Genomic DNA, 121,896 nt, shown 5'->3' on the forward strand with positions numbered 1-121,896 from the left:
TATTGTCGTATTTATAAAGCTGCCATCACATACCCACTTGCCTGAAACTAAATCTCCACTGGAATAAGAATATGTATTGTAGATCAATGGCCCCCAATCTTTTGGGGCACTAGGGACTGGTTCCATGGAGAGAGATTTTTATTTTTATTTTTTTGCACACTGGAAGGGAGATGGTTTTGTGTGCTGCCTGCATTCTGTAGAAGAGGCTATGCTTGTTTTTGTGGCCGGTTTCTGGAATGCCACAGACTGGTGCCAGTCCACAGACTGAGGGTTGCGGATGCCTGCTTTAAATAATTCCCTTGCTTGGATAATATTTTATTTATTTATTTACTTATTTATTTGATTTCTATGCTGCCCTTCTCCTGGGACTCGGGGCAGCTCACAACATGTAGAAATCTAAATAACATTACATATTAAAATCCCCATAATTAAAAGTTAACAACCTAGTCATACATCAACCATCACACCTTCATTCATTGGGTGGGGTAAGGTGTTAAGATTTCAATGGCCTCATAATTCGTATAATTATGTAGATATTAATTATAAGAATAATCTATTTGTGCTGTATAGATGCTATCTGAATATGGCTAAGTCTAAGCAGCTCACAACAATCAAACAGTCAACAATCAACAATCAACCAACAGTCAACAATCAACCAATAAAAGTGAAAGAAATAATAAATAACAAAGGAAAACATCACATTGTACAACATTAAATCCACAGTGTTATCATTCTAAGGCTTTTTTATTTTATTTTAATTTAATTTTATTTATTTATTTATTTTGTTTTCATGTATTTGGCTGTACCGGTATATGTCCTTCCACCTATACTCATTGTTCTTATTTTGTTTCTCACATATACATACATTGCACATGATTCAACTATTTTATTTAGGTAATATTTTCTTTTAAATGGTTAACAAAATGTTGTTACCCAAGGATTCCCTTAGGTCAAGTTAAGGCTATGCACCTGATCCCAGTTAGGAAAACAATGTCAGAGCTAAGGTTTAGATGCAAACAATGTCTGACTTATAAAGGACAAAATACAAATGTGTGGATGATTTCAGGAAGAAATAGTGAATTAAACACAGCTCCACTAAAAGAGAAGTCACTAACCAGAATAGGATGAAGAACATAATTTCTCTGTCTGACCAAGGAAAGGACTAAAGCTCACCCACAAGTGCTCCAGATAACTGCTTCTTTTGAGTTCACAAGACAGTGGTACCAAAGAAGTGATTTTGATAATTTTTTTTATTGGGATTACAAAAGAGGCTTGTTAAATCATTAAAGAATTTTCTGGAAAGGTACAAAAAAAATGAAAAGCAATCAAGTTCTAAGACATTAGTTGAAGGAACTAAATATTAAGATTGTAAAGAAAAGGAAGGAATATAAAGTTGGTTTATTTAATCAAGGTTAAACAGATGCATTGCTTTCTCAGGTAAACCTTAATGAAACATTGATGATCGGGACAAAATTTATGTGGTTTTAAGGATTTGCTTATGGATAAGGTATGAGATATGGGAAGAAGAGATCATTTATTATATTTTAGAAGAATGTGATAAGTTACTAAAATTGTTTCTACTTGTGATGAATGGGAAAATCATTTCCTTATATATATTTCCTAATATTGTTAAGTTATGAATTTATAACGATATTGTCCAAAATAGGAGCTATAATTTATGCATGTTTAGTTTGCTGTTGTTTACATTCTCCTTGAGCTACTGTTCTACCAAGAGAACTAATTTTGCTGCAAGTCAACTTAATGTTTGCAGCCAGAAATACTTTATCACTCCTCAAAATTACAGCAGTTCAATACAACAGTGATGAAAAGAAAAACAGCCTTTAATAAATCATTATAATCTCTTGCCAAGTTAAACAAATCCTGGCATGTGTAGCAAAGCCCTCAACCTTGAAGGGACCTCTCACATGGATGATCAGTGACCTTGTTACTTCACTCTACAAATCTTTTGAACAGTCAGGTAATCCACAGCACACTGCAATAGTCACATTTTGTGTTATTTCCTATGAACATGGCCTTGTATCAAAATATTCTGCTAACCACTTTGGAAAATGATGTTCGCCTAGGCCAAGACTTGAACAGAGCATGACATGTTATACAGTTATTATTGTTATACTGAACATTTATCACAGTGAGGGGTGTGTGTGTCTTTTTCTAGCATCAACAATAATGTTGGTTACCATACAAAGATACAAACATGCATTTCTTTCTCATTTCTCTTGCTGAAATAGCAGTATGTCATTTTATCTTTAGCTATGGAATTCTTACTCTTTCCATATCAATATGTGGAATTCTTATTCCTTCCATATGAAGCAAATTACCTCAGAGCTGAATATCCATAGCTTCTCTGGAAATGAGGAAACAGGGCTCTATCTTGCATTTCCTACTAGCTATAGTAAATTACTTGGACCCCTTTTCCTTGATAGCATCTATATGCCAGAGACAAGGAACGCAATTCGAGTCCCTACTAATCTTTTTTAAAAAGAGGGGAAGGGAAGGTAAAGGCCCAGAAGTAACAAGAAAGGAAAGAGCAAATCTTAGGATGAAGTTAAATAAACTGAAGAAAAGTATATAATAATCTAATTCTACTTAGGGTGAAAAAGCTTTTCTCCACCCAATCTTCAGGGGAAAGCAGATGAAGAACATAGGGTGATGGTGAGTGAAGCCAGAACTTGAACTGAGCAAGACCCAAAGAAATCTTAAAAAAAAAATAGCCATACAAAAGCAAGTCATTATACAAAGATAATTTGTGCCACTAAATTCACCGAAAAATCCCTAGTACAGTAATCCCTAAAATAGGCACATGACAAATGCTTCTTTCTCTCCCTTCTTATCTAAATACAAAGAATGGGCATTTGTTACTTTCCTTCCAAAGTCAAGGGCTGAATTCTCAGCCTAGTTCTTCAGACAGCATGGTTCTATTTTTAAAACTCACAGTCACTTAGGTGGCTCCTGAACTGCATTGCATTCAATATTAAGACTTAGCTTCACCTGCCAGTATTATGGCTATCATTTGACTGAAAAGGCTAGACCGTACAAGTAAACAACAACAAACTCTTGGAGAACTGGTGACTAATTTACATCTGGAACCGCCTTCTACCGCACGAATCCCAGTGGCTGATAAGGTCCCACAGAGTTGGCCTTCTCCGGGTCCCGTCGACCAAACAATGTCGTTTGGCGGGCCCCAGGGGAAGAGCCTTCTCTATGGCGGCCCCGGCCCTCTGGAATCAACTCCCCCGAGATTAGAACGGCCCCCACCCTCCTTGTCTTTCGCAAATTACTCAAGACCCACCTAACTCCCCAAGCATGGGGGAGTTAAGATATTCTGTCCCCCTAGGCCATTACAAGTTATGCATGGTATGTTTGTGTGTATGTTTGGTTTTACTATAGGGGTTTTTAGTTGTTTTATTAATTGGATTGTTACATGCTGTTTTTTTATCATTGTTGTTAGCCGCCCGAGTCTGCGGAGAGGGGCGGCATACAAATCCAATAAAATAATAATAATAATAATAATAATAATAATAATGATGATGATGATGACGACGACGACTGGTTGATTGTTTTATTATATTTGTTAAATGCTTCAATCAAATATCTCTAGACTATTTCCACGTCTATTTTAACTGCTGCTTGAGCTGAAAAGGGAAGCAGAACACCATGTTGTGTTAAGCCAGGGCTACTTTGAGGAAGTCTAAAATACTTCCTATATATTTAGCCATGTAGATTTTCTACCACTTGTTTCTTTCTTCTAAAATATTATCTCTGGCGTGGTTGGCAGTGTGAACTGGGGAGGGGGGTGGGAGGCACTGAATTAGAAATGTAACTTGATTTCATGCTCATCAGAACACTATGAATATTCAGAGCTGGATAAGAAACTCAGCAATGAAAGTGATGCTTTTTTGACTTTTGACCCCTCTTCCTACAGGCTCATGTATGTTTAATTTTAGAGCGAAGTTGGATAATATGCACATATTCGGATGGGAACTGGAATAAATCATCTGGAGGGGAACTTTTTTCCTAAATTTGTTTTCAAACGCTTCATACTGACATATCACTGCAAGCAATTTTGAAAAAGAATTCAAAGAAAAACTGTGGCAAAGCAGAAATCTCAACTTTATTGTTTCATCTCACAGGTTTGTAATTTATAAAGTTTTTTTTAATTTTTGGAGATACCTTCCGAAGAAGTGTTTCATTTTGCTTTTTGAGAAAGGTGCAAAGATGGAGCTGAATGGATCCATTCAGATATCATTGAAAAAGCTGTGAGCAATCCCTTCCTTTCTAAGCTGGTGATGTCACTGAAAAGACCTCTTCACTATGTACAATTGTGCCAGGAAGTAGCTGTCCACCACTCCCAAGTATTAAACTCTACATATGAACTCCATAAGCCTGTGTTATTGCTAAGGATTTCAAAATATAATTCCAGTGTGTCCCACATTAGGAAGTTTTACAGGAAATTGTTTTGAAAAATGGTATGCTTTGTTGACAATTTCATTGTCCAGAAGATGAAGGAGGGAACAAGAGGGTCAGCTAAATTGAGTTTAATATTACCAAAAGGGAAGGCATCTGATAAAATAGACTATAGGCTCCATCTGAATAAACTAGATTGATATGGAACGGCTGGCACTACTAACAGATGGATTTGTGGTTGGCTAAACAATCATAGGCAACACAATGTACTTAATAGATCTATGATCATATAGTGGAAAATATACAGTGGAGTACTTTAGGATTCTGTTCTAGGCCCAGGATCCTAAAGCATCTTCAAAAACAACTTAGCTAAAGGAATGGAAGGGATGCTCATAATAATGCAGAAGATACAAAGCTAAGGCATGTAAATTTCCAACAGTCCAGAAAGCTCAAAATTCAGCATGATATCGAGACTTGGTTGCCCTATCCAACAAAGTTAAATGGCAAGAAATCTTATGATTCTGCAATTTGGCAGGGAAAAACAAGATGCCAAGATACAAGGCATATGGTATGTGACTCAACAGTAATACATGCCAAACAAATCAGGGTGCCTTTGTAAACCGTACTTCTAAGTCAGTGCTTCCCAACGTGTACCCCCAGGAGTACGGGAAGAGTTTGGTGGGGGTACGCGTTCAGAAAAAGTTCTGAAATACATCTTGCCTTTTCCAACTTCATATTTATGTGAAGTTGCTTTTTCAGCATTTGTAGACATTAAGTCGAAAAAAAGGAACAGACTATTGGACATGGAACTGCATCTCAGATTAAAATTAACAACCAGGGAACCAAATTATGACGATCTGTCATCTCAGCACAAACAATTTCATCCTTCTCATTGATCCAAATAAATGTTATTTATAATATAACTTTTATTTATATTTTATTATGAATCATTTTATTTTTTGTTTATTATTATTTTGTGTATGTACCAAAAAAAGAAAAATATATATTTTGTTATTAAAATATATCCATTTTTTCTGATGAGGGGTACTAAGCGTTACGAAAATTATAGAAGGGTTACACATGTCAAAAGTTTGGGAAACACTGTTCTAAGTGGAAGCCAGCAGTTTGCTACAGCTGCAAAGAATTAATGTAATTTTGGACTGCTGCAAGGAATAGTATAAAAAGAATGACAGAAATGACAGCACTACTCTACACTGCATTGGTCAAACCACATCTGGAATATTGTACCCTTTTATGTTGCCACCATACAAGAAAGGTACTGAGGAACTGGAAAGAATGCAGAGAAAATGGACAAAGCGATGGCTTGGAAACCAAATCCTATGAAGAGTGGTTAAGAGAAGCAGTGCTTCTCAAATAGTGGGATGCGGCCTCCTGGGTGACATGGACAGATGTGTGGTCCCTCTCAATCGATTCCCCTGGACAGGGAGTGTTTTCCCAGGTGCATGCTCCTCCGAGCCCACTGCTCCGAGCCCGGAAGGCAGCCTGGCCAGGAGGCTGCATGAGTTATTCTCCTCGGCAATAACCATGGTAGCCATGAACAGCGTGATGAACCTGCAGCTGGACAAGGAGCATCCTCTGCAGGATGCTAAAATCTAAAATTCCATTGGGGTCCAGATCGGAGAGTTGGGGGGGGGCACGAAATGTTTACTTCTTCCTAGGGGGGGGGGTCATAAAATAAAATATTTGAGCAGCACTGGGTTAAAGGAACTTGATATGTTTAGACTAAGAGAAAGCTAAATGGAGCCATGATAGCAATCTTCCAATATATGAAGGGATGTCACAGAGCAGAGGGCATGGTTTTATTCCACGTAAGACTCGTGGGCAAGGGGACATTCAAACTTGAAATAGGAAGAATTTTCTATTACTGTATACCTATTAGATAGTGGAGCAGCTTGTCTCCTGAAGTTGTGTCTCTTCCATCACCAGACGCTTTTAAGAGAAGATTGGATAACTACTTGTCTAGGATATGTGAATTCTTACACTGGGCAGGATTTTGGAAGACCTCCAGAATCCCTTCCAACCCTCTGATTTTATGAAACTTGGTGTTTCTATGAAATATTCCAATAAACGTAGCTCCAAAGCTGAAACCAATCCTGCCTCTTCTGGACATCTTTATTTGTAAATGTTAATAATTTTTTTAAAGAAAAAACCCCCAATGGAATAAAATGTTTTACAATAGGAAAGCTCAATTTTTACCATCCATTTCCTCATTTGGTAGAAAATCCAAATTGATTCCCCCCCCCCCCCCGTACAACTGTTATTTTAAAACCTTTTTTTTTTTCATAGACAAAAACAAAATGTTAATTCATTTCCATGATTCTGAGGATGCTAATGTAAATTACTGGGTTTTATACTTTTTTTCTGTAATTAGCTTTTCTTTAGTCATTAAAAGTAAATGTATCTTCTATTTTTCTTATGCAGTTTAATAATTTCTTTCTTCCCATTAAGTCAGTTCCCAACAAATTTGTCTAGCTGGCAGCATTTTAATAATGGACTTTCTAATTCATGTTTTCAGTTCCTGGGCACTCAAAGGCAATATGTGTGCACATTTAGAAGTTTATTTTTAAACTTCATTTTTAAACTTACTTCTTAATATTTAAAACTGACCTACTTACAGAAATGTATCAATTATTTCCAAGTTAGTTTGAAATAAGATAAACAAGGTTAAAACAAATATACACTTTTTATATATTTATAGGATCCGGATCTAAACATCTAATTAATGAAACAAATTCAGACTTGAATTCCAAACCAAAGCACTTTTTTAAAGATGGAGAAGTGATATTCTCCTTCTGCTACCTTTAGCTTGGCAGAGAAAAAGGGAGCAAACCAAATTTAAAAGTGATTACTTTTGATTGCTTACTCAAACGTTTGGCATGAAAATAATCCCCTCAGGTGAAGGAATAATGAAATGAGCATGCAATTAAATTATCATTTACTGTCCTCTCTTTGGAATGAATTAAAAAAGAATAGCAGCTCATTAAGGCTCCCACTAAATACTCAGTCAGGTTTAATGAAAAAGCCCATTTGTGTAACCATTTATTTATTTGTTTGTTTATTTATTTGTTTAATTCTATTTCTATGCCACCCAACTCCCTAGGGACTCAGGGTGGCTCACCATCTTGCCAATTAAGAAAAGGATAATAATAATTTATTAGATTTGTATGTCGCCCCTCTCCAAAGACTCGGGGCTCGGGATGCCAAGGATAAGTAAATAGACTCTCGTCCAACTTATATCAACCAAGAATTGCTGCAATTTTAGTTTTGTGGGGCACTTTGATGGAACTTTTCCTACATGTACTCTGAACTTTACTTGTACAAATTAAATCAAATTAGGAAACCTGCTCCATTTCCACATATATATTTTACTGATACAGTTGTGTATCAGTTGTGAGCCGCCCCGAGTCTGCGGAGAGGGGCGGCATACAAATCTAATAAATTATTATTATTATTATTATTATTATTATTATTATTATTATTATTATCATCATCATCTTTGGTATAATGTATAACTTTAGGAAAAGGAAGCAACAAGGTCATTAGAGCTCCATGCCTTGAGTGGAAATGTTATTTAGGATTTTTCGGAATTCAAGAAACTTCACCCATATTTTATTGGAGTCAGGTATGAGAGCTAGAAGCATGCTTTCCGTACGTGTAGAAGTTAAAAACAAGACGGCTGGGCCTATGGCGTCATGAGACAACCGGCTCGGGGGCGTCACAGGCCTGGGTCACTGTTGTTTCTAGTGACCCATGCAACTAAGTTACTGCCAGTTCTTTAGAGCCGGTCCTAGGGGGAACCCAACTCTGATCTGAACTCAGGATTTTTTGACTCGCAATCAGTAGCACAGTCATCTTTTTCTCTTACAGTACGTAGCTTCCATTAGCGGCTGGCTAAGCTAGGAAAGGTTTTAAGAAACAAGATTCCTTCTTTTGCAACAGCAGTGGTTTCTGCCTCAACTTGCAGAGAAATTATCAGCTTGATATATCTTGTCTTACTTGTTGAAACCCCCAAGAAAACCTGCTAGTCTTAGAAACATCCTCTTCTAATCATTGTATTTGAACTGTTTAAATTTTATGAGAATTCTTTGTGGTAGACGTATCCAAACCTTTGCAGACAGTTCTGAATTTCTGTTCCATTTGAATTTTTGGGGAAAGGTGCATGGAGGAAGTTTCTTTCCCTTTATAAAAAATAGAAGACAGGTAGTTCTCGACTTAAAGACCACAATTGAGCCCTAAATTTCTGTTAAATGAAATGTTTGTTAAGTGAGCTTTGCCCTGTTTCATGACTTTTCTTGCCACGATTATTAAACGAATCACTGCAGTTGTTGAAGTTAGTAACACAGTTATTAAGTGAATTTGGCTACCCCATTTGTCTTTTCTTGCCGGAAACTTACAAAATGTAATCACATGATACCAGGATGCTGTGACCATCATAGATATGAGTCAGTTGCCAGGTGTCTGAATTTTGACCACACGGCCATGGGAATACTACAACAATCATATGTGTGAAGTACATCCATAAGTGTTCTCAGTCATCCAGGTCATGGTTGTCCCAAAGGTGCAGGAATGGAATCCTTCTATTCCCCATCATTCAGTCAGATCTGAAGAAGCTTCTTGGATGAGAAGTGAAACATTTTCAAAGAAAAATCAGAAAGTCCAGTTGCTTCTTGAAAAAGCACCTTTGGAACAGCCATAAATCACTTTTTCAGGGCCGTTTAGTGACTCTGAACTAAATGAACAGTTGTAAGTTGAGGACTACTAGCAAATATGTTTACAAATATTTGCAAATAAACAAAATAAGGCACAATGACTCCAGCATTACTGGAGTTTATTGAACTAATACCACTATCAAGTTAGGTGTGAAAGAAATATTGCTGTCTCATTTTTGACTCTTGCCTACAAGGCATATTATGTCCACCAGCTCCATTTAGCAGTTTGAACAGAAATTGTTTTGGCTTCATAGATAATGTGAGGCCTATTTTCCAAATATTAAAAAAAGGCCTTAGTTTCAAAACTAACATTTTTAGTTAATAGATTTGTCATGAACGCTCAGTGCAACCTGTGTAAATCAATCCAATATTTGAAAGCAATGTAAAATCTACCCTTTTCTTCATTGCAAAAGAGTTATTTTCCCGGGGGTGGGGTGGGGGGGGTATATGGTAAATGACCATGACAAATCTAATAACAATGACACCTTCACAGCTGTCCTGAAATCATCTACATGAGTTAGTTAAGTGAGATAAGGTAACAATAGGTTTGTACTCATTTGTAATCAAAACTAAGGGAGTAAATACTGAATGACCTCTAAATCCAAATAAATAAACTTTAAGAGAAAAATACACCACAATGTCATGTTTAAATTATTTTAAAACTGAACGCTCTTTGTAAAACTATACCAATACCCTTTTCTACACTAAAAACACCTACACATTCTTAGTGGTTTTTCAAATACTTCCTTCCATAAATGGTTTCCATTCCAACCCAATGCTATGGGAAATAATTGGGACAGACACAATTTTGTCTACCAGTGTTTTAACATAGCAAACTGTTTTAACAACATTGTCATTTATCAGAACTCAACCTTTATAACACAAACATCATCAAACCGGTTCAACCTAGACCCACCATGATGCTCCAGAAGTCTGCAGGGTTTTAACTTTAAACACCACTTTGGTTAACAGCTATTCAGTCTTTTTTTTCCTCAAAAGAAAAGATATATTCATTCAGTTTATACCATTGTCACTCAAAAGGCATATCCATGATATCTGGTGCCAATCTGTGTCAAGGACATCAAGACTGCAGCAATTAAGGCAAGGATAACTCAAAACGGCACTGAGGTTTTTATAATTGGGATTGTACCCAGAATAGTGATATCTGTGGTGAACCAGAAAAACGGGAAAAAAGCCTTCTCTTTCCTTAGAGCTGTGTTTTCCGCAGGCACTTGCAAGTTGCATAGTTTTGAAGCAGAATGACACCTTCCCCATCTTCCTTGTCCAGAATTGTAGCTTGGAGGTTTTATCTCTCAGTGCTACAAAGCCTCCACATCTGAGTAACTGCAAAGCATCTGAATAAATGAAAGGCCACCTGACCTTAGGCCAAAGCAGAGATTGCTTCTGCCCATAATCCATTTGATTTCACATTAGCAGTGACTCCTGAAGTTCTCAACCTGGACTGATTTCTCTGGAGGTCTAGTTGGAAGTTCTCTCCATGGGCAGGTATTTTGTTTCGTGTTTTAAAACATCTTGAGATCTTCTCTGCCTCTCCATTAACTCCCCGTTCCTTCCCCCAGTTCCACCAGTGAACCTGAGATAGCAACATCAGGAAAAAAGAAGAATTCCCTGTAGGAGTGGGGGAAATAAAATACATAGTCACTAAATAACTCTTTAGGAAACAGATCCCTGTGACTGGAGAATAAAGGAAGGCACTTGATGAGACATTCAGCCGCTTTCCATCCAATCTACTCAATGAGTCAATAACCTCAACCTTGTGATCCAGCTAACCAGCAAAGAGGGTTCTGTGGAGGAAGATTTCGTGGACGTGGTCACAGGCGGCCTTTTAGGAGCATCCTCCTGGAAAGGGATGGTTGCGCTGTTGTGCAGATCCACGTTAACAAAACACCTGCTTCCCCTGATATAATCAGCGCCTTTTACAAACTGTTTTTCCGCTACTGGTCTAGGAAACGGATGTTGCAAAGGGGAGTTTTCTTCAATAATGGGTGGGATTCTTTCATTGCTGAAGTATCGGCAAAGGGCATTTTCAGCTGGAAAAGCAAGCAGAAAAGTCTTATAAGAATTTGCATTCAAAAAGTTCGCAAAGACTAAGCAGCTTTTAACATTATGCTACTCTCCAGCAGACATGTAAAAATGATTTTCTGTCTGTTGTGCAGGAGGAATATACTCTGCATTTTTTAAATGCTGACATTCTTTTTCTTAATCCACTAAAACCTTAATAATCAGGAACAGCACTGGGCCAAATTTAAGTTAACGAGTAAAGTTTCTACTTTAGGAATTAATAAACTATACATAAATGCATCCATTCTTAAAATTCCACTGTTGTTTCCTTTAGGAAAGAAAATAAAGCTAATAAGGGATAAACTGAAACACACAAATTGCAAGGGGAATGTTTAACCCCTCAGTCTTTCTTTTGGAACTCTCATTTACCACTATTTATATCTCCATGTCTTTTCCTTCTAAACAGGCTTCTGAAATACAGCAAACTGAGATTGCTTCAAAATCTGACACAGATAGAGTGATGTAATGATGCACACTTGCATCCTAATGTTTGCTGCAAGCATGCAAGTCACACTTTATGAATTAAGGTGCATGTTTTGGACCTGACACATACAAATATATATACACATCCCTTGCAAAGACCAACGTTCTGACAAGCTCTAGGACAGTGTTTTTCAACCAGTGTGCCACGAGACATGGTCAGGTGTGCCGCGAAGAAGGAAGCTCAGGTTTCGGTCTCGCAACTTTTTGCTGAGAGAGAGAGAGAAAGAGAGAAAGTAAGCAAGAGAGAGAGAAAGAGAGAGAGTGAGAGAGAAAGTAAGAGAGAGAGAAAAGAGAGAAAGACAGAGAAAGAAAGAGTGAGAGAGAAAGAAAGAGAGAGAGAAAGAGAAAGAAAGAGAGAGAGAGAAAGAAAGAGAGAGAGAAAGAAAGAAAGAGAGAAAGAAAGAAAGAGAGAAAGAGAAAGAAAGAAAAAGAGAAAGAAAGAAAGAAAGAAAGAAAGAAAAGGAGAGGAAGGGAGAGAGAGAGAAATGAGCAAAAAGGGGAGGAAAAAAAGAGAAATGAGAAAATGATTGAGACAGAGAATGAGAGGAAAGAGAGAGAAACAAAAGAGAGAGAGAAGTGACTCTTGATTTAAAGCATATGATAAAAAGCACCCAAAGAATAAGAGAGAAAAAAACCCCACCCCTCACCTGTTTTTGGAAAGGGTTCCAGAATGTGTACACACACCCACACACACAAGGGGGGGAGGAAACAGGGATGGAAAAAGAGAAGAGAGTGTCTTAGGGTGTCATTTTGTGTCATTTTAGTTGGTGGTGTGCCCCAGGATTTTGTAAATGTAAAAAATGTGCTGTGGCTCAAAAAAGGTTGAAAATCACTGCTCTAGGAGACCGGCATTTTCCTATTTCAACCCAGTACTTAGGTTTTGCTAGCTGCAAACATTTTAAACATTTTTTTACCAACAATGGAATGTCCCAACTCAGTATTCATCTCAAATGAAACATTAAAACCAGCATTTGTGCAGAAATCCACAAGTTCAGCTAGGCTAAGGGCCACAATATGGGTGACGTTAAACTATATTGTGATTTCATCTAAGCTTCATTAAAATTAAACATAGGTCTTGATGCGATTACTCTCCAATCAAGCATTTCATAATTTCCTCAAGCTATCACATTAAAAATTAAAATTTGGTAAGCATTTCCAGAGGTGTCTGATGCATACACCCAGCGCTTTCAAGAGCCACAGGCAGCCAGGGTTGTGCGGTTTACTCTCAGTCAGTGTTCCCTCTAATTTTTTTGGGGGGTGGGCGGAAAAATATAGTGTCTGAGCGGCAGTCCCTTCGGGACTGGGCGGCACAGAAATAATAAATAAACAAACAAACAAACAAATAAGCAAACAAACAAACAAACAAACAAACAAAAAACCCACCCTGCTTTGCCTCAGATAATTTCAAAATAAAATACTGTACTGTGTGTCTATAACAGTGAACTCATAATAGGGCAACTCTATCGATATCAAAATGCCACTTAAATAGTTGAGCTAGTTTCAAACTAGATTTTGATTTTCTTTCTCTCTTCCTTACTCCCATTCTTTTTCTTTTTCTTTTCCTTCCTCTCTTTTTTCTATCTCTTTCTCTCTCTTCCTCTCTTTCTCCTTCCCTCTCACTCTTTCCCTCTCGGCTTCTGGGCAGGTTTGGAAAACTCTGAGTTGATGATGATTTTTAAGTGAGTGATTGCTCACTGCTCAGCTTAGAGGGAACTATGCTCTCAGTATTATAATAACAGGTTATTATATTAATATCTGGAGTATAAAGTATCATCGAAAGCACCTCTCCTATTAGATTAACATAATGTAAACTGAGAGTCAAATATTGCTTTGACATTTGACATAACCATGTGTAGTTTGCTGACCCCGGGGAAACTATCTGATTAAATAAATATGATGCCTGTGTTCTCTGCTTGACAAATGCAGAGAGGGAAATCTAACATTAAACTGCAAAGTGGACCATAAGCAGACATCCTCACTGGGAAAAGCAATTGAACTTCAACAAGTTCCTTACCTTTTCTCCCCATCGCTCTCGGCTTAGAGAAAGGTTCTGCAGCTCCTGACCAGTTTCCATCAGCAGGCATAGACAGTGGGCGAGGCTTTCCTAAAAACCACAGATAGTGTTTATTTAATTTAATTTAATTTAATTTAATTTAATTTTTTTATTATTTTTTTATTTTTTTATTTTTTTATTTTTTATCTATTTATCTATTTATCTGTTTATCTATTTATTATTTATTAGTTTGTTTGTTTGTTTGTTTGTTTATTTATTAGATTTGTATGCCGCCCCTCTCCGTAGACTCGGGGCGGCTAATAACAGTAAAAAGACAGTATGAACAAATCTAATATTAAAAGTAATGTAAAAAACCCCAATTTAAGAAACCAATCATACATACAGACATACCATGCATAAATTTTATAAGCCTAGGGGGAAGGAATATCTCAATTCCCCCATGCCTGACGACAGAGGTGGGTTTTAAGGAGCTTACGAAAGGTAAGGAGGGTGGGGGCAACTCTGATATCTGGGGGGAGTCGACATTGTTTAGTCGACGGGACCTGGAGAAGCCCAACTCTGTGGGACCTAATCGGTCGCTGGGATTCGTGCGGCAGAAGACGGTCCTGGAGATATTCTGCTCCGATGCCATGAAGGGCTTTATAGGTCATAACCAACACTTTGAATTGTGACCGGAAACCGATCGGCAACCAATGCAGACTGCGGAGTGTTGGTGTGACATGGGCATATTTAGGAAGGCCCATGATAGCTCTCGCACCTGCATTCTGCAAGATCTGAAGTTTCCAAACACTTTGTTACTGCAAAGATATTATTTTAAGTTATGTGTAGGCTCTTGGTGCTTTTTCAGCCTGGTTGTTTTCTTGCAGACATTTAATTATCAGGCTAGGTAACATCATCAGGACAAGAGGGAAATATTTTTCCCTTGATGATACAAGAACCCAACACTTCAACTCTGAGCTACGTACTCTCCTCCATGTGATCTGTGCGATGACAATTACAGCGAGAAGACAACTTTAAACAAGTTTGTCTAACTCCAGCAGCTCCCATCAAGAGACCACTGGATTCTCACAAGCAAGAGCTCTTTACTTCTTAATATCTAAAGTTAGACTACTTCAGTATATGGAGGTATATTTTAAATTAACAAAATTCATTGATATTGATTTACTAGTCATTAGTAAACTGCAGATGACCTGATAAATATTTTTTTCATTTATTACATTAATGTGTACGCTATCCTAGTTAGCCTACAGCAAATAACATAATAAAAATATATTAAAAACAATTATGTCTACTCAGTCCCTCAGGCGCCACAGCTTGAAATCATTCCCAGATCTGAAAAATCCCATGCAACGCAAAGTGAAATGAATGATTTTATACATACAGAAAAATCTAGTTAATATATGAGAGCGGTCTGCAGGAGAGTCCTTCCGTCTGTTCTTGGCCAACAGGGAGCAAATAACCTTAAACAGAGCCATTGGATGAATTTCTATGCATGCAATAAGTGTGGAGAAGTGTGACTTTCTCCACTCTTATCACCACAGCCCAGACTTAAACAGGGGCATGCATTTGTATTCAATAATTTTCATATTTCAACTTCTGCCACCATTACGGCACATCTTCCTGCAGTTGTTGTTTCTCATGATTCCTTGGTAAGCCACTCATTCTACTCTATCTCCATATGTCTGGACTTGTATGGTACAACTGTCTTCTGAGATCAGTAAAATGAGGACCTAGATTGTTGGGGACAATATGCTGGCTCACAGAAGGTTGTAAAGCACTGTGAAGCAGTATATAAGTCTAAGTGCTATTGCTATTAAATGATCCATGCATCTGAGATGGACCAATTTAACTGATCCTCTACTTTTGTCTCTTTGGTAGAGGGTAAGAATCATGTTGAACTAAATTTCAGCAACATGATTTTGCAGGTCTACTCAGAAACAGACTGATAGGATCAATGGGAATTGTTCGTATGTCATTGAGCATAAGGCTGCAAATGAAAAGTTATAAACTGCAGGTACATAGCGGAGCTTGTATTTTAAAAACCTTGTATTTTTCATAATACAGTGATACCTTGTCTTACAAACTTAATTGGTTCCAGGACGAGGTTCTTAAGGTGAAAAGTTTGTAAGACGAAATAATGTTTCCCATAGGAATCAATGGAAAAGTGATTAATGCGTGCAAGCCCAAAACTCACCCCTTTTGCCAGCCGAAGCGCCCGTTTTTGCGCTGCTGGGATTCCCCCGAGGCTCCCCTCCATGGGAAACCCCACCTCCAGACTTCTGTGTTTTTGCGATGCTGCAGGGGAATCCCAGCATCGCAAAAACAAGTGCTTCATTGGCAACAGAAGTCCGGAGGCGGGGCATCCCAGCGAGGGGAGCCTCAGGCGAATCCCAGCAGCGTAAAAACGAGCGCTTCGCTGGCAACAGAAGTCTGGAGGCGGGGTTTCCCAGCGAGAGGAGCCTCAGGGGAATCCCAGCAGCGCAAAAACGGGTGCTTCGCTGGCAACAGAAGTCCGGAGGTGGGGTTTCCCAGTGAGGGGAGCTTCAGGGGAATCCCAGCAGTGCAAAAACGGGTGCTTCGCTGGCAACAGAAGTCCGGAGGCGTGGCATCCCAGCAGCGGCAGTGGGTTTGTAAGGTGAAAATAGTTTGTAAGAAGAGGCAAAAAAAATCTTAAACCCAGGGTTTGTATCTCAAAAAGTTTGTATGACGAAGCGTTCGTAAGACGAGGTATCACTGTACAGTATTTCCATCAGTTACATATTCTCTACATTTTAGACTTCTAAAAAGGAAGAGTTTTTCAAATACTCTTTTAAAAAGGTGGGGGTTAACTCTCGGAAGAAGAAAAACCAAATCTGAGTTCAGAGTGTGTTCTTACCGTAAGATGGAGTTTTCTCCCTCATTTTTGCTAGTGGAATATTTGTCTCTCTTTGATAGGCAGGCAATGGATCAGAATCTATCAGCGTAAACCTTCGTCTTCTACACTCCTGATCAAGGAAAGAATTGGGAGATTCTGCACCTTTAGAACCAGGGAGAGGCTGTCTAGGTTTATTGCCTCCTCCATAAATGAAGTTCCCCTTCTCGTCCCTGAAAAGATATTAGATACAATTAGCAACATAAACAAAGGGCCTGCAACCCTGAACCCTGAACAATTCTAATGCTATTCAGTTGCCACCTGAAAAGAATAAACAAAGAAGAAAAATAAAAAGAACTCGGAGTTCCTTTTGTATGCTGCAATTTTGCAAGCTGTAGGAAAAAGTAGAAAATGTGGGACAGCCCCAGAATTATATTTTCTTCTTTTCTGTTTACTTTATAAAGTCCCTAGATTTTATGGTGCAAGCCACAGCATGTTTAAAGATAACTCAAGATATTATCACGTAGTACTCAGACAGGCGGCTGAATAAATCTCTGTGATCAGAAGAATGGCCTAAGTATTCTGCAATTCAATTGTTCTTCCCTAATATTGGCAGCAACTCAATAAATCATGCAAGAGGTCTGACTCATAATTTTTCAATAAATTACACAATGAGAACCTATGTATCATTTCCTAATTTATACCGAGCAGACGAACTCAATTTAAGCTTCCTTTAGTGTTCTATTAATGTTATATAAGATTTCTTTTAAACAAGGGAATTACTGGTTAGTACTCCTGTCAAGTATTTCAAGGATTTTTAAAAAAAAAAATAAGACCCTTATTCTTTTTATAGGAAGAAATGCTGTGCATTTTTCCAACAGTATCTTTAAGATGGCTTACTTTTTCCTTTTACAATATGTAAAAAACCCAAAAAAACCAATATTCAAAACCAATTAAAATGACATCCCAAGCTAGCAAATTCAAGTAATAAATAAAAAGTTGAAAAGGAAAGACAAAATGATTTATTATCAAAAGCTGGAACGGATGAAGCCGTTTCAACAAATCATTTAGAGATGTCATAGAACTACTCCATAAGATTGATTCTGACATCTTACATTTATTTTTAATTATTGCTGAATATCCAGGTGAGAATATCCATATGCAGAGTAAAACAATATTTAAAGAGTAATTTGCTTCTGGGGACATGGATGATTGAACTAGACGTTCCCCCCTCCCACTCATAGGACGGGAAATGTATTTGACAAATCTCTGAAGAGCAGAATTTGGAATGGAGTGTTCAGCATGTAGACTTTTTCTCCAAAGCAAAAGATTTCAATTGAAGCTTCACTATATTGCAAGTGTTGTGCATGAATAGTGCGCTTAATGTAAATCTCCACACTAACACCAGAAGACAATAATCACTTTGCACTTTTAGTGACTTTTGCATGGCTATTTTGGCTCCCAATTCAGTCTTAGCATACAGCATTCTGTATCTCAGAGGCATCTGGAAGACGGGTGATCAGTAAGTCAGGATGGCAGGCATCCCCGTGTGATCAAAGTTCCACTCCCAGGATAGAAGTGGGACCTTCTAACAGTCTTCCCAGTAAAATGGACAGGAAAAACAGAATCCAGCAAGTCTAAAAGTAGAAACTGCCTACTGCCACTTTTACCTGTTTGATCCACTAGATCAGTGATGGCAAACCTGTGGCACAGGTGGCACGCAGAGCCATATCTACCAGCACGTGAGCTGTTGCCCTAGTTTGGCTCCAACATGCATGTGCATGCCGGCCAGCTGTTTTTCGGCTTACACAGAGGCTCCGGAAGGGCATTTTCAGATTCTGGAGGGTCTCTGGGGGGATGGGGAAGGACATTTTTGCTCTCCCCAGGCTCCAGGAAAGCCTCTGTAGTCTGGGTAGGGTGAAAAATAGGCCTATCAGCCCCCCCTCAGAAGTTGGGAAGCAAGCCATTTCTGGCTTCCAGAGGGCTTCCCCAGGCATTGAATTATGGGTGTGGGCATATGGTGCGTACTCACATGGTTTCGGCACCCGAGGAAAAAAAGGTTTGCCATCACTGCGCTAGATTGTGTTCTTCCTAAGTTTCTCTCTGACCATTAAGCCACTGGGGTATCTTCCCTCTCTTGTCTGATCATTTCCTAGGCAAGACTTCTTCCCCCTTGTTCCTCAAGGTCATCTACGCATTCCACTACACCATCTCTTCTGCAACCATGCTCACATCTTGGATTTCTGACATGTCCTAAGAATGCCCTTCCTGCTTTTTCTCCATTCTGAAAAGCAAAACCAATGCTAGCTCTAAACGTAAACGATTTAAAACATTTACCAGTGAAGAGATGCAGAGGCATTTGCATCTCTTTTTATTGGCACATGCTTTTTTAAAATTTGAGTATAAATAAACGTGGCCCCCACTTAAATCTACTGCAATCGGGACACTACAAATGTTCACGTTCTTTGAGCCTTGATGAAGCAACTGAAGTCATTTCAGCTGCTGAAAGTTATTTCAGCAACATCATCTGGATTCAAAAGCTTTAGCACAGCCATTTAGAAAAGAGAAATAAAAATGTCTAGTGCCAAGACAGGAACTTTTTAGGAAGCAGAGATACATAATGGACAAAAATTAAAGAGTTTTGGCAAGCACTGCTCCTAACCAGGAGTGAAATTCAGCAGATTCCACAGAACCAGTGGCACCAATTATGTGCAGTTTGGAGAACCGGCAATCCCACCACTGACTGGCCCTGCCCCGCTCCTCCCACTCACTCCTTCTCTCCTCCTTCTCAGGCTCATACATACAGAGCAAGCACGAAAAGGAGGAGAGAAGCAGCCAAACTGAATGCTAGAAGTTTTGGGCAAACTTTTCTGTCAGTTCTGTGGACGTGGCTTGGTGGAGTGATGAAGCCCCACCTTACGTGAGTGACATCAAGATGGACCCCAACCAAGCCACGCCCACAGAACCAGTGGGGGGGGAATTTAAATGACACTCCTGCCCCTAACCAAGTGATACATCTTCTACTTAAGATTTTCTAGGAATTTCTCTTTGTAGCAAAAAACTGTGCTATAATTCTATTGACAAAGACTTTTTCAGATAATAGAAAATAACAGTGTGCCATACATTTAAAAGCTCAAAATTGTATGAAATACACAGTAAATCCGGACTGCAACAAAGTCATTCATCTGGAGAATGAATGCAAAATAGCCGGATAATAATGAGCGGCTCTTTTAAGTAATATGTAGCTGCTGGCATACCGAGGTGCATAGGGAACAGCTGGCGGTGGAGGTATGTAAAGATCCAGAATGGCTGGTTTCTCTTTCTTTAGTGATGTCTCCTTGGTGTTTTCTGATGACTGAGCTGGGTGTAGGCTGGTCTACAGGGAGAAGATACAACAGCTCTTAAGTAATTTTAAAACTACAAAATGCGGTCAGGCCAGTTCCTCTACCATATGCTTACATTATTCTCCATTCCCTATTTTTATCTGATTCACTGGAAACTGGAAACAATGATTTCTTTAAATACTTTATTTTAGGATAATAATTCTTGGAATTTTATTGTATGCTAACTACCTAGTAATTCTTGGAATTTTATTGTATGCTAACTACCTAGTATTGTTGACAATAAGAACATGCACAATACAGTAATACCTTGGCTTACGAACTTAATTGGTTCCAAGACGAGGTTCATGAGGTGAAAAATTCGTAAGATGAAACAATGTTTCCCATAGGAATCAATGGAAAAGCCAATAATGTGTGCAAGCCCATTAGGAAAAACCAAAACATTAAGGCTTTTTTTTTTTTAAAAAAAAGTGGCGGGCAGATGAAGCTGAGGCGAACGGAGTGGAGGGAGGGACAGCGAAAGGTGGCAAGGGGTGGCAGTCCCCAGGAAGCAAGGCGAAAAGAGCCTTTCTTAAGCTCCATGAGTCTTTCCCTCCCGTTTTTGCCCACCCCATCCTGCTCATTTTCCCCACACCTTTCTCCTCTCTTGAGCACAATGAGTTCCTCCCGTTTTTGCCCACCCCGTCCTACTCATTTTCCCCACACCTTTCTCCTCTCTTGAGCTCCATGAGTCTTTTCCCCATGCAGTTTGGAAGAGGGGAGTTTGTTGCTGGGATTCAAAGCAGCGCTGGCAAAAATGAAGGGAATTGAGGAGCCTCAGGGAAATCCTGGCGGTTGCTCGGGTTCGTAAGGTGAAAATAGTTCGGAATAAGAGGCAAAATAATCTTAAACACTGGGTTCGTATCATGAACAGTTTGTATGAAGAGGGGTTCGTAAGATGAGGTATCACTGTATTTAAAAAATAAATACCCCCTTCCACACATTGGTGACTTTTATTTTTTATATTCTATCATATTGGAATTAGGTTTGGCCAAAATCTTTAAGCCAAACGGAAATACAGAAGCAGTTTTGGGAATTACTGTTGTATACAGAATTGCTTTAAAACATTAGGCACAAATTAAGAATTAAGCATTGGGCAGAAGTTTAGGTTCCACCCTGCTAGAGACAGATGCTGTCTGTGGATGGTTTAAGATAGTTCATCAACATGGAAGCCATTTCCCAATGTGACTTTTCCCCAAACTTTAAGCATTCAGGTGATTAATTTCACAGGGTGATTCAGTTAGATTCTAAGTATTTCCCCTTCATATGATTCAGATCATAAATAACTTGCAGAAGAGTATAGATTTTGTTCCACTTATATATATAAGAGCTGGGGTGGCGCAGCAGGTAGAGTGCAGTACTGCAGGCCACTGAAACTGACTGTAGATCTGTAGGTCAGCGGTTCAAATCTCATCAAAGGCTCGAGGTTGACTCAGCCTTCCATCCTTCCAAGGTGGGTAAAATGAGGACCAGGATTGTGGGGGGCAATATGCTGGCTCTGTTAAAAAGTACTATTGCTAATATGTTGTAAGCCACCCTGAGTCTAAGGAGAAGGGTGGCATAAAAATTGAATAAATAAAATAAATAAAAGGGATAAGATGTTCCAAAGAGTAGCCGCAACATGGATTAATACTGTTGAAGAAAACAAGATACTGGTGTTGTTTTTAAGATGCACCATTTTCTTTCTTAGAGATATTAAATTCCCCATTGCCTTGCCATTATCTGTTTATACCCCAAAGAAATTCTCTTAAAAAAAAAAGTTTAATCCCTGTATCGTCCACACCCTTTTTCACTCCCAGGTTTCACAATGCTTCTAATTTTGCTATTATCAGCAATTGGCACTTCAAAGGGAAACAGCATAATTCAGATAGACTATAGAGATTAATCTTCAACAAATGCAATATTTGGTCACAGTTTTTCTACTCTGCAACTATCCACAGTTATTTCCTGAATTCAACTTTTCCAAAGGAGTATAAACAATTCAGCTCAAATAGCCTTTTAGATATCCACCCCAGTTAAGAATGTCCTGGGAGTCAAGGAAAAACAATATTATTCCCTATTCTTTTATTTCTTTTGTGCAGTAAAAAGAGATTACTATAAAAGGAGATTTCCCAAATTCATTTAATTTTTTTTAAAAAAAATGGCTGAGAAACTATTTTGATAAAATCAAATTATTAGTTTTTGGTATTATTTATTTATAAACATACACACACATAAACATACACACACATAAACATACACACACTAATTACAGTGGAACCTCGACATACGAGCAGCTCTACTTACGAGCTACTTGAGATAAGAGCTGGGAGGGGAGCGACATTTTTGTTTGCCTCTCGAGCTCACATTCGGGATACGAGCGCCAAGGAGCTGTCTCCTGAAGCCGAACGCTAACTTCCGCGTTCGGCTTCAGGAGACAGCTCCTTGGCGCTCGTATCCCGCGTGTTTTAAAAGGTTGCAGCCGGCCTGGGGGGCTTGGGGTGGGGTGCTGGCAAGCCCCCCAGGCCGGCTGCAACATTTTAAAACACGTGCGCCGCTTCGCAGCTGTCTCCTGAAGCCGAACGCTAACTTCCGCGTTCGGCTTCAGGAGACAGCTGCGAAGCGACGCGGGTGTTTTAAAACGTGGCAGCCGGCCTGGGGGGCTCGGGGGCTTCCCGCGTTTTTCCTCTTCCCGCCGCCGCATTCGAGCCCGAGAGGGGGAAAGAGAAGAATGGAGAGAGAGCCGCGGCACACCGACACACGCGCGGCTCTCTCTCCATTCTTCTCTTTCCCCCTCTCGGGCTCTGAATGCGGCGGCGGGAAGAGGAAACGAGGCAGTCCCGGATCGCTTGCTTCCCCGTCCAGAAAGCCGGCTGCCTGGGAAGCAAGCGATCCGGGACTGCCTCGTTTCCTCTTCCCGCCTGCCGCATTCGGAGCCCGAGAGGGGGAAAGAGAAGAATGGAGAGAGAGCCGCGCGCCAGAGCCGGACGCCGCTGCCGCCTCAACAGCAGCCACGGGAGGGGAATCGCAATCACACCGACACACGCGCGCGACTCCCCTCCCGTGGCTGCTGTTGAGGCGGCAGCGGCGTCTGGCTCCGGCGCGCGGCTCTCTCTCCATTCTTCTCTTTCCCCCTCTCGGGCTCCAAACGCTCCTGTCCTGGCTAAATCGTGTGGCAGCAAACATGCTTTGGGGGTTTGGCTGGGGGGGAGGGAGTTAGGAAGGTGCAAAGCATGCTTGCTCCCACGGGAAAGGGAAAAGGCGGCGGCTTAAGCCCTTCCCTGTGCTTCAGAAGCCGCTGACGATGCGATGCTTTTCCGGGCAGCCGGCTTGCTGGTCGGAGAAGCGAGCGATCCGGGAGTCCAGGAGGGGGAGAGAAAGAGAAAGAGAGAGGGGGGAGAGAGAGAAAGAGAGGGATAGAAAGAGAGTGAGAGATGCTCAGTGAGCCTTTCTTTGAAGTTGCCTTTCTTTCTTGCTTGCTTTCTTGCTCTTTTTCTTTCTCTCTTTTACCTTCCCTTCCTCTATTTCTTCTTTTCTTTCTCCTTCCCACCTTCTACCCTCCCTCCCTTCACTCATTCCTCTCTTACTCTCCCCTTTCATAAGTTCCAGGGATCGATCGTGAAGGAGAAAGAGAGGGAGAGATCTGGATCCCCCCCCCCCCCCGATCGTGTGCGTGTTTTGCAATCCGAGGCTACGGCGCATTTTCAGAACTGGGTTAGCTTGTGCGAGGGTGGCCGGCCGCACGTGATGGGAAAAGGTCTGGGAAGGCTTTGAATCTATGAGGAGGGAGGGAGAGCGTAGTTAGGATTCTCGAATAGGCACCTCTGATTGGGTTTAATTTGATAGATTGATAGATGAAGCCCTCTGCCCTCTCCAAACGCATCTGGCTAACGGGGCGATTACCTCCCGGCTTCTTACACCCGCCGGAGTTCGGGATGGGGTGGGACGGAGGGACCGGTATGAAGCGAGTGACCTATTCCAGGACTGCAGAGGCGTTTCGCCCCCCCAAGACTGTCTCGTGTTAAGGTTTTAAGGGGAGGCTTTTTATTTCTCTTTCATTCTCTTTCTTGCTTTCTTTCTTGCTCTTTTTCTTTCTCTCTTTTACCTTCCCTTCCTCTATTTCTTCTTTTCTTTCTCCTTCCTACCTTCTTCCCTCCCTCCCTTCCTTCAGTCCTTCCTCTTACTCTCCCCTTTCATAAGTTTCCTTGCTTCCTTCCTCTGTTCCTGTCCCTTCCCCCTTTCTTTCTTTCTTTCTTTCTTGCTCTTTTTCTTTCTCTCTTTTACCTTCCCTTCCTCTATTTCTTCTTTTCTTTCCCCTTCCTACCTTCTTCCCTCCCTCCCTTCCTTCAGTCCTTCCTCTCTTACTCTCCCCTTTCATAAGTTTCCTTGCTTCCTTCCTCTGTTCCTGTCCCTTCCCCCTTTCTTTCTTTCTTTCTTTCTTTCTTGCTCTTTTTCTTTCTCTCTTTTACCTTCCCTTCCTCTATTTCTTCTTTTCTTTCTCCTTCCCACCTTCTTCCCTCCCTTCCTCCCTTCACTCATTCCTCTCTTACTCTCCCCTTTCATAAGTTTCCTTGCTTCCTTCCTCTGTTCCTGTCCCTTCCCCCTTTCTTTCTTTCTTTCTTTCTTTCTTGCTCTTTTTCTTTCTCTCTTTTACCTTCCCTTCCTCTATTTCTTCTTTTCTTTCTCCTTCCCACCTTCTTCCCTCCCTCCCTCCCTTCACTCATTCCTCTCTTACTCTCCCCTTTCATAAGTTTCCTTGCTTCCTTCCTCTGTTCCTGTCCCTTCCCCCTTTCTTTCTTTCTTTCTTTCTTGCTCTTTTTCTTTCTCTCTTTTACCTTCCCTTCCTCTATTTCTTCTTTTCTTTCTCCTTCCCACCTTCTTCCCTCCCTCCCTCCCTTCACTCATTCCTCTCTTACTCTCCCCTTTCATAAGTTTCCTTGCTTCCTTCCTCTGTTCCTGTCCCTTGCCCCTTTCTTTCTTTCTTTCTTTCTTTCTTTCTTGCTTGCTTGCTTTCTTTCTTGCTCTTTTTCTTTCTCTCTTTTACCTTCCCTTCCTCTATTTCTTCTTTTCTTTCTCCTTCCCACCTTCTTCCCTCCCTCCCTCCCTTCACTCATTCCTCTCTTACTCTCCCCTTTCATAAGTTTCCTTCCTTCCTTCCTCTGTTCCTGTCCCTTCTCTCTTTCCTTCCTTCCTTCCCACCCTCCGTCCATTCATTCACCCATTCCTCTCTTGATCGCTTAAAGCCGGTCCCTGGTGCAAAAAGGGTTGGGGACCTCTGTCCTACAGGATTGGGTGGCAGAGAAGTTGAACATATGTAAATTTAAAAGTTTAAGAAAGTTTACAAGTTAAGTGAAAGAAACTTCATTATTCATTTATATGTACATGTACATTTCTTCATTAAAAACATGTCTTTCTGCATAATTTAGACTAACTTTGTGAGTTTTTTGAGGGCTGGAACCAATTAAAATTATTTACATTAATTCCTATGGGGAAAAGTCGTTCGAGATAAGAGCTGCTCGACTTAAGAGCCCAGGTCCGGAACGAATTAAACTCGTATCTCGAGGTACCACTGTATACTAATATATTTCAGTACATTTCAAAGAGCCAGTACATTCCATATTTTTTCCAATGTGAAAACTGTATTTATGACAACATTTCTATCCTACTCTAGGTTTGTAAAAGCTAAGGTAGTTCACATAATAGCAAAATATAATTAAAAACTTCTGTCACACATGACCAATCATGGATACAGGTATATGTATTAGCTAGATAAATAAATGAATGAATGAAAAAGGGTATAGGTAAAGGGGAAACAAAAATTTTGTGTAACTTCATATTACCTGTACAAGTGGTGGTTTCCACCTCAGATTTTTAAGTGGTGCAGGGGTAAAATTAAAAGATCCTGTATGACGTTTCTTTACTAGTAGAGTAACTCCAGAAGGATTCTCACGGAGCTTTCTTACTAGATTCTTCAATTGCCATCCCACCTTTTAAATACACAACATATAAATTGTCTCATTAAACCCAATTTAAAGAAATGAATTAAAAATAAGGGCATCTTCAATACATAAGAATAATGTATATGGTCTTCTCCTTTAAGATGAAATGACATACAGTATATGGCCTTCTCCTTTAAAATGAAACAGTTATGGATAAATAGGATATCACTAGTCTTAGCTATATTGTTGCTGTGAATCTCTTGGATATCAAATGTTAAATGGCTTTAGAGCAGCGGTCCCCAAACTACGGCCAGGGGGCCACATGCAGCCCGCTGAGGCCATTTATCTGACCCACGGGTCTTTTCCACGCCCGCACTGGAAAAGCAGTGAGAATGTCCCCCTCAATCTCATCTCACCCGAGGGTAAAATAAGGCTTGCCGAAAGCTGACCTGGGCACAACATACACACATACACGCACACACCCGCCGCCTCCTCCTCCTCTTTGAGTTGCTAGCTCCCGTTTTCTGAATGGGGATTGAATGGGAGTCCAGGGTCAGAGGGTGGAGGCTTGTCAGGTGAGTCCTCCGCGGGGAGAGAAGAGGGTGGGTGAAAGAGGGAAAAGAGAGAGAAGTGGAAAGAAAGAAAAAGGAAAGAGAAAGGGAAAAGCGAGGGAAAGAGAAGTGGAGAGGAAGGAAGGAGGGAGGGAAGGGAGGAAGGGGGAGAAAGAGAGGGAGAGAGAAAGGGAGGGAGGAAGAGAGATAGCAAGAGAGAGAGTGAGAAAGAGACAGAGGGAGCAAGAGACAGAAAGAAAGCAAGAGAGAGAGAGCATGAGAGAGAGAGAGAAAGAAAGCAAAAGAGAGAGAGAGAGATAAAGCAAGAGAGAGAGAGAGAGAAAGAGAGTGAGTGAGAAAGAAAGAAATAAGGTATGTGCAGTGTGCATAGGAATCTGTTCATAGGTTTTTTTATAGTCCGGCCCTCCAACAGTACGAGGGACAGTGAACTGGCCCCCTGTGTAAAAAGTTTGGGGACCCCTGCTTTAGAGGAAGAACCATTGTGGAACAAATAATGTATCTATGGGGTCTATGTCACCCCAAGCAGGTAGATGTGATTAATTCATGTAGAAGATGAAGTGTTACACCAATAAACTCTCTCCAGATTTTTGGAGGATATATTTCTCTTAACAGACCACTTCCATTGGTTCTATAAACATTCAAGCCATTGGGACATTTTAAGAAGGAAAAACAAAAAAACAAAAACCCAAAACAAAACACCTAGCCCATACCAGAAAAAGTAAGACTTTAATTTTGTCTTTTTTAACTACTATCCATATCATCTTGATCTTTCTTTTTTTTTTAGCAGAGACTATGATTACTCTTAGGCTAGGGGAAGGCAAATAATAAACAGGAAGTAATTCCTCCTATCTTAGGGCAAAGGAGAAATAACCATGGGGATGATGATGGCAATTAAACCTGAATACAACTCCATCCAAATTCCTGTTTCTCCAAAGCCCTTTCTGCGTCTTTCGTTACAATGGAAAGGCACAAAGCATTTTTTGCTTAACTGGCCAAGAATATAATATTTAGTGTTTGTGCTGTTTGACTATATTACTCAAAACTTTGTAGGTTGGCAGACAACCGGCAGAGGCACAAAATTACATAAGGCAGAGTGAAAGTGATGAATAAGAATCCTTTCTTTGAAGTGGAAATGCTGATTTTCCTAAATAGAGATATATTTATTTATAAAGTTTACTATTCATCATAATTGTAATGATTTGTAATTGTAAATATGCCATGAACATTTGTTTCAGCTGATTTAAGTCACACATTTACAACATTCCTTGCATAATGATCTTAGACATTTCATTTGGATAAATTCATAAAACACTTAATAATCCATGAAACGATCTCAGCAGCCAACATTCAAAATGAATATTATTCCTCTGAGTATCTCTAATTTATTTATAAGAAACCACTATTGAAGCCTGTGTTTTTCTTTAACCAAAGTGGTTTGTGACATTTCGATCTTTTTTTAACAGATGGTTTTGCTACTGAACGGATTAAGGTATAAGCAGCGTTTTAGTATAAAAATAAAGGAATACAATAGTATACCAGGCTAAATTCTGGTTCTAAGTGGTATCTTTTGAACTACTTTTGCTGTGATCGTCTACTTACCACTGTCTGCCGGTTCACCTGAATCACTTCATCACCAGCATGGATTTTCTGAGACCGATCAGCAGGAGACTACAATAGTATAAAAACAAAGTGAACAAACATTTCCAATTTAAAATCCTTCAAATGGTACACCATCCTTGGCAGAAGAGCTATATAAATGGAAATGTCTGCAAGAGCTTTTTTTCTGAGCTACAAAGACAGGGCCCCTACAACTAACTAGTCATTAAATAACTAGCCCAGTGTTTTTCAACCAGTGTGCCGTGGCACACTAGTGTGCCGTGAGACATGGTCAGGTGTGCCGTGGAGAAATTAAACATGGGTCCCCAAACTACCGCCCGCCCGCCGGATACGGCCTGCGGAGGCCATTTATCTGGCCTGCCGCCAGCCGCCCCCATCCGAAGATAAACATTTCCCTCACAATCCCTCCAGCTATCAGCGAAAGGAAGAGTGGAGACACAGGGAACGCTCACTGACCAATCACCTTCTAGGATTCATCCCAACCACTAGCGATGAACCAATAGTAGGCCACCTCTCATCCACACCCAGGAAGGTCCCCACTCAGGCTGCCACACACTTGTCATTGTGTGGCCGTGGTGAGTAGTTGAAGCTGCTACTCTTCCCCATGGTCCCGATTTCTAATCCTGGTCATGACCAGAGGCAAATGTTGCCACCACTCGATGAAGCCTCAGCCTCAGCTGGTTATTTCTATCCAAATATAGATATTTGACCTTTTTCTTTTTATAAGAGGCCCCCGCAGAGGGTGATATACAATGCATCACAATGTGTTAGAGTGTCATTTTGTGTCATTTTGGTTGATGGTGTGCATCAGGATTTTGTAAATGTAAAAAAATGTGCCGCGGCTCAAAAAAGGTTGAAAATCACTGAACTAGCCAATTGTTAAAAACCAAAAAGGACTTTTCTTACATTGAGCAAAAGGCTAGAAATTCAGCAGGGAAAAAGAGGAGGGAGGTAATTTCATTCTGCAGAATTACAGATCTTCACAGATTAACAGAGTTGGAAGGGACCTTGTAGGTCATCTAGTCCAACCCCACTCTCAAGCAGGAGACCCTGGACTATTTCTGACAAATGGCAGTCCAATCTCTTCTTGAAAGTTTCAAGTGATGAAGCTCCCACGACTTCTGAAGGCAGGTTCTACTTCTCTAAAAAGTTCTACTTCTCTAATAAGACACCTGAAAATTAGTTAGGCATCTCTAACAGAATGAATGTATACAAACTTAAAGAGAGAAGGGTTAAAAACTTTGATAGTTCAAATATTGGCATTGGCTGTTTCCGGTCACAATTCAAAGTGTTGGTTATGACCTTTAAAGCCCTACATGGCATTGGACCAGAGTACCTCCGGAACCGCCTGCTACCACACGAATCCCAGCGACCGATATGGTCTCACAGAGTTGGCCTTCTCCGGGTCCCGTTGACTAAACAATGTCATCTGGCGGGCCCCAGGGGAAGAGCCTTCTCTGTGGAAGCCCCGGCCCTCTGAAATCAACTTCCCCCGGAGATTAGAACTGCTCCCACCCTCCTTGTCTTCCGTAAACTACTCAAGACCCACCTATACCGCCAGGCATGGGGGATTTGAGACAACTTTCCCCCAGGCTCCTTATAATTTATGTTTGGTATGTGTGTGTTGACTGGGTTTAATGTGATAGGGGTTTAGTTATTTCTTTTAATATTAGATTTGTGCCACTATAATATTGTTTTTATCATTGTTGTGATCCACCCCGAGTCTTTGGAGAGGGGCGGCATACAAATCTAATAAATTATTATTATTAATCATTATTATTATCCTAAGAAAAAAAGTCAATTCTTGATTCTTTATTAGCAGGCAGCTTTGGAGTCAATCCACATCTAATGCTGATGGAAAATATTTTTGCTGAAGAAACAGGATGGAAATCATTCAAGAACTCCCTTATGTGCCTTAAAATCTGACACCCGGGTCTGCCATAAAGAAGAGAAGGTTCTGCTGTGTTGGCAAAGTTAGTAAAACAATTAGAAGAATTTTTTGCTCAGTTCTACACTACAAGGAAAGCGGTGCTGCAGCCTTTATTTAAAAAGGTTCTGAGGCTGCAAGTCTTTTCCAGTGATTCTCTGAAAGTTCACATCATAGAAAAAGGAGAAAGGTCCTGAGTTGACCTGTGTGACTCAAATCAGCTGAAACAAATGGCTCATTTCCCTTGTTCCCTTATCAGGTGCAACGCAGGGCAAGAAAAATCCCCTTAGGGCCACCTGAGATGGAAATTTTACTAGGAAAGAGACTGATCTCAGGCATTCCTATCTTACACATCAGCATTAAGAGACAAAACTATACATGTTGCATTTTCATAAATGGAAGCTCTTACGAAAGAGAGGAGAGACACTGAGAAACATACAGACTCCAAGATAACTTCCGTTTCTTAGAAACAACATTCCTTTCAGGAATCTAGGCAATCTCTCTCTCTGAACAGACAATTGCGTATCCAAAACACATTATTTCTGAATTGAGAAGTAATTTGTTAATAAACAAAAGAGATGAGAGGGGAGGAAAGCCCGCTCAGCTTTCATCACCAGGTTTTGGAAAGTGACTGGAAATTTTTGTTTGGGTCAAAACATTCCCACCAAAAGCAGGAAATCAAAAGTCATTAAAAACAACTTGGAAATCCTGTCACCTGACAGGAATTGGACACATCTCTCCATGGCATTAAGAGCTGCTATGTCAGAGATGCAGCTGGATAGATACCAAAGGACAGGAAGCCACCAGAGGCAAGACGCTGTCATTATACTGCTACAAAGAAGGGAAGGGACGCTTATCTTAGCAACATGATTTCTCAGCGGAGATCTGGAAACCGAAGAAAAGAAGGTTACATGCTTGTGAATGCCGACTAAGGTTCCTAGCACTGAGTTCGTTCAAACAGAAAACATAACAGTAAATCTAAGAAGCCAGTTTGGCATGGTTAGGAGAAACATTTGATCATTTGCATTGCTTAAGTATTTTAAATGTTTGGCATAGGAGACAAAACAATATTCTCAAATGACGAATGGCCACACTGGCTGGGGAGAAAGACAATTGTCATCCAGTTCTATATCTGCAGGCCAATGGGATAGGACAGGGTATAGAAGAGAATCCTTATCTTTCTATTAAGGCAACAATGAAACTGGAGCTCATAATTACCGTATTTTTCAGACTATAAGACACACCGGACTACAAGAGGCACCTAAATTTACAGGAGGAAAACACGGGATCGCCTCCTCCCTCATACCTCGCTGAGGCCAATAAGGGCCCACAGTCGGCCTTCTCCAGGTCCCGTCCACCAAACAATGTCGGCTGGTGGGACCTCAGGGAAGAGCCTTCTCTGTGGTAGCTCCTATGGAATCAACTGCCCTCCTCCCTACCGGTCTTCCGGAAAGTCATTGAGACGTGGTTTTTCTGGCAGGCTGGAATTAGGATTGATTGTGGGTATGTATGGATTTCTTTTTATTTTTATTGTAGTTTTTATGAATTTTAGATTTTTATGCAGATTTTACTGCTGTATTTATTTCCCTTTTTACTTGTATTGTATTTGTGACTGTTGTTAGCCACTCAGAGTCCGTTTGGAATGAGCAGCATATAAATACAATAAATAAATAAAATAAATAAATAAATAAGGTGTAGGAAGTTAGCACCTACCCCTCTTCTAGAAAAATGAAATATCCTAGGAAATATTTAAAAGGCAGAATATTATATAAAATATCCCTTGCTGAGAAATAGAGAAACATGTCAATGTGCCATCTAGGAATGACCCAGCTCACCCATCCCCCGCCCCTTTGTTAATAGCCTGGGCCACTCTGTTCTATTTAACAAAGATCTACCTCCTTCAGAGACATATTATAAATTGCCCAAAGCCCTTCCGTTATACCATATGGGACCTGGGAAGATTGCACAGCCAGCGGGGCTCAAGCAAGCCTGGGCTCAAGACAGCCTACAGAGTTGCCCCTGCATGGCCCCATGGGAGTCTGACAGCCAATCGGAGTGCATTACATACACAGGAACAGGAAACTAAGAGGTGGGTTCCAATAGAGGCCATAAAACCAATGACTCAGTTTCTTTCCCTTTGTTGTCTCTTCACCCAGCATCTGGAAGCATGTGATCCACTTTTTTTGTTTAGGAGTTCATGCCATCTGCTCTTATCCACCATTAAACCTTCTTTCCAAACAACTTCCATGAATCCAGGGTCTTTGTTCCCACTTGGATCTGAACCCAGAAAGATATTCCTTACAACACAAGGAAAAAATAGTTTTTGGCCTCAACGCGTTGCATTTCCACCGTCCTCGGTCCCCAGAAGCACTCTGTAGCACTCCATACATCCCATTTTTGTCCAAAACGGGCCCATTTTCGCCAAACGAAAGCCGCAGTGGCACAGTGGTTAGATTGCAGCACTGCAGGCTACTTCTGCTGATCACCGGCTGCCAGCAGTTTGGCAGATCGAATCTCACCAGGCTCAAGGTTAACTCAGCCTTCCATCCTTCCAAGGTCGGTAAAATGGGGACCCAGATTGTTGGCGGCAATTTGCTGAGTCTGTAAACCGCTTAGAAAGGCCTGTAAAGCACTATGAAGCAGAATATAAATCTAAGTAGCTATTGCTAAAAACGCGCCCATTTTTTGGCCTGCAAGGTGCTTCTGGGAGGTGAGGAAGGCAAAAATGCGGCATGCGGAAGACTCATATTTAGTCTCTAAGGCACAGCTAAATTTTCACCCACTTTTGGGGGGAGGGAAAGGTGCATCTTATATTCTGAAAAATATGGTAGCTTTCCTACCCATGACTTTTCCTTTCCAATTCTAAAGACGCTTTGCATTAAAAGAACTATCTCTTATTGTAATAAGTTCCTTTGATTTCCAGGAAGCATATGGATTCTTCTATGATCACAAATATCCTGCTGGTGTTTTCAGAAGGAAGCGAGTGAACTACATAAGCATGTATTTGCTGAGCCTGCATTTACAGTCTAAGCATGTTGTTCCTTCTGGGAATTCCAGTTGGTACAAACCCAAGTAACATTTAGAAAGACTTTTACTGATTTGCATACAGCGAACTGAACTAAAGGGTGGATATAGAAGAGATGCACATACCACTGTCAGCAGTAAGATAATGATAACATTGTGAAACCAAAACAAATGAAAATATAACAAGAATTTGATTTCTTTTCCATTTTTGCCACTTTGGGGAGAGGTAATGGCAAACTTTAAATACTTCCTTTTCTTAACCAATTTTTGGAAATTGATTCAGGTTTTATCAACCTTCAAATGACAAGATTTACTATACCAAATGAGTCTCCTGTAAATATATATTTAAGCACTACATTTGGAAGATGATATGGAAGAGGAACACATTTTAAAGAATAGGATTGAGACTGATCTGAATATGGATTTTAAAATGACTAAGGGCTGCAGAAATGATGTAAGGAGACACTACACTCAATATACAAATGAAACTGCCTGGTGGCATAACAAACTAAATGAATGACCTGAATAACTTTCTTATGCTAGATTTACAAAAGAGACCTGTTAAAGCATTTTTTTTTTATTGTTAAGATGGGACAAGGAAAAAAATGAAAAGGAATCAAGTTTTAGGACATTTCTGAGGGGATTAAGGATCAAGATTGCTATAAATAAAGAGAAGAAATATAAAAATATCAAGTAAAGTAAAAGGAATATAAAGTTGGTTTATTTGATCAAGATTAAAATAGATATGCTGTTATCTCTGGTAATCCTTAATGGCCTTTTGCTGACCAGGATTGAATGCCAAGGCTTTAAAGATTTATGTATAAAGAGATGGAATAGGGGGAAAAGAGAAGGTGATATATATATAAATAATAAGTTACTAAAATTGTTTATATATGTTATGAAGGAAAAAGTTATTTCTTTATATATTCCATTTTTTTAAAAAAAAAATCTTTTCTATTCTTTTTCTTTTCCGTACTTGCTTTTTCCAGTTTCTATTAGTTCTTATCTTTTTAATTATAACCTTTAATAAAACTACTATTTTAAAAAAGGGTTTTGCCTTGGGTTCAACTTTATCACAAATAGTTTACGCTAATTTCCCTTTGATGAAGTCATTAAGAATACTTACATTTTCCGTTGTCCCAGTAACAACATGTAAACCATCATAAGTAGATTTTATGTACATTCCCTAAATTGAGAAATGGAAAGATAAAATAAGCATAAGAATAATTACAGCACATCCACAGTTAGACCTCAAATGTTTTTCAGACAATTATTTCTGAGAAACATTGTGGCTGATAATACCATGCTGGAGCCTGCCCCAAACCAGCCCTATTGAATTGTGTAAACAGAGCATAGCATGGAAACCTTCCTCACCTATAGAGGTGAGAATTTAAACAAAAACCACCTAACAACAAGACCCTCCAAATCAAACAAGGAGGAAAAGTTATCTCAATTTATTTCTTAGGACAACCTCACAAAGAGAAAATTCTTGAATGGCCGAAGAGAACAATTGTTTATTTTGATCTTTAACATGGGGAATACAAAGGAATCTTTATGTTTAATCAAAGTAGCTTGATGTTTTATTTATCTATTTTTCACATTCCTGAAACACCCATCTCCCTCAGTATCCCTCATGTTATTTTAGGATGGTATTGTTTTATTGAATCTGTGCTGGCAGTACTTACTCCTACTTTTGTTATTATTGATTGAAATTGGCCGGCTTTAGGTAATCTAATGAATAAATAAGGATAACATTATTTATTTGTTTATCAAAGGTGATAAATTTGGATTTACCGTAACATACTACAGGTATATGCATTGCTTGTATTGTTTAAGGGCACTTTGAATCATATAATTGAAGCAATATATAAGTGTATGTGATGAATAAATAAAATAAATATACAAGGCTAATTTCCCCCCATATCATGTATATCAGTATTTAGATGGGGACACAAAATGAGTGTGGGTCTCATGGGTATGGCTGAAAATCTTTAGTCTAAATACAGTGGTACCTTTACTTCTGAACTTAATTCGTTCAGTGACCAGGTTCTTAAGTAGAAAAGTTTGTAAGAAGAAGCAATTTTTCCCATAGGAATCAATGTAAAAGCAAATAATGTGTGCGATTGGGGAAACCAAAAGGAGGATGGAGGCCCTGTTTCCTCCCAGGAGATTCTTAGAGAGGCCCCATGGACGCTTCTGCCTGCCTTTTCCAGCCCTGTTTCCTCCCAGGAGATTCCTAGAGAGGCCCCATGGAGACTTCTCCCTGCCTTTTCTGGTTATAGTTGCAGAGGTTCGGGTTTTAAAGTGGAAAATGGTTCTTGAGAAGAGGCAAAAAAATCTTGAACACCCGATTCTTATCTAGAAAAGTTTGTAAGTAGAGCCGTTCTTAGGTAGAGGTACCACTGTGTAGTCTAGAAAAGTCTTCAAAATGTACATTCATGCTGGTTGTCAAATTTAGCTTTTAAAGATGTTTTTCTAAGCTAGAGCATACACCACCGAGATGTTTGTAGTATTTCAAATGTTCCTCTAAAACAAATCAACAGTAATATAATTAGTCTTTAATATTAATAATACAATCCTCTCTTGATATTCACATTTTTAGAAACGACAAACATTAATGAGACTCCATAATGACATTGCAGGGCCAATACAAAGAACCTTGTTTTTAAGTGTTTTTTTCTGTTCTCATATATATAGTAGGATACTTCATGTGAGAATTCCCTACTGGAAAAAAAATTAAATCCTGGACATGAAGAATTACAGCATTTATATTTCAGATTGCAATGTAAATTAATTATTCAAACTAATCAAGAGGGTACTTGTACTCTTAGTCAAAATACTGTCATAAATAAGAATGTTCACATGTCTGTCTGTCTGCCTCTCTGTTTGTGTGTGTGTGTGTGTGTGTGTGTGTGTGTGTGTGTGTGTGTGTGTGTGTGTGTAAGAGGCAGACAGTGAAAGGGAAATGTCAAAATGGTAGCCGGCTCCTTTTCATATGTGCATACATATTGTGAACAAGATGTATATTAAAAACGGGCAGGATTCCAATTGTGCAATTATAGCCTCCATATTGACTTTCTTTTTATCTTTACTGCTTTGAGAAAATAAAGTAGACTTTGTTATTTTAAATAAACTTTAAGGTAGTAGCCAGGAGAAATTTAGAAGAGCAAGGAAATGCAAATATTCTTACCAAGCCTTCCCCAGGTTTGATATTGCTTAAGTGAACTTCTTCGAGACAGGCACCCTGACTCATCAATGGATCAGTCGTTGACCTGATTGTCTTGTCACAGATTCCATTCAAAACCTTTGACTAGGGGGAAAAAATAAGAATATGCTTTACACATTGTTTCAAGAGGTGGGGTGCTGATCTCATGCACAGCCCCTCCAGCAAAGAAAATAACACCTAAATTGAGATAAGCTTTAGTGCTAGTTCCAGATTCATAGGATACAGCACCTGCTCAAAGTTAACTTTCATTGACTTCGTTGGTAACACAACTGTGATATTTTATTTCAAACTAAAAATACTATAGTCCAATAATTATATATGTACATTACAATCTGCCCCGAGTCTTCGGAGAAGGGCAGCATACAAATCTAAATCGAAATATTAATATTAATAATAATAATAATAATAACAACAACAACAACAACAAACTAAGGACCAGTACAGAAAAAATGTAACTCAATGTCGTATGGACAGTTGGCGGAACAAAGCATTGCATGGACAGTTCTTGGAGAAGATTGAAGGCAAAGTGGATAAAGAAAAGACCTGGTCATGGCTTACAAGTGGAACACTCAAAAAGGAGACAGAAGGACTAATACTGGCAGCACAAGAACAGGCCATTAGAACAAATGCTGTCAAAGCCAGAATTGAAAAATCAACAAGTGCAGACTCTGTAAAGAAACAGATGAAACAATCGATCACATACTCAGCTGCTGCAAAAAGATCGCACAGACTGACTACAAGCATAGACATGATGCTGTGGCACAGATGATCCACTGGAACTTGTGCCGGAACTACCATTTACCAGTGGCAAAGAACTGGTGGGATCATAAGCCCGAAAAAGTGGTCGAAAATGAGCAAGCAAAACTACTGTGGGACTTCCGACTTCAGACTGACCGAATTCTGAAGCATAACACACCAGACATTGTGATCATGGAGAAAAAGAAAGTATGGATCATTGACATCGCAATCCCGGGGGACAGCAGAATTGAGGAGAAGCAGCTAGAGAAATTAGTGAAATACGAAGATCTAAAAATCGAGCTGCAACGACTCTGGCATAAGCCAGTGAAAGTGGTCCCAGTGGTACTTGGCACGCTGGGCACAGTGCCAAAGGATCTCAGCGGATATTTGAAAACCATCGGAATTGACAAAATCTCCATCTGTCAATTGCAAAAGACCGCTTTACTGGGATCGGCAAACATAATTCGCTGCTACATCACACAGTCCTAGGTGCTTGGGAAGCGCCCGACTGGTGATAAAATACGAAATCCAGCATAGTGATCTCATTTGCTGTGTTGTACTGACACAACAACAACAATAGTAATAATAATAATGATGTAATAATAATAATAATAATAATAATAATAATAATAATAATAATAATCAATTGTATGATTGTTTGAAGAGAAATGCATCTTTATCACCAGGCTCTTAGTGTAAGGAGGAAGGGCAAGCAGTAAAAATGAAAGTGAAACCTTCTATGCAACTTATAAATATAATATTAAAGAGCGCCTATCACTTCTGATCCATCATGACAGCGGGCATCCGCTCACCTGCTGCCTGCCACGTCCCTCACCTTGTTGTGTCACTGCTGCATCACCAGCAGCCGTCCCATTAAAATGAATGGGACTGTCAACAGCGGATCAGAGGAGGAGCCTCTGGGGGACAGAGATAACAGTTGCTCTTTAAAAATTATTATTTCAATAGAGTTGATTTAAATCAAGCCTTTTTTATTAGTGATTTAAATCACAATTTAAATCAACCTGATTTAAAACAAATCCACCCTGCTACCGATACAGGAAGAGTCAGGTGCACCTCTAAAGCTCCAACCCAACACCCACTATGACGCTAATTCTAGTAGCTAATCATGGCTACTAGACCAGAAAGGGTTGTGGAGCAGTGAAAAGGAGCCCGGGAGCCGAATAGACATGCTTTGTAATCTATAAGCTTCTCATGTTGTTAGAACGCAGTTGCTGAAACCAATTACACTCTCACACAGACACCAAACAATGTTACTATAAAAAGTAAGAATATTGAAAGAGCTATAATGCATAAATAGAAGGGCGTATGGATTTTTTTTAATGGAGGGTAATCAACAATTGTTCCGTTTTGAATGGAGGTTTGAGTATTTTTAGACACTGAATTCCTCACCCTCTCTCTGGCAGGCGGAAGGTCTTATCAAAGAACACAGCCTGATTCATGTCAAAAGGAGGAAGCAATGATTAACCGTTACAAAATATTGAGCGCAGGTCACTGCCTCCCTATTCCAGTCACAAGACTGCCTCAAACGCATTTGGAAAATTCTCCTTTCACATCACTTCTGATTTAAAGGGCATTGTCGTGTGTTCTGGGGTGGGTTCCTCCTCGTACAGAACAAATCGCTTGAACCCTTAGCGACTTGCTGGTGACGTGACAATGGTGTCATGGATTCGGTTCTATCAGTGCTGGTACGTGGGTGCCCCCATCTTTTAATTTTTTTAGAATTTTTAGCGAATTCTTCCATCTTTAGATGGCTTTTCCTCTTCTACTTGGGAAAAAAAAGCCCTCCTGCTTCCTTGAAGGTTAATCCTGACTTAATTTTTTTCACCTGAAGCACAGCTGACCAGCTTCTCAGCTGTGTTTCAGTCTCTATTGCATGCGCCAAAGCGAAAATACACGATGGGATGGCACGATGTGAATCGGTGGTGAAGGAACACCTGGCTGGTATTCGCCCTAAAGTTCTGTCCCCAGAACAGTGAGCTCTGTTGTAGCAAAACTGTTCCCCTCCTACTTCCACTGGAGGCCTCAAAACTCACGCCACATTACTCTATCTGCCAGGACCCCTTTGCACCAGCAATTGTATGCAGAGCAGTGACTAAAAGAAAAAAAAAGAACAGAATTCCTTTCCACCTATGTTACATTAATAATACTCCTATGTTACATTAATAATACTATTCATTAGGATTTAAATGCCACCTGCGGTTCAATAAGACCCTGACTGTGTAGTTTTATCTTTTTTTAGTAAGACATTTAAAATAATAAAGCTGTATGACCAAAGAACCACAGCAAGAAAAAGAATTACAAAGACAACTATGGCTATTGAAAGAACCATAAGTAAGCATCCATACAACCTAGGCTGGAGGGCCCCAATTTACAACAGATCCATGATTCTATTGAAGAGCAAGGTTTGACAGCTCTCCTGAAACTCAGCAGGATTGAGTAGATTGAAGGAAGAGGAGAAACAATGCAACTGGACAAGAATCTTTCATTTGCTTGCTCTGTGGGTCACATTACAAGCAGCTTCCATTGTTTTCCATATCCTGTCCTGAAATTTCTCTGCTCACACAGAAAAGGAATATAAATTCCCCATTCGATGTGCCAGTATCCTTCATATTCAACCTTGTTGTATTTAGTCATGAATCTTGCAATGACAGTATATAGGAGTACAGTATATATGCATTTCTTTGAGAAACAAAACTGAGCTGGAATGCAGAAAATTGTACAGACTTGCATTTGCATTTCAGAGCAGATGAAAATCAAACTGAATCAGAAGCAAAAAGAATGTAGAGAAATGATTGAATGAAGCCTCCACTTTATCCCATTTTTAGCCTTCAACCTAGGCAAGCTACATCTCAAAACAGGGATTTTGGATCATCCAAAAATAGTTTGGACTTTCTCATTTTAGGCGATTAGATAAGCCTGGAAACTATGCAATAAGGAGCCATAGATGCCTGCTGTTCCTATTGAGGTTCGTAATAAGTAAAGCTGCCTTTAATCATAAAAAAAGTCCTTAACAGAAAGGAATTCAAAAAATGAATTAATTAAACATAAACATTTATACTTACTACATTGAGAACTTTATCTTCCATTTCAGCTATGAGGCAGTCCTTTAAAAAGAAAAAAAAATTCTATTACTGGAAGATCCTTATATAGCATCAAACTGTAATTTTAACTTGACAGTAAAATATGTCTGGAGCAATGCAAAAGTTTTTTTTTAAAACGATCCAAAAATCTAATTCTCTGCAGAAGCTTCAGCAAGAATCTTAACTGTTGGTTTTAAAATGTTTTTATAAGCCGTTTAATAAAAGCCTCACATAAAATTGTTGGTTAAAGGAAGTTGGTTATAAAGTTAAAACTATTAGTTCCTCAATAGACTGGCAGCTTAAAATCAATGTTGACTTTAAGTTGTATGGACTTCAACTCCCAGAATTCCTCTGACAGCATGCTGGAAGTCCACATATCTTTAAATTGAGAAGGGTGAGAAATATTGCTTTAAGTCAAAGAACAGGGGCGCATCAATAAAGGGGAATGCTTAAAAATTCAGGGCTGAAATGAATGGTCCTTAATGGTCTCTGAGCTTTGTTGTTTTCTTGCAGATGTTCCAAAACCCAAATATTCCAGGGTTCCAGAAGCAAGTATTTCCCAATTCTAACCAGAGATAATAATAATAACTACCCATTCAGAGACAGGTTTGTAGACCCAGCCATGAGGTTAAAAAATTTATATTTAAAGCCAGGGTGGCACAGTGGTTAGAGCAGTGTTTCCCAACCTTGGCAACTAGAAGATATTTGGACTTCAACTCCCAGAATTCCCCAGCCAGCAAATGCTGCCTGGGGAATTCTGGGAGTTGAAGTCCAGATATCTTCAAGTTGCCAAAGTTGGGAAGCACTGGGTTAGAGTGCAGCACTGCAGGCTACTTCAGCTAACAGCTAGCTGTAATTCAGCAGTTCAAATCTCACCACCGGCTCAAAATTGACTCAGCCTTCCATCCTTCCGAGGTGGGTAAAATGAGGATCCAGATTGTTGGGGGCAATATGCTGATTCTGTAAACTGTTTAGAGAGGCACTATGAAGCGGTATATAAGTCTAAGTGCTATTGCTACATTGGATCTTTCAGCTTTTGTTTAGTCCGAAGGTCTTCAAATTTGGCAATTGTCAGATTTGTGCACTTCAACTCCCAGAATTCTCCAACCAACTATGCTGAAGTCCACAAGTCTTAAAGTTACCAAGTTTGGGGACCCCTGGTTTAGTCTGACACTAAACTGTTTCTACATTTGAACACATCTCTTATTTCTTTCTGCCTTTCTTTTTGGATCAATTTTGCCCTCAATTTCCGATGACAACAACTCAGCCTCAAGTTTCCATTGCTAAACAATTCAGTTGGTACATGGGGTTTGCCGCATTTTATAGCCTTTCTTGCCACAATTGTTAAGTGAATCATTGCAGTTGTTAAGTTAGTAACACAGCTGTTAAATAAATCTGGCTTCCCAGTGACTTTGCTTGTCAGAAGATCACAAAGGGGAAATCATAACCCTGAGACACTGCAACGGTTGTAAATACATGCCAGTTGCCATAGTAACTGATTTTTTATCAAGGGGACCACGAGGATGCTGCAATGGTTAAGTGTGAAAAACATCATAAATCAGTGATGGTTTTGTAACTTTAAATTGACACTAAGTGAATGATTTATTTATTTATTATTAGAGTTGGAAGGGACCTTGCAGGTCATCTAGTCCAACCCCCTGCTGGTGCAGGAGATCCTACATCACGCTAGTACAATAGCAGTCCAGTCTTTTCCTGAAGGTCACTATTGTTAGAGCATTCACCACCTCTGCGGGCAAGCTGTTCCACTCACAGTCAGAAAGTACCTCCTTATTTCCAGGTTGAATCTCTCCTTGGACAGCTTCCAACTCCTTGTTCCTTGTTTGGCTCTCTGGTGCTTTGGAAAATAATCTGTTCCCTTCCTCCCTGTGGCAGCCTCTCAAGTATTTGTAGACTGCTATCATGTCCTCTCTGGACCTCCTCTTTGCTAGACTATCCATGCCCGATTCTTGCAACCTTTCCTTGTATGTTTTAGTTTCTAGTCCCTTTATCATTCTGGTTGCTGTTTTCGGCACTTTTTTCTAGAGTATCAATGTGTCTTTTGTAGTGTGGTGACTAAAACTATGGAGAGGGGTGGCATACAAATCTAATTAATAATAATAATAATAATAATAATAATAATAATAATACTGAATGCAGTACTCTGGATGTGGTCTAACTAGGGCATTATAGAGTGGTATTAGCACCTCCCTTGTCTTGGAGTGTACCGTGTTCCCTCGATTTTCGGGGGTTCAAACTTCGCGAATAGCCTATACCACGGTTTTTTAAAAAATATTAATTAAAAAATACTTCGTGGTTTTTCTCCTATACCACGGTTTTTCCCACCCGATGACGTCATATGTTATCGCCAAACTAATAATATTTGCAAATAAGTAACAAAAAAAATAATTATTGTTAATAAATAATTATGTTTATAAATATCAGGATCACTAAGTGTCTTATTCATTGGTGAGTACCAGTAATAATGGTGAGTAAATGGTTGTTAAGGGAATGGGAAATGGTAATTTAAGGGTTTAAAGTGTTAAGGGAAGGCTTGTGATACTGTCCATAGCCAAAAATGGTGTATTTACTTCCGCATCTCTACTTCGCGGAAATTTGACTTTTGCTGGCGGTCTCGGAATGCATCCCCGCGGAAATCGAGGGAACACTGTATCTGTTTCTGCAGCTTAAGATTAAGGTTGTAAGTTGAGGACCTTCTTTATTCTAATTCTTACTTCCTTCTGTGTATTTATCTCTATTCTGTTTTTATAGATCCCACAACTACAAGTTGCTGCTAGCAAAAATGAGCTGCTAAGTATAAATTACTCGGGGCTGTAACTGTCTTGCTTTATGGCATGCCTCCTACTATTCTGGCTTTAAATAAAAAAGATTAAGAAGTATTACCAGTAACAACCTGTAATATGTTACGGTCTTATGTTTTTATAGGTTCTAACAGTGGCGGGTTATTAGCAACAAACGGCTGTTACAAAGGTACTGTTACAATTAAAATTTAATAATAATTTTATAAATTCCTAAGTAACCAGTTAATTAAAAAAATCATTATTAAAATAATAGTGCCAAGGAACGGTTTAAACCAAAGCTGCTTGATCTAATCCTACAAAATCCAAAATTCACATGTTTCACTAAGCTGCCCATAAAATTATATTACAATTATTTCCATACATCTACTATTCTGTATTTCTTCTGGAAATTTAGAAACAATAACAGCAAAGAAAGAGAACAGACACACACACTCTCTTTAACTGACCTTCTGAACAGTGGTGGTAAGATCCAAACACAGCTGAATGATTTTATTCTTTGTCACAGAAAAGTCAGCTATCCCAGTAAATGGAGTCCTGTAGTAAGACAAGAATGTGCCTTTAAGGAAAGAAGAGGCCACACAACAACAGTCATTACTAGAAGCTTACTTTGTATGACAGTGCTACTATGTGTTGATGGTCATATATTGATTTGTGCAGTGTCATCGGATCGCTTTTCCTGGCTATTTAAAAGAAGTTATAATCAGAGTTTCAACTGGGGATTTGATGAAGATTTCTACATCTGGGGAAAGGAAGGTCTATTTTACTTTAGTTTTCCAACTAAGGCAGTTCCTCCCGGTTCGGATCAGATTTCCTGAACTGGTAGCGACCCACTGGTGACATCACTGTCGGTGCTGGTCTGTATGGCCGCCATATTTTTTGGTGTTTGTGTGTGTGTGTTTGTGTTTCCCTGTTTGGATGGTTTTTCCTCTTCCGCTGCTTGAAGAAGGATCCTCCCGCCCACCCCCAGGCTAATACTGACCTTTATTTCTTCGCCCGAAGCACAGCTGATCAGCTTCTCAGCTGTGTTTCGGGGTGATTCCTGCTACTAACATTGCTTGAGGGGACACACAAAACATCGCGATGCGAACCAATGGAGAAGGTAAGTAGAAGCCATCCCTAAACTAAGGCATCTTTGTGCAGAAACCGAGTAGTTCAGAAGAAACGAAAGGGCACAAATTCTAATTCTTTCCCCTAACTTCCATATTTGTGGAGTTGCTCACTGGAAAGGATACACTAGTCTTGACTTCCTTTCCAAAGCCTACATTGAGGATTAAATATGACTATTCTTATGCCAGTGTAAGCTTAAGAGACCAATCTTCATACAGGTGGTGGTAATCCTCAATTTATGATCATAATTAAGCCCAAACTTTCTGCTGCTAAGCAAGCAGAGGTTAATGTACTTTTGCCCCATTTTACAATCTTTCTTGTTTATTAAGCGAGGCACTGCAGTTGTTAAGTTAGTAAGCCAGTTGTTAAATGAATCTGGTTTTTCCATTGACTTTTCTTGTCAGAAGGTCGCAAAAGGTGACCCTGGGACATTGCAACCATCAAAAATATGGACCAGTTGCGAAGCAGCCAAATTCGCGTGACTAAGAAGATGTGGCAATGGTTGTAAGTGTGAAAAACAATCCTAAATCAACTTTTTTCAGTGCTATTGTAAATTCAAATGGTCACCAAGCACATGGTTGATAAGTCGAGGACTACCTGTATTATGTGTGGTGAAAGAGAAGGGAGCTACTCCTAGTAATATGCTACACAGACCAGTGAAATACAGATCAAAACTTATGAGGCATGACAAGGAATTTCCATAGATGAATAGGGGGAAAACAAAAATAGAAGCAATTGTTCTAAGTATGCAATTACTCTCTAAAAGCTAAGCTTGTTAAAATGCAAAAATTCGGTTCAGATTAACAGTTATTTTTAAAACTAAGCTAACACGTAAATACCAAGAAAGTATTAATGCCACCCAGGGGAAAAGAAAAGTATTTTCTCACCCTGGTTAGAACAGAGTTCTGGGAGTTGAAGTCCACAAGTCTTAAAGTTGTCAAGTTGGAAGACCTCTGTATTATAACATGTTATAAGTACAGTCTGTAACAGGGTGTTTTGAGAAGCAGAGACCTCTGAATGTTAAGAGATCTCCCCATCATTTTTCACCCCAGGAGCTGAATAGGGAAAAGTTTTCTTACAAACATAAGACATTCACATGAATGGCATCTGGAAGCTAAGCAATACTGGACTTTGTGAACAGCTGGATGAGAAATTACAAAGAAATCCCAGGGTTAAAGTTCAAACTGGGAAATATAACTTCCTTTTCTTTCTTTTTTTCTTTTTATTAGATTTGTATTATTATTATTATTATTATTATTATTATTATTATTATTATTATTATTATTATTAATTAGATTTGTATGCCGCCCCTCTCCATAGACTCGGGGCGGCTCACAACAACAATAAAACAATGTATAACAAATCTAATAATTTAAAAGGGGCGAGTACAAGTGCACTAGAGTGCCTTCCGTCCCCTGTCCTATTGCTCTCCTATATCACTTATACCTTTCTTCTATTCCTATATCTCTTCTTCTATTCTTTCATTGATATGTTCTATTACTATACCTTCTTTTCTATTATTTCTTAGATATATTTTAACTATGAGTATCTCCTCTATAACCTTCATCATGTATTTTACTATGTGTATACCCACTAAAACCCTCATTGTGTATTGGACTAAATGAATGAATGAATGAATGAATGAATGAATGAATGAATAAATAAATAAATAAATAAATAAATAAATGTCACTAAAAATCCCTTATTAAAAAACAAAAACATACACACAAACACATCATGCATAAACTGTATAGGCCTGGGGGAGATGTCTCAATTCCCCTCTACGTAGACTCGTAGACTTCCACCCCACCTACCTCCCAAAACAATTCAAGGAGACTGACAAACTATTTCCATACTACTACCTATATGAAAATGCCCATGTCACCAACAGTTGAAGACTGATTATGATTTTCTGGTCTGAGATAAAGTCCCACTACAATCTTCCAATGAATTATAGCTCTTTCCATTTAAATCTTACTTCAGCCTATCTAGGTGTGCCTACAGTTAGTTCACATTGGTTATTGCAATGCCTCTTAGGAAATCAATAAAGTTGGCTGACTAAATCAAAGTTCACTATTCTTAAGACTAAAATACAAGAATTAAAAAAAAATGAACTTTGGAAGTAGCGCACCAAAAACAGCTATTATCATGACTCGAACTCAAATGACAAGATAGCATTTGGAAAGAGTGACATATTTCACAAACCAAATTCCCCTCCGTTCTCTGGTCCATATTTATATACACAATTTCCTGATGCCAAACAACTTGTTAATCAAAGTGAACCTTATTTATTTAGCATATTTTACCTTCTTAATTCCAGGTTTAATTGTGGGACCGCTTGCTGAAACTGGGAACCCTAAACAGGTGTTGCCAGTCAGCAAAGACACATACTAAACACAAACAACCTTTGAAAGAGCAAAGATTCTGAAGAGGGTGCATTACAGCTTGTGGCACAAAGTTAGATACTTTGCAATTCAGTGAAAAAGAAGAAGCTATGATTACAATGGGCAAACAGTAAGAACAAGGGGGGGGGGAGAAACAGACAGAAAGAAAAGGGGGGGAGGAATCCAGCAGAAAACAGTAGCTATTTGTAGTACATGTCTGTTTACTCACTTATAATCTCTTTTTATGGTCATTTCATGAGTATTATGATAATTGCATGTAATTGTAATGTCAAGCTGGTGCAGAGGTTGGTGAGAAATTAGCGGATAGAATAGAATAGAATAGAATAGAATAGAATAGAATTTCATTGGCCAGTGTGATTGGACACACAAGGAATTTGTCTTTGGTGCTTATGCTCTCAGTGTACATAAAAGAAAAAGATACATTTGTCAAGAATCATGTGGTACAACACTTAATGATTGTCATAGGGTCAAATAAGCAATGAAGAAACAATCAACATTAATATTTGCCACACTATCTAAAAAAGGCCTGATGTCTTGGGAACTTGGGAGGGGTGATTTTCATGAGGGAACAGATGAAGCCACAAAGCATTCTTTTGAGTGGTTCAAGGACATCCTATGCCCAACTACCTGGGCGGAAGTGGAGGAAGGACTTGCCACACTGGCACAACCTGAGTTGTGGGTGGGGGACAAGGGATATGAACTTTCAACTGAGTGGGCTATTTAGATTCAGGTTTCCCAGTGTAGATGTCAGGATGGCTCTGGAGATAAGCTGGAACTTTGAGGAGTACTTTGACTCGGACTCTGATTTAGTTCAGATGTTACCTGGAACCTTGACATGTGGTGGCAAACCTATGGCATGCGTGCCAGAGGTGGAATACAGAGCCTTCTCTGTGGGCACGCGTGCCATTGTCAGCGGCTCTTCTGGTTTCTGGCACGCGCATGCATCTCAGCAAGCTAATTTTTGTAGGTGACAGAGTGCTGGAAAACAGCCTGAAAATGGACAAAAACCAGGCTGTTTCTGGCCTTTTACTCAGGGCATTTTCTGGCCTCAAAATGGTGGGGGGGGGGGGGGGGAATCCCCAGGCCTATATTGTTTATATTGTTTATGTATAGTATGTTGTGTGCATGTTTTTTAAAATTATGGGTTTTTAGTTTTAATTATTAGATTTGTATTCTACATTTTTTCTATTACGGTTGTGAGCCGCCCCGAGTCTACGGAGAGGGGCGGCATACAAATTTAATTAATTAATTGATTAGTTAGTTAGTTAGTTAGTTAGTTAGTTAGTTAGTTAGTTAAATAGTTAGATAAATAGATAAGTCAGTAAGTAAGTCAGTCAGTCAATCAGTCAGTCAGTCAGTCTGAAAATGGCCCAGGAAACGGTCCAAAAAAGAGCCTGAAAAATGGCCTGAAAACGGTCCAGGCATGGGCGTGCTGGCTAGCTGTTCTTCAGGTTTCTGGTGCTCCGGCACATGCACAAGCATGAAAATGCACACGCGTTCCGGTTTGGGCACTCAATGCCAAAAAGGTTCCCCATCACTGGTATATTATCAGCTCAACTGGACGGCTTAATGGTACAAAAAAACCTTTGTCCACCAACAACAGTGCTTGAACTTACTATAATTGGGAGTCTACAAAGTAAGTCAGTAATTTATCCATCTTGCAGGGTTGTTTAATGTTCTAACAAGTGCTTCCCTGCCAGTAATATATCCGGTGTATTTCATTCCTTTCTGTAAGTCAGTATTTCTCAACCTTGTTGATTATAAGAGGTATGGACTTCAACTCCCAGAATTCCACAGACAGCATGCTCAAAGTTGAAGTCTATACATCTTCAAATTGACAGAGGTGAGAAACACTGTGTAAAGGGGAGTATCAATAAAGGAGAATGTTTTTTTTGCAGCCTAAAGTTGAAATGAGAAGTCCTTGGTGGTCTCTGAGCTTGGTTGTTTTCCTGCAGATGTTTCATTACCCAAACTAGGTAACATCATTGATGTGCAGCACTGATGATGTTACATTTGGATAATGAAATGTCTGCAAGAAAACAACCAAGCTCAGAGAGCAGCAAGGAGGCCTCACAAGAGAAGCATACTGCTCAAAAAAATAAAGGGAACACTCAAGTAACACATCCTAGATCTGAATGAATGAAATATTCTCACTGAATACTTTGTTCTGTACAAAGTTGAATGTGCTGACAACAAAATGAAATTGATTGTCAATCAGTATTGCTTTCTAAGTGGACAGTTTGATTTCACAGAAGTTTGATTTAGTTGAAGTTATACAGTGTTGTGTTGTGTTATATTGTGTTGTTTAAATGTTCCCTTTATTTTTTTGAGCAGTGTACAGTAGTACCTCTACTTAAGAACTTTTCTAGATAAGAACCGAGTGTTCAATATTTTTTTGCCTCTACTTAAGAACCATTTTCTACTTAAGAACCCGAGCCGGGAAAAATTTCCCAGGAAATTTGAGAGCAGCACGAAGGCCCGGCCAGTTTCTTGTCATTCCCCCTTTAATCCCAGCCATCTCGGGCTTTTCTGGGCTGCCAGAGGAGCCTTTTGGTGGCGCTTAAGGAGGCTTTGGCAGCCCAGAGTGAACGGAGCGTTTTCCTTTCTCTGGGTGCTTGGAGAGGGAATAAACCACTTCGCTGTGGTGACTCCCTCGCACTGCCTCCCTTACACCCGAAACATCTGGGCGCGGAAAGGCCAAAGGGGGCACTTCGCTCCGGCCAGATCAACACAGCTTCAGCCAAACCGAGGAGTCACCACACTGAAGGAAAGACGCCGGCTACAAAGTGAACAAGCGAGAGGAGAGGGAAGCCCTTCAGCATGGGAAGGAAGAGGAAGCAGGAAGCAGCACCAGCCATCTTACGGTCAAAGGAGCGGGAAGTTCCCCCCTCTCGCCCGCCTGGGTTTCTCTCTCTGATGCAGTGTATGGGAAGCAGCCTTGCGCTGGGTGTATTGGAGGCGCATGCTTCTCCTCACCACCTCAGAGTCCCTCTTTTTTTTCTTTTTTTTTGATTCCCCTCGCCTCACCTTATTCCTTTGGCAGAGACTGTCCTCCTCTTCTTCCTCCTCCTCCTCCCACCCAAATTCCAAGCTTTTATTTCTTTCCTAATGGGTTAGCACACATTATTTGCTTTTACATTGATTCCTATGGGAAAAAATGCTTCTACTTAAGAACATTTCTATTTAAGAACCTGGTCATGGAACAAATTAAGTTCTTAAATAGAGGTACCACTGTATTTTCTAAACCCGGATCCAGAGATCATTTGCTCCCAAATGAAGCATTTAATGCTTAAGCTAAAAATGCTCCCGCTGCCATAGCATCACCAATTGCCCCTCACTCCACTTTTTCACATAGGGACACATGATTCTGACTGATCTGCGGGAGAAAGTAAACAAAGATGAACGCTTGGCTAGGCTAGAGACGAAAACAACACTTATCTCTTGGCAGCAAAACCAAGGGATACAAATTAGTGGACGGCAGCATCCACTGAGTGCATTTCGTTTGAAATCAATTCTCACAGCAATTTATGAAAAGCCCACAGAATCGCAAGGTCCTGCATTAAAATACAAAGTTACTTTTTAAAGATAAATGTTTGTATTTAATCTCATTCTAAAATAGAATTAGGTTGGGCAAACAAAAGCCCCTTTAGAGAGCCAGTCACCTGATTCTCCCAGTATCTGCAGAAACAAAATCAGGCTGCGAGGTAGCCATGGTATATGAGCTGCCTGCGGAGACATCTATCTCTTTATAAATCCAGGAAAAACAATTGTTACCAAGAAGACTCCAGCGCTCTAAACTGGAGTGGGGAGGTTGCTCTGATGATCCCGCTAGAAATGGATGCTCTGAAATCCGGAGATAGAAGAACATGGACTCCTTAGTGTTCTCTGAATTTGGCTGTTTGCTTGTAAGGAAGAACCCCTTAGTTTTAGTTCTTCCTCCAACTTATGACTGTAACCTGTTACTTGTATCCTTAAGATTTTTCTTAATATTGATTGTTTCCTCATTGCTTATTTGACCCCTATGACAATCATTAAGTGTTGCACCTCTTGATTCTTGACAAATGTATCTTTTCAAATGTATCTTTTCTTTTATGTACATTGAGAGCATATGCACCAAAGACAAATTCCTTGTGTGTGCAATCATTTTATTTTATTTATTTATTTATTATTTAGATTTGTATGCCGCCCCTCTCCGCAGACTCGGGGCGGCTCACAGCAAAATACAACAAATCATGACAGCAGAATCATACTTGGCCAATAAAGTATTCTATTCTATTCTAATTCTAATTCTATTCTATTTTGTGTTCATCTTATCTCTTTTTATATTTATACTATTTTGGAAGCCACTCAGAGTCACTTTATTGGTGAGAAGGGTGACCTATAAATGTAATGAATAAATAAAGTTATCCAACTATGTAACGTCATCAGTGCTGGTGAGTGTAAGGTTTGTTCCATGTGTATATCCCCTGCCACTTCTTACTGACGTGTGTGTGTCTGTGTATACACAGAAAAAAGAATATACCATAAAATGCAAAGGCAAAGATATTTCCCTGCAGTCTCTTTGTATTCAAAGAGCAATTTTATGGGCATGACAAATCGAATGGGACCCCTGCAAAACACTGTTTAAAGTGATGGATTTCAACTTGGGAGATCCAGGGTTGACTTTTCATTCATCTATGAAGTTCATCAAAGGAACTGGTGCAGGACGTTTTTTTCTCAGCAGTATAAATTGCTTCTGAAGGCCGTTCAGAGGACAAAATGATATGAGCGAAGTTTGCATTTGAAGCAATCAAAGTGCTAAGGATTAGGACTGAGTCCCTTGCTGTACCTTTTTTTTTTGTAGCTCCTTGAAGGAGTCATAACCTTTTATGGACTGGTAAGGCTTGGGCTCCAGAAAATATTTGAGTTAATAATATTCCTGAACTGAACTATTTTCCTAAGTTTGTACAACTGCTGAATAAGGAAAAAGAAGCGGCTCCTTGAAGGAATAGCCAACAGGCATTGTAAGAGGACTAATGCCAAATCTGAAGTACCATTGGCTGCTTCACCTCCAAACATTGCACACCAATGGTTGCACTGAATGCTAACTCTTTCCTTCTTGTTTGGTTACATCTAGTCTAATCGTTGAACGTAGTTTGCAATCACAAAATAGGCGTTGATTGCTTACCTGAACGCCTCTTCTCGTACGGTGAGCGGGTACAGCAGTCACATGGGTTGCTCATGTCCAATCCGGTGGAACTGAGCCTAGTATTAAAAAAGCTTGCCGGATCCGCCCCTTCCCCAGAATTCGCGAATCCATAGACTAGGCTCAGCTGTGAAGCTCTGTAGTGTTCAACTCTTATTGTTAGAGGAAAAAAAGATTATAGAAAGGTAAAGAAGACACATACAAGGGCGGGAAGTGACTGCTGTACCCGCTCACCGTACGAGAAGAGGCGTTCAGGTAAGCAATCAACGCCTATTCTCCGTACTGAAGGAGCGGGTCCAGCAGTCACATGGGACATACCCAATAGATGGTCCCTAGGGTGGGATTAGATTGCTATCGTGTGAGATAACGGATTGGAGTACCCTTCTGCCGAAGGCAGCGTCCGCTGAAGCGTAAGCATCAATCTTGTAGTGCCTGATGAAGGAATTTGGCGAGGCCCAAGTGGCTGCTTTGCAGACCTCCTCCAACGGGGCTTGAGTCGCCCAAGCGGCCGAGGTGGCTGCGCTCCTGGTGGAATGCGCTGTGATGTTCCTTGGGACTGAGAGGGAAGCCGATTCATAGGCCTTAGATATAGTCCCTCTGATCCAACGGCCTATTACTGTTGAAGACACTTTGGCACCCATTACTCTGGGGTGATAGGCTATAAACAGTGCTTCTGACCTCCGAAAGGGTCCAGTGCGTTGGATATAGATTCTCAGCGCTCTAATAAGATCCAGGGTGTGCCATCTAATTGCCAAGGGATGGTCTCGTTGGAGGCAGAAGGATGGTAGGACAATATCCTGAGTCCTGTGGAACATGGAACTGACCTTGGGTAAGAAGGTGGGGTCCAGTCGCAAGACTACCTTGTCCTGATGAAATTGACAAAGGTCCTGCCTGATTGAGAGGGCAGCCAACTCCGAAATGCGTCGTGCAGAGGTAATAGCCACCAGGAATGCTACCTTAAAGGATAGGTACCTGAGGGACGCCGATTTTAGGGGTTCGTATGGTGCCTGCGTGAGGGAATGGAGAACCCGTGGCAAATCCCAGGATGGATACCTGTGGACCTTGGAAGGTCTGAGGTTGGCTATGCCCTTGAGGAATTCCTGAACTTCAGGGAAGGATCGGAGAGGCTGTCTGCGGGGACCCCCTAGGACAGATGAAATGGCTGCCAGATGACGCCGGAGGGTGCTGGTGGAAAGTCCTTTATGGAAGCCTTGCATAAGGAAGGAAATGATTCTGTGTATGGGAATGCACAGAGGAGAGAGGCCTTCCTGTAGGCACCACTGGTGAAACTTGGACCACGTGTGGTCGTAGATTCGATTGGTCGAACCCCTTCTGGCCCTTAAAATGACCTCCACTGACTCGGGGTCATGACCACGCAGTTCTAAGTCTCTCCTGATAACAGCCAGGCGGTGAGGTGGAACCACTCCGGGTCTGGATGGAATGAGGCCCCCTGCCGCAGCATATCCCCCGAAACGGGGAGTCGCCAAGGGTCCTGGACGGACAACTGTTGGAGATCCGCGAACCAGGACCGGCGGGGCCAATGAGGGGCGATTAAGATTACTCGGGCCCTCTCGGTGAGAACCTTGTGAATCACGTCCGGGAGAATTGGAATTGGAGGAAATGCGTAGAGTAGGCCTGGAGGCCATGGACTCCGGAGGGCATTGATTGCTTCCGCTCCCGGGGATGGAAATCTGGAAAAGAAGCGAGGGAGTTGGGCGTTCGCATTGGTCGCGAAGAGATCCAGAATTGGTAGGCCGAATCTGAGGCTGATTTGATGGAACAGGTCTTGATGGAGGTTCCACTCCCCTGGGTCTATCGTTGCTCGAGATAGCCAATCCGCCTGGACGTTGAGGCTCCCCGAGATGTGGTCGGCTAGGAGCGACCGAAGATGTTTCTCCGCCCAAAGGCCTAACTTGAGGGCCTCCCTCATGAGGGCCCTGGATCTCGTGCCCCCCTGTCTGCAGATATGGCTTTTTGTGGCAATGTTGTCGGTGAGAATGAGAACGTGCCGGTTGGGAATGCGAGGAGAGAAATGCTTCAGAGCCAGGGAAACGGCTCTTAACTCTAGCCAATTGATTGGCCTGGAAGCCTCCTCCGGGGACCAAGTGCCCTGGGCTATCATCCCCTGGGCGTGGGCGCCCCATCCCGATAGACTGGCATCTGTGGTGATGACAAATTGATCCGGGCACCTGAACGGGGATCCTTTGTCCATGGCCGGAGACTTCCACCACTTGAAGGATCTGCGAACACTTGGTGGGATGACAATGCGACGATTTGAGCTGTGCCCCGATCTCTGAAAGGGTAATAGGAGCCACTGAAGTTCCCTAGCATGAAGGCGAGCCCAGGGAATGATGCCTATGCATGACACCATCTTCCCCAAAAGGGATGACAGAGTTACTATGGATACTGAAGATTTAGATAAAATGTTAGAAATTAACTCCCCTATACTGAGTTTTCTCTCGGGAGAGAGAAAAACCTGGGAGGATTCTGAATTAATAATGGATCCCAGGTGTAAGATGGATGTGGAAGGTTGGAGATGACTTTTATCAAAGTTGATGGAGAATCCATGGTCCTGAAGGACTGACATGGTGACAGAAAGGTCTGTTTTCACTTTCTCTAGGGAGTTCCCATGAATCAAAATATCATCAAGATAACATAAAATGTGGATGGGAGACGCCCGGATATAGGACGCCAGGGACCCCAAGAGCTTTGTAAAGACCCGAGGGGCCGAGGAAAGGCCAAATGGCATCGCCCTATACTGGAAATGCCTGCCTTGAAAGGAAAAACGTAAAAATTTTCTGTGACATTTGGCTATAGGAATGTGGAGGTAGGCCTCAGTGAGGTCTAAGGAGACCATAAAATCTCCCGTGTGGATGGCGGCCAAAATAGAGGATAAGGATTGCATCTTAAACTTCCTATATTTGATGAATAGGTTCAGCTTCTTTAAATCCAAAATAGCTCTCCAACCTCCGGAAGACTTTGGAACCATAAATAGGATGGAGTAAAAACCTAGTCCCCTCTGACCGGAAGGAACCGGTTGAATGGCTCTGATGGACAATAAATGAGAAATGGCCTCCTCCATACGGTTACAATCTGAGGGGGACCTGGGAGAAGGGCAGGAAATAAAACGTTTCGGGGGAGGAGAAATAAATTCTAAAAGAAGGCCTGTTTGAACAGTGTCAATGACCCAGGGGTCCTTGGAGGTGAGACGCCAATTAGAGGCGAAATGGGCTAGGCGACCCCCTATGGGAATTGAGGCAGGATTACCATCTAGGTTTTTTTGAAGCCCTGTTAGAGGACGCTCCCCTTTGGAAGCGAAAACCTCTGCCCCTGGAGTTCCTACCTTGGGAACGAAAGCGGGGGGAATACTGACCTGGAGATCTCTGATAGGAAGCCGCTTGATCTTGTTGGCGCCCTGGGCAACGAAAGGACTGCGTTTTGGTAGCCTTTTTGGTGGTTGGACCCAAAACTTTCTTCTTGTCCGTGGTTTCCGTGAGGAGTGGATCCAGAAGATCACCGAAAAGAAGGTCGCGCTTTAAGGGTCCCTGGGATAGCTGCCACTTCTGGCGTACTCCCGCTTGCCAAGGGCGAATCCATAGGAGTCTTCTTGCCGTTGTAGAAGCTGCAATAGACTTAGCAGAAAATCTAGTAGATTGCAAGGTGGCATCAGCCACGTACTGAGCAGCTGCAAAGACCTTGTTGAAGTCTTGTTGACCTCTCAAGTCATCGGGAGGAATATGCTGTTGAAGTTGGCGAAGCCACAGAAGCATGGCTCTGGAGAAAAATGAAGCTGCTGCAGAACTTTTAATGGCCCAGGAATCTGCGGTGAATCCTCTTTTGAGCATTTGTTCAATCCGCTTGTCCTCTGGGCGGAGGACTTCCTCCGCTTCGCCTGGCACAGCCGCTGCCGAGTGAAGGATCTTGACAGGTTCATCCGGTTTAGGAAAGGATAGAAGCTCTTCATAGGAAGAGGAAAGTTTGTACAACTTTCTGTCCTTGGTGGAGGGATTAAGCCCAGAGGCTGGGAAATCCCACTGTTTAAGTAAAGCATCTTTAAACAATTTAGGCATAGGAATTACCTCGTTATCCTCCTGTTCCTCTGTGAAGTAAGGTAAATTCTCCTCCGGGGGATCAGTGGAAGTGGAGGCTTGTTTCTCCTGGGCCGCTAATCCCGTAGAAATTCTAGCTTTGAGGAGGAGAGATTTGAACAATTGAGAAGGAAAAATAGTAATTGGAGAAGGAACCTTTATTTGGGATTCCTCATCATCTGAGAGGCCTTGAAAGGGATCCTCATCATCCTCCATATCCTCATATTCGTCCTGAGAGGAGTCTGAATCATCCTGAATAGGAGCTCTAACCGCTGGGGAAGAACCCAAAAGGGCGGGAGGGACGAGGAGGAGGAGGAGGTAAGGGAAGCTCATTGATGGTAGAGAGTTTGGCATCAATGGCCTTGGACAACACAGAAAAAATAGATTGGAACTCAGGAGGTAAACTAGAAATATCAGCAGGAATGGCAGAAGAATCCCTAAAGGCCTGGGAAGATCCTGGCTGGGGGGAATCTTCAATAATATCTGGTTCCTCTGGACCTATGCCCCATAGGTTAGGTTGGGGTCTGTCTAGGTTAGGCTCATCCAGAGATAACACAGGGACCCCAGAAGGAGGTAGACTAGAAGCCTCTGGGGGGTCTTGACTACTGAGTACTTGGGCCTGTACTTTCAAACGTTTTGCTGATTTGTCATGGATTCTTTGTAGGGCTAGGTCCCTTCTCTTCTCGGCCCTGGTGACCTTGGTCGAGGGGCGGGCCCCTGGAGAAGAGGAGGAAGAGGCCTGGGGGATACTAGTAATCTCATCGCCTGTAGGCCTGGCCTCTCTGGGACCTTTAGTTGTGCCTCTCTTGGGAAAAGTAGCCATAGTCTGACAATTAACAGAAGACAAGGCTGAGCCAATAACTGAATAAATAAGGAGAAGAATTTCAAGGACTTCCCAAGAGGAATGGATCCAGCTCCGAGGCCTCGAAGCTGCTGAGACTTGAGGGCAATCTGGGCAAACCCAGAGTTCGTGTCCCCAAATCCAGCGGGGCCAGCCTCCCTAAACTTTTAATTAAGTAAACCAAGGCACTCTGGTTGGAGGCTTAGCCGGTGGAGAATTAAGCCTGGGCGTCCCAAGGCCCGCTCCGGGATCCACGCGGTGGACTGAGGCCTACGCGGCTGGCAGGAGGCCAACACGAGAGGCCTAAATTTAAAAAGGGCGCGAAGGCCTTCGCGCCGAAAAATCGCTCCGTAATAGGATTCTTAAAGGGGAAGCGATCGACTAAGTCCAGGAGACTAGCAAGGCGTCTCACTCCGCAGGAGGTATATTTTAAGCCCTTTAATATATACAATAATGAATCAATAAATCAATAATTCAATACTTGCACCAAGACCTCCAGGCCAAAGGATTAAAGGAATCCACAAGCGGCAGCGGGGATCGTACACGGCAGAACCGCCGGGGGAAAACGAAACCGCAACTTCTCCAAAGGAAAAAAGCCGAGCCACAAACGGCTGGCGCTATTAGTGCAAGTAAATAATAATGGTAAAACAATTCTTACTACTTTTGAAGGAAAAGATCGAAGGGAAGGTGTTAGAATGTTGAACGAGCTATCACAATACAACCGCAGGATATGCGAACTGAGCGAATTCTGGGGAAGGGGCGGATCCGGCAAGCTTTTTTAATACTAGGCTCAGTTCCACCGGATTGGACATGAGCAACCCATGTGACTGCTGGACCCGCTCCTTCAGTACGGAGAAATGCAAGCGTATTTCTCTGCTTGCAAAAGGACATTTCAGCCTTCTAGATACGTAGGTAGGTAGGTACGTAGACAGAAAAGTAGAAAGGGAGGAACAACAAATATGACCCAAGTCTGGGAACAAAGTCCAACTGAAGGACACCCTGAAGTCTCTCTCGGAATGTCTCTGCTCTGTATTCCCCGGTCTCACAAGCTGGAAGGATGCAAGAGGATCCAAACCTCAGAAGGTAGCAGGATCTTCTCAGCTACTCGTCATCTTCCGCTGCAGTTGTCACTATACTGTAACCCAGTGATGGCGAACTGTGTTTTTACTTGGGCGCCAAAAGAGTGTGCCACGCGCTATTGCGCATGCGTAAGTGCCCACACCCAAAATTCAATGCCTGGGGAGGGCGAAAACAGTTTCCCCTAACCCCCCCCCCGGAGGCCCTCTGGAGGCCGGAAACAGCCTGTTTCCTAACTTCTGGTGGGCCCAGTAGGCTCGTGTTTTGCCCTCCCCAGGTTCCAAAGGCTTCCCTGGAGCTGGGGGAGAGTAAAAATGCCCTCCTCCACCTCCCCAGAGGCTCTCTGGAAGCCAAAAACACCCTGTGTGAGCCAAAAATCAGCTAGCCGGTACACACACATGCATGTTGACAAAATTGAACGGGTCCAAAGACGGGCTACAAGAATGGTGGAAGGTCTTAAGCATAAAACGTATCAGGAAAGACTTAATGAACTCAATCTGTATAGTCTGGAGGACAGAAGGAAAAGGGGGGACATGATGGAAACATTTAAATATGTTAAAGGGTTAAATAAGGTCAGGGAGGGAAGTGTTTTTAATAGGAAAGTGAACACAAGAACAAGGGGACACAATCTGAAGTTACTTGGGGGAAAGATCAAAAGCAACATGAGAAAATATTATTTTACTGAAAGAGTAGTAGATCCTTGGAACAAACTTCCAGCAGACGTGGTTGGTAAATCCACAGTAACTGAATTTAAACATGCCTGGGATAAACATATATCCATCCTAAGATAAAATACAGAAAATAATATAAGGGCAGACTAGATGGACCATGAGGTCTTTTTCTGCCGTCAGACTTCTATGTTTCTATGTTGGAGCTGAGCTAGGGCAATGGCTCGTGTGCCAGCAAATATGGCTCTGCGTGCCACCTGTGGCACCCGTGCCATAGATTCACCATCACTGCTGCAACCCATAATATTAGCTAGAAAGTAAAGACATTTCTCTCAATACATTTCTCTTTAGGCCTCTGACTTGGTTAGTTTTCTTCCCTCATTGGGGAAACAGGCAATCCAGGCTGCAATTTTGCATCGTCTCACCTGGGAATGATCCCTACTGCAGGCAATCATACTGCCTTCTGAATATTCCCATACGCCTGCTTAAGAATCAATTGCAAAATGTAAAGCCAGCCTAGTTACCATAATAAGGAAATGGCTCATATAAAAAAAAAGGAATCCAAGGGAGATTTTAAAAAACCCAAATACTTTTGTTGGCTCACTCAAATATCTGCCTTGGCAAAAAGATGGGCAAAGAGAAGAAAAAAAACATTACTACTAAGCCAGGAATAGATCACCCCTAAACACATGAATTACCTCCTTGTTTGCTGAGTTTAACAAGATACAGACTCCTACCTGTCCAGCCATGTCAGCAGAGCCTTAGCAGCACCGATGAGTTCTACCACAGAGGTAAGGAATTCATTAGGAGGTTTGCGTGAGCTATTTCCATCGTAGTTTGAACTCTTCCTCCGGGTGCCGATGTAGTTTTGCAGATTGTTGGATGCAGCTCGTAACTTAAGAATCAAATTCTTCATGTTGTCTGTTTCAAGGCCATAATTCTACAAAAAAGAGAATATATATATATTTTTAAAATGAGCGTCCTGGTCTCTCAAAATGTTCACTAAGTGCCCAAGGTGAAAGCAAAGGTAGATTATTGGGAAGCATCTACCGTGCGCCATAAACCTGCATAGAAGGTAGTCCTGAACTTGCAACAGTTCATTTAGTGAACGTTCAAAGTTACTATGTCACTGAAAAAGTGACTTATGACCATTTTTTTCACACTTGCAACCACTGCGGTATCCCCATGGTCAGTTATCAAAATTCAGATGCTTGGCAACTGACCTATAAATATTATGGTTGCGAAGTCCCAGGGTCATATGATCAACTTTTGTGACCTTTTGACAAGCAATGGAGAAGTCAGATTCACTTAACAACCTATCAAGTGTAGTGATTCACTTAACTCTGGCAAGAAAGATCATAAAATGGGGCAAAATTCACTTAACAGCAGTCTCAATTGTGGTCGTAAGTTGAGAACTACCTGTATTCACTTAACAGCAGTCTCAATCGTGATCGTAAATTGAGGACTACCTGAAGATGTGTACCACTCCTTAAGTGGTACACATCTTTTTCAATGTCACTATAGCTGTGAGGAAGGAAGGGCACAGATGCATAATTTACAGCAAAGATGCAGATGTGTTAAGGTACCATATGGCCACCACTGACATTGTGAAATACCATTTAGCCTATAGTCTTCTGCAGCCCTCTGCCAGTGAAAATGAAACCCGAGAGGGCCACAGACTGCCCTCCCCTACACTGTATTCTTGCTTTTCTTTTTAAAAATAAAAAATAACATTTAAAAAATCCCAGTTATATGTAATGCTCAGGCATTCAGTTTAAAGAGGAAATTAAAAAATTATACTTGTCTCAGCATTATATTTAAACGTCCTTTTAAATCAGAGAACTTGATTTAAATTATTTCATAAAATGCTTTCAATCAGTTTTTGTTCATTTATTTGACCATAATTAAGTTGCATTTCAGATATGACATTTGATTGATTGATCAATGCACACTGCTTCAGACACTCACATATGCTTAAATTTATCCCTGGAGGATGAATTTAATCCTCTTAGGGAGATTAAAATAATGTTTAGTAGTTCAAAATCAGCATGACAATTCTGTCACCCAAAATATTTCGTCTCAAACCACAAAATGCGCCTCCGTGAAGAATGAAAGAAAGTACAGGAATATGTTAAAGAAAGAAAGTAATATTTACATTTTTTTCCCTACCAAACTATGCATATCTGTATTCTCAAGTGCAAAGCATAAACACTAGAAAAACCACCTTAAACCTACTGTAGTTTTTAAAAGATCTGGGGCATGTGGACTGAAGCAGTAGGTTAATCTACAGGTACCCACTTCAACCAGTAATAATTGCACCAAAGAACAGTTAGGTACTAGAGGTTAACTATATAGCAATAGCACTTAGACTTTTTAAAAAAATATAGTTTTTATTAAACATTTTTCACATTTAAAAACAAAAAATGACAAACTATTTAAGGGACCATCTCCTGCCGCATACCTCCCAGCGACCGACTAGACCCCACAGAGTTGGCCTTCTCCGGGTCCCAGTGACTAAGCAATGTCAGTTGTGTCAGGAATTAAAAATCCTGAGGTAATGTCTTAATGCAGAAGGTAGGCCTCAGTTGAGAATGCTGAGTCATTCTGAGTCAGTTGAGCATGCAGCAACCTAGTAATTATGTGAAAAGAATTTAACTAGGCAAGAGCTCTTTGCTCGCTCGCTCTCTGTTCGCTGTTAGCTGTGTGCTGTTGCTGTTCGTGAGAAATATGCTTTGAAGAAGCTGTAATGCTGTATGGGTTGATTCTTGTGAGTTATTGAACTAAAATAGTTGTAGCAAGGTACTAATAAGATACTAGTTTATTGTATGTATAGTATAGGTGGTAGTAGTAGTAGAAGTAGTAGTAGTAGTAGTAGTATAAAGAAGTAAATATATTTTTCCACAACTTTCTACTGCTGCTGTGTTTCATTGAAGACTTCACTTCCATTTCTACTGGTCTGTGGCTGGCTGGCTGGTTATGTTGGTGGGCTGGCTGGACTGGACTGGTTTGCTGCTTGGGCACAACCAAGCTAGTTTCCACAAATGCAAGTTCTGATAAGTTGGCAGGTCTGCACTCCCTCCACCCTACTGGCTCTCCGTAAGGCCCTGAAAACCTGGCTTTGCTAGCAGGCCTGGGGGCCGTGAGACAGATAGCTTATTCCAGCCAAGATATGATTCGATTGGGATGTTTGATAGTATGATTGCACCATCATGACTATATGTGGCAAAACAGAAGTTGCCTCTTTCCCCTTTGGCAGGATATTTTTACTATCAAGTTTTGTCTTAATATAATCCTGGTTTGTTTGTTATGTGCACATGTACTGGCAAATGCATTTGCTGAAGTCTAAGTAATAAGTAAAGAGAGGTTTAGATCTGAGGCTCACATTTGCTTGCGTATATAATCTTCCATCATTTTCATTTCTCTTTATTACTAGTCATGATTTCTGAAACTAGATTTTCTTTCTTCGGGGTACAATTCAAGAGCAATAAAAGGTAAAGATTGAGTCAAGTCAGTTCCTTGTTACCTTACAGATATGTCCGTGCAGTTTGCTTGGCATCAAGTAGTGTGCTATTATGTTGTTTACAACTTCCCAGTACTGCCTGCAGATTTGGGTCTCGTGGGTGGTCTCACATCCAAATAGTAAGCAAATTATACCGCTTAGCTTTTTCTGTATCAGCCAAGTGTGCCCAGGCTGTTATGGATTAAACAATAAAAACACCCCAAACTGGATTGACCACAACCTCCAATCCTCTACCTAACCAAATTCTCAGATAGTAGTTCATCAGCCCTCTCTTGGATCACTTTCTGGTTCACATGTCAATCGTTGCCTTGCTTGATTGACCTCCACGCCAATGATTTCTCAGAGAACTCGCTACCTATCTCAGGGGCATCAGCAATTGAAACAGCTCACCTAGAGCAGTGTTTCCCAACCTTGGCAACTTGAAGATATCTGGACTTCAACTCCCAGAATTCCCCAGCCAGCATTCGCTGGCTGGGGAATTCTGGGAGTTGAAGTCTAGATATCTTCAAGTTGCCAAGGTTGGGAAACACTGACCTAGAGTCACATTTGCAGAAAACGAATGAATGAATAAGGTTGCACGACGGAATCATGGCAATAAGAGTAGTGAAACAGATTTATTCTGGGAATTCTGGGAGTTGAAGTCCAGATATCTTCAAGTTGCCAAGGTTGGGAAACACTGACCTTGAGTCACATTTGCAGAAAACGAATAGTAAATGAATAAGGTTGCACGACGGAATCATGGCAATAAGAGTAGTGAAACAGATTTTATTTCTCCATTTTTATTGGGTCCGCTGTATAACAACAGCATTTAGATTTACATACCACTTCATGGTGCTTTGCAGCACTCTCTGGGCAGTTTACAATGTCAGCATATTGTCCCCAACAATCTGGGCCCTCATTTTACCGACCTCAGAAAGATTTAAGGTTGAGTCAATCTTGAGCCAGTCAGGATCGAACTCCAGGCAGAATCAGCTTGCAATACTACATTCTAACCACTGCACCACCACTTGGCCTCTGAGCTAGTCAGTTATTTCACTCATGTTATTCAATATCTATAGGAAAGTCAAGTAGTGATACTATGGACAAACCTTGAATTATATGGAGATCTAGACTCTGCAAGGAGATAGTTCGACTCTAGATAGATCAAACCAAAATCAGATCTGAATCCCTGAAAGGAGAAGGTACTTGCACATACTGTGGGTGATCAAACAGATTTCATCTTGATCCCTAAATCAGTTCTAGATGAGGCTGCCCTAACCTTGAAAGAAAAGATCTGCTTGAGCAACTGTGTGTGTTTTTTTCGGATAAAGACTCCCTAGGAATTGTTCGTGTTTTCATCACCTCAAGGTTAGATTATTGCAACAGTCTCTACATGAGGTTACCTTTGATGACACCCAGATGATTCAAATCTCAGTAGCTTGATTAAGAGATCCAGCCATGCTGAAGTCATTGATTACAAACAGGTTTCTGGGTCAATTCAAAGGGCTGATTTTAACTTTTAAAGCAATTACAGGGATTGGCAACCCTGTTTTAGCAGAGTCATTTTGACATGAATTTCTTGTCAAGAATCAGCTCACCCTATGTATGTGTCCTGAGAAGGATACTCCAGGTCTCCAACTCATGTGAGTCCAAAGACAGCCCCTCTATACCTTACTCCCTGAAATACAAGTGGCTCAAGCTTTACTTGCATTTCATGATGCAGTTAAAACCATCCTGTTTAGATGGATTCTTGGTGTGAACTATAGAACTGGGATATACAGTGATACCTTGTCTTACAAACTTAATTGGTTCTGGGATGACGTTCTTAAGGTGAAAAGCTTGTAAGACGAAACAGTGTTTCCCCTAGGAATCAATGGAAAAGCGATTAATGCGTGCAATTCACCCCTTTTGCCAGCCGAAGCGCCTGTTTTTGCGCTGCTGGGATTCCCCTGAGGTTCCCCTCCATAGGAAACCCCACCTCTGGACATCTGTGTTTTTGCGATGCTGCGGGGGAATCCCAGCATCGCAAAAACGAGTGCTTTGCTGGCAACGGAAGTCTGGCGGTGGGGTTTCCCAGCGAAGGGAGCATCAGTGAAATCACAGCATCGCAAAACATCAAAGTCCTCGAAACCCCATCTCCGGACCTCTGTGTTTTTGCAATGCTGCAATTTCACTGAGGCTCCCCTCGCTGGGAAACCCCACCTCCAGACTTCCATTGCCAGCGAAGCACCCATTTTTGCACTGCTGGGATTCCCCTGCAGCATCACAAAAACACGGGAGTCCAGAGGTGGAGTTTCCCATGGAGGGGAGCCTCAGGGGAATCCCAGCAGTGCAAAAAAGGGTGCTTCGCTGGTAACGGAAGTCCGGAGGCGGGGCATCCCAGTGGCAGCGGTGGGTTTGTAAGGTGAAAATAGTTTGTAAGAAGAGGTAAAAAAATCTAAAACCCCAGGTTTGTATCTCGAAAAGTTTGTATGATGAGGCGTTTGTAAGATGAGGTATCACTGTATTAGTAATTGTTTAAGATGTTGTTGTTATTATTATTTATTATTATTATTTATTAGATTTGTATGCCGCCCCTCTCTGAAGACTCCTTTATGGTTTTATTTTTTTTAGCTTAGTTTTGTGTACATTACTAAATTGAGCTGTTTTGAAATAGGCCTATTCACTATATTAATTGAAATAAATAAGTGGTGGTTGAGAGAAGAAAGAAATTGTAGCATTCACACAGGAGTAATATGTGAAACAAGCACTTAAAGAATCGCTTTGCTCAACAAAATACTTCATGCTCATGCTCAACTTCATCCTTTCCCTGGTGAAAAGTCTGCGGAATGTCAGAACGGAGTTTATATGCATGTCCTCAATCCACTCTATGCAAAATATGTAATTTCTAGAAATATTTTCCCTCCTTATTTATGTGGGCAGTTGCATAGCACATCTCAGAAGCTCAATACACCTTTTCATCACCCAAAGAAAAACACACACATCACTGGGAACACCTGAAGGTCAAACATTCCTGTCTTGTTAATCATTAATCCAAGTAACTGTGGATCAAGTTGCCTTTGACAGGGTTTCCGTAAAGCTTATTAGAATTTTCCCTGGCATAATGCAGAGAGCTTTAAAGCTTGTATCCGATGCATCTTACTAGACAGGACAGTGAAAAGTGAACATTGCCTTTTAGCATTCAGTGTTTTGAAAGATAGCCAGGATTAAAAAAAAACAACTTGCACCCAATGGGATATTATTATTCTTCAGCACTTACACAGCATTTCAAAGCTGCAGGCTGAACTTAGCAATTTGTATTACAGTCAGCCTTACAACAGTCAACCAAGCCATCAGTGTATTGTACAGTATTATTTCTCTCCTCCCAAGGGAATGAAACTAATTTCCCCTTAAGGCCATCTGTGGGTAAGTAGGGATTAATCAGCTAACACTCCGATCCTCTTAAATTTCTCAGAGGCTCTTAGAAGGTAGGGAGAGTTATGTGGTCCATAATTCTATCTGTTTATCTATATACCTACCTACCCACACATCAATTACCTTCAAGTTGATTCTTTCTCAACTGCCTAGACCCGTGATGGAGAACCTATGGATCTATGGAGTACAACTGGTGCCAATGGAGGAAGGGAAGACTACGGCCAGGCCCACCTCCCTTTCAAATCTCATTCTCCTTGATGGGGCACTCGGCTCCTTTTCTCTCTTTTCCTGCTTGGGTTTTGGGATACCTTTGTAGAAACCCCACCTATGGCTAAGGGCAAAGCGACCAGGAAGAAGCAGGAAGCAAGTGGAAGCATATGTGGTGCTTGGCAATCCAGATTCTACTCTTCGCCTTCTCGTGGCTTGGAAGTCCAGCAGGAAGGGAAGGGGAAGCGGCAGCCAGTGAAAGTGGAGCCAGAGCTGTGCTTCCGCTAGTACCTTCCTCCTCTCCCCAGCGCCGCAGCCGCAAAGCAGGAGGGAGCCTAAAAGCTGAGTCGCTAGTCAGGCTTCCTCCCGAGGTAGGGAGACATGCCGCAAAGTCCACCATGGCCACTAAGGTGAGAAGACCACCCCAGCTGGCCTCCCCACTCACCCACCCCAGGTTTTGGGAGTGCTGGCTTGGCCGCGATGCCCCCTTATGTTTTGGTTTGTGTTTGGAAGCAGCGGCGGCGGCAAGGAAGAAGTTGAGGTACCTTGAGGGAATCTAAGGAGAAGGGTGAGGCTTGCGTGAGCTGGCCAGTAGCTCTTGTCCTTCCCCCTGCAATTGCTAGTGATTTTCTGGGGTGGCGGAGCTGCGCATAAGGAATGCTGGGAGCCAGGTCAGGATTAGAGTTAGGCATCATTTGCTGGTTGGGGGTGGCTGCCTATCCTGTCCTCTGCTCTTTCCCTGGCTCGGATCACCCGGTGGCAGGCATGGTGGGGGGTCATGTGGGGGTGTCCCACCAGCTGTGCTTGACTTTGCACCTCCACGATTTTTATCAAGCAAATTGTGAATGAGGCGCATATGCAGTGTGGGGGGAGGGTTGCGTGTACATATGGGGGGCGTGTTGCATTATGTCTAGTGGCACGCAACAACAAAAAGGTTTGCTATCACTGTCCTAGACAGTCTCTTAATCCTTCATGGCAAGATTTTGGAAGTGTTTTGTCACTGCCTTCTAAGTTGGACTAAAAAAAAGGATTGGGTCAAGGTCACCCAGCTGGTTTGTGTTTACGGCAAGAGCAGAAAACACAATCTCCTGGTTTGTAGTCTAGTGCCTTAAGCACTATACCAAGCTATCTATCTCAATATCTATCCACTTTTTCAATTGTCTAGCAGATGGAATACAGTTGAAACTGGGCAGGAGTGGCCTATACAATTTTTAGTTGGAGAATAGGCGTTGATTGCTTACCTGAACGCCTCTTCTCGTACGGTGAGCGGGTACAGCAGTCACATGGGTTGCTCATGTCCAATCCGGTGGAACTGAGCCTAGTGTTAAAAAAGCTTGCCGGATCCGCCCCTTCCCCAGAATTCGCGAATCCATAGACTAGGCTCAGCTGTGAAGCTCTGTAGTGTTCAACTCTTATAGTTAGAGGAAGAAAGGTTATAGGAAGGTAAAGAAGACACATACAAGGGCGGGAAGTGACTGCTGTACCCGCTCACCGTACGAGAAGAGGCGTTCAGGTAAGCAATCAACGCCTATTCTCCGTACTGAAGGAGCGGGTCCAGCAGTCACATGGGACATACCCAATAGATGGTCCCTAGGGAGGGATTAGATTGCTATCGTGTGAGATAACGGATTGGAGTACCCTTCTGCCGAAGGCAGCGTCCGCTGAAGCGTAAGAATCAATCTTGTAGTGCCTGATGAAGGAATTTGGCGAGGCCCAAGTGGCTGCTTTGCAGACCTCCTCCAACGGGGCTTGAGTCGCCCAAGCGGCCGAGGTGGCTGCGCTCCTGGTGGAATGTGCTGTGATGTTCCTTGGAACTGAGAGGGAGGCCGACTCATAGGCCTTAGATATAGTCCCTCTGATCCAACGGCCTATTACTGTTGAAGACACTTTGGCACCCATGACTCTGGGGTGATAGGCTATGAAAAGTGCTTCTGACCTCCGAAAGGGTCCTGTGCGTTGGATATAGATTCTCAGCGCTCTAATGAGATCCAGGGTGTGCCATCTAATTGCCAAAGGATGGTCTCGTTGGAGGCAGAAAGAAGGTAGAACAATATCCTGAGTTCTGTGGAACATGGAACTGACCTTGGGTAAGAAGGTGGGGTCCAGTCGCAAGACTACCTTGTCTTGATGGAATTGACAAAGGTCCTGCCTAATTGAAAGGGCAGCCAGCTCCGAAATGCATCGGGCAGAGGTAATAGCCACCAGGAATGCTACTTTAAAGGATAGGTACCTGAGGGACGCCGATTTTAAGGGTTCGTATGGTGCCTGCGTGAGGGAATGGAGAACCCGTGGCAAATCCCAAGATGGATACCTGTGGACCTTGGAAGGTCTGAGGTTGGCTATGCCCTTGAGGAATTCCTGAACTGCTGGGAAGGATCGGAGAGGCTGTCTGCGGGGCCCCCCTAGGACAGATGAAATGGCTGCCAGATGACGCCGGAGGGTGCTGGTGGAAAGTCCTTTATGGAAACCTTGCATAAGGAAGGAAATGATTCTGTGTATGGGAATGCACAGGGGAGAGAGGCCTTCCTGTAGACACCACTGGTGAAACTTGGACCACGTGTGGTCGTAGATTCGATTGGTCGAACCCCTCCTGGCCTTCAAAATGACCTCCACTGTATCGGGGTCGTGACCACGCAGTTCTAAGTCTCTCCTGATAACAGCCAGGCGGTGAGGTGGAACCACTCCGGGTCTGGATGGAATGAGGCCCCCTGCCGCAGCATATCCGCCGAAACGGGGAGTCGCCAAGGGTCCTGGACGGACAACTGTTGGAGATCCGCGAACCAGGGCCGGCGGGGCCAATGAGGGGCGATTAAGATTACTCGGGCCCTCTCGGTGAGGACCTTGTGAATCACGTCCGGGAGAATTGGAATTGGAGGGAATGCGTAAAGTAGGCCTGGAGGCCATGGGCTCCGGAGGGCATTGATTGCCTCCGCTCCCGGGGATGGAAATCTGGAAAAGAAGCGAGGGAGTTGGGCGTTCGCGTTGGTCGCGAAGAGATCCAGGATTGGTAGACCGAATCTGAGGCTGATTTGATGGAACAGGTCTTGATGGAGGTTCCACTCTCCTGGGTCTATCGTTGCTCGAGATAGCCAATCCGCCTGGACGTTGAGGCTCCCCGAGATGTGGTCGGCTAGGAGCGACCGAAGATGTTTTTCCGCCCAAAGGCCTAACTTGAGGGCCTCCCTCATGAGAGCCTTGGATCTCGTGCCCCCCTGTCTGCAGATATGGCTTTTCGTGGCAATGTTGTCGGTGAGAATGAGAACGTGCCGGTTGGGAATGCGAGGAGAAAAATGCTTCAGAGCCAGGGAAACGGCTCTTAACTCTAGCCAATTGATTGGCTTGGAAGCTTCCTCCGGGGACCACGTGCCCTGGGCTATCATCCCCTGGGCGTGGGCTCCCCATCCCGATAGACTGGCATCTGTGGTGATGACAAATTGATCCGGGCACCTGAACGGGGATCCTTTGTCCATGGCCGGAGACTTCCACCACTTGAAGGATCTGCGAACCATTGGTGGGATGACAATGCGACGATTTGAGTTGCTGTGCCCCGATCTCTGAAAGGGTAATAGGAGCCACTGAAGTTCCCTAGCATGAAGGCGAGCCCAGGGAATGATGCCTATGCATGACACCATCTTCCCCAAAAGGGAAGACAGGGTTACTATGGATACTGAAGGTTTAGATAAAATGCAAGAAATTAACTCCCCTATACTGAATTTTCTCTCGGGAGAGAGAAAAACCTGGGAGGATTCTGAATTAATAATGGATCCCAGGTGTAAAATGGATGTGGAAGGTTGGAGATGACTTTTATCAAAATTGATGGAAAATCCATGGTCCTGAAGGACTGACATGGTGATAGAAAGGTCTGTTTTCACTTTCTCTAGGGAGTTCCCATGAATCAAAATATCATCAAGATAACATAAAATGTGAATGGGAGACGCCCGGATATAGGCCGCCAGGGACCCCAAGAGCTTTGTAAAGACCCGAGGGGCCGAGGAAAGGCCAAATGGCATTGCCCTATACTGGAAATGCCTGCCTTGAAAGGAGAAACGTAAAAATTTTCTGTGGCATTTGGCTATAGGAATGTGGAGGTAGGCCTCAGTGAGGTCTAAAGAGGCCATGAAATCTCCCGTGTGGATGGCGGCCAAAATAGAAGATAAGGAGTGCATCTTAAACTTCCTATATTTGATGAATAGGTTCAGCTTCTTTAAATCCAAAATAGCTCTCCAACCTCCGGAGGACTTTGGAACCATAAATAGGATGGAATAAAACCCTAGGCCCTTCTGACCGGCAGGAACCGGTTGAATGGCTCTGATGGACAATAAGTGAGAAATGGCCTCCTCCATACGGTTACAATCTGAGGAGGACCTGGGAGAAGGGCAAGAAATAAAACGTTTCGGGGGGGGAGAAATAAATTCTAAAAGAAGGCCAGTTTGAACCGTGTCAATGACCCAAGGGTCCTTGGAAGTGAGACGCCAATTAGAGGCGAAATGGGCTAGGCGACCCCCTATGGGAAATGAAGAAAAATTACCATCTAGGTTTCTTTGAAGCCCTGTTAGAGGACGCTCCCCTTTGGAAGCGAAAACCTCTGCCCCTGGGGTTCCTACTTTGGGAACGAAAGCGGGGGGAATACTGACCTGGAGATCTCTGATAGGAAGCCGCTTGATCTTGCTGGCGCCCTGGGCGACGAAAGGACTGCGTTTTGGTAGCCTTTTTGGTGGTTGGACCCAAAACTTTCTTCTTGTCCGTGGTTTCCGTGAGGAGTGGATCCAGAAGATCACCGAAAAGAAGGTCGCGCTTTAAGGGTCCCTGGGATAACTGCCACTTCTGGCGTACTCCCGCTTGCCAAGGGCGAATCCATAGGAGTCTTCTTGCCGTTGTAGAAGCTGCAATAGACTTAGCAGAAAATCTAGTAGATTGTAAGGTGGCATCAGCCACGTACTGGGCAGCTGCAAAGACCTTGTTGAAGTCTTGTTGACCTCTCAAGTCATCGGGAGGAATATGCTGTTGAAGTTGGCGAAGCCACAGAAGCATGGCTCTGGAGAAAAAGGAAGCCGCTGCAGAACTTTTAATGGCCCAGGAATCTGCGGTGAATCCTCTTTTGAGCATTTGTTCAATCCGCTTGTCCTCTGGGCGGAGGACTTCCTCTGCTTCGCCTGGCACAGCCGCCGCCGAGTGAAGGATCTTGATAGGTTCATCCGGTTTAGGAAAGGATAGGAGCTCCTCATAGGAAGAGGAAAGTTTGTACAATTTTCTGTCCTTGGTAGAGGGATTAAGGCCAGAGGCTGGGAAATCCCACTGTTTAAGTAAGGCATCTTTAAACAATTTAGGCATAGGAATTACCTCATTATCCTCCTGTTCCTCTGTGAAGTAAGGTAAATTTTCCTCCGGGGGATCAGTGGATGTGGAGGCCTGTTTCTCCTGGGCCGCTAATCCCGTAGAAATTCTAGCTTTGAGAAGGAGAGATTTGAACAATTGAGAAGGAAAAATAGTAATTGGAGAAGGAACCTTTATTTGGGATTCCTCATCATCTGAGAGGCCTTGAAAGGGATCCTCATCCTCCTCCATATCCTCATATTCGTCCTGAGAGGAATCTGAATCATCCTGAATAGGAGCTCTAACCGCTGGGGAAGAACCCAAGGGGCGGGAGGGACGAGGAGGTGGAGGAGGTAAGGGAAGCTCATTGATGGTAGAGAGTTTGGCATCAATGGCCTTGGACAACACAGAAAAAATAGATTGGAATTCAGGAGGTAAACTAGAAATATCAGCAGGAATGGAAGGAGAATCCCTGAAGGCCTGGGAGGATCCTGGCTGGGGGGAATCTTCAATAATATCTGGTTCCTCTGGACCTATTCCCCATAGGTTAGGCTGGGGTCTGTCTAGGTTAGGCTCATCCAGAGATAACACAGGGACCCCAGAAGGAGGCAGACTAGAAGCCTCTGGGGGGTCTTGACTACTGAGTACTTGGGCCTGTACTTTCAAACGTTTTGCTGATTTGTCATGGATTCTTTGTAGGGCTAGGTCCCTTCTCTTCTCAGCCCTGGTGACCTTGGTCGAGGGGCGGGCCCCTGGAGAAGAGGAGGAGGAGGCCTGGGGAATACTGGTAATCTCATCGCCTGTAGGCCTGACCTCTCTGGGACCTTTAGTTGTGCCTCTCTTGGGAAAAGTAGCCATAGTCTGACAATTAACAGAAGACAAGGCTGAGCCAATAACTGAATAATTAGGGAGAAGAATTTCAAGGACTTCCCAAGAGGAATGGATCCTGCTCCGAGGCCTCGGAGCTGCTGAGACTTGAGGGCAATCTGGGCAAACCCAGAGTTCGTGTCCCCAAATCCAGCGGGGCCAGCCTCCCTAAACTTTTTAATTAAAGTAAACCAAGGCACTCTGGTTGGAGGCTTAGCCGGTGGAGAATTAAGCCTGAGCGTCCCAAAGCCCACTCCGGGATCCACGCGGTGGACTGAGGCCTACGCGGCTGGCAGGAGGCCAACACGAGAGGCCTAAATTTAAAAAGGGCGCGAAGGCCTTCGCGCCGAAAAAATCGCTCCGTAATAGAATTCTTAAAGGGGAAGCGATCGACTAAGTCCAGGAGACTAGAAAGGCGTCTCACTCCGCAGGAGGTATTATTTTTAAGCCCTTTAATAGTAATACAATAATGAATCAATGAATCAATACTTGCACCAAGACCTCCAGGCCAAAGGATTAAAAGAATCCACAAGCGGCAGCGGGAATCGTAAACGGCAAAACCGCCGGGGGAAAACGAAACCGCAACTTCTCCAAAGGAAAAAAGCCGAGCCACAAACGGCTGGCGCTATTAGTGCAAGTAAATAATAAGGATAAAACAATTCTTACTACTTTTGAAGGAAAAGATCGAAGGGAAGGTGTTAGAATGTTGAACGAGCTATCACAATACAACCGCAGGATATGCGAACTGAGCGAATTCTGGGGAAGGGGCGGATCCGGCAAGCTTTTTTAACACTAGGCTCAGTTCCACCGGATTGGACATGAGCAACCCATGTGACTGCTGGACCCGCTCCTTCAGTACGGAGAAACTGAATAGATGGTTTCTTTGAATTTCTCCAAGGGGAGAAGATGCTCCTTTAATGAGGATAGTAACCCCACCGCTGAAAAATCCCATGGGAAGAAACACATCTTAGTATCTTCCAAATCAGGGAGGCAGGTAATCCACATTCTTCTGGAAAGGTGACTGTCCAACAAATGGCAGGACATCAACACAAGCTCTTGGCCATCTCATAACTAACTAAATCCAAGAACACAGTTTATTTTTCTGAAGTTCCATTTCTCCAGCTTGTATGACAATTCATAAGAAAAAATGCAGGCATTCTACATACCTATTAGATAGATTTAACCTAAATGATATCAATTATTGAACCACCTTCAAAACAGATGAACAGGACATCTCATTCATGAACAACATTTGATAATACTTCTACCAGAACTGATCTATCAGACACAGAACACTTGTCCAATGATTTGCATGGCACCAACTCCAGTGTGTTCTGTGCAGTAGACAAGAAAATTTCTAACTGTCTAGAAATTTTTTGGGAGCTGGTCTTTCTTGCTGACACAAGGAATATGAATCACAGAGCGGGTTTGACCTAATAGTAACCATAAATTTAACAGTGTTTCTTAATTTCTGCAACTTTAAGGGTGTGTGGACTTCAAGCTGGCTTGAGGAAGTTTAGAAGTTGAAGTCCACACAACTTGGAACTCTGGGTTAGCATTTCAAGAGAAGAGCCTTTATAAAAGGCTCCTTTCTGTTTTAGATTAATGGCAGCTTCTTGTCATCCAAACTTGGGACAAAATGTGTTTAATTCACAATGATTCAGAAAAGCAAACCCAGTTGAGACTATAGTTTATGGGATTTTCTAGTATTTCCAAAAGGAACATTACAACAGGACAAGGACTATTGAATGAACAGGAGTTGGCTCATAGACGTTTATTTATGTGCTCATCAGGCTTCTCTACCTCTGACTTTTTGTAAATTTAAGTGTTCTTCATCATAAATTTCTAGAAAACAAAAATGAAATATGATTACAGCCTACCAATTTTGGAAAAAGAAGGAGGAACGAGCTAGAAGGGAACAAGACAGGGGAGCGAAAACAATCTCATCCATTTGTCTTCTGGTAAATGAGTGTTTTGTGACTGCCCATGCCAACTAGATTAGTTCTTCTGAAAATGAGCAAACCTCAATCCCCAATAGCAGCCAGGAGAGCTAAACATTTTTAGGTACGCCTCCATCTCAAAATAGCTGACTGCCTCTGAAGTAATACAAAATGACTAAGTTATAACATACCATGGCTTCTTTGTGGCTTAGATTGAGGGTTCAACTCAGCCTCTGTAATACAAAAACCATGATTTATGGCTTGGGGCACTATGATTTGTTCAATAAACAAAAGTTAAGCAAATCATGGATGTGTGTGTGTGTGTGTGTGTGTGTGTGTGTGTGTGTGTGTGTGTGTGTGAAAGAGAGAGAGAGTGTGAGAGAGAGAGTGTGTGTGTGTGTGTGTGAGAGAGAGAGAGAGAGAGAGAGAGTGAGAGAGAGAGAGAGAGAGAGAGATCATGAATTCTGCTTTCCGCAGGAGATGGAATGGCATTTTGACCAATTCTGCTTAATATATTAAACAAGAAAGATTAAGTTGAAGGGTCAAATTGAAGAAGGAACACTACTTTGACAAATGTTGATCTCTCAGGGTGTCCAGGGGGAAAGAATTTTGAAATTCCCTGATATTTCCCGACATTTCCCTGTAATTTGAGATCTAGTTAAGGTGCGGTCGTAGATGACGCCATACCAAATGGCTAAGCCGTGGAGAAATATTGGTAGCTGAGGAAGCAAGTTGTTGCCACAGTTATGCTCATTTTTGCTTGACTCTGCCAGGCAGAGTGATCTGGGTGGGGTTTTTTACATGATTTTCCCCTGACTTTTAAACATTTTAATAAAGTTTATTTTTTTCTCCTGATTTATTCCTTTTTTTCACAAATTCCCTGATAATTGCCTGATATTTCCCGAATCATCAATTTCCCTGATTTTTCCCTGATTTCCCTATTTACCAGGTTTGCTGGACAACTTGTCTCTATATCTCTGATTAAAAGCTAGGACAGAAGAGTGTCTTAGATGGATGTCATAGATATTATTCAAAGCAAGATTGTATTCAATAATTTCAGGACAACAGGTATGTGTTTACTGGTATGATCCTAAACTCCCTTATTCCAACATGGATTGTTGTATGTATTGAAAATTGCCAGGTTAAATATGTTTCCTTAGCATCCTTTAACGCAAATTATCTGCAATTGTGTAATCGCAAGGAATGGGGTTGATTTAAGTCAATAGTTGCAAGTCTAATGCACCAGTTACAAAACAAAAAGCATATCAAAGCCTCCAGTTAATCAAGTGCAAATGATTTCTGTCCTAGTCCTCTGAATGCAATTTGCAAAGGGAATCCACAGCTCTGCCCATTTTAAGAAGAATACACTTAAACGCAAGATGTGTTACATAATGAATGGAATGCAGCCGGTTAAGGGCAGAAGTATGATGAAAAATTCTTTCCCACCATTCTCACTGATGAAACAGCCTATGCTTTTGGCACCGGCTCACTGGATTGAATAAGCACTTCATTCAAATGTATTCTTACCATGAAAGAAAGTGCACAAACACAACAGCCATTAATGAAAGGTGTGTGTGTGTGTGTGTGTGTGTGTGTGTGTGTAGGAAAGCATCTTAAATATTTAGAGATAAGCCTGTATAATATACACTGCTCAAAAAAAATAAAGGGAACACTTGAACAACACAATACAACTCCAAGTAAATCAAACTTCTGTGAAATCAAACTATCCACTTAGGAAGCAACACTGATTGACAGTCAATTTCACATGCTGTTGTGCACATTCAACTTTGTACAGAACAAAGTATTCAATGAGAATATTTCATTCATTCAGATCTAGGATGTGTTATTTGAGTGTTCCCTTTATTTTTTTGAGCAGTATATATTTTTGCAATCAAGGGAAGAGGTGAAAAAGTCATCCGTGAAAAATGTCCCTTTTTGATGAACTTGCTCTGTCATATGAGTTGAAAAGCTCCAAATTTTTTCCAAGAAAAGGAAATGATCCTTCCCAATCCTCAAAATACATAATTCCCCATATAAACACTTCCCAGAAAAACCCAATGGGCCCTCTCACTTACGCATTACTTAGATCATGAATTGCAACCAGTGGTGGGATAGTGGGGGGGGACAGACGGGGACGACAACTGGTTTGCCAGGGTCAGGTTGGCTGTAGTGGGAGTGTGACCCATCCCCGCTGCACATGCGACGGTCAGCCTGTTCCTGGGTGAACTGATTGTTAAATTACCACCACCGCCGCACTATCAAAGTGGATCCTGGGTACTGCTTTGTAATGGAGAAACGGGCAATGACGTGGCTGCCACGAGGGAAGGAGGAGGAGCAGGGAGAAAAAAGAGGGAAAGTAGCCACCTCCATCCCTCACACCAGCTGCTCCATTGCCTGTTTCTTCAGCGCAGCGCCCAGGATCCACTTTGATAGTCGGGTGGTAGGTAGTGGTGTTTTAATTTAACAGGTGGTTCGATGGTGCAAACTGGCTGAATCCCACCACTGAGCGCCACCTCCCACATGATTAACAAACTCGATGTAAACATTTGCTACTATTGCTATCAGACAGAGAAGCATAGATAGATGTACAGTGATACCTCGTCTTACAAACGCCTCGTCATACAAACTTTTCAAGATACAAACCCGGGGTTTAAGATTTTTTTGCCTCTTCTTACAAACTATTTTCACCTTACAAACCCACCGCCGCCGCTGGGATGCCCCGCCTCCGGACTTCTGTTGCCAGCAAAGCACCCGTTTTTGCGCTGCTGGGATTCCCTGAGGCTCCATGTTTTTGTGATGCTGCAGGGGAATCCCAGCAGGGGAATCCAGCAGCGCAAAAACAAGCGCTTCGGTGGCAACGGAAGTCTGGAGGTGGGGTTTCCCAGCGAAGGGAGCCTCAGTGAAATCGCAGCATCGCAAAAACACAGAGGTACGGAGGTGGGGATTCGAGGACTGGTGTTTTTGCAATGCTGCGATTTCACTGATGCTCCCTTCGCTGGGAAACCCCACCTCCAGACTTCCATTGCCAGCGAAGCACTCGTTTTTGCGATGCTGGGATTCCGCTGCTGGGATTCCCCTGCAGCATCGCAAAAACACAGAAGTCCAGAGGTAGGGTTTCCCATGGAGGGGAGCCTCATGGGAATCCCAGCAGTGCAAAAAAGGGCGCTTCGGCTGGCAAAAGGGGTGAATTTTGGGCTTGCACGCATTAATCACTTTTCCATTAATTTCTATGGGAAACATTGTTTCCTCTTACAAACTTTTCACCTTAAGAACTCGTCCCGGAACCAATTAAGTTTATAAGACAAGGTATCACTGTATTTTCTTCTTTTTGGATTGTCTGAAATCTAAAATATGAAGATAATGGCTGGTTACGTAACCGCCTTCTGTATGTTTGTAATGTATAGTGATGTTACTGGATTGTTTTTTAATGTTTTTGTTTTTACACATCTCCTTTTCGTTTTTATATTTTTTTATTTGTTTCAATAAAAAAAATAAAAAATTTAAAAAGAAAAAGTTATGACAGACAAGGCATGACCAAATCACAATCCCCATTATTCCTAACCAACAGGCCAGCTGAAAAATGCTAGAGAGGTAATACATAGAAGCCCATCTTGCTATGCATCCCCTAGAAAAACTCAAGATTTTCCATCGTCGTTGTCTTTTAATTGAATGGGAATCTTTTTGAATTGACTTTTTCGAATCGAACTGTCCTTTAATTGAATTGCATTCATGAGGCAATATATATGAAAATGATAAATCAAAATGACTGGACAATGCATGTATAACAACTTCTCCATCCAGTTAATCCACTTGCAACCGTAGTATCGGTCTACGTGTAAAAAATGAGATACTGATTGCATTGAGAAAGGATTTCACCAAGTTGCTCAAGATTTCTCAAGGCAATCAGTATCTCTCTTTTGACAAATATTATTCAAGCTAAGAAAAATAAGAAAGGATGACAAGGTCAACAATGCAACTCAACATTGATTTTATCAACTTACCAGTGCACAGAGGAGATCCACGGCCTCTAAAACAAGTTCTTGGTGTCCGATCCGGGTGACCCCCAGTTCTTCAAGATCCTGGTGGGAAATCTGTAACAGCTGAGCACCATTTATCTTCTCTCGTTCAAACTTTTGGACATACTGCTGAAGACAATCATCCAGACCTACATCAAAAACAAAAACGGAGCTGATGTAATTGTATTTCTTTATTTAGTTTTCATTTAAAATCATGCACGTTAAATATCCACACCACTCTTACCCTGGTTAATATTGCCTAAATAAAATATTCCATTAACCTCTTGTATCAAATTAAAAACACTTTAAAAATGAAAACAGGACAGGCAAAAAAAATAATGAAATTAGAGAAACACAGTATTTTTTAATACAAATGTCATTTTGGGGGGGAAATGTTTACTTGGGACAACATTGTTGGATATTTCTCTAAGTGATCCATATTCATATAGCCCTGCACCTTTCCTTTGTTTCAATTTTACATCACTTCTACATCTACCTCCATTACTTTCATATGCAGGTTGTCTTCAACTTACAACCATTCATTTAGTGACCGTTCAAAATTAAAATGGCACTGAAAAAAAATTCACACAATTTTTTTTTACACAGCATCCTCATGGGCACATGATCAAAATTCAAACACTTGGCAAGTGGCATGTATTTACCGTGTTTTCCCCAAAATAAGAACTTATCTTATATTTTTGACACACAAACACCGAAATATGGCCTTGGCCTTATTATTGGGGGGTTGTCTTATTATTTTTGGGGTGTAGGAGGCAGGCCGGGCCATGATACACACATCCTACTGGAGTTTGGCAATTTTCTGGTATCTCTCAGCCGGTCTGTTTAGCTCCAGTTCCAGCTTCAGCTGTCACCATAGAGCGGGAAGCGCACAAAGTCTTTCTTTCTCTCTCCCCCAAACTCCAGCTCTGCGGTTTCCAAACCCCAGCAACGGCAGCGGCTGCTCTGCAACTGCACTTCCTGCTCTATGACAGTCATTGGAGGCCTCCCCTTCCTCCCCCCACGCTCCTCTCTGTTCCAATCTTCCCACAGTCCCCCCACCTGAGCACTGACTGACCAGAGTGCCTGCCGGCATGCCCAGGAAGCTACTCTCTCGGACAGTACGGCGACTGAGCTGGACTCTTCCTGGGGAGGGGAGCCTCGCAGGACCCTTGCCTGCACTCCTTTCCTCCCGCAAGCCCCACTTACTCTTCCCAAGGGCCCAGTAGCGAGACACCGGAAACACATAGAGAACAGCCCCGAGAGATGCAGTTTGGCCAGTCTGGCCACGGTCAGTGCACACTGCCTGCAGATGAGCTGGACCTGCAGGGGCCCGGCCGCAGCCTGCAGGGCAGCAGCAAGAACAGCAGCAACTCAAATTCAGGTCCAATTGGGGGGTGGCATTGGGGATGGGGAAGCCAGATTCACTTAACAACTGCGTTACTGACTTAACACTTGCAGCAATTTCTTTAAAATCTATGGGAAGAAAGGTCATACAATGCAGCAAAACTCATTTAACAGCTGTCGTGCTCAGCAATATAAATGGGGAGCTCAATTGTGATCATAAATTGAGGACTACTCGTATTACAATCAAATTGCACAGATTATGACATGAGGACTGGTCTGTCTGCTACTAGTTTTAGTGATGTAACAGTATAGAAAATAATGATAGGGAAAGAGCAACACTTAATTTCCAATTTCCAAAATTGGCAAGAAACTACCTTCATCACTGCTGTTGTTATAGACTGAATTTTTAATATCAACAATGCCAAGATAAGAATAGAACATCCAGGTTTTCTAGTCATCCAAGGGGCCAGGTGGCCACACTATTCTTTCCCCCAAATTAAGTATGTTAATACTAAACAGGAAGATTTAAGTTAGGGACCTGGATTGCTTCTGAATATTGCCTGTGAAACTGGCAGATTCTACCTGATGGTTGCAGGAGGATAGCACCGAACACAATAGGATACATAACCAGAAAGTAATATGGAAACGATTTGGTCTTTGCATTATTTTTTAATTCCCCCACGGGGTTCAAAAAGGAGGTTTTTAAAATGATTTTTTTTAGCACTTATATGGCAAGTATTGGTAATGACCTTTAAAGCTCTACATGGCATTGGGCCAGAATATATCCGGAACCGCCTTCTACCGCACAAATCCCAGCGGCCGATAAGGTCCCACAGAGTTGGCCTTCTCTGGGTCCTGTCGACCGAACAATGTCGTTTGGCGGGCCCCAGGGGAAGAGCCTTCTCTGTGGCGGCCCCGGCCCTCTGGAATCAACTCCCCCCAGAGATTAGAACGGCCCCCACCCTCCTTGTCTTTCGCAAATTACTCAAGACCCACCTTTGTCACCAGGCATGGGCGAGTTAAGTTATCCTTTCCCCCTAGGCTATTACAAGTTATGCATGGTATGTTTGTGTGTATGTTTGGGGTTTTTTTTCATAATAAGGGTTTTTTAGTTGTTTTTATTAATTGGATTGTTCATGTTGTTTTACCACTGTTGTTAGCCGCCCCGAGTCTGCGGAGAAGGGCGGCATACAAATCCAATAAATAATAATAATAATAATAATAATAACAACAACAACAACAACTTTCATGGATTTACTGTCACAAAATTGTACTGTTATATTTTACAGCTAGGGTTGGTAAAGCCCTGGAGAAAACCAAAAAAGGTATTCAGACACTATCTGCAGCCCTGATATGTCTTCTACCCATGGAGTAAAGTTCTTCATCCATCCATCCTGCCAGCCAGTTAATAGGCTATTCCAACTATTGAGGCAGTTTGTGTTTTTGATTAACTATACCATATTTTTGAGAGTATAAGACGCACTGGAATATAAGACGCACCTTAATTTGGGGGGAGGAAAACAAGAAAAAAAGAATTCTGCCTCTGCCTACCAGCATCAGGATTAGCCCGGCTTTCAATGAACTTTTCTGGGACGCTTCAGGAACCAGGCTCCATGTGAAAGTGAGGATCCCCGCTGCCTGCAACCACCCAAAAATGCAATGCAGGGAGCATGTGGGGCAGGGCTACCTTTGGAGTATAAGATGCACCCAGATTTTCACCCTCATTTTGGGGGGGAAGGTGCATCTTATACTCTGAAAAATACAATAAATTGATTCTACACACATGTATGTGTACATGTGCACACACACACAAACAATACATACACACATACAAATCTTATATAAAATTCTCTATAATGAACATTGGTTGAACATAATTTTGGCAACCATTGCCACCCAATTTATTACTTCTGCTCTGGAGGGCACAAGGTCAAATTGTGTGAACCCTGAATAGTTACATAAAACTTTGCTTTAGTTATCAGTCTTCAAAAGTGCCGGAGTTTGTGCCTTATTTCATTTGGCACCCTACAGATAACGAAGTAATGGGATAAAATGAAACTCTGGAATGCCAAAGAAAACAATGCAACTCTTATTAATCCATTAGTTCAGTGTGCTAAAAGCTTCTTTGTCTGGATAAAATTCTTTTCCAGGGCAACAATCAGATAATCAAAATAGGCCACCTAACAAAGAATCTTTCAACAGTTTAGTTCAGTAAAAACCAAGTGCAGTGGTACCTCTACTTAAGAACTTAATTCGTTCTGTGACCAGGTTCTTAAGTAGAAAAGTTTGTAAATAGAAGCATTTTTTCCCATAGGAATCAATGTAAAAGGCGAATAATGCATGCAAACCCATTAGGAAAGAAATAAAATTTCAGAATTTAGGTGGGAGGAGGAAGAAGAGGAGGAGGAGGAGGACAGTCGCTGCCAAAGGAAGAAGGTGAGGTGAGGAATAAAAAAACCCCCAAAACTTTAAGGCTTAAAAAAAAAGAGGGTCTCTGAGGCGGCGAGAAGGAGCACGCACCTCCCATACACTTGGCGCAAGGCTGCCTCCCATACACTGTGCCAGACAGAGAAACCCAGGCGGGCGAGAGGGGGAAACCTCCCGCTCCTTTGACCAAAAGGCGGTGGCGGCGGCGGCGGCTGCTACCCACTTCCTCTTCCTTCCCATGCTGAAAGTCTCCCCTCTCCTCTTGCTCGCTCACTTTGTAGCCGGGACCTTTCCTTCACTGTGGTGACTCCTCGGTTTGGCTGAAGCCGAATTGATCCGGCTGGGGCAAAGCACCCAGACGCTCTGGGAGGCAACCTCGCACCAGGTGTATGGGAGGCAGTGCGAGGGAGTCACCACAGCAAAGTGGTTTATTCCCTCTCTAAGTGGCCAGAGAAAGAAAAATGCTTCGTTCGCTCTGGACTGCCAAAGCCTCCTTAAGCGTCACCGAAAGGCTCCTCTGGCAGCCCAGAAAAGCCCAAGATGGCTGGGATTAAAGGGGGGGTGGCAGAAAACTGGCCGGGCCTTCGTACCACTCTCAAATTTCCTGGGAAATTTTTCCAGGCTCGTGTTCTTAAGTAGAAAATGGTTCTTAAGAAGAGGCAAAAAAAATCTTGAACATCCATAGTTCTTATCTACAAAAGTTCTTAAGTAGAGGCTTTCTTGGGTAGAGGTACCACTATATTTCCAACAGGAAAAATTAAAAGTGATGTATGGTTAATTTTATAGCAAATCCTTTAGCCTACTCCTTCTTGCAGAATGAATCCATGCGCATTCAAGACCATGCCAACCACACTTTTTTGCTCACCACTTACACATCATTGTTGTGATGGTCCAGTACATATATAGCATTGATAAACCAACAGGGTTTAAACACTGTGCTGACTCAGGAAGCTTTGCTAATCATGATTTATTTCACTGGCTGAGTCCGTAAATCATGCTAAGCCAAAGACTATGGCATTCAAAACATAGCTTGCTATGTCTGAATGACACAGTTGAAAGCACTGGGTAACCCGAATGGAATTCTAACTTCTGAGTAATTTCTATGACTGAACCAGACTACACTAACATAACAGAATTAAAGGGACAGGACATGAAACCACTGCTGATCCAGCATGCTAGTCATCTCAATGAGTAACAGCTGAACATGTCATCTAAGCTTTCTTGCCAACGAAACTGGAAGAGACTGGTAATAGCAGACTAATTTTAAAAGAGAGAAGGCTGATGTTTCATAAATTCTAGTAGTTTTCATGTGCAACTCCCTTCTCTGAAGGGAAATTATCATTCAACAATGCCAGATTAGCTAGGTCACGTAAATTATACTGTCAAATGACTGAAGGGGGGGGAATCCCATTTGATTATTCCAAAGCAGAAAAAAAAATGTGTTTCCTAAATCAACAATTTACACAGAGGCAAACTGGTTGTTGTTACTAATATTATAGCTATTCGCAAGTACAAGCACTGTGCAGCAGAAGCGGGCATTGGTCTTATTTTTGACCAAGAAGCAATGAGCCTGATGTACATATATTTATTTGGAAATCCAATGAGGATTAAAGCAGAACTGAGGCATTTTCTTCAAAAAGAACTAAGTATACATCAATTCTAGGAATAAACAAAAGAGAAATTACAGGTAGCCATCAACCTATGAAGGCAATTGAGCCCAAAGTTTATGTTGCTAAGTGAGAAAGTTGTTGAGTGAGTTTTGCCCCATTTTTATAACTTTCCTTGCCACATTTATTAAGTGAACCACTGCAGTTTCTAAATTAGTAATAGTTATTAAGTGGACCTGGCTTACCCATTGACTTTGCTTGTCAGAAGTGGTGTTGATTTTACCTGAAGGCCTTTTCTCAGTGGGTTGCGGGACGGTTATGGGGATCACATGATGTAGGACACTGCAAATGTCATAAATATGAACTAGCTGTCAAGCATCTAAACCACATGACCATACAGAGCGATGCTGCAATGGTCATAAGTGCGAAAAATGGTCATAAGTTTTTCCTCCCAGTGCCATTGCAACTTTGAATGGTCACAGCCATCCAGATGGTTTGTTTGTTTATTGATTTGATTTGATTTGATTTGATTTGATTTGTATGCCGCCCCTCTCCAAAGACTCGGGGCGGCTAACAACAATAAAAAACACAATGTAAACAAATGTAATATTATAAATAATCTTTAAAACCCCAATTTAAAGAACCAATCACACATACAAGCATACCATGAATAAATTCTATAAGCCTAGGGGGGAAGGGAAAATTTCAATTCCCCCATGCCTGACGACAGAGGTGGGTTTTAAGGAGTTTGCGAAAGGCAAGGATGTTGCTAGAAGTCTTACCATTCCTTATTATAATAAGACATTTATAATATGACAATAATTGATGTTAATATTAAGGCTGCTACGAGATGTAATTCAGCACCATTTGTAGGACCTGCAATATGATCCCAGAGTAACAAGGGACAGAATGGGGAACTGAATAAGGCCTGTTTGTGATTTTGACTCCTGGTTACTTAATAAGTACACTTCTGTAGTAACTGTAAGATTGGGAATAGTTCCTAATCCAACCTACCATATTTGACCAACACATAATCTTTCAGGTGCCACACGAGCTGGAATTGAACAAACAAAAAGGAAACAAAAGCACATTCACCCTTTTTTTGCAGACATCTGGTGTTTCAAGTTTCAACAAAATCATACACAAAGGCTGGTGGCTTGCAACTATCAGATGCAGTATCAGCTGAACTAAAGAAACACCTGCCCAGAGAAGCAAGTTTGGGCAGTGTTTGTGCCACCCCAAAACCATCTGGATGGGTATTGCTAAAATATGACACCCATTTAAAGCTAAAAGTTGCCTTGTCAGAAAAAGATGCCAAACTGGCAGTTTGCATTCTTTCAGGATTTCTTGAAAAAGGAGAATAGCCAATTTTATTTCGGGGGAGGGGGGGAGGGAGAGAAATACTTGAAATTCCTCATTCTGTATCATTCAGGAGAAAATGTTGTTTAATTTTACCTTTTGCGTTTTGCAGTGAAAAGAAAGATATTCGTTGAAATATTTGAAGTACTAGAAGAATCTGAAGACTCAATAAAATCAGCCAAAGCAAGTACTGTATAAGCTAGCAGGTAAAACTAAGCCATAACTTACAAACCACAATGGCTCAACAGTACAACACAACATACCAAACATTCGCAAAAAGGAGACTCAGGGCTTCAGGACAGCAAAAATGGCTGTATTCAATGTATTCTTTTAATGGGGGACAGGTGTGTCTTATACTCCAAAAAAATATGGTAAATGCTTGAGTGAACAGCCACATTGGCACCAATCTCCAAAGAAAGAGAATTCCTTTACTCAATGCCATATAATGTAGCATTCTCAACAAAAGGCGGTAAAAGAACCTCTCGTTGACAAATTGTAATAACAACAGCAATAGTACTGTACTGCTTTAAGGTGCTTTTCAGCCCTCTCTAAGTGGTTTACAGAGTCAGCATATTGCCCACAACAATTTGAGACCTCATTTTACCCACCGCAGAAGGATGGAAGGCTGAGTCAACCTGGTCTTAGGCGACCCCTGTGAAACGGCTGTCCAACCCCCAGGTTGAAAACCACTGATCCAGACCATTAAATTGTCCATTGCACAGCCAAGCACTTAAAAAGCCTCACACATTATATTGATACTGGCTTTCTATTCTAAACAGTGATACAAGTACTGTACAGTACAATAATTTCTGGCCTGATTGCTGTACAATCAAGCCAGAAATGTATTAACAAGGGAGATCACAGCAGCAAAAAGAAACTACTCTGAAAATCTAAAGAATCAATTCTCAACAAATGAACCAGCAAACATGTGGAAAACTCTCAAAAACTTCAGCGGGTACAGCAAACCACCTTCCCAAGCTGAAGGAAATCAGCAACTGGCAGATGACCTGAATATGTTCTACTGCAGGTTTGAAAAGAAAGTACAGCCACCTATCTCCACAACCTCCATCCCAGACACACCAATAACAGCCAAATCTTCTACAACTGAATCCATCCTATTGGGTTTACAACCCCAGTGATCACAAAAAAGGAAGTGCAAGATCTATTTCACAGACAGAAGCCTGGAAAAGCACCAGGCCCAGACAAGATAACGCCTCCTTGGTTAAGTCTGTACTGACAATTTGGCCATCTTCACCCAAATCTTCAAATCACTAGAGATATGCTATGTTCCTTCCTGCTTCAAACACTCTACTATCATCCCAGTGCCGAAGCAACCCTCCATCAAGGAACTGAATGACTACAGATCAGTTGCTCTAACATCTGTAGTTATGAAAACTTTTGAAAGGTTAGTGATGTCCCACTTGAAAACCATCACGGATCCACTGTTCAACCCCCTGCAATTTGCATACCAAGCAAATAGATCGACAGATGATGCCATTAATATGGCTCTGCATTACATGCTACAACATCTTGAATCTCCAAAGACCTACGCGAGGGTTCTTTTTGTAGATTTTAGTTCAGCATTCAACACCATCATACCAGACATTCTTTTAACTAAACTAAATCAGCTAGCAGTATCTGCAACCCAACAAGACCGACACAGACTTCAGAGGATAATCAGAAATGCAGTAAAAAACAATTACTGCCAATCTGCCTTCTATTGAGGACTTGTATAATGCATGACTCCTCGCATCCTGGACATAAACTGTTTCAACCTCTACTCTCAAAATGTCACTACAGAGCACTGCACACCAAAACAACTAGACACAAGAACAATTTTTTCCCGAACGCCATCACTTTGCTAAACAAATAATTCCCTGAACACTGTCAAACTATTTACTAAGTCTGCACTACTATTACTACTAGTTTTTTCTCATCATTCCTATCACCCATTTCCTCCAACTTATGACTGTATGACTGTAACTTGTTGCTTGATTCCTTAAGATTTTTATTAATAGTGATTGTTTCCTCATTGCTTATTTGATCCCTATGACAATCATTAAGTGTTGTGTTGTTGTTGTTGTTATTGTTGTTGTTGTTGTTATTGTTATTATTATTATTATTATTATTATTATTATTATTATTATGTCAATACAACACAGCAAATGAGATCACTATGCTGGATTTCTTATTTCATCACCAGTCGGGCGCTTCCCAAGCACCTAGGACTGCGTGATGTAGTGGCGAATTATGTTTGCCGATCCCAGTAAAGCGGCCTTTTGCAATTGACAGATGGAGATTTTGTCAATTCCGATGGTTTTGAAATGTCCGCTGAGATCCTTTGGCACTGTGTACCAGTGTGTTTTTTTAATAATAATAATAACAATAACAACAACTATTATTATTATTATTATTATTATTATTAAGATTAAGGCGGCATACAAATCTAATTAATAATAATTATTATTATTATTATTAATAATTAGATTTGTATGCCTTCCTACTCCGAAGGCCTCATGATTTTACCTCACAATTCTTCAAAGAATGAATGAATAAATAAATAAATAAATAAAAAAATAAATAAATAAATAAATAAAGTAGTCCTCAATGTATGACTACAACTGAGCCCCAAGTTTCTGTTGCTAGGCAAAATAGTTGTTAAGTGAGTTTTGTACTTTACAATGTTTCTGGCCACTGTTGTAAGTGAATCATTGCAGTTATTAAGTAAGTAAAATCTGGCTTCCCCATTGACTTTGCTTATTGGCAGGCTACAAAAGGTGACCCCGGAACACTGCAAGCATCATAAATATGAGTCAGTTGCCAAGCATCTGAATTTTGATCATGTGACCATGGGGATGCTGTGACAGTTGGAAGTGTGAAAAATAGTCATTCATGATTTTTTCCAGTGCTATTGTACCTTTGAATGGTCACTGAATGAACTGTTGTAAGTTGAGGATTTTACCTCTAGTCCCTAAGCTCCATTCAGCACATCATTTTAATTGGCAAGTATATTTAAATGTTCTAGAAAAAGAAAATGTAAATGTCCTGGTGGTACCAATTCAATGTTTGCACGTAGCAGGATTTCAGGAACCTCCCTTCTTCAAATCAAACCAACACTCCTAAAGATTGTTCAGGATTTGAAAGCTCCTCCAGTATACTTTTGTTTATAAACATTAATGTGGTTTGAGTTATTACTCAGCTGGGGTGACCAAAGAGGAAGTTAACTATTTTTTTAAAAAACCAAAGCATTCCCACCTCTGCTGTTTACATTACCACCATCTGTCCCACAAAATAAACCAGTCCCACCCAGTCTGAAATGTGGAAACCAATATTCAATATTTAGATTCTAGGAGATTTTAGATCTATTATACTTTGAACTAGTCTATGGGTCAAGAATCTGAAATGCTGCATACAGAAACAGAAAAGTAAACATACTGAAATGGCCACACTGCATTTTTTCAGTGTACATTTCCATATCCATGTGGTTTTTTTGTTTAAATCCAAATACAGAAGTACAAACAGATTAATCCATGAAGGCTTATGTCATTTTTTTAAAAAATGACATATTTTAACACACCATAAGGTATTTTGTGGCTCATTTTTGCTGCAACGGAATAAAAAAAGAATCTGTTTGAAAATTAAGAAAACAATATGACTTTAAAAACAAAATTTCTTTGATGTGGAATACAACATTTAGGAAATAATGCCAAGTAATTTAATCTTGTTTTGTTGACAACTATTTTAAGGAACTACCAGATTTTGAAAAAAGATAAAAACCAAACAGTCAGTCACTCTTTAAAAAAAACACGCTTTGTTTATTTCCAGAGTTGTCTATGAAACATTTGAGTTTCATAAGTGCCTATCAGGAAGACCAGGTTCAACCTTTCCAACTAGACTTTTATTTATAGCATTCCAACCAAACATCTGCTAAGTCAACAAATGTTCTATGTTTTCACTGGTCAAGCCCAAGTTTATTTTAATGTTTAGCAGCAACAGGAGAGATTTGTTTATCGTATCACAAACTGCTATTTGTACTTCACTTGTATGAGTGTTGGGTATCACCAAACATATCCTGCTTAAAGTTGAACGATCACACCCTATCTTTCAAGATACACATATGGCCTGCCATTGAAAGTGGATGTTGCAAGACTTGTTTATGAATCGGAAGGACTTCTTTGGCTGAACTCTAATAATTAACAGGTTGGCACTTATTCCCATAATGAAATCAGGAAGCTATGTTGCAATGTCACTTGACATGAGGAAACACCTGGGCTGGTGTGGGATATCTCCTCCTGCAGCGTGGCAAGGGTTTGGAATATTGCAACAGAAGACTTGTTCAAATCGCCATAATGTCTGCTTTCCCAATGTGATGTGGTTGCAGAGATTATGCACCTATGTATGAGTGGCCACAGAAACTGTGGTAATGTCGATAAACAAGTCAGAAGAGCACCATAGGAAGTGCACATTTGCATGGAATGATCTTGAAATCAAAGAGGAGGGGGAAAAAAACACCATCCAAAATAGATGCAATAAGTAGGTCTGTGAATAACACCAGTCTATAGTACCATGTTTCCCCCAAAATAAGATCCTGTCTTATGTTTTTTGTGAACCCTGAAATAAGTGCTTGGCCTTATCATTGCCATGCACTCAAAAGCTCCATTGGGCCTATGATCAGGGGTTGTCTTATTTTGGGGGGAAACAAGGTAAAGCAAAATTCCATCTTTTCCCAAGGGGTCTTTCAAGGTGATTTAGAGACTCCGCAGCCTTTTATGATCCAAAGCTCCTTTTGGAAATGAAAACCACAGAATACACTAGTGCAGGCAGCCTTTGACTTATAATCATTCATTTTTTTTACCATTCGAAGTAACAACAGTGAAAAAAGTGACTTATGACTGATATTTCATACTTATCCTTGCAGCCTTCCTGTGGTCACACAATGAAAATTCAGGCACTTGGCTACTGACTCATACAGATGACGGTTGAAGCATCCCAGGATCTTGTGATCACTATTTCTAATAGTCCCAGTTGGTTTTGACAAGCCAATGGGGGAGGCCAGATTCGCTTAATAACTGCATGATTCCCTTAAGAACTGTGGCAAAATGGTCATAAAATAGTGTATGATATAGAGTGCTGGTGAGACCACATTTGGAATACTGTGTTCAGTTCTGGAGACCTCACCTACAAAAAGATATTGACAAAATTGAACGGGTCCAAAGACGGGCTACAAGAATGGTGGAAGGTCTTAAGCATAAAACGTATCAGGAAAGACTTAATGAACTCAATTTGTATAGTCTGGAGGACAGAAGGAAAAGGGGGGACATGATCGAAACATTTAAATATGTTAAAGGGTTAAATAAGGTCCAGAAGGGAAGTTTAATAGGAAAGTGAACACAAGAACAAGGGGACACAATCTGAAGTTAGTTGGGGGAAAGATCAAAAGCAACATGAGAAAATATTATTTTACTGAAAGAGTAGTAGATCCTTGGAACAAACTTCCAGTAGACGTGGTTGATAAATCCACAGTAACTGAATTTAAACATGCCTGGGATAAACATATATCCATCCTAAGATAAAATACAGAAAATAGTATAAGGGCAGACTAGATGGATCATGAGGTCTTTTTCTGCCGTCAGTCTTCTATGTTTCTATGTTTCACTTAACAATTGTCTTGCTTATCAACAGCAATTCTGGACTCAGTTGTGGTTATAAACCAAGAACTACCTATAATGAGCATTTCCAAGCTCTGAATCCTTCAATATTACCACTTTACCACCATGCTGAGGCCAAAACTTACATGCGTGAATTAAATTCATTCTTAGCCAGAAATTACAGTTCTGTCTTAGTGTGAGATGCCAGGCCACATATATACCAGGCCACAGTGTGAGATGCCAGGCCACATACATACCAGGCCACAAATCATAGGTCCATCAATCATAGTTAAAACTGGATGCTTAATGCAATATTTCATCCCAGTCAACCTAGTTTTCCTAAGCTACAACAGACATTTTAATCAATTTCAACCCCATTCTTATTTCCTGCAAAAAGAATTACTGGATGAACTACAACATGGTCTGTTAAATTGCTCACTGAAGCAATTTAAGTGCAAGCTCCATTAATGCACGTATAAATCATTAGGTTCTCAAGAAAGTTGTGGGAAGTGAATGAGTGGTAAATAAAAGACTTGGTGTGCCAGATATGGGACTTATTATGGGGAGTTAACATTCTTCTCATGAATTTTATGCAAGCACAATTTCTGCTTGGCTAAAAACCTGCAGGAGAGTACAGCTAGCTTCCCACCATGTTTCTACCAAACCTGCCTAAATAAGTCAATGGCCATCTTAACAATGCAAGATTTGTATATCTTTGGAAGCAACTGATGGGTGGAAGGGAGGGAATCAAGGATAGGGCCATACTTCAGAGCACCTGTTAGCCATATTATGTGTGTGAAAATGAGCCAGTTCGGTTTAGAAGTTAAAGGCACCTAGAAACCAGGAGATTGGGAGTTCTAGTCCTACCTTGGACACAAAGCCAGCTGAGTAACTTAGAGTCTACCCAAGGTCTTTGAGTCCTAGGAAGAAAGCAATGGCAATGTTTTTAATAGGAAAGTGAACACAAGAACAAGGGGACACAATCTAAAGTTAGTTGGGGGAAAGATCAAAAGCAACATGAGAAAATATTATTTTACTGAAAGAGTAGTAGATCCCTGGAACAAACTTCCAGCAGACGTGGTTGGTAAATCCACAGTAACTGAATTTAAACATGCCTGGGATAAACATATACCCATCCTAAGATAAAATACAGAAAATAGTATAAGGGCAGACTAGATGGACCATGAGGTCTTTTTCTGCCTTCAGACTTCTGTTTCTATGTTTCTAAACTAGTTCCAGAATCATGCCACAAAAGTAGATTCCTCCAGGCAGTTCTAGGAGTCAATACTGATTCAAAGTCATGAAAAGGAGGAGAGGGATCAAAGAGATGCAAATAGTCGGGACTGCCATTTAGCCTACGCAAGGTGATTCCCATTTGGAATGGTGCTTCATGCTAATAAATAATGCCTTTCACCATGTTGTGGCAACATCACCTGCCTTCTTACACAATTTGCATAACAAGAATGTAAGTTCCTCTTTCCACATTAGGACATTCACAGAACCTTGGTTGGATGGGAAGTTGCCAGAAGTTGCTGCAGAAAAGAACGAAGCAAACCTCCATGCCTGCCTTAAAGCCTAGTAATTTTTTTTAAAGAAAAGCTTGTCAGATTAGTTATAATCCGGAGAGGGGCTGCATATAAGTTTAATAATAATAATAATAATAATAATAATAATAATAATAATAATAATAAATAATAATTTTTATTATTATTATTATTATTATTATTATTATTATTATTATTATTATTATAGAGTCTTCGGAGAGGGGTGGCATACAAATCTAATAAATTATTATTATTATTATTATTATTATTATTATTATTATTATTATTATTATTATTATTAAATTTCCAAGCAGATTAATTTGAGAACTTGGAAATCATTGTGCATTCCACAAGTATTTGCTCAGATTGCCAAAAACTTAGAACTAAACCCACAAGATAATTACTTTGCATATACTAATTTAGAAATACCATTTGTGGAAAGTAAATCTATTTTCCCCTTCCATGCTCTAACTTTGAATTAAGTGTAAACACTGCATGGGCCTCTAGATGTTTCAGAATAGTCCTCATCATACCTAATAAGCCAGAGTTTTGGTAGTTAAAATAAGTCAACATCTGGAGGACTACAAACTGACCATACTTGAAAACTATCATTTAGTTCTTTAGTGTCCCACGTGGCATATAAGCCTCCTATTTTATTATCCCACTGTCACCCTACTCCCTTCAATCAGTATTTATTTTATTCTGGATAGCAGAGAGAAGAGCAGCAACTTACAGATGTTGCTGTATGACAATTCCCAGAATTTATTATTACTGGCCACACTGGCTAGAGTTTTATTTATTTGCACCCTTGCTTTTTCAACTCCACGTCAGGAAAAAAATTCTGACTTCAGACTCTGGAATCAAAATCAGGCGGATCAAAATCAAGGCCCGTGGGCTGCATATGGCCCCCAAGGTGCTTAGATCTGGCCCACGGGACTGCCCTACAAACAGGGCCCAGGGTGCTTCTGCTAGCAACAATGGAGCTCTGGATGGCTGCATGCAACCCTCCCAAGCTCCATTTTCATTGGTGGAGCGTTGCAGGAAGCCATCGCAGCCAAAAACAGAGCTCAGGAGGCCATTTTCACTGGCAGAGCACTGGGTCCATCAGAGGTGCTCCCAATATGAGTGACGTCAAGCTGGTCAGACCCACCCCAGACATGCCAACCCCACCCCCTGGGTCAAACACAACCCTGATGCAGCCCACAATGAAATAATACTAATTTTTCACATTGATGTGACGCATTTAGTTTTGACTGTTGACAGATTCAAGAATTTATTAATAAGAATGAATGTTTGAAGCTTACTAAATAAGAGAGAAAGCTGTTGGGTTTTTTGACTACTTCAATGAAAATAGCTTGGAGATATAAAGTTGAAGATTTGATGATTGGTGCAAGAATACCTTTGCCTGCATTGAATAATTGCTGAGTGTTTGCTATGGGTAAGATGGGGTGTGTACAATACTACAATAAAGCAACTTTTCCTGAGAAGTAGTGCAGGCTGCATTTGATGAACTGAATGGAGTGAAGTCAGGTTTTTCTACTAAACATAATGTGAAGCTGCAATTCTTCTTCCAGAGGAGGGATGTCAAACTCCATTCTATACAACTTTTTAGATAGAACGGAACTCATGTTTATGTACATTCAAAGATCATATGATACTCAGTGGGATTAAAGCAGGTGACCATATGACTTGAGGGAAATGTTCCATTTCCTCTTAAAATATTTCTGATGAAGCTGATCCAACCCCATTGCTTATTTTCCCCCTATATACTTCTGTCTCTTATAAACTGTCTGCTACTGATGACAGATTTGTTTCTAATTTACATTCTTTAGGCATGCCTCAACTTGTTCTACTCACAACACCCTCTTGGCAAAGGAGGTAACAAACAATGACAAAGGTTCCCACTTACACAGAGTTTTCATGACAGCACTGAGTCAAGCTCTCTAAGGATGTCACCCTCATTCAGGTCTACAGCTGCCTGCCAATTAATGGTGAAGAAATTAGGCTAGAAAACAGGAGAATGAGTTCAAGTCCCGCGTTTGCCATGCAAACTGGCAAGTTGATCTTAAGCCAGTGATGGCAAACCTTTTTTTCCTCAGGTGCCAAAAGAGCATGTGTGCGTGTTATCACACATGCACGAGTGCCCACACCCATAATTCAGTCCTTGGGGAGAGCAAAAATAGCTTCCCCTGCCCCCTCGGAGGCCCTCTGGAGGTCGTAAATGGCCTGTTTTCCAACTTCTGGTGGCCCCAGTAGGCTTGTGTTTCACCCTCCCCAGGCTCAAAAAGCTTCCCTGGAGCTGGAGGAGGGTAAAACGCCCTACCACATCTCCGCAAAAGCTCTATGGAAGCAAAAAACATCACAAGAGCCTCTCTGCAAGCCAAAAATCAGTTGGTCGGCACACACTTTTATTTTATTTTATTTTATTTTATTTTATTTTATTTTATTTTATTTTAGTTTAGTTTAGTTTAGTTTAGTTTAGTTTAGTTTAGTTTAGTTTAGTTTAGTTTAGTTTAGTTTTATTTTTATCTATCTATCTATCTATCTATCTATCTATCTATCTATCTATCTATTTATTGGATTTGTATGCCGCCCCTCTCCGTCGACTCGGGGCGGCTAACAACAGTGATAAAACATCATGTGACACTCCAATAGTAAAACAATTAAAAACCCTTATTATAAAACCAAACATACATACAAAACATACCATGCATAAATTGTAAAGACCTAAGGTGGAAAGAATCTCAATTCCCCCATGCCTGACGGCAGAGGGGGGTTTTAAGAAGCTTACGAAAGGCAAGGAGGGTGGGGGCAATTCTAATCTCTGGGGGGAGTTGGTTCCAGAGGGCTGGGGCCACCACAAAGAAGGCTCTTCCCCAGGGTCCCGCCAAACGACATTGTTTAGTTGACGGGACCTGGAGAAGGCCAACTCTGTGGGACCTAACTGGTCGCTGGGATTCATGCAGCAGAAGGCGGTCCCTGAGATAATCTGGTCCGGTGCCATGAAGGGCTTTATAGGTCATAACCAACACTTTGAATTGTGACCAGAAACTGATCGGCAACCAATGCAGACTGTGGAGTGTTGGGGAGACATGGGCATATTTGGGGAAGCCCATGATTGCTCTCGCAGCTGCATTCTGCACGATCTGAAGTTGAAGCTGAGCTAGGGCAATGGCTCGCGTGCCAGCAAATATAGCTCTGCATGCCACCTATGGCACCCGTGCCATAGGTTCGCCATCACTGTCTTAGGCCATTCTGTCTTAGCCCAACTCACCTCACAGGCAGAGGTGGGCTGCTGCTGGAATGGCTTATTGCGCGTAGCTCCGCAGCTCTGGAGCGCAAATGCGGGATTGAGAGCAATTTTGCTTCCCGCACTTGTGCAGATAGCAAAATCTCACACAACGAGGCCTGTGCGGATGCGTTCCGGCGAGGTTTTTTGCCACCCCGTATGCGGGGAATGTTTTCTCCACTGACAAGAGAGATTTTATTTTTCTTCATCTCAGGCTGATTTGGAATGTAAGACATTTCTAACTGTCCCCGATTACTATAAACTGACAGAGATGATCAGGGATAGGTTCTGCTGTTGTCTGTCTCAAATCTTTCCATCCCTCTGATGTTATTGGTAGCTGCATACTTCCTCAATGAAGAAAGACCTACATATGAAATTTCCTCATTAGGCGTTCCTTACAATTTAATTAAACTGTGTGAAAGGATTATTTAATAAATGGCATTCACCTATATTATGCCCACCTTATATAACTAAGCCAAGAGCCTTCCACTTCACTCATGAAAATTCCAGCAAATTTTTCTTATCTTTTGGAGGGGAAAAAATAAAAACAAAAACAAACCAACAAACAAATCCCATTGCTCTTCCATCAAACTGAATTAAAATGGTTGAAAGACATGTACTGCAGTCCTTCACTAATAAATCTCAAATCTTACAATAAAGATCCAAGGAAAATATAGATAGCCAGCTGGCAGCAATCTGTGATTTCAACATATGGTTAGTTTCAACATGACAACCCTATATTTGCAAAACTGGAGCCAAAATAGTAAGTATGACAACCACTTAATATTCTCTCAGGGTACAGACATGTCCCAAGCGAATGGGGTCATATTCTAAGGATTTTGCTTAATTTCCCTCGTGAAGGATAGCTATTGCCCATAAAGCTATACTGAGCCACAGTACTTTATCAATACACTACAATAGTTTGACAGATATCTATACTTTCTTTCATGTGTTGGGAATTAACCCATAGATTTCTCAGCCAGCAAATTCTGATAATTACAGACCTAATACATCTGAATCTGCTGGATTGTAGTAAGCAGATATACATTGCCCAACTAATGGTACATTCTTAACATAGCTTTTTTTCTGGATTTTTCACAATATATTGAACCATAATCTTAATCCTTTATTTGGCCAAGTGTGTAAACACACAAATGTCTCCCAAATACATTCATTTAAACATGATTGACTACAAAAAAAATTAATCTCAAAACCAGCCAAGTTTACCATGCTATACCTATTACTTTTAATGGACTTTGCTAAATGTATTATATGTGAATGTCATTTTACTGTGTCTTATCTTATACTGTGTCTTATCTCCTGCAATTAAAGCTTTGCGTCTTAAAAGCAGGCATAAGCCATTAATGTAGATAAATTCCACTACAAATCTATAATACTTATTCTTTATTAGTAATGAAGAAATATATTTAAGTAAAGAAGAAAAGCTCTCTAGTGCTGGAGTATGTTTCTCCCATCATTTTTCTTATGGGTCTTCTACTTGATAGCCAAAAAGAACTGAATGGTCCAAGAAACCAAACCATCCACATTTTGGAGAACATGGAGCAATATGCATACTGATATTGATTTTCCTGGAGACTTGTCTACAATAATAAAATATATACTACCACAATGCACAAGTTAATGGATATATCCATTTATTTTCTTTTTTAAACACACAACAAACTAACCAGCCTCTAATTGATTGGCATTTCATCCAAACAAGAAAACTATGGGTGACATAATTGACTTTTTTACACCATATTCATGTCCAGATGCTATAAAGTGTTTCAAATAACATAAATGTTGATGGTATAATTATGCAAATAAATGATATACATTTAGATATCACAACATTAAAATGTAATACATACCATCCCTCACCTTTGGTTTGTTAAAACAAGGTTTTACAATATCTGAAAACTAACTTGTTTTTTTCCATTCAACTGTCTTCCTGCTTACTTACTGAATTAAAATTAAAATTACTTACATAATTGCTGAAATGTAACAAACTTCTATAGGATGAAATCTAAGGATCTAAAAGTATTCCTTAACGAAGAAAGCTATTTTCTCCCTATCCTGAAAAATGTTTTGTAACACAAATATTTTAAGCAACATTCAAAAAAACTAGCAGACTTGGTCCTTAATCTGAGGACACCCCATCCTGAATGATGGCTCCACCCAAGATGGAGAACAAAGGAAATTCTCTACAACAGAACTGAAACAGAGCTAACTTTTAGTGTCAAAAGGTTGGAAAACAAACTCTCCAATTTTCAGAGTGTGTGTGAAAGTGCCCTCACAAATTGGGAACACAAGTTAAAAACAATCATGATGCAGAACGCAAGGAAATCATATTATTTTTTTAAAAAAATCTTTGTCCCATATAAAACTTTTTGGAAGAAAAAGCTATGATGTAATTGTCTCAAAGAAAGGAGACAGGAAATGCTGACTATCCATTTGTACAACTCTGTACCTTTATGGTAAAACGTGATTACTTGGGGGCAGGGGGGAGGTTTGAATTGGTTTCTATTTGGATAAAGTCAAAAAGGAAAAGATCTTTAGTTAGGATTATGCCATGGCTCAAAACCAAAAGGGAAACAGATGCTTTGAAGCACCCTATATCTTTTTTTTCTACAACTGCACTGCAACCATAAAACACATTTGGTTGAAGAAAGTGCTAATAAATACTATAAAATCACCCTTTCAAGGGCTCCAAAGTAGTTTTTCCCTTTGAATTCAAAGCATTGCACAGTCCTAATTTTGAACTGTTGAGTTGAAACAGCACACTGGCTCTTTAATTAAAAAAATATTAAGAGATTTGTCTTCAAATCCTTCCTTTATCCAGGACCTCACTGGATAATGTCAGATTAATTGATTTAACATTCCTTGCTGAATTGTTTGTGGAAGAGTGAAGAAAAAGTTCTCACAATGCCATCTGAGCAATCCCAATAAATTATTATGCACCTAAAAATGTATCTGCAGATTCGTACAGTCAAAGCCAAAAAAAAGAATCTTGTACAGTATCTGTGTTATAAGTAGTGTCCTTTGGTTGACAAAGAAGAACAATTTGCTCAAAAAGAAATGCACGCATACTATCTTTGTATCTAAAATGCTTGATTCAAGCATTGCCTATCAGGCCATTTTTGCTGAAAAGAAAAAGAAAAGCCTTTACTGTACTTGAATATATCTGAGAAAACAGATAACTAATGTGTAGACTTTAAGTTATTTGCATATATTAAATTCATATTTAATTGAAAAAATATTTTTAAAAAGGAACATTTTTATCTCTACTTCTTCCCACTTCATTTTTTTAATGCATTCCCACAGATTTTATTGTGCATTATTACTATTTTGTTACTTTTTAGGATCTACTATTTTTCCTCACTTGGTCCAATTATATTATTAACACATTTCTAGCAATAAAATAGGAAATTCAAAAGTAGACATAATTAACCGCTAGCCCATGTGCTAAAAATCCAGTCACCAGTTTCATTTGGTTCATTAGTTTGCTCTAGGTTTGCTTTACAATACTTCAAGATATTTATTTATTTATTCATTTTTTTTATGGCACCCTTCTCCTTAGACTCAGGGCGGCTTACAACATGTTAGCAATAGCACTTTTTAACAGAGCCAGCCTATTGCCCCCACAATCCGGGTCCTCATTTTACCCAACTCGGAAGGATGGAAGGCTGAGTCAACCTGGAGCCGGTGGTGAGATTTATATCCACATCCAACAGGAAAAAAAGAGGGGACAATGAAATATATTCAGGCTAACAGTCAATGAATATGAAAGTATGAGTTCTCAGATAGGGGCGGGATATAAATAATAATAATTATTATTATTATTATTATTATTAATAATAATATCCCGCCCCTCTCTGAGAAGTCATACTTCCATATTAATATAATAATATAATAATAATTTTACTGGGATCGGCAAACATAATTCGCCGCTACATCACGCAGTCCAAGGTGCTTGGGAAGTGCCCGACTGGTGATGAAATACGAAATCCAGCATAGTGATCTCGTTTGCTGTGTTGTATTGACATAATAATAATAATAATAATAATAATAATAATAATAATAATAATAATAATGGGCAGCCTACAGATGTCAGACTGATTATCATCTAAAATAGGCTTGTACCTTAACGAATCCTATTCTGAAAAGTCAAATGAAGACCAGAGGTGGGAAGAAAAGGGATTGAAGAAGGAAATGATAAAGGCACTATTGTAGAATCCCACTGCAAGCTCCATTTTTTGTATATCATGTCATATATCACATGTCATAATATCACATCCATTTATGAAAGAGTTGTTTTGAATAAAGCATCCTATAGATATCTCTGGCTGCACTAACATCTATAGCAGTGATGGCAAACCTTTTTGGGTTCATGTGCCAAAAGGGGGTGTGCTACCATGCTTGCATCTGCCCACACCCCTTCCGTCCCCTCTCATGTGCACACACGCCCCGCTTCCCCCCCGCACATGCACACAGGCCTTTCTGAAGCCTGGTAGGCAGTTTTGAGTTCCTACTGCTGAGGTCCAGAGAGCCACATCAGTAGGAACCCACTGATTTCCGGTGATTTTTTTTATGGTGTCTCCATGTGGAAGAAACCCTCCCGCCCGCCCGCCCTTGTCTTAATGCTTTATTCTTCATCTGAAGTACAGCTGAGGGCTTCTTCCACACAAAGACACCGGGGAAAAAAACCACGGAAAATCAGTGGGTTCATACCAGTGCTGCTCTCTAAACCCACCACCGCTGATAGGTGAAAAAAAATGTTTTCCCGAACTTCCGGTTTGTCTGTTGGGGGATTGTTTTACCTCCGAGGCTTCAAGGAAGTTTCCCTGAAGTGTCTGGAGGACAAAACTGCCTTTCCAAAGGCTAAAAATCAGCTAGCCAGCATGCAGATGCATGCTGGAGCTGACAGAGGACAAAGTCTCGCATGCCTTCCCATATGGCTCCATGTGCTACCTGTGTGGCACACATGCCATAGGTTCTCTATCTTGGATCTATAACTTTTTAAAATTAGCACGACCTCTTACAGACCTCTTAGGAATGGGGTGAGGTCCACGATGGACAGTTTAAGGTTGAAGTGCAGGTAGGTACCAACAAGCTGCCTCACAGAGATACAGGCTGAATTCATATTTCCCATTAACTTGCATATTGAAGTTTCTTTGATTGCGATCCAGGCAATTATTGCTTAAAATGTGGTTTAAAAAATGATGGCTTAGCACATGTGAGCTCAGTTACAAACATAAGCACCAAACCACACAGCTGGCCCACATGTAGTTTCACAACTAATTTATTTAGTTAAGACTCTTGTAGGACCTAATTATACCTTTTGTAATATCAGGGGGATTGCCCTATTTCCCAAGATGTATATATTATCATTTACCGGTAATATCCTATTGCATTAGATAAACAGGCTAGTATACAATCTTCCCCCACAAAACAGAAATGCTGGAAATGTCTGTCTTCATTAATGCAAGAATATATCACAACCAGGTTTCACAAATAACCACAATTTATCACAGTGCGTTCTGCACTATTTTTTTAATTCACTGATCATTCTTTTAAAACTCCTAATCATGCACTAAATCATCCACTCTTCTCCCCACTCGCCAGGACACCAACCAGGAAAGATTAGGGAACACTAGTCTAAGGTAGTGTTTTTCAACCAGTGTGCCGTGGCACACTAGTGTGCCGTGAGACATGGTCAAGTGTGCCGCGAAGCTCAGAGAGAGAAAGAAAGCAAGAGAGAAAGAAAGCAATAGAGAGAGAGAAAGAGAGGGAGGGAAGGAGAGAGAAAGAGAGCAAAAAAGAGAGGAAGGAAGGAAGAGAAAGAAAGAGGGATGGAGAAGGAAGGAAGGGAGAGAAAGAGGGAGGGAGAGAGAAATAGAACGAAAGGGAGGAAGAGAGAGAGAGAGAATTTTTTTGTCCAAACTTTTTTTAGCCCCCACCCTCCCCCCGCTCAATGTGCCCCAGGGTTTTGTAAATGTAAAAAATGTGCCGCGGCTCAAAAAAGGTTGAAAATCACTGGTCTAAGGCAATGTTTAAATGCAACCAATATCACAATAAAGGTGTAGTTTCAAGTTTCAAGTTTTATTGGATTTATATGCCGCCCCTCTCCGAAAACTCGGGGCGGCTAACAACAATCATGAACAATATACAATAAAATCCAATACTAAAAGCAAATTAAAACCCCTTAATATATAAAAACCAAACATACATACAAACATACCATGTATACAGTTGTAACGGCCTAGGGGAAGAAAAAAAAAGTAGAATAGTGCTTCCCCATTATTTTCTATTATGCCCTCCACCAGGAAAAAGAAAACATTTCACACACACCCCAACTCTCCGATCTGGGCCCCAATGTAATTTTAGTGTTAATATTTATTATTTTACTTCTTATAAACTGCAAGCAAACTATTGACTGGGGAAGGCTGCTCTACCCACTCACCTGGGAATAAGTCAGATTGAACTCAGTGGGTTCTATTTTTGGTTAGGGGATTACCTGCGGGACCGTCTTCTGCGACCAATAAGAGCTGGAGTCGGCCTTCTCCAGGTCCCGTTAGCCAAAAACTGTTGTCTGGTGGAGCTGTGGGGAAGGGCCTTCTCTGTGGCGGCTCCAGTCCAATGGAACCAACTTCCCCCAGAGATTTGTATGGCCCCCACCCTTATGGCCTTTCGAAAGACTTTAAAAACACAGCTTTGCTGGCACGCTTGGGGCTGTTGAGCATTACATTCTGCTGCAGCCAGTTGTTATGAATGCATGATGTATGAATGTTTATTACTGTGGGGCTTATATTGTATTTTTATAACTGTATTTATTTGTGCCTTTTATTTTTGTAAGCTGCCCCCAATCCACTTGGAGAAGGGTGTCCTATAAATTTAATTAAATAAATAAATAAAAATAAAATGAAATTATAAATTGAGAGGGACCACGCATATTCCCTGGGGTCACTGGCGCGCCCCCCCTCACATCACTCCATGCCCTCCCAGGGGGACCCGCCCCACTACTTGAGAAGCACTGGTGTAGAAAGTTAAGGCAAGAATTTAGTGCCTCGATGGCCTGGCCCAGTGTTGAAAAACTAAGCAAGACAGTAGCTGACTAGCAACTGGGTATATACACACAGACAGACACACAGGCATACATACACATACAATCCTTTCCCAGAAAACAGTAACAGTAAAACAGAGAGGTACCTATTAGGTCATCAGGGAGCAATTTTACTCAGAGGCAATTTTAGATAAATGATGGAGAAACTTTCTGGCTTCCAGTAGTTGTGTGAAGCATTTGGGAGAAAGCTACCAAAAGCTGAGTAATGATGTAATAGGCAGAGCTGGGAATTTCTTAAGTGATGGCGAATCCATATTTCAGGTTTAAAAGGTAGGAGGCGGCTTACACTACAGTTCTTGTATGCTTCCCACTTACAATGGGTTTCCCGCTTAAAGTGGGGTTGTTAAAATGGGCCATTTTAAGTGGTTGTTAAAATGAACCATTTTAACAACCCCACTCCTGAAGCGGCATCCCTACTTAATTTTATGGAAGTCCCTCAAGATCTACTGTAAATATGTCATCAGGCTGGGGGTCTTGAGGTGGTTCCATTATTTGTTGCTAATATCTGGTAACTTTTATACCTTATACTTTTTGGAAGTGATGTGCCGGTGCCTGGAGGCTGTTGGGGCCTGGATGGGTATCAACAGACTCAAACTCAACCCGGATAAGACAGAGTGGCTGTGGGTTTTGCCTCCCAAGGACAATCCCACCTGTCCGTCCATTACCCTGGGGGAGGAATTATTGACCCCCTCAGATAGGGTCCGCAACTTGGGCGTCCTCCTCGATCCACAGCTCACATTAGAAAACCATCTCTCAGCTGTGGCGAGGGGGGCGTTTGCCCAGGTTCGCCTGGTGCACCAGTTGCGGCCCTATCTGGACCAGGACTCATTGCTCACAGTCACTCATGCCCTCATCACCTCGAGGTTCGACTACTGTAATGCTCTCTACATGGGGCTACCTTTGAAAAGTGTTCGGAAACTTCAGATCGTGCAGAATGCAGCTGCGAGAGCAGTCATGGGCTTACCTAGGTATGCCCATATTTCACCATCACTCCGCAGTCTGCATTGGCTGCCGATCAGTTTCCGGTCACAATTCAAAGTGTTGGTTATGACCTTTAAAGCCCTTCATGGCATTGGACCAGAATATCTCCGAGACCGCCTCCTGCCGCACGAATCCCAGCGACCGATTAGGTCCCACAGAGTGGGCCTTCTCCGGGTCCCGTCAACTAAACAATGTCGGTTGGCGGGCCCCAGGGGAAGAGCCTTCTCTGTGGCGGCACCGGCCCTCTGGAACCAGCTCCCCCCGGAGATTAGAACTGCCCCTACTCTTCCTGCCTTCCGTAAACTCCTTAAAACCCACCTTTGCCGTCAGGCATGGGGGAACTGAAACATCTCCCCCTGGGCATGTTTAATTTATACATGGTATGCTTGTGTGCGTGTCTGTTAGTATATGGGGTTTTTTAAATCTTCAAATATTTTAAATTTAGTCGGATTGTTTATGATTTGTTCCACTTGTCGTGAGCTGCCCCGAGTCTTCGGAGAGGGGCGGCATACAAATCCAAATAATAAATAAATAAATAAATATGTTTATTGTTTTATATCTTTGTTGTACACTACTATTTATTATTTTAAAAATAAATGACAAACAATGAAGCTACTGAGTTTCTGCAGTTGTGGTTGGGCAAGATTTTAAGAAATAAGCCAATTTAAATCCAGAAAATCCTTTAAATGCTGCAAATACAATATAATCAAGATCACGTGAAGGGTTAATACCACTTTATAAGGCCTTGGTAAGGCCACACTTGGGATACTGCATCCAGTTTTGATCGCTATGATATTAAAAAATGTGGAGACTCTAGAAAGAGTATAGAGAGGAGTAACAAAGACGATTTGGGGACTGAAGGCTAAAACATATGAAGAACGGTTGCAGGAACTGGGTATGTCTAGTTTAATGAAAAGAAGGACCAGGGGAGACATGATAGCAGTGTTCCAATATCTCAGGGGCTGCCACAAAGAAGAGGGAGTCAAGCTATTCGCCAAAGCAGCTGAGGGTAGATCAAGAAGCAATGGATGGAAACTAATCAAGAGGAAAAGCAACCTAGAACTAAGGAGAAATTTCCTGACCGTTAGAACAATTAATCAGTGGGACAACTTGCCTCCAGAAATTGTAAAAAATAGAAGTTTTTAAGAAGAGATTGAATTTGTCTGATATGGTATAGGACAGTGATGGCAAACCTATGGCACGGGTGCCACATGTGGCACGCAGAGCCATAACTGCTGGCACACGAGCCATTGCCCTAGCTAAGCTCCAACATCCATCCATGTGTGTGCCGGCCAGCTGATTTTTGGCTCGCATACAGGCTCTGGGAGGGCGTTTTTGGCTTTTAGAGCCTCTGGGGGAATATGGAGGAGGGTGTTTTTACCCTCCCCCAGCTCTAGGGAAGGCTTTGGAACCTGGGGAGGGTGAAACATTAGCCTACTGAGCCCATCAAAAGTTGGGAATAATTAATAATAATTTATTAATAATAATAATTTATTAGATTTGTATGCCGCCCCTCCCCGAAGACTGTTTCCAGCCTCCAGGACCTTCGATGGGTGGGGGAAGGTGTTTTCACCCTTCCCAGGCATTGAATTATGAGTGTGGGCACTCGTGTATGCACGATAGCATGCGCACATTCTCTTCCGGGACTCGAGGGGAAAAAGGTTCAGCATCACTGGTATAGGATATCCTGCCTAAGCAAGGAGTTGAACTAGAAGACTACCAATGTCTCTTCCAACTCTTCTATTCCATTCCATATTAAACAGTTCATTTTGAGTGGTGTGTTAGAATGCAATGTATATTGCAAGCTAATTCTGCTGACTGCCGACTTCCAGCAGTTTGACAGTTCGATTCTGACCGACTCAAGATTGACTCAGACTGCCATCCTTCTGAGATCGGTAAAATTTATTTATTTATTTATTTAATTTATTTATTTATTGGATTTGTATGCCGCCCCTCTCCATAGACTCGGGGGGGGGGGGGGGGCTAACAACAGTGGTAAAAACAACATGCGACAATCCAATACTAAAACAGCTAAAAACCCTTATTTTAAAAACCAATCATACATACAAACATACCATACATAAATTGTAGAAGCCTAGGGGAAAAGAATATATCAGTTCCCCCATGCCTGATGACAGAGGTGGGTTTTAAGGACCCAGATTGTTAGGGGCAATATGCTGACTCTGTAAACTGCTTAGAGAGGGCTGTAAAGCCCTGTGAAGGGCTAAGTGCTATTGCTAAGTCTAAGTGCTATTGCTATTAAGCACAAGTTAAAAATTGTCCATGCTCCAGATTTAAATGGATATTTAAGGCCAACAACAACTGATGACATATCAAGATGTAAGTGTTTGTAGCACCATCAAGTACAGTACTCTTCCCATCTTAGTTCACATGCAAAACGTCCTTTGGCAAGCACTCAAGTCTCAATTAATACCTAACTTTTACCATACAGTACAGTATTCCGTTGTGAATGTTGTTAATGTGATAAAAACATACAGATTAATCTCTTTATCCAGAAGAAATCCCAACCCACCCATATGGTATCAATCAGGGAAAAGGATTGGCAGACAAGTTTGGCCACCCTTTGAAAACATATGCTGCAGATTAGCAACTGTGAGTGCAAAACTTTATTCAAAGTAATTACTGTTAATTAGTCTTCCCCAAACTGGAGTCCTCCAGATGTGCTAGATCCCAACACTCAGAAGTTCTGCTGGGAATTCTGGGAGTTGAAGTCCCAATTCATCTGGATATATTCATTTACAAGATGGCTGTAATGAAATATCATTTTCCATATGCATCATGAAAGGAATGTTATAGCAATTTACAATCTGAAGCCATTAAGGCTTATTTTTAAGACACACAAACAGACATTTTTGCAGAATGTCTGTTTGTGTGTCTTAGAAAAACAGGCCAATATAAACTTTCTAAAAAAAAATAATCAAAATTTCCAACCCTTGTTACATTTGCTTAGAAGTTTTTAGTTTTTCCCCCAAAAAATTAGTTAACCCCCCCCCCCAAATTAGTGATTCAACTAGATTAAATGCTTGTTTAAATGCTTTTGAAACAAAAGCACATCTTTTTTAAAAAAAACTTAAAAGCAGATGGGCTTTAGCAGCTCTCATTTAATTGTTCCACAACACAAAAATGAATGTAGTCACTCCCAACATTTCCTTTAGCTGATACATTCCTAAAGTATTTTCATCTTGTACTGTACAACTCTGGTGTAGCCCACTGTCCATCCCAGAATTCTCAAGAGAATTTAGGGTGTGAACGGAGCCTCTTGGATGGGATACTCATGTTGTATCATGGTCTCAGAAGGAATGTGAGCTTCTGAAATCTTGGGCTGTACAGATGGATAAGGTTTCTCTCCTTATCACTTCTGAAAGAGAACACGGGGACTTTTTAATAATACATCATTGTGCTTCTGGGTGTACACATGATGATCCTAAAAGGACATTTCACTTTCTAATCCAATTTAATCTGGCCTTTATATTGGACGCTAGTTTTGGAATCCTGCAATTCTTGGAACAACTTTCCCCAAGTTTCCATCCATGCACAGTGATGGAAACACTTAGGTTCTCTCGCCAAGCATGGTGAAGTTTCCCCCCCCCTTATTCTTTTGCACTATCCCCCTTCCTGGTTTTGACCCTTCCTTAATTCCTTTTGATTGTGTTTTATGTTTGATCTTTTGCAGAAATTTAATAAGTTGTATTTAAACATAAATAAATTTAGTAAATCACACATCCCCCAAAAAAGAACAACATAGATTACAATGCTTATCAAGGAATGGAAATCATATCAAGGTTGAAGATACTATATACAGTGGTACCTCGAGATACGAGTTTAATTCGTTCCGGACCTGGGCTCTTAAGTCGAGCAGCTCTTATCTCGAACGACTTTTCCCCATAGGAATTAATGTAAATAATTTTAATTGGTTCCAGCCCTCAAAAAACTCACAAAGTTAGTCTAAATTATGCAGAAAGACATGTTTTTAATGAAGAAATGTACATGTACATATAAATGAATAATGAAGTTTCTTTCACTTAACTTGTAAACTTTCTTAAACTTTTAAATTTACATATGTTCAACTTCTCTGCCACCCAATCCTGTAGGACAGAGGTCCCCAACCCTTTTTGCACCAGGGACCGGCTTTAAGCGATCAAGAGAGGAATGGGTGAATGAATGGACGGAGGGTGGGAAGGAAGGAAGGAAAGAGGGAAGGGACAGGAACAGAGGAAGGAAGCAAGGAAACTTATGAAAGGGGAGAGTAAGAGAGGAATGAGTGAAGGGAGGGAGGGAAGAAGGTGGGAAGGAGAAAGAAAAGAAGAAATAGAGGAAGGGAAGGTAAAAGAGAGAAAGAAAAAGAGCAAGAAAGAAAGAAAGAAAGAAAGAAAGAGGGAAGGGACAGGAACAGAGGAAGGAAGCAAGGAAACTTATGAAAGGGGAGAGTAAGAGAGGAATGAGTAAAAGGAGGGAGGGAGGGAAGAAGGTGGGAAGGAGAAAGAAAAGAAGAAATAGAGGAAGGGAAGGTAAAAGAGAGAAAGAAAAAGAGCAAGAAAGAAAGCTGCAAGCACCCCCCCGAGCCCCCCAGGCCGGCTGCAACCTTTTAAAACACGCGCGCCGCTTCGCAGCTGTCTCCTGAAGCCGAACGCGGAAGTTAGCGTTTGGCTTCAGGAGACAGCTCCTTGGCGCTTGTATCTCGAATTTGGGCTTGTAAGTAGAACAAAAATATCTCTCCCCTCCCAGCTCTTATCTCGAGTTGCTCTTAAGTAGAGCAGCTCTTATGTCGGGGTTCCACTGTACAAGTATATTCAAATCCCAGTAAGGATATGGCTAGCTGATGAGAGCAAAATACTTGAAAAATATCTATACTATTGAATCATTCTTTGTCAAGTGGACCAGATATCCACTTGACTGATTTTTGCAGCCTTATTTGAAAAGAAACCATCACAAAAGCAACACATATGATAGGAAAAAACATGTTCTTTCTAATGAAATTAAAATGAAGTTGATTGAAGGTGAGAAAACAGAAAGCTCTGATTCATCACCTTTAATCATCTTCATTAGAAAGAGCAATTTTTTTCTATCACTCTCTGTTTTCTCACCTTCAATCATCTTCATTTTTATTTTATTAGAAAGAGCATATTTTTTCTATCATATATATTGTTTTTGTGATGGTTTCTTTTCAAATAAGGCTTCAATTTCACCTGGTCCACTTGACAAAGAATGGCCCTAGTCTCTCTTCCTTTTCATTAGCAGCAAAAATGTTACACACACACACACACACACACACACACACACAGAGGGGGGAGGGGAGAGAGAGAGAGAGAGAGAGAGAGAGAGAGAGACATTCACACATTCATATGGTAATCAAGAAATCTCTAGAACCATAAAGCCTACAAACTTGAAATTTGCCACATATGTTCCTTTTGGCTTCTAAGTGCTCACTAAGAAAGGATTTTTCAAAATGACCATCAGAGGGGTTTTGCGCACATGCGTGGGAGGCAGGGGTGATTATGATGAAAAAATACCCAGGTGGCAGCAGGTCAACAGCTAGTTTCTCTAGAAGGGGCTAAATCAGGGATGATTGATAAAAACATGGGGAGAGGAGCACATTTGGGATTTGACAGCATGTTACAAGCACTTTCCCAAAATGATTGTCAGGGCAAGTCTGACCAATTATACAGCAGAAGACAAAGTTTTTGTTGCCACTTGCCACTTTATCTTCTACAAATGGTACCAGTTATCAGTCTGTGGGAATATAAAAGCCATTGGAAATACCAGTTTTTGCTTCAGGTGTGTTCGGCTCTAAAATATGCTATTTTCTAGAAATGTGAGTTTCTGAGATCCAAAGCAGAAAAAATGCTTCAGAATGGATATGGATGTGGGATTCACAGACCCACAGGGGAAAAAATGAATTTGAGTTAAGGACATGTCTTATCCCTCAATAGAGGTGTGTGTATATTCCTGGCTATGAAAAGAGGCCAGGAAAATAATCCAGTTGCTGGCACATAATAAGTATACTCATGCAGAATCTGAAGCACCATTTATTTATTTTTATACTGGGAAAATAATCTGCAAGGAATGCTTGTGACTTCACAGAAACACAGTATACATTCATTAAGGCAATCCCTTTTTTTTTCCCAGGGAGTGTCTGGAAAAAAGTTGCAAAGATTTGCTGTACTCAAATGAGGATTGAAGTCCTTGTGAATCATTTTCAATGCATGAAAAGCTCTAAAAAGACCTTAAAGAGGTAATTTTGGGTAGGACAGTACACTTGGCAGGCAGAAAGGGACATAGTGATAGGCACTTCTTTCATTCCCAGGTGCCATGCCAGGAACCTGAGCCAATAAACCTTTAGAATTTAGGAAAAGCTTTCACAGAATAACCTGGTAGGTACTAACCCAGCAAGTGAAATTTAGTAGGAACAAAGGTTATACATTCTTCAACAGAACACTTCAATTATCTAGAATGGTGTAGGACAGGGGTAGGCAAAGTTGCCTCTTCTATGACATGTGGACTTCAACTTCCAAAATCCATGAGCTAGTATGACTGGCTCAGAAATTTTGGGAGTTGAAGTCTACAAGTCATAGAAGAGGCAACTTTGCCTGCCCCTGGTGTAGAAGAAAGTGTGGCAGAACTTGGGGCTGGAGTGACAAGAGGAATCAGCCTAGAATCCCTAGGTAATCACAATGAAAGACCAACACTTCTTGAACGCGGTTGACCTTTCTCTAGCCACCAAAATAGAGCTAACCATTAGTTAAGTACATTAACTGTTAGTTGAGTGAGTTCCTGGGCATAGACATGAGTAATAAATCATTTTAACTATAACTTCATGTGTGGCCTTGCTCTTTTGCACTGGACAAAAGGCTATGAAACACCACAATACTAATCTGGGATTTTTAACACAGGATTTCCAACATTGGATGAATAAATCTTTATTTGTTGAACAAGGAGGGGGGCTCAACCTGTCAGTCATTTAGATTAAGTACTAATGGGTCATTTTGCACATCACCAAAATCCAAAACCAAACAAACCACAGAATTGTTTAGCTTAAGGTGTGAGCTTTCCTCCAACCTGCAAAATATTTTCCTCTTTATTCCTAAAGGCCACTTCAAAATATTAATTGCTTTCCACTTTGTATTACCAAGAATGTTATTTCTCATTTTAAAAAAACCCAGTAACATTCATGTATAGTATTCACTTTGGCCACATAAAATGAAAATGTAAGAAATGTAGATACAAATCAAAACTAATAGCCAGTTTTTCTCAATTTAAACAATTTAAAATGTAACTTAACACCATTGTAATTAATCAACTGTTGACATGGTTTTAAATGACTCCTATGAAATCCAAAAGCAATGAATTAAAATCATGCCTTAGTGTATTAGTCCCAGTCTTGAGTAATCGGTGGAAGCTCTCAGCTTAAATAAACAGCAGAAGAAAGCAAGTCAAAGTACATATTACAACAAATATAAGGGGTTTTTTCCCTCTAGGACAGAGATTCAATCAGAATAGAGTTGGAAGGGATCTTGGAGGTCTTCTATTCCAACCTTTTGCTTAAGCAGGAGATTCTATACCAGTGATGGCGAACCTATGGCAGCGGAGCCATATCTGCTGGCACATGAGCTGTTGCTCTGAGCTCCAACATGCATGTGTGTGCTGACCAGCTGGTTTTTGGCTTGCACAGAAGCCCTGGGAGGGCGTTTTTGGCTTCCAGAGAGCCATGGGGGGGGGTGTTTTTACCCTCCCCCAGCTCCAGGAAACTTTTTGGAGCCTGGGGAGGGTGAAACAGGAGCCTCCTGGGCCCACCGGAAGTTGGGAAACAGGGAATTTCTGGCCTCCAGGTAGTGGTGGAAGCTGTTTTTACCCTCTCCAGGCATTGAATTATAGCTGCAGGCACTCGTGCATGCGCGATAGCATTTGCCCATGCTCTTTTGGCACCCAAGAAAAAAAAAGGTTTGCCATCACTGTTCTATACCATTTCAGAGAGGTGGCTGTCCAGTCTTTACTTAAAAACCTATAGTGCTGAAACACCTACAACCTCCAGAGGCAAGGTGTTCCACTGGTTAATTGTCCTCACTTTCCTATCTCCATAATTACAGGTTGCTTTTCTTTCCCTGATTAATTTCCATTTACTTTTTCTTGTCTCGCCTTCTGGTGCTTTAGAAAATAAGTTGACCCCTTCTTTCTGGCACCCCACAAATACAGGGATATTGCTATCATGTCACCCCTAGTCTTTTTCTCTAGATTGGCCATGCTCAATTCCTGCAACTGTTCTTCATATGTTTTTGTTGCCAGGCTCTTAATCATCTTAGTTGCTCTTTGCATTTTTTGCAAAGTCTCAACATCTTTTTTGTAGTGTGGTGACCAGCCCTGATTGATACTGCAAGTTTTTGTTGGCCTTCCTGGGCTATAATTTTTATTAACCTTACCCAGCATGGCTAGTATCAGAAACAGAAGGTTACTGCAGTCCAGCAACAATGTTAAGGATATATCGCTCATTTTATTTTATTTATTGGTTTTGGTTTCAGCTTTTATTACTTATCTAAATAATGCAAAGCGGAAAACCTACACAACGTTCCTACTCTTTCCCCCCTACAATAACTCTATGAAGTAGGTTGGGCTAAGAAAGAATGATTGGCCCAAGGTCACCTATCCAGTTTTGATGCCTCAGGTATAATTAGAACTCACAGTCTCCCAGTTTCTAGGGCAGCACCTTAATCATAATACCAAAATTGTTAGGAGAAATAACACACTTTGGGGCAAGTAGCTAAGACTGCCAATGATATAAGAACCTACATAGATTCACTGCATCCATAGCGGAGATCTACAAGAGGATTCATACTTACATTATGGTGCAAGTGAAGGTCGGCTTACAGATAAGGAAACCAAAGCTTATTTTGTGAAGCTACAGTACCTTCAAACCCAGACAGATTGCCATGTTTTATTCTGTTTGGAGTTTCTTGGGTTTTATGGATTGCAACTCCAATACATTCAGCCAAAGATACAGTTTTGGATCTCAAGGCATGAGGCTTAAGGAAGGATTACCATATTTTTCAGAGTATAAGATGCACTTTAGTTTGGGGGGAGGAAAATAGGAGGAAAATCTATCCACCAGGTATTCATCTGGTTAGCATCCTTAGTTTGGTCAGCTTCCACACATTATTTTATCCCCTGGTTAGGGCTGGAAAAAAAATCTTTGGAGGCAGTAGCAATGAAAGCAAGCCTGCAAAACTTAGGGCTGAAAAAAAATGCCTTAGGAGTAGCAATAGAAAAATCCTGCAAGCTGGGAAGATAATTAGCCGGGGTAGCGCAGCAGGTACAGTGCTGTACTGCAGACCACTGAAGCTGACTGTAGATCTGAAGGTCAGCGGTTCAAATCTCATCACCGGCTCAAGGTTGACTCAGCCTTCCATCCTTCCGAGGTGGGTAAAATGAGGACCCGGATTGTGGGGGCAATAGGCTGGCTCTGTTAAAAAGTGCTATTGCTAACATGTTGTAAGCCGCCCTGAATCTAAGGAGAAGGGCGGCATAAAAATTGAATAAATAAATAAATTGAATTAATAAATTAGCACCTTGTTAGGAATGGGGAAAAAAGCCTTGAAAAAGCTACACTTTGAGTAGAAGACACACCCAAATTTTCAGCCTCTTTGGAGGGGGGGTTGCATCTTATACTCAAAAAATATGGTAAGTTTCCTTTCTTAGCTTCTGAAGAGAGCTATATAAACTGTAATTCTCAAGTTTTCCTCCTAATTTTCTGAGATTCCATTTCTCTTTCAAATCTTTTTTCTTTTAAGTTGTACGTCTTACATATACAAATTATGACATTTTTTTGTCCTGTCAATAATGAATTGCTCTCCGGGCTGGCAAGTGGTGACAAAGAGTTGTGGGTCCGTATCCCAGAAGCATGAGAGTGAAGAAATCAGTTTTAAGAATTGCTCAGAAGAAAGGAAACCTGACGTCCTTCAAATTATACATCTCCCATAATTCTCCCCAATTTAGAATAATGGAGATCTACTCTGGAGTAGCCAGAGGACATTTGATCATGGCCTCGTGAAATATATGAAAGGTAAATATTGCCATTTGGCAGAAAGAATAGTAAGAAGAAACAACAAGAGTATTTTTTTTTAAAGTAGCCAGAGGTCACTTACTAAATCTCATGACTTCAACGAAACTTAAACTGAGAATGCCCTGGCTAAAGTGCCCAAGTCTCTTTGTGTTATTGAATTATTTTGTAACCAGAACAGATATCCTACCTTGTTACGGTGACACTTAAATAAGCCATTGAATACAGCTCCTGTATAAACAGATCACTAACTGGATCAGTAACATTTGCATAATTCATGTTTATAACATGCTTACTCTATGTTTCCTGACTAGCAGAAGTCAGAATGTGGTCTAAAAAAAAATCAAAATTATGTTTTAATCACTAAACAATAATTTATGTGTATGTATAATTTCAAATTTGAACACTCTGAATGCATTCTGCATATATTGCATTGTTGCTACATGAAAAAATTCAGATATTTTTTTTTAAATTGACACTGTTAGACCACTGGCACACAATGTTGGTCAGATACTGAAAATAGTTACAACTATAAAATAATTCTTCCGTTCAATGGCTGGGTTCAGAATGTGCTAATAATACAATTTGATGGGTTTCATTCATTTTGGTTTGTATAAGGGATAAATCAAGTCAAAGCTGCTGTGACCTTGTAGTTAAACAAACTACTTGTGCAGTTTACTTAACTAACAATGCAGGGAGAAGACTGAAGCCTTTTCCATGCCCTGAGTTATCCAGCTGGACTATTTTCGGGATTACAAATGAACTCCCACCCTGAAAAGGCTCTAAGTATGCTTTGACTGTATGTTTTCTAAGTAGGTGGAAACTTTCCCAACCAAAAATGCTGATGCCATCTCTGTGGCTGAAGCATTGTAACAATAGGGTGAACTCAGCCATTGTCTGCAAATCATTGTTAAAAATACAACCGAAACATTACTATTATTCATTTGATAAACTATGATAAAAGCCCCTCGTGACTTAATACGATACAGAAACCAGCTACTGAGAAAGCACCTGGAATTTTTAAATGAGGTAATAACATTGTTGTAAGTGTGTTAAAAAGAACAATCCCAGATTTCTCCCTTTGGAGTATTAATTAATAACTGTACATATAAAGTAGCTGAATTCACACAAGATGCTTGGCCAGATAAATTACAATTCACTAAGTAAACTACAATTAACTACATGCAGCTAGTCCTCAAGTTACAACAGTACATTTAGTGAGCATTCAAAGTTACAACGGTGCTGAAAAGTGACTCATGACCATTTTTCATTTATGACTTTGGTACCGGTAGCAGTGATCAAAATTCGGATGCTTGGCAACTGGTTCATATTTATGACTATTGCTGTGTTCCACATGTAATCCACCTTTTGCAACCTTTTCCCGAGCAAAATCAATAGGAAGCCAGATTCACTTAACAACCGGGTTACTAACTCAACAACTGCAGAGATTCACTTAACAACCGTGGCAAGAAAAGTCATAAAATGGGGCAAAACTCACTTTAGAAGTGTCTCACTTAAGAACAGAAATGTTGGGCTCAAATGTGGGCGTAAGGAAAGGACTACCTGTATATGTAAGAAGCTGAATCATAAATATTGATTCATGTAATAAGATGCAAACAACTTTGGCTTAAACTGTTGCATCAACGCAGTCACAGACTGATTTCACAAATCACACTATGCCATTATTTATAATCCACAACAGATTGGTTCATGCAATTCATGGAAACACTGCACTAGGCCAAAATGGATTATACCACACAACCAAAGTGAATTATGCCATGGTCATAATAGCGCAAATGTTAACCTGTCCTTCTGACATGACTTTTCTCTAAAGAATCAAGGCGGCTGAGGGACTTGTAACAATGCAAGGCATCAAACCTTGGGCATATTGAGGTCTCATTTCTTAGCTGAACTATAACCCATCTAAAGTGATGGTAACTTTCCTATGGTAAGAACTGTTATACTAATAGCAACTAGGAAAATCAGATTTCTTCTGTTGGTTTGCAGCTGCCTGCATTGTTGTCTAGCTGGTACAAGATCAGCTGTGAAATATTCAATACCCTTTTTAAAGAGGCATGGCAAGACAGCCAAATGTCTCTATAACTATCCTCCATCCAACCGCCTCTTATTTCCCTCTTTCTTTGCCTCTCTTTCCATGATGTTTCTTTTGGAGTTATTTTTTTCCCTCAGAAAAAGATAGATATGCACAGAAAGACCAGGAAGCTTAAAAGAGACCTCTCACGAACAAGGCAAGGGATAAAGCCATAAAATAAGCAGAAGCATTTTCAGAGCCATAGCATCCATTTTCATACAAGCTGTGGCGATTTTTACCACTTGTTATAGCTAATAATGATACAGGAGCTAGATAAATATTCCAAGATTCCATTTACAAAAACAAATTTAAAATGTTTTCAGATTGTTATATATTCAGAGTGAAAGAACTCAGCCACACTTATATATATTTTCACATGTCTGAAAGACACTTTATATGAACAGGATCACTGAAAATATCAGATGCTCTCTTCTAACATATCTTTCACATATCTGAAAGACACTTTAAATGAACAGGATGATTGAAAATACCCCAGGCCAGGTATCATAAGTGGTGTACAAGTGCAAAGGGAAAGAAAAGGATTAACATTCAATTCTACCTCAATGAAATATAAATATCATGTAACAAAAATACAGAAAGTGCCACAGATAATGGTTTCTGACTGGCAAACCCATCCTTTCATGTTTTTCTTTCAAAGTTTTCAAAATCATGGCTTCACGCAAATAATTAAAATTATAGTACACTTTTAACCAGGTGTTTCTTTGACCTTAGAGGATCCTTGTTTACAATCAACACACTAAATGTATCTTTCATTGAAATGGTCATCTATTATTTTTATAGGCTCTGGAAACAAAATTTCCACAACCTATACATGGTTTGGTATTTGGTATTTATTTCTATTGCAAACCGCCCTGAGTCTGTTGAGAAGGGCAGCCTAGAAATCTAATAAATAAAATAAAATACATAAAATAATTGTTCCAATGTACTGACTAGCCAATATTCATGAAGATTAATTTAGAAAATAGTAGAAGGAAAACTAGGAAGGCTCTAGAGCCCAACTCAAGATTGTTTATTATTAATGAGGATCTTTGACAATACCAAAGATAAATATCCTGAACCAAATATCCTAGAAGCTGAGCGGATCAAAGAAAACAGCTGATCAAAAAAGCAGGAGTCCTAAAAAGCATTTCTGCAATATCAGGATTGCGCTCATCCTCTATGCCAGTGTTTCTCAACCATGTCAACTTGAAGATATTTGGACTTCAACTCCCAGAAGTCCCCAGCCAGCGTTCGCTGGCTGGGGAATTCTGGGAGTTGAAGTCCAAATACCTTCAAGTTGACAAGGTTGGGAAACACTGCTCTATGCTGTGCTGCCTAGCCAATCTCCCCTAAACTGGTACATTCCCCATTATCTCCAATCCAGCAGGGCCAAATTGACAGCTACCCTATCTCAAAAATATAGAAGTGGCGTGGTTCTGCACATCCAGCTAGATCAGCCTGATCTAAACAGACACATGGTGCATTTATTTATTTTTATTTTTGGGGGGGGGAGGGGGGGGAGAAGAGAGAATGAATGTTTATAAAGGTTTCGAAATGCCCCCAAACAACTAATGCACCCTTAGAATTCACTTTTCTCTTAGAATCAAGTGGCGCCTAAAGTTGAAATGTTCTGCATGTTTGGGCAAAAACACACTGGGCTGCGTTCAGACTGGCAGTTTACCCTAGCTGCAAAACCAACCACCTCAACGTTTAGCAGTAACATCCAAGATAACTTATTATTTATTTCTTTAACACAACCTCAATTGCTAACAGGACATCCGTTGGAAAGGGAAGCTCAGGAATCTCGCATATTTCTCCAGCTCCAATGACGCACATCTTCTGCGGGTCCTGGCCATTTTTAACCCTGCTTGGCTTTATTTTTATTTATTTGTTTATTTATTTTGTCCAATACACAATGAGGGTTTTAGTGGGTATATATACACACACATAGTAAAATACATGATGAAGATTATAGAGGAGATACTCATAGTAAAATATATCTATGAAAGAATAGAAAAGAAGATATAGTAGTAGAACATATCAATGAAAGAATAGAAGAAGAGATATAGGAATAGAAGAAAGGAATAGGAGATATAGGAGAGCAATAGGACAGGGGACGGAAGGCACTCTAGTGTACTTGTACTCGCCCCTTCAAGCACTGTTTGTTTGTTTGTTTGTTTGTTTGTTTGTTTGTATGTCTATGCCGCCCGACTCCCTACGGACTCAGGGCGGCTCACAACAAAAAGGAACATGGATCAACATAAAAACGTTTCCATTTAAAATCATTGCAGCCATCCATCCATTCATTAAAATGGGCAGCTCGTAGGTGGGGGGAAATGGACCACAGAAGATGGAGAGCTTCGCCTTCCGTGAACCGCTACGCTCCGTGATTAGTTTTCAATAGCGTCCACACGTGCAAAAGACACGCGTTCTGGGCTCTTCACTTGGCGGAGCGTGCTTTCATTTTTATTTTTATCTTTTTGCACGACCATCCAAAGCTGGAAAGCGGTGAACTCTGGCAGCCTTCTCCCAGAGGAGCCCAAGCCGTCATCCCAAGCTGCCATAAGGCGCTGCGGAAAGCTGGTTTGTTTGTTTACCCGCGCGGGAGGCCAAGCTTGTCTTGCTGGAGAGAGTGAGGCGAATATGTCTGCGCGCGCGTGTTTTGCTCGTAGCCAAGGAACGGGGGTTTTTTTGGGGGGGTGGGGTGCAAACGCTCTTTTTCGGATAAACAAACAGCAGGGCACAATCCCTCAGTGATCTACTATCGGGAGCAAGGCAGGCCGGCAGGAGAGAGCGAGACACCCCCGGGAGAAGAAAACAAAAGATGGGAAGTTAGCGGAGAAAAGTTTGGAGAGAAGCAGAAAGAGGGCTGGAAAAGCGTCCTTAATAGCCCAACAAGCTTACGCCGGAGAAAAGATCCAAGCGCGGGAGTCCTAGTTCTTACCCTTGGTCCACTCCACAACTTGCTTAGGGTTCCACTTGGTAACGGGCTCCATCCTCTTTATTGCTTGCTCTGTCCCGACAACCCAGCAGATCCGGGTTCCAGCCTGCCCGGAGCTCCAACTTCAGCTCCTTCCTCTCGGTCCCCGACCGCGGCTTTCTCCCCCGTTCGGGTTCCCATCCGAGCGGGCAAAGCCGCAAGCCGCCCGCCCTCCCCAGCTCCGCCCTTATCGGCCCGGGCCGGCCTCTCCTGCGCGTCCGGCCCCTCCTCCACGTGCTTGGCACTCTTGGCCTGGAGAGCGCCGGGGCTTCGTCTCTCTCTTTCGCGCGCGCGCGCCCCCTGCAGGACGGAAGGGCTCGGGCTGCTCGACCAAGTAACCCGCTTAGCTCAGGTTACAAAAAGCGAGGGCGGGGTTTTTTCTGGGGGGGGGGGGGAGGGGGAAGGGTTTAGTTGCCAGTCAGGGAGACCCGCCCGTTTTTCGCAGCTCTTTCAACCTCCGGCTCTTCGCGCGGGGGCTGGAGTGAAACTCCTGAAAGGCAAAACATAAAATAAAAGAAGCCCAACCCGGCATATGGGCCGGCGGCGCCCACGCAGGCTCCCTTGCTCCGGCGGGTGTGTTTTGTTTTGCAATGTGAAGCCTGCAGGAAGCGGTTGCCAAAATGTGCACATCTGCGGGGCTTGGGCTGGGGTGGCGGGAGGGGAAGACGACCCACAAATACGAACGGGAAACCACGCGTAGATTTCTTGTCCCTTGTTTATAACAGCTTGGAAAACTCTCTGGGAGGGCCCTACGGGTTTCCCATCACTTCCTCCCATTCAGGTGTTTCCAAGGGTTAGAGAAGAGCAGTCCTGTTCCCGTTCTTGTTCCCAGGTGTGCTTTGTCAGTATAGAATTTGAGTTGGGTCACCTTGCCCGAACATCGTTTTTAGTCATTAAAAAGGAGGACACAATTGTCTGCTTAGCCAACAAGGCTACTCAAATTATATCAAAATTGAGGCCTGCATGAATGCTGCAATTTATCTACCTGCGATGCTCACAGTGGATTTATCTAGGCTGCTCAAAAAAAAATAAAGGGAAGACTTAAACAACACAATATAACTCCAATTAAATCAAACTTCTGTGAAATCAAACTGTCCACTTAGGAAGCAACACTGATTGACAATCAATTTCACCTGCTGCTGTGCACTTCAACTTTGTACAGAACAAAGTATTCAATGAGAATATTTCATTCATTCAGATCTAGGAGGTGTTCTTTGAGTGTTCCCTTTATTTTTTTTTAGCAGTATATTATATGTTATATATATTATACGTTATAATATATAAATGTTATGTTATAACATTTTATATAACAATATGTTTTATATAAATATATCTTTACATACATATATATGGGGCCTTTGAGTAAGACCACCCAGCTCCAGCCAAGAAGAAATGAATGTTTGTTGAATGACTGCTTTATTTCTGGGGTTTTAACTGTTTTTATATTGTTTTACTGTTGTACGCAGCCCAAAGGAGTTGGGCAGCTTATAAATGTAATAAATAAGAGGATCATAATTCTAATCTTTCTGGGCTGGGGAAAACTGAATTTTATGTGTTGGAAATTTAGCTTCAGCTGATGACATCTTTTATTTTTGCTTTCTTTTTTGGTTTTAATAGTAGTGAATTGACTAGATCAGGCGTGTCAAACTCAAGGCCTGCAGGCCGGATCTGACCCACGGAGGTGCTTAAACCCAGCCCATAGACCGGCCTGGAAATAGCAAAAGACCGGCTGGCCCGCAGTGCCTCTGGCAGCCACAACATTGACTTTTCCATATATTTTCCAAATCAAGTAATAAAGGTAACATTCTGTGCCATATGCATGGATAGGGGTGGGGAAAGAATGAAATATGCCTCAAAAATTGCCACTTAGGCATTTGCGTCAGACATTGGAATACTACAATAGGAGGTAGCGATGGGGATTTTGTTATGCTCCCATGTGTCATCATTTGGATGAAGTATTGGTTTGCTGCAGGCAGTAATAATGAAGATGATGATTAATTACAAATAATTATTAATAATGAACTATTAATTAAATGTATATGCCACATGACTCCCAGAATGAAGAATTGGTTTGCAGATTTGTTTAAAGCATGAAAAATAAAGAAACTACGGGGGGGGGGGGGGGAGAACCAGGCAGCAGAAATGATGAAACCAGACAGAAATAAAGAGAAAAAAGGAGCTTTAGTCATGCTTGCCAAAGGCCTGGGTGTAGAACCAGATCTTCAGGGACATTTGAATTTTGGGAGCACCCCATTTCATTTGGTATAGAAAAAGCATGTTTCCAGACTCCCAATGCGTTGTTTAATTGAAGGAACATGGACCATGGACCACTTCAACCCTGCCAGATCTGACCAGATAGGCAGATGCTATGGGAGACAGGCAGCCTCCCTTAAGTAACCACGTCCTATGCTATAGCTTTCATCTGATCACCCTGCATATGGCCTGTTTCACATATCATTTCTTTTAGTTCTGTCTCCTACCAGCATTTGGTGTCTTTTAGGTTGTCAAGTGCAGCATGTCTTGTATCTAATAGATTACAGATAGCAGAATGGCCATTTAATATAACTAAGAGCTGTGTAATAAGTATGCTGAATAAGCAGTCATGGATAATGGACAACAATACTCAACAAGATGCAGCACCGGTAAACATGTAGAAAATAATACTGTATAACAATAATGCTGTTTTTCAGTGGTGAGTTTTTATCTCGCAAGTAATACCGATAGGAAATATGCATATCTCTAGTACAGTGGTGTTTCCAATAAATCAGGATAGTCTGGAACAGAGCTAGAGATGCAGCTCATTTATTCTACAATTTAAGGCTGTTTAGGAAGTTAGCACCCACCCCTCTTCTAGAAAAATGAAATATTCTAGGAAAGTAAAAAGGCAGAATATTATATTTCCCTGGATGAGAAAATGGAGAAACATGTTTTTAGGCAGGAAACAGACTCACTATTAATACCCCGTACCATCCTCAATAGCCCACCGCAAATATCCACACTTAAGATATAGCTAGGTCTATTCAGAGGCAAATCCAAGGTCCAAGGAAGGTAGGATTAGCCCTTTAGCCATCTAGCAACAGAACTCACCATATGACACCTGGGAAGATTACGTCACCCAGCAAGCTCAACCAAGCTTGGGACTCAGGACAGCCTACAGAGTTGCTCCTGCATGGCCTCAAGAGAGCCTGACAACCAATCAGAATACAAGCTCAAATTCAAAACCCAACTGAGTGCATAAAATTCAGGGACTCTCAACATCTCTTCCCTTTTCTGCCAGAACCTTAAGCCATGTGATCCTGTCCACTTAAACCATCTTTCCAAACAGTCTCCATGCTTCCAGTGTCTTTCTCCCCACTTGAAACTGAACCCAAAAGGATATTCCAACAGCAGTGGAAAATCATTAGTATATATTTACCGTAAAAAGGTATCAGTGTCTGAATACAATAACATTACATATCATATTATGCATTAATAACATGATTTGATTTTGGCCTAGCACAATATATGTAACCACTTCCGAAAATGTTGCCAAGAAAACTGTAGGGACTTGTCTATGTAGTTTGTAGGCGTCATGATTGATGCAAACGTGGACATAAACATACGCCCAACAGATTATAAACAATGATATATGGTGTAGCAGAACTCGGACAGGCTTCAAAGTCCAGATTTTTTTATTTTATCTATTTATTTAGAAATTTTATATTGGCGCCTATTCACACATGAAGACTCAAGGCGGCTTACAAAGACATGTATGATACATACATAGATGAAACTATGGAACCTGAATAACAAAATTTTGGAACAAAAGCTCTAGTTTAATTATAGCGTATACAGTACAGTATTCCAGTTCTCAGTTCATATGACATCCTAGTCATTATTCCTGTGTTTCATATACAGTT

At 41.1% G+C, this 121,896-nt stretch overlaps 1 protein-coding gene across 1 annotated transcript; it reads right to left on the reverse strand.

Annotated features, from left to right (window-relative positions):
* Positions 1-9,961: 9,961 nt before the first annotated feature.
* Positions 9,962-118,559, reverse strand: CNKSR3 (CNKSR family member 3). Its single transcript, XM_070733739.1, has 13 exons — positions 117,962-118,559; positions 77,520-77,683; positions 59,016-59,218; positions 43,354-43,441; positions 40,071-40,112; positions 36,214-36,333; positions 34,150-34,209; positions 28,055-28,123; positions 25,785-25,931; positions 19,843-19,961; positions 16,610-16,818; positions 13,735-13,824; positions 9,962-11,206 (listed from the first exon to the last, which is right to left on the reverse strand). The coding sequence occupies exons 1-13, from the start codon at positions 118,011-118,013 to the stop codon at positions 10,908-10,910; spliced, it is 1,662 nt and encodes a 553-aa protein (XP_070589840.1). The 5' UTR covers positions 118,014-118,559; the 3' UTR covers positions 9,962-10,907.
* Between the last annotated feature and the right edge of the window lie 3,337 nt (positions 118,560-121,896).

The sequence above is a fragment of the Erythrolamprus reginae genome, chromosome 1 (assembly GCF_031021105.1).
Source record: "Erythrolamprus reginae isolate rEryReg1 chromosome 1, rEryReg1.hap1, whole genome shotgun sequence".
Lineage (NCBI taxonomy): Eukaryota > Metazoa > Chordata > Lepidosauria > Squamata > Dipsadidae > Erythrolamprus > Erythrolamprus reginae.

Bases quoted from the DNA above. Each gene is read 5' to 3' on its own strand.
- CNKSR3 (XM_070733739.1), bottom strand. From the start codon at position 118,013: ATGGAGCCCGTTACCAAGTGGAACCCTAAGCAAGTTGTGGAGTGGACC. The intron at 77,684-117,961 runs GTAAGAACTAGG...TTTTTGATGTAG, and splicing joins AGTTGTGGAGTGGACCAAGG to GTCTGGATGATTGTCTTCAG. The intron at 16,819-19,842 runs GTATGCCAGCAG...ATATCTTTTCAG, and splicing joins GCTGTTCCCTATGCACCTCG to GGACGAGAAGGGGAACTTCA.